The sequence below is a fragment of the Anguilla rostrata genome, chromosome 8 (assembly GCF_018555375.3).
Source record: "Anguilla rostrata isolate EN2019 chromosome 8, ASM1855537v3, whole genome shotgun sequence".
NCBI classification, from domain to species: Eukaryota; Metazoa; Chordata; class Actinopteri; order Anguilliformes; family Anguillidae; genus Anguilla; species Anguilla rostrata.
Window position 1 is genome coordinate 19,834,758 of NC_057940.1, and position 144,179 is coordinate 19,978,936.

The following is a 144,179-nucleotide window of genomic DNA, read 5'->3' on the forward strand; positions in this document are numbered from 1 at the left end:
ATCTGGAGGGCACACTTCGCTGCTCGGCTAGCAGTAACTTCGAAGGAAAGCAAACGGTGGCTGTACCACTGCTAATTTAAATTTTCACGCAAGTCCGAGATTTCGTTCTATTCTTGTCATTTTGCGATTAGCCTATATGGAATTGACGATGAGAAAGTAATCAAACAGCAAATTGTTTACAACGTGTGCATGTTTTCTGCTGTTGTTGCCAGTTATATTGGAAATGTGAATGCAAAAAACATAATGAATGTGTTTGAGAGGATATATAAAACAGTTACAATCTGACTATTGGCCTGTTATATCCTATCTGTTGCATAACAACGGTCCAAGTTCAACTACCAACGACAGTTTTGCTTGACAACGGTAAAATATGCCCAAACGGCTGCAGAAGAATATTTCAATTCCAGGTGATTAAATCGATAAAAATCAATAAATACAAAAGTAACCATATATAATCATTGTTGGTAACCCGTTGTATATAAGTGGAATAAACCCCTCCGGGCTGTCCCGGTTATTAGAAAATAATGTAGGCTACTTCGGTGGTAGTATGGGGTTACAGAAGAAATCATAGGACAGATGGACCGACGACAACGTCGCTTTTTCATACATCAGTGGGCTAATTTGCCTAATCTTCGCGGGACTTTAGACCGCGGTGGAAACGCAGACAACCATGGGCTGAAGGAACCTTTTAGTTCCTTGAAAAGTAGTTCCTGGGATTAAAAGTTCCAGGTACTTTTGGTGGAAATGCGGCTAGAAACTTTAAGAGATTAATTCCTCGAGGATAACCTAGTTTCACAATGAAGAGGATGCACCAGGAAAACTCAAAATGTAAGTTACAAGAACCATAACTGATCAATAATTAATTATGGTGTATTTAAGTAACACTGGAAACACTACATAAGAAAAAGATTAGCTTTATCATTCTCTAATTTCCAAAGCTCTGTCCTTGATTCTATGAGCATTTCTCCTTCATTTATAAAGAAATGAAAGTGTTCTTATTGTTGGAAGTGTTCTTATTTGCCACAAACTCAATTCAAATCATCCAAAATTATGGACAAACTCCGATTGAATCCTGGCTCATTTTGGAAAACAAACCATGGATAAAATTCCTGAGAGGTATTGATGTATTTAACATTAAGTGTTTTCTGGTTGTCATTTTGGAAGAGGCATTGTTGGCGTGTTAAGACTTTGGACTGGCGTTGGATGCAGTGGATAGGGCTCTTGAGTGCTGTGGCAGTCATGCTTTTGCCCTCATCATAGATTGGATTTGTGTTGACTGTGGGCCATGGCACAGCCAATTTGTTACGGGAGCCTGACAGTGCCCCTGTCAGCTGTTTTACATTCCTGCAGGGACCTGCCTTAATAAATGCCCTACTTCTGTGACAAGTGTGGAACAGGCACAAACTTAAGGGGGGCATATCCTCCTGAGACCCCGGAATTCATTTCTGCCCCTGTAAGGGACATGAGTCTCATTGCATTACATTTCAGCCATTTAGCAGATGCTCTTATCCAGAGCGACCTACACACAGCTTTTGCATTTTACATCCATTTATACAGCTGGATATATATTGAAGCAGTGTGTAAATAGTATTAATAAAAAACATTTTTGCAATATAATTATATTTTTGTCATCCAGGACATTGTATTGTGTTAAAAAAATTTAAATGCTAACTTTTTTTTAAAGCTGGTTCTCATGATATACTCATTCAAAGACTGTGGGAGGAGCAGAGACTCAGAAGAGACCTGTATTACTGCCTCATAAATACAAGCAAATTCTGGGCTCCCAAGTGGCTCAGTCAGTGAAGGCACTTGTCTGACACCAAACTAGGCCCTGTAGTGAAAACTTCACAGGAGTCTTTTACAGGACTTTTAAACACTTTTATCCACGGATTAGGAATGAATGATTTTTACATTTCATTTTGTTTCATTCTGAACAAAAAATGATATAATAATTTTCCATTTTAGCATTCAGCCCACATACATTAATGGAATAACGGTTAGAACAAAATGTAAGCGCCAGTTAAGAATGTTCCCATTGATGGCTTCACAATGGAGACTTAACAAGGAAAGTGCATCAGAAGAGTGAGTGTGTCATAGCAACAGTAAACAAGCCCAAAATCCAGAACAACTTTTAATTAATACCAGTACACCTTGCTGAAATGTGCTTTCTGTGGAGACATCAGGCCTAAAGCTGAATGTTTACATCCTCTCTATCAGCCCATACTAGTCGTTCGTAAATATTTTGATTTTATATGATCTCAATGCCTTAGTTTGCCGGCATAGAATAAGGCAATACAGGCGCAAAACATAACGTTATTTACATGCTCATACTCAGTTATTTAAAATACCATTTTCTCTCCAGAGTTCTTGTTCCATGAAAATTTTCCATTTTGTTTTCGTTCCTTGAACTGTTTCTAATCCCCGCTTTTATCTGTCACCATTAAATGGCAATTTGTCTCTGTGAGGTTCTTTGCAACGGAGCAGCAGGTAAGGGTTTGAACTACTGCCAGAATCCATAAAGAAAAGTCAGCACTTGCAGAAATGTTCAATTCTTCCTTAATCTTTGTCACATTTTAGTTTTAAGACCCTCTTAGTGTCTCTTATCTGCAGTACATTATAATAATTCTCCTTCCAGTCAAATGAACTCCCTGCCATGTCATTTTATGTGCAATTTCTGTTAATTAAACTGCCGGTTCCCAATGTTACTGTATAAGCCCTTGAGTTGCCTTCAAACCTTTCTGATTGTGCAGCCTTCATCCTTCCCAGGGGGGCCTGTCCTGGCTTGTAGGCATCCTTGCTATATGATCACATTTACTGCTAATGCAGCTAAGTTAACATAACATGAACATCAGTCACTCTTTTTCCTTGCACACATTTTAAAGTGATTAATGAGTTATACAAAGTTATCTAGTTATCTAGCTGGACACTTTGTTTAATGTCTTCAATTACATGTTTTTGGAAAATCTAAATTATTACCACAGCAACAAGGAATTGTCATACTTCTGCATTGAATGAGTGCACAAAACAACAACTTACTAGTTAACTAAAAATTGATTATGAATAAGGACCATTAACAATAATTACTAACATTAACATATTATCGTTTTAGTAAGCTTCATCTCTTATGTGCCCCAGTGCATCCATAGAAAGCAAGATGACTGTTGCAAGCAACCATAGCACAGCCATCAGCTTGGATTTACAGCTTCAAGGGGGTACATAGGCAACATCTGCCATTCACATTCTCTCTTCCTTTACCCTGAGGACCAAATAATGGATTTTGAGCACAATATCCCTGGCAGTCACAGCACACATGCAATGTTCTCAAAGTTAACTAACAACTGACAGAACGCTGAAGAGGCACATAGCCCTCAACATGAATGGCCGTGACATTGCTGGCTGTGGTTCACTGGCCATTTCCATTAACCCCATCTCAAAGTGGAAAACGTTTAATTTTGTGGGGGGTGGCAGGCTGAATTGAGGCAAGGGATATATAAACTCACTGTCCATAGCCAACACTTAATACAATCATTATCAAAAGTGAGCATCAGCTGTGAAAACAACCACATGCACAAGGGGTACAGCTATTAACTGGACAAGAAGTTGGTTATTTTTCTATTTATTTATTCACACATGCTTAAGAGTGTTATCAAACCTTTTTTCCCCCAGAATATCTTTTTCTGAACCCTCTGGGGGTTCACGACACTAACTGACAAACTTTAATAGAAAAGGCAATAGGATCCAGAATATGCAATTACACTCTAGCAGACATTGCCATGGGCAGTGGCTTCATTGTGAAGAGATGAAAATGATATTAGGGTCTCTAAAAATTGGGCTGCGTGGTCTTGACAAATAGCAAATGTGTTTGACATTACAAGCTGACTGGCAGTGAGGAATATTAGAAATATGTCAGTATTGTGGACTGCCCTTTGGGTTACATAACTAATGCTGTCATAAAAAGGGAGTATAGAAGCCAATCCTTAATTCTATAAGTCTGTTCAGAATTATCAGGGGCCTGAATTAATAGCCATATAGTTTGAGATGTAGTTGAGTAGGTAAGTGTACATTGTCTGTCTGTAGTATTTCAATGAACATGTTTAGCAATAATATGGTATTAAGTATTAAATTCATATAACACAACAACTTGGTTGTAGGTAATGTACAGTAATTGGTTGCATGTAACCCCAGATTTGAAAGAAAACTTTATTGAACAGTGATATCACAGCACAAAGAGGAAAAAAGAATCTTTTGAATCAGTATAATATAATATACCCTCCATAGTGATTCATGACTTGTCATAACATGTCAGAAACAGTCATAAAACATTTGTGTTATCATTTTTATTTTTATCATGCATGCATTTTGTCATTATAAAGCCTTTATGACAGGGTCTGTTATAATTTGCTGATAATTATAGCTTGTTTATTCATAAAGCCCTTTTTTGTAAACTACCATTTTCTGTCATCACTCTGACATCACACTTGCTTTGGAATTCTAGAAATCACTGCACATGCTGTCAGGACTGCGGAATAGTCTATGTACCTCAAGTTAACCTGGAACGCTGCTTTTAAATGTTGTGCTCCTCATGCCTGGAATGGGATGCAAGACATATTGAAGCTTTTATAGCACTAGGACATTTTTGATCTTTGATCTTAAATATTGTTCATTTGGATTGTAGTTGTTTTAACTGATGCATGTTATTATTTCTTCTCTTTCTTCTATAATTTCTTATGAATTTTTTATTTTCTGTTCTTTTGGTTTTATTGTAAATAGGCAGCATTGCAAATGAGGGTCCGATCCTCAATGTGTCCCCGAGAATGTTAAATAAAGAAAGATCCTAATATTGAATGTGCATTTCATGGAGTAGTTTTCAGTTATACTATGCTTATTCAAATGAGGATCTCAAAAGCTAAAGCCACAACAGGCAGACAGTACACCACAGAATTGAGCAAAATGTAATCTCCAACAGCCAAACTGAAAATAAGTTCTAAAACAGCAGTCTTCTTCCGATGGAGATAGATTGAAGACCTGAACCCAGTAAATTATCTTTCAAAAAAGGAAAGCATTTTCAATCAACCTCATCTTTTTCAGCCTTCCTCAATCTTTTCCAGTATCGCAAGGTGCCAATTACAAAGTGAACACTGAGTGAAAGAAACTTGTTTCATTCTCAACGTCTCAAATTTTTGTTCTGTATCTATCTATTTCCATAACTCTCTTGGTCTTTTACATGGCTGCATATAATCTTTGTTCCAAGATAATGAGTAATGAACAGTTGTACCCAATTCTTTACATTACATTGCAGACATTTAGCAGACACTCTAATCCAGAATGATTTACACAACTTTTTATTTTGCATTTGCATTGCATCCATTTATACAGCTAGATATATACTGAAGCAATGTACCGTGCTGAAGAGGACAATGGCAGCGTTCAACCAGAACCAGTGACCTTTAGGTTACAAGACCAGCTCCTTTACCATTATACTACACTGCTGCCCAATTCTTGCATTGCATTGTATTGAAAACAGATGCTCTACGTTTCAGCAAAACTGTCCTCATTCTATATTAATGAAAAGGCATATTCTTCAAACACACACACACACACACACATACACATCCTACATTTTGTGAAATGACCATTGGAACCTCTGGGCAAGTTTACAGACATCATTTCTAAACAGATTAAACATGTGGTTTATGTAACATACCCCTGGTTTTAAATGTCACTCAGGGAAATGGGTTTTCCACATCACAACCAAACATGACTTCCAGCACGTGCCGGCATTCCTTGAGTTTTGGAATTACTGCCTCCTCAAGCTGGGGGATGATATCACCACAGATCACCACTCAGTGAGCTCCAGTAAGTTTTAAAGAGCTCAGGACTTTTTTGTACCTGTCAAAGTGAAGATATCAGCAAATGATTGTTTGATATCAGCATGTTTCTGGAGCCCACAGGCACTGCAATATTATAGTATTTTCAGTGCCCATTTTTGCCTGGAACTTGTCGCAGAACGCGGTGGATCGGTAAGTAAGTCCACCATTAGCTTGCGACAATAAAATAGCTTAGACATGTGGAATCAAAGACTTTCTTTATTTTGGTGTTATGTTTGGAGTTTGAGAGTGTCTCATGTTAGTATACAGTAGCCCAGTGTTACAATGTTATTACACACTGAATGATCTTCATGTTTAACTATACAATGCTAAAGCTTAGTTTGTTGCTTTCTTTTGTTTTGTCTGACTGTGTAAGGTTACTGCTCTAACCGGCTCTAGAATAGCTAATGATGAGGAATGGTTTACATAGAATGTGTCTTATGAATATGAATGTTAATGAGCGAAGGATACACACCCACAGACATGCATTTAACAGTGTTTATTACAATTTAATTGTTATAATTGGGTTAAAAACTTGAAAGATATATTAAAAAGACAATCAATTTTCACTTCTGGGAAATATAACCACAGTTTGAATCCAGTTGCCTGGACTTTTAATATTTTCCTGAGACAATATGTTTGGGCCAAGAATTTACCACTTCATTTCCTGTGTTTCTGTGAGAGCCTGTAAATCCCTAGATGCACTTCTGGCAAAGGAAGTGGATCCAAGATGTTTTTCAAATCAACCACGAAAATAAACATTTTTAAGCCTCTCTCCAGGACAAATCAATCAGAATTTATGTGCAACACTTCACCCAAATCAGAGCAAAGCTGTAGGAGCTATGGCTAGTGTGGACAGATAGAGACACATGAGTGATTGCAGTAGCACTTCTTGGGCGAGATTTGCTCGCACGCAGGTGTAAATAGAAAATTGAAAAAAAAACAACAAAAAAAAACTTTGGCACTGAAGTACAGATGCGACATAGACAAACACAAACAAAAACCTGCAATCCTATGGTGCAGCTGCAATATGTGAAAATGAGAGTGTGGCCCTGAAGGGCAAAGCAGAAAAACTAAAATAAAACACTAAAAGGAAAACTTGCTGCCTTGAAGTGTAATGGAAGTTTATCAATGAGCATCTTAAGAATATGGAAGGTAAGTTATAAATCAACGCAGTATTTTTGAATATGACTTAAGTGTTTTACAGAATTCCTTAAAGATCCAACAGGCTGGACTTAATACATGTAAATTTTAGGATTTTCAACATACAATGACTTACCATATACATGCAGCAATTTGAATTTTTCCACAGCTTACATAAAAGTATTAAAGCAAATATTGCTATAAAATATTAAAGCAAAGCCAAGGCCAGTCAATGCCATGCTGTGTGGATGAGTTCGTCTTATAGCTGTCTTCAGTCCTGCCAAGTTTGAGAACTAAATTTTGTAACTGCACTGGCAGGAACATCACAATAAAACATTTTTTATTCAAATGAAATATCATTTTATTAATATAAATACAAAATAATAGCACGCCTATGCATTGACTGCTTGTCTCTCAAATAATGGGTTGCATTTATATTGCACCCTTTCTGGATGCCCAAGGACTTGAAGGGAGATTGTCTGCCCTTAAACCACCACCAGTAGCGTCTGTCATCAGTTGAGCTGGAGAGGGAGCGATTAGCTTGCCAAACTGGGTGATGATTTAGGTGACCATACTGCAAGAAAACATGGCCAGCACACTGAAGAAAAGGGTAGTGATATGGATTGTGCCATGGGATCATTAATGACCACAGGAAGTCAGAGCCACAATTCAATGTCTCTGTAATGCTGTCATCTTCCCTGGCACACAGCCCTGTCACTGCCTTTGGGGATTGACTGTCTGTTTGGTCCAGAGAGGAGACTGCGCCTTACTGGCCCACCAACAGCCCTTCAACACAACCATTCATTTCAACAGTAAGAACTTGAAAGGAGAGGTGGGTGGGGGGGGGATGGGGGGTGGACTGCAGCAGAATTCATGATTGGATGAACTAGAAAAAAAATACAGCTTTGTAAAAGGGTCACCTTTCCAGTGTGGGTGTCTGTAAGAGAAAAATATTTATAAAATGTATTAGAAACATTCATTGCTTTTTGCACTGTGCCAAGTTACTGTTTCACAGTACACAACACATGTTATTTCTGTACCTCATATGAATTGACACCTGCTTTGAATAACCCTGTAATGACTTATGGAGTTTGATTGGCAGGAATTTTGTAAAACTGAAAGGGCTGGTCTTTGAATTATCCATCACATTTGTATGTAACTAGACTGAACTATTTTATCAAGAGCAGAAGACAAACATTCCCAACAGCCCTTCTGACTGAAGAACTTGCACTAGTCCCATACCTACTCTTCAGCCATCAGCCAGAAGGGCTGGTATACAGACAATTTCTGTGGCCTTTTGCAGAAAGCAGGTGCTCCACAATCCCTGGCAGTGAGGACAGGAATATTTTTCATGGCAGGTCAGGCCCCTTTGAGCCAGCCGCGGCATATCTGAATAATCACTCCTGTCAGTAACATCCACCCTGCACCGGCCGGACATCTTGTTATCGTCTTCTATTGCTCATGCCTCAACAATGACCTTTCATTTTGAATGGTAATTTGTGTTAAAGCCCCACATGCTTGTGAGCTTGTCATTCATTGATGCCTGGACTCCTTTTTAATCGCATCCATCCTTTCCTATGCTCTTATTTGTTTTGTTGTTTTTTTTGCTTCCTTAATTGCAGTCTAAAAAAAAAAAACTACAGTAGCAGCTGCCTCGTACCTTTCTCCCAAGCTGAGTTTAACTTGGGCTAAATGTCAAAGGAGCCAAAATGCTAATGTAAGAAGATGAAACTGGACATTTTAAAAATGCACTGACATTTCGAGCCAACTGGTAATTGTGTGAAGACAAAAGTAATAAATGTTCAAATAGGCAAACAAGTTGGTAGCAACTTCCATTGTTGCATGTACCTACATTCTACCCCATGTTAGATTTTGCCCTGCTGTCCCCTAAGTAAAAATCTGTACTGGGAATAATTTTCAGATATAAGGAAGTATTGTTCTTTACAATGACTCAAATCATACATCATTCTAAGCTGTCATCTGTCCTTGAAAACATAGCATATTTTTTTTCTGGGTTTGCTGGGTGACTAAAAAAATCATGACGTACCCGTCTGTATAAAGGTAACAGCTGTAACAGCGTTACTGTAACAAACAGCATGCTTTTGAGCTGTTATATGTTTACATTTTATATGGGGTTAAATATTTGTTAAAGAAATGAATTGTACTCATCAACATTACTTTTTAAGGTAGTTTAGTGTTTAAAGTTAAATGTGTTCAGCTAATTTTCTGGCTGTGTTGACATAGCATCATCTTCTGGACTTTCAAGTGATTAGTGGAAAAGAAACAGTCACCTGGTCACAGGCTTTTGTAATAAGCACACACCAGATTGGTCTACATAGTAGGATATTTGCTTTGAAAATGCTTACCTGGGTATTAAGAAACAAACAAAAGCAGCTTTCATCATCGATTTGGACTTTGCTTACAACAGTTACGAAGCTGCTTAGGTGCCAATGTTTGCAGACAGTCTTATTTCATAAATAAAGCTGCATGCTGTTACAATTATTCTGCCCCTCTGTTACAATTATACCAACTAGGTCGTATGAATGTGAGTTCAGGTAGCTTGTACATTGGTTACAAATGCATCTGACTTTATCAAGTTATGAACATAACTGAAATGAGTAATGACTACTGACATGTCAAAGCTCTTAGAAGTAAAGTTTCATAATGCTAGGCTAAATATTTTCATTTTTAGAACAAATGAGCAAAATCCAAAAACTGTTGCATTTATGCCGACTCTCCCCTATGTGGTTGACACCCCTGAATTATTAGAAAATTTTATTCTAAAAGAACAATTGTTGCACTTCCTTTTGATGAATCAAGCCAAAATTAATGTTACAAGTGATTAAAAATATGTATGGAGTAGAAATTGTTACTGTATGATAGAGGAAGCAATCTGTTCTCCAGTGGATATTACTTTTTTTATTAAAGTTGAAAGAAATTACTTTTTTTTTTTATTCGATTGAACCTTTTCTCTCAGTACCTTTTCAAAACAAAAAACAAGACTTATAAAATATAACTGTTCAAGTTTGACATTGTCTTCATTGCCCTTTGGAGACAGCATGTTTTTGGGAAAAAAAAAGATTTTGAATGGTTGGAAATTGAATAAAGACAAGCAATTGAACAAGGCTGCATGAAAATGACTTTAGATCCCTTAAATGGTTAGAAGTCAGCAATATTTAAAGAGCACGGCAGCCTAATTAGACACCGTAAATTCTGCTAATGCCTAATGCATATTAAACTAAGTAGTCTCAATTTTTGATCTTCCTCCACAGAACCTGTTAGATGTTGTCCCAATGTGTTTACAAAGCAAGCCAAATAGGTGGTAATAAGGGGAAATGGTGAACTGTTGTCAAGAGAACCAAATTTTAAATGATGGACAATTGGCTAGCTGCTTTCAAGCTCAGCAACTGTACGCCTGTATGTGAGCACTTGCCACTGGTACATTGTTATGTTACCCCTGGGCAGCCAGTCTGTGATTGCACATTTCAATCAGACAAGCTGTAATAGCTGATTCTTCACCATCCCTTGGTGTTTCAGGCTTGAAAATATATTTTAGAAAGATTTCACATGTTCATTTTACATATCTCTCCAAGCACTGTTAAAGCAACTACGACAAATACTTGAATTCAGAACATTTACAAGCTCACTGTTTATCTGTCTCTTTATTTTTCAAGAGATTAAAAAAAATATATATCCTTACACTAAACCATTGGACTAGGTCTATGGAATAAATATCCACATGTTTTAATATTTAATATTTGAAATTTTGCTAGGGCTTGGTTGATTGATTATCGGTTAACCAAAATGGAAACTTAATCAAAATGACAACATCTTATTCATTTTAATTTTTTGCATTATATATTATACTTCCTGAAAGGTAACCGTTGGGAGTTTGTTTACCAAGAGTCAGAATTACATGAAATCCTATTGAGAAAAAGTGACAGAAGCTCTAACACAGCGGAAGTGGAAATTTTTTTCTCACCTAAAAGATTGTTTTTTTTTTTTTTTAAGTGGCTACAGATGATTGTGGCTGTGCCTGGAGGGCACAGAAACACAATGGAGCCACAGCCACAACGTTGGACAAATCTGGTTCAAATCTGAGGACAATACCATCAATAACGAGCATTCTGAATTGTTCTTTCTAAGCCACAGTGCCATGAAAAATATTTATTTATTTATTCACTTTCTGATTTTCTATATGATTGAATATTTGTCACACTGAACGGTTTTAGATCTTTAGATAAAATGTAATATAAGACAAAGTGAAACTGAGTAAACACTTTTTAAAAGATAAATTTCATTCATTTAATGAAAAAATGTTATTAAACACCCATCCAATAACAGAGCAAATCTGGAAGGGGGTAAATACTTTTTCCCAGCACTGAACGTCCAGACAGGTTTCCAAAAAGACCACTTGGAGACTCCAAAAGGACACTTGGTAACCAAATGATATTATGGGTCTTCAGAGGCGTAAAATACTATATATTGTATACTATATGCTCTTGGAAGACGTGCTGAAATTAGCTTACTTTCCCTCTCCCTCTCCTCCCCTCCACCTCCCTTTCCCTCTCCATGCTCCTTGCCACCTCTAGCAGCAACAGGTCAGGAAGATTGTACAAAATAACTACGTTAGCTATCTAGTGTATTAATCCATTGATTAAAGTTTTTTTCAAATACCCCACCCCCATCAACATGTCCAACACAATCCTTCAAATGCCAGGTCTGTGCTGTGTATCACACGACCAATGTAACTTTCATTTAACACACACACAGTATGGCCACCATTACGACTGAAATTGATTGTGCATTGACGGTGGGAGACGGATATTGAAGTAGAATGGTTACAGTGTGCAGAGCAGCTTGAAAGGCCTCAACTCAATGCAGAGCCAGCTAGTTTTATCTGACAAAATGTTTGTATTTATTTATATACAGCACAGCAGATTTGCAATAGCGATGAATGGTTCATTTGTGATAAGCTGTCTGTGTTGCTATGGGTTGCTATGTGGGTCACAGATTTCTGGTACAGGGGCTTAGTTCGTGCTCTAAGTGTAAAAAGGATTCACAGACTATACAGATTATTAGCTGCTTTATTCAAAGCTCAGAACCCTCCCAGACCTCTAGCTGCCCAGGAGGAGAGATAACAAGGATTGAAGAAGAGCCCATGAATCATCCATGTGCACTTGGTGTGGTCGTCAATCTCTCTTCTGTGAACTCGAACATTTTCCACTCTGAATGTCTGTCACATAGATGCAGGTGAATCAATTGATATGAATCACTGGTGAATACTTTTCCCAAGCTTTGGTGTCAGGGTTTTTCCATTTTTCTCCCCATTAAATTACAAGATATGACAGGTGGTCATTGCTCTGCAATGTCAAGTTACTGTCACCAAACTATCAATATTTTTTGTCAGGGAAAGGTTACTATGCACCTATAATTATAATGCACTGGAAATAATAAATTTTATCATTCACTTTTCTTGGTTATAAAATATAGAATATTATATCATCAGTCATCATTTTTTACACACACACACACACACACACACGTTTACAATATGAAAACAGCAGGATAACTGAGAATCAACTTTTTTAAAAAACACAAACAATAAACAACACTGATGACTGCATTTATTCATTAACAGTTCTGGAAGCAGATTAAGCATCAGCTGCTCTACTCCTCAGCAGATAGAGACATTTGTCTTTGGTTTTGACAGATCAAGTGTGATAGTAGGCTATTTTTTGCCAACAGTTGTTAACTGCAGACATGCTTTTCTGTGGTTGTGCGCAAATGATCACACATACTGAAAGAGAAATGGACATTTTCCTTTGGAAATCTGAAGTAGAAAAAAATATTTTAAAGAGAACCGTCTTTCATTTCTTAGATTAATGATTATCATGGTTAAATATTTTGTTAATTTTTAATGGAAATATTTTAGATTATTTGAGCCTTATAGCTTCACTTTAATTTACTATTTTGCTGTATGTCCGTTGTGGTGACAGGAAGAGTGGTCGTGTGCTGTCTCTTCAGCAGTATTCAGTATTCCAGCCGCCTGGGAGATCTGCAGAGCCAGGGGCAGCACTGGCGCCACTCACAGGCAGGGTGGCAGCTGGGGCTAATTTCAGCTGCTATCCATTGCCTGATCATTGGGCCTTATAGTCTTGCTCTCAGGCCTGCGGTGGTCTTTTCTGCATGACTGCTGCTATTGCTGTCGTTCTGGTTTTGTTTGTTGGCTGCCTTGGCCTGTGGGTTTTTCATTCAAGAAGGATTTTTGTTGTTTTTTCAGTTCCCGGAATAATAAAAGACGGTAAGCCGAGCATTTCTTGTTTTGATTTTTTCTGTTCACCACGCGGTCATGAATGGTCACTTCTGTTGCAAACAAAATAATGGTGACACCAAGAGTGAGATGAAATAAAAGCCTCAGAAGAGCTCTCAGTGTTTGTGCCAACAGTAACTCAAAGGTTGTCTGTTTAAAAAAAACAGTACTTTTCGTATGTTGGCCAATAGGTTTGCCAAGTTTATTACACCTTTTCATGCAAGCAAAAGCTGTGTAGATAAAACTAGATGAAGTCTCAAGCCACTATTCACATAACACAGAGACACAGCTTTTCAGAGATGCATCTCATTTTCACACCTGTGTGCATCTACCATTTCCCCACTGAAGTCATCCAAGTAAAGACTCACATAGGGAACAAAAAAAAAAACATTTAACTTGTGCTGAGATTTAGTGTAGCAACAAATTTCAAGCAAGAATCAAGCCCTACATTATATCATTTAAGGCCTTCAGAGCATGGCACATGCCCCCTCCCTTTCCATTTAAAACATATGGGCTGAAACTGAAACATTGAAGTATATAAACATCAAGGGCAAGCATGACAGCAAATGTAGGCTTTCTATGTCTGAAAAATTGCCTTACAGTCAAATGTGCTGTATTTGAAAAGTAACCTTTGGTGTGTTTGACAGTTTGACAGTGCCAGAAGCAAACCATTAATGCGATTTGTTAGCTTTTCTGAAAATTTTGGTATAAAGGAATTTTCATTATATTTGAACAGTGATGGGATCAACAATTAAACCTACACATTTTAACGAAACAATTCAAGTTTGTGCAGTTCATTTCTCAATGGACTATGACTGAAATAAAGCAACACATTAGATGTGTTTTAGTGTTTTAGATGTTGGTATCATTAACAATAACAAAGCTTTTAAAACTTGTTTCGTTAAAGATATGATTTATGCTTGATTGTTTATATGCTTAACCCAACATTAGGCCATGTAATTAAATATTAAAATGGAGGCCAGGGACCATATTCATAAAGTGACTCAGAGTAGAAAATATGCACTTGAATAAGTTGCTGGAAAAAGTTTCAACCTAAAAGCACTTGGAAGGTTTTTAATCCTTGCAAGCTCTGCTCAGCCAGTAAGAAGTTTCCAAATGCTGGTGTAACATTTGACAACTAGTTATTTGGAAGATTTCATGTTGACAGGGAGGCAGTAACAGTGGCAAATTTTATTTTAAGGGATGGTAGGAGGCAAGAAAAGACTATACAGATGTCAATTATTCATTATATCAGTGCATGGTGACAATGATGCTGTATTCATTCATTTGACTATGCCATGCAATGACATTTCACTTCCTGACATAACAGGCTATACTGTAATAGGCATACTATTTTAAACTCTGCAACATTGTCTACTGACAATTTTTTTTCAGGTCAACACAGAAACTTTTCATTTTATCCTTCAAATTAGGATTGCATGATGATATTTGTCAGCCTGTTCCATTTCTAAAAAGGATAGAGGATAAAGCTGATAAAGCCTTTATAGCACAGACAACCAGGTTCCACTTCTTTTTCACCAGCTGAGCTGTGAAATCAATATTTTGGCTGACTGCCTTCCCTGGGCAATGCTATGGCCAACAGTGTGTCACCATGAGGGGAAGCCAGCCAAGGCAAGTATCAACATTCTAAAGATTTAATTCTAGAGTGAGGGCCACTACCTGACAGTCACAAAGACCCAGCTTTTTAGAATGGATTTAATTATTAATGTTGTATCTGAGCTAGGACCTCTATTAAAGAACCTGATGCATTCCGCATGCGAGACTAATCAGAAAATGCTGCCAGCCTTTGAAGAGGCCAGAAGCTGCTTTTGTGCATGTTTTCTGTAGGTAGACCTCAACTCAGGATGCTAGCCCAAAGGCAGGTGCTCTTGTGGTCAGTTCTGCTGCCATTACTAATTATAGCTGGAATCTGGTCAGCTTCAGTTGCTGTCATGCAACGTGAACTGTCAGTGAAGCCACTTCACACACATCGCTATATCAGGTCTCGGCTAATGACCGTAGCATTATTTAAAATAAATATTTTACTTGTGCCTCTCTCCTTTAGCTTTGTAAACAGAATGTCACAAGCTAACCCTGGATAACCCCTGTTCAGACACATTCCAAGCCAGCTGGAGTATGGTCCTTCCAAACTCCCTGAGGGCTGTGCTGTTGTCTCAGAAAAAAGGGAAAAGCAAACTAGATTTATAATGAGAACAACCAGTATAGCACCTGGATGCTGTCCAGTTGTAGCAGGTGTAGGCAAATCGTCTACTGGGACTAAAAAACAAAAATGAGAGATTGTGCTTTATGTGAGCAAAACATCTACATTTTAAAACTCAGAAATCAAGCTGAAATGTGTCTGATTTTAAAGTAAATTAACTGGCACCTTGATCTGTATCATTGAATGAAAGAAAGACTTGAGCAACTAAAGAATCCATCTTGAGTGAGCACACTGTCACATTTATGCAGAGCCGTGGTCAGATTGTACTTATTTTATCTTTTAAATAAGTCTAAATTTGTTTGTGTGGCTGAACGTTAACAACCGGTCTTTGCACATCAATTATTTCAGGAATGTATTTTTGAGGGATTCAGTGAATTGATAGTTAAATCCTCATCTGCCAAAAGTCTTTATAACCCTTGATGCTTGAGAAACCAATAATCCCAACAGTCATCATTGCGTATTTTCAAGACTGATTGAAGGTTCAACTGATGTCTAAAAAATGCATATTTTCACTTGTATTTTCATGTGACATTTAGCCCAAACAGTTATGGCTATCCTTCTTGGAGAGGTGTGAGATTAAGTTCTGATAAGCAGCAAATTATTCATCATCGCTTTGGAAGACCAGGATGGCTGCATCATTACAATTTCTAAAACCAGACATCTGGTATTTAAAGTTTTCACAAAGTGAGATTGAAGACTTTAATATATCTTAGAATACAAACAATTCAGGACGGTACAGACAGTGGATCCCTATGGAGTGCCACTGTTACTGAGGAAATCAGGCTTACCGACTTGCTCCTCGAGGGCTGCTATCAGAACAAACATGCATGTAAAAAAAATGAAAATATACATTTTGGAACTTCTGTTGACTGTATGTGATTAAAATGTCAATTCCACCATATCTACAACATTCATGTTTGCTTTTCAAATGTGTTTTTCAAGCAATTAAAAATCAGTGTACTCTGCATTAATTGACTTTATCCCTCCTACACTATCTTGCATGTAATATATTGTAAAGAATAATAATAGGAAAGACTGTTAATCCCCCTAATATGCTTATTATCCAGAAATATTGTTATGCAACTAGTCAATAAGGTATTCCCCCCCCCTGCTGTTCTATTAATTTCTTTCTTTGGCATCCAGCCGCAAAGAAATATTTGAAAGTGAAGAAGCAGTTCTTCCACAAACACGGTGGAGTTAATTAAAAAGTAGATAAAGGTAGCAGATTACATTGCATGTTCTCAGTGGTGGCAGCCTGTTCCCCCTTTGTGTGATCATGGTCGACACTCTCTGGTCCCGTACTGAAAACATAATTCCTTCTGGTCTACACTGGTGGGCAATATAATTACATTCATAATAGTTGAAAAATATAAAATAGAAAGGTTTGATTGAGCATAGTTTTCTTACTTACGTCATATTCGATTCTAACCCTTGCAGTTTGACATTGTCAGAATGCATTTGTGTTGTACTTATTAAGTATAGTATTTCAATTAATTAAACGGTGTTAAACTGTGTTTTCACTGAAAATGCATTTGGATGGCAAATTACACCTTGTTGAAGTATGAGTAGGGCCAACAATTTGTCTCCCCTAATTTTCTTGCATGGCACTTCAGTCCTCTGCCTGCTAGAGGCCGCGATAGCCCCTTTGTCAAGCCCCTTCTCAAGAAATTATCCCATAACACCACTTCAATAATCTAAGTTGATAAAGTGGACGGAGTGTAGCACAGTGGGTAAGGAACTGGGCTTGTAACCGAAAGGTCGCAGGTTCGATTCCCGGGTAAGGACACTGCCGTTGTACCCTTGAGCAAGGTACTTAACTGGAATTGCTTCAGTATATATCCAGCTGTATAAATGGATACAATGTAAAAGAGCGTCTGCTAAATGCCTGTAATGTAAAGTAATTGGCACTAATTAAACACAGGCGATGATTGGCAATGATGTTTACAAGCAACACTCAAATTAAATTCAGTTTGATTACTAACTACTGCAAAACTACAACTACACTGTACTAACTACAAGCAAAGAGTTTACCTTTCTCTCAGCGTTTGAAGCTTTGAGCAGCTGATTTTATCTTTATTTATTTTGCATATTTATGAAATTCCTGACAGTATCTTTTTCATGTTTGTTGTATTCTTAATAGTGATGTGTTATTCTGTTGCCTGTGTGTTGAGTAATTTCCATACTATGCAGACATTTGGAACGGGCTATTATTATTTTTATTTAGGATGAAATCTGTAAAGCATCGCATTTGTGTTTTGATTTCTCGATCAATCCCGAAGACCAATTGTTTGTTTTAGACTGACTTTAGAATAGAAAGAGGGATAACGGGTTAATCAGACAATTGGGAAATTACAAATTATATAATAATAAGCATTGTGGTATGGTTTAAGCTGCTCTGCAAGTATCATCATCAACAACATAATTATTAGACCATACACATTGCTTGCAAGTAAAACAGTCAAAAAGCCAGCTGTCCAATTCTTTATTTACCATCAGGCTACTTGTCACGACTCTCAGTTTTCCTTTGCTCCTATTGCCCTCACAGCTCTTCCCCAGAGAGAGAGCCACTTCACTAGCATTATACTGTACATGGCCTGCGTACACAATGGCCACAACGGCCCGGTTGCATCATAAGTACATCCGTTATGACACAGACACAAATGGATGACAGAGATCTGTCGCCAGATCTGAGTGATAGGCATGGCAATGTCATTTTCAGAAGTACTTGGAAAACCCGCATTGCTCTTTTCTGCAGAGAGTCTCACAGGTCCTGCGTATTCTCATGAAATTCATTTAATTCTCCCTTGTCACAGCCTGTTATTGAAAGCTGGGAAAATCAAATTCCCCTTGAGTGGGTGTGGGGGCAGGGAGGGGGAGGGGGATGTAGTAGAACAAGGTCGATGCTGGACACCAGCAGTGCAGACCAGCTTTGGCATTAAGCTTTGTAACATTAAAATTCACAGCTCAGCAAAGTTAAAGGCCACAGCAGATGAAGAAACCTAGCAGAACTGTACTGGAAGACAGCTGTAAAACAAATAGTAATTTTCAAAAATGCGTCCTTCGTAGGTTTTTTATTTATTTTTTATTTTTTGGTGCCATAAACACATTCTCAGATCGATGTTAAATTTCCTTTGATACTGTCAAGCTGACTCTTTCTGAAGCTGTAAATTGGAACTGGGCAGAACCAAACTACTGAGAAATGTCCTTCATCATTAGATAGATCTCAAGGGAGATGTGCAGTAGGAAAATCAGGTAAAGCAGTGCACCAGGTAAATAACATGTACATTTTGATGGAAAAAAACAATCCATGTATGAAAAGGTGCTATACAAATACTTTTATTATTATTATTATTATTATTATTATTATTACTATTGGTCAATTCAATGTCTTTGCAAGCAAGTATAAAATCTGAGAACCTTACCTAACAATTACAGTGTCACTAAGACCAGCAAAAATAGAACCATCTTTATGTGGTGGATGTGCACTTAAATATTATACCTTTTCAGCCCATTAAAAAGGTGTCAAATTTCACACAAAATATTGCTATATATAAGGTGTAGTCCTCACATGAACATCCAAACTCATTCCAGAGATCAGAGTTGTAGTTTTAGTTTGTAATACCTTTAAGTACTTATAAAACCAATATGAACATATTCATTTTGTCTGGAAATTATTTTTGCAGTCCCACATTTCTATCCAGATCTTGTCAAATGGCAGACCATTTAATGCCATTCATTCTTTTACTATGCTTCGGAGAAAAAAAAAATAAAAATAAAAATAATGACCCCTATGCACTTAAAGTACATTACATTACATTTATTTAGCAGACGCTTTTATCCAAGCGATGTACAGAAGTGCATTTCATGGTCATGGACAACTACAAAACACAGGTTCAATAAGGTACAATACTCATTTTGTACAGCTACTTCTAGCCAAGAACACAGTTCAGTTCACACAGTGAACACTATTCTGACCTAACTTATGCCAAGCCAAACTAGGAAGAAGAACAAGCTACAATATTAGGACAAATACAAATTACCAAAAGTGCTGGAATGGGGGTAACATGTATGTCATGAAAGGGGGGATTTAAAGTGAAATGATACACAGAGTGGTGGCAGTTAGTCCAGGTATACTCTGAAGAGATGTCTTCAGACCACGGCGGAAGATGGGTAGTGAGGGAAAGGTTTGAAGAGGGACCAGGAGTTCGTTCCACCACTGGGGAGCTTAATCATTTAAATATCAAATCACATTTCCTCCATAATCTCAGGACATGGCACAGCCAAAGTTAAAGGCCACAGCAGATGAAGAAACCTAGCAGAACTGTACTGGAAGACAGCTGTAAAACAAATAGTAATTTTCAAAAATGCGTCCTTCGTAGGTTTTTTATTTATTTTTTATTTTTTGGTTCCATAAACACATTCTCAGATCAATGTTAAATTTCCTTTGATACTGTCAAGCTGACTCTTTCTGAAGCTGTAAATTGGAACTGGGCAGAACCAAACTACTGAGAAATGTCTTTCATCATTAGATAGATCTCAAGGGAGATGTGCAGTAGGAAAATCAGGTAAAGCAGTGCACCAGGTAAATAACATGTACATTTTGATGGAAAAAAACAATCCATGTATGAAAAGGTGCTATACAAATACTTTTATTATTATTATTATTATTACTATTGGTCAATTCAATGTCTTTGCAAGCAAGTGTAAAATCTGAGAACCTTACCTAACAATTACAGTGTCACTAAGACCAGCAAAAAGCATTGATATTGAACATTTCTGTGAATATAATTTACAAGTCAAGGCTGCTCTTCTGGTGATTGTATATTCAGAAGACAGACATATTCCTTGATTAAAATTGTGAAAGTGGCTTAACACATTTTTTGGCAATGTTTATCAGGAGACATAGATGACATTTCTTGAAGTAGATTATTTACTTGCAAGGAATATGGATGGGGAGGACAGGCCATTTTGCCCAGCGGGGTTGCCGTGGTTGGGTAAATACTTTTCAAGAGAGATGTGAGCAATAGCACTAAGGTTGTTTTGTATCAATCCAGCAGTATAATTTTTTCCACATTTTTTTGGATTTCAGCTGCAAGTAAATTTTTAAATTATACCCATCATGACTACTGAGGGGGCATGTTGAGGTGCTTTATATGTTGGAATACAGTGCTGTGAAAAGTATTTGTCCCCTTCCTGATTTCCTCTTTCATATTGTCACACTGAATGTATTCAGATCTTTAGACAAAATGTAATTTTAGACAAAGGGAATCTGAGTAAACACAAAACACACAAAAATATATAATTTATCAAACACCCATATCACCCATGTGAAAAAGTAATTGCTCCCTTAAACTTAGTATTGCACCACCTTTAGCAGCAATAACTGCAACCAAACACTTGTCCGTTGTTCACATTGCTGTGGAGGAATTTTGGCCCACTCGTCTTTGTAGAGCTGCTTTAATTCAGACAGAATGGTATGTTTTCAAGCCGGTTTCAGGTATTATTGGGTTTAAGTCAGGACTTTGACCACTCCAAGACTTTAATCTAGTTTCTTTTCAGCCATTAAAATGTGGACTTGCCTTTGTGTTATAGTTCAGTGTCTTGCTGCATAACCCAGTTACGCTTCAGCTTCAGCTCAAGGACAGATGACCAGACATTCTTCTTAAGAATTTTCTGGTACGCAGAATTCATGGTTCCTTCAATAATGGCAAGTCATCCAGGTCCTGAACCTCAATGAATTTCATAATTGCATGCAAAAGGAATTTTCCCCCTAAACTTATTTTGTTTGCTGGGTATCCGTGGTGTGGTTTGCACCTGAAGGCCATGGGATGACAACCCAAACAGTTAATTAATGAACTGGAAGACCATGCATGAATCCTGCTGTGCTCAATTTGTGTACGGACGCACGTCTTGGTCCTGCACCAACTGTCCAAAGGGGCTTGTCTGTAGTTCTGTCTTCTGTGGGAAGGCAGAGAAAGAAAAAAGGGTGCGGGCACACTTAGCATTTGCGACAGAGACAAATAAACTTGTCCCTGATCCATGCTAAATCCCACTCCAGGCCTTCTTCATCTGTAAAAGTTAAAGCTTGTCACTGCACTCATCAGCATGTGGCCTCTGCTGCTGTGTTTCTGGAAGCTTCTGTAAATCTAGTGCTGAAGCTGCCAGGTGTGCTAAATTATAAACTTTTCTTCTTCGTGTCACTTTCTTAATCTTCACAGGAACGCTTGGTTACTTTCAGTTCATTTATTCAGATTGAATCCATTACTTTATGCTTCATTATTAAATATTCATATTATTTCTTCTTAATATTAATCTATTTGTTAAACAGAACCTAATATAATGCTAGAACAATAAGGGTGGTCACATGAGGTAACTGATGTGGTCAAAGCAATTTTAGCCACGTAGATTCCTCAATCAGAAACTCAAACATCCAGCGGACATGTTTGGACAGTAACTGCACTCGTCGTCACATTTTGTGATAAATTTTGTTTTAGCTTAAAGGTTATTGCAATCATGGTTCTGTATGAATCCATTACTCACTTTGATTAACATAACTTGAAGCCAATCAGAGTGGGAGGGGTAATCAGGGAGAGTCAATAGGATGCAAAGGGGAGGGGGTGGGGAGCGGGATGGGGATGGTGGGGGGTTGGGGGGCGTGGGCTGTAGGCCACCCCCATCCCCTCCTCTCCCTTCCCCTCCCCAATGTGCTGACTCCTCTTTCGAAAGCCTTGATGTTGACAAAATCATAACTGTGATGCCTTATTATACTTAAGCACCATGGAGTTTCAGGTATACACTGCACCATCTAGTTTGCATCTGGCACCACAGCAAACCATTAATGCCCTCCCCACCCTATCAGAGATATTTCCAAACAGATACATCACTGAAGCTTTCTCAGATTACAAAGTTTGAAATGTCTGAGAGACTGTGCTTGAATTATATTATGTTCGAATGCTGTCGGGCCATGATAGGGGCTCACAGGTAAATTTCTCTGTTTGAATATTGGCATGGTAAATTTTTACTGCCCAGCCCCCTATTTAAATTTTAAAAAATAACTGTCTTGTATTGGAAAATCAGATGCATGAAACTAGGTGACAATTACTCCAACTATACGATGTCTCACAGTAAATAAAATTCTGTTCAGCATAATAAAGGTTTATCATCCCTTTAAGAAAATATCCTGGTTCTGTGAAATACAGCACTATGAAAAAATACTTGATAAAATCCTTCCTACATTACATTGTTATGAACTGTTATGTTGCCGTTCCATTTTCTATTTATACCGCTAGTTCCGCGATAGTTCCGGTGAATAACGTAAATATGAAAATAACGTTATGTACCTTAGATAAACATTGGATCGTGTGGCCCCCCCTAGCGGTTGTGGCCCTAAACAACCGCATAGAGCGTTTATGCCACGGGCCGGCCCTGATGTGAATCATAAGTGCAGATACGTTTTCTTGGTTTTTGCCCAGTTTTCTTTTCTGTCTTTGTGATAGTGTTATGTAAAAAGTGGCATACAAATAAAATCGAATTAAAATAAATTTAATTTAATTAAAAGAAGAATGTGCTAATTCCTAATTGTGAGACCATATTATACTATCATTTTCAAGGCCGTTGGAACTGGAGAGGTGGAATTTGGATGATCTTGCCTACGCAAGCCTCTTTGTGTCACTGCTTTAATTAGAGTTACATTGCTGCCACACTGGCGCACAGCCTAGAGTCTGCTGGACACCTGGCTGAGGCCTGCTGCTTGGATAGCTGCCTGCCCAGACCAAACCTGCAGAACAGCCTCCAGAAATGTCTCCCTGGCATCCTGCACCTTATGCTGATTTCCCCCTGCCGTTATAATCAATCTTCTCCCCGAAACTACACCACCCCCAGTCTCTGTCATTATCTCCCTCCCTCCGTGTAAGTTACAGGTGCTGTTTCTCAGTTCGCACTTTGGTTAATTACAATTTTTGGATATATTAGTCATTTAAATACCCATCACACTGTAATGTTGAAGCAGCATGAGAATCCAAGGGGAATTAAAAGCAAACGCAATAAAAGTCTGGGTTTTATGTAACGCGAGAGATTTCATGCCTTTTTTCTGTCAAATATTAATTAAATTTGCAATTAATCATATCTGAATATTAATTTAACAATTTCCATAAGGATCTTCTCAGCTTACATCCGTCACATTTTTGTTCTGTAAAGTTTCCAGAACTTTTGAAAAGTCTGCAACATTTTAATATAAACCAAATTTCACTCTTTGCAAATGGGGAACTTCCTTTGACTTTATTGGATACAATTTCACAGACAATAAATAAATAGCACTGAGAAACTAACTCCATGGCCAAAGAACATCCTCAGTAAAATTAGTAAACTTTTGCACATTTCATACGGTTAATAGCATTTCAAAATACCAGGGATTGCAAACAATTTCCCACATCCAAGACATTGAAACAATCACCTTTGCATAAATTCACAATCCTTTGCCATTGCCTCGCAAAGCCTAATTCCACCTCTCTGCAAATAGAACACCGTTTGCTCCAGAGGACTGTGTTAAGGTGCCCTCTGCCAAGTGACTGATGGCATGTTTCTGGATCCGTAACAAATGTTCCAGTCATACCCTGTCCCTCTTCCCTCTTTTTGTGATGAATACTGTTTAATTTTAATGCGTGTTCCAATGTAAAGCTAAAATTTCACCCCTTACATGTTGTCTGCTGTCCTAAGGCTCTCATGAAACATGCTGTCGTTAACATACCATAACACATTTAAGTCTTTCAGAAGCATGATGCTTTGTGAAGGATGACAACATGTCACACAGTGTTGATTCGTGCTGGGACAAAGAGCTCTACTCCTGCGCCTATGGATTTTATGGGGCTCTGCAACCTCTGAGCTCAGGCCCTTGGATGTCATCACAAATAAGTAATATTGTAATTAGAATATTGTAATCGAGGGATACTCTAATCTGGCTCTTGGTGCAGTAGACCTGCTGGTTTTTATTCCTCCTCTCTAATCAGGAAGTGATTTAAACCGGATGCACCAGGTGAGTGTAATTTCTGGCCAATCAGTTACATTACTGGACTATGTAGCATCAGGCATTAGAGAAAACCAGCAGTACTACTGGCTCTGACAGCCAGCTTTGAGTATCCCGGTTATAAAGCGAAAAAATATTTTCTGTTCAGTGTCTTGTTATAATGAGAAAAAAACCAATCTTATTATAACACTAAATGCTTCTTATTTTAATGAGAAAAATTCTCATTATGAGACACTTAGCGGAAAAATATTTTTTTCACTGGCAGCTGCCATAAGTACAGGCTGAACATTGCAATTATTTCAGATTTGAGCACATTCACACAAGTAGTTATATTCCAGGCATTTAGCAGACGCTCTTATCCAGAACGACTTACCCAGCTTTTTACAAAGCCTTTACAATGCATCCACTTAAACAGCTGGATATATACTGAAGCAATGCAAGTTAAGTACCTTGCTCAAGGGTACAACAGTAGTGTCCTACCCGGGGATTGAACCAGAGACCTTTAGGTTACAAGACCAGTGTATATCCAGCTGTATAAATGGATGCAATGTAAATGCTATGCGAAAAGTTGTGTAGGTTGCTCTGGATAAGCACATCTGCTAAATTCCTGTAATGTAATGTTAGGAAAAAGAGAAGAGTAAGTCTTCCTCAGGTGCCTAAGAATGTCAATGCAGAATGTGATCAGACTGTCAGCAAGAACAGTCTGTGGACAGTGAGCGATATAGTGAGGGGGTTGTGTATATAGTGAGGGGGTAAAAAGCAAAATTGACAATACATACATTTTCTGGTTGAAAGACCATGACAAAATCAACTAGTCAGTGCAGCATTTTCACAGTTAAGAGTAAAAGCAGACTGTTGGGCTCACTGCACAAACTGTACATGAACACATAAAATCAAAAAAAACAAAAAAAGATCCAAATTAAATCTCATTTCACCAACAAAATGCATGGAAAAACCAAACTCTTTGACATATTTATTCTGACAGTGAAGGCCTTCCAAACTAAACAAACAAACAAACAAACAAACAAATAAATAAATAAATAAATAAAATTAAAAATCAATCCCACAGTCTCTGTTAGTCTCCCTGACAACAGATGAAAAAAACTGAGTTTAATGAGCTGTAAAATAGCAAAATAGCTGCCTGAAAATGGCTGAATTTAAATGCAAGCTGTGCATCTGTGAAAAGATTACTGAGACTGAGAAAACATAGTGAAGAAACAATAAGTGTTAAAGATGAGACAATCTGCCAGTCTACCACCACTTTTAAATCTTGTTTTGTGTTCTTTTTTATCTTTCTTGTGTTGCTGAAATTATTTCCTCTTTGTCTGGGGAATGTTAAAATGAAATAAACAGTGCCAGAATAGCAATGTGTCCCTCCAATATCTTTTTTTTTTTTACAAAAAAACACAATAAAATGAAATAATAGAAGACAAACATGGACACACCCATTAAAGAAAATGTTTTTTGATTAAGTCATGGCAGCAATCATCTGAAACAAAGAAATGTACAATAACGTTGTGACGATTCTGTAAACTGAAACCTCAATTTGTGAGTTTGTAGTGTCAGTATGCAGTTTGCACATTTCTTCCATATTCTTTAACATGCACACACGCACACTATTCTATTTCTACTCTGGGTATTGCAAACCCACAACAAATATAGAAATGTATCGCATGAGGAAGCATTTGAAGAAACATGTAACTTTCTGTATGATGAAAAATGAAGTTTTCAGCACACAAATGAACAGAAATGACAACTGCTGCATTATTAAACTTTTGGCAGAATTATGTGTACAGTAGGTCAGTAGGTCCCACATTCTTTTATATTAGCTTGATTGGAAGCATTTTTTCAATGAAAAAATATCAGCACAATAAAAGCATTTTTACAGGATTCAATGGGTTTTATAACTATGTGCCACAGACGGGTTTCTTTTTGGTCTCTCTTTTCTGTGAACGCAACATGTAAGGGATAATGTACCACAAGCAAGTTTTCCCTTAAATTCCCCTACAGGGTGATTAAAACACCACCCTGTTGGGGCTTATTTTGAAACGATTGACTGCCATTACATTATCCTGCTTATGCCTCAGCTACTTAATCGATTAATCCCCTCGAATGTGTTCTCCAACCAAATCTAGCATTACAGAAAAATAAAAAATAAAAACCTGAATCCCACTGGCAGGCAGTCAAGTACATCTTTATTCGAGAAGTGTTTTCAAACAGAAGTGTTGAATAGGTTTTAAAGATGAAATCAATGCTTCAGTAGAGCAGTGAGTGAACAGAATCAAGCTCCTCAAGGATTTCTGCATTCATCTTCTTATTGTAGTGAGAACACAGCTGACAGCAACATGCATGGTACAAATGAACTTGAACGAAGTCAGACACATGAGGAGATGCTTACTGGATCCTTAAAAAGCCAGCCAGTAAGAAATCCTTAAGTGGCTAACATCCTTTTTTTTCAACTAGTTCAATTAGCTGATCTGCTGAAGGCTTGCCATCAATGAATGGGGCCACTGGTGAATTGGCAAGGGGTAAACAGAGGGAAGATCATTGTTGGTACTTTATGTATTTACTTATCTTATACATTTTAGCTACATGAAATTTTTTTTTTACCGAAACACTGATCACATTATTATGGAAGCACTGATTGCAAAGAACGAGAAATTGTGATGGTTAAAAAAGGGGAACTGAGCCTGTACTTCTTGGATATGTAGGAGGCCAGATAGTAAATAATTAGCTCTTTCTGTGATGACGGGGGCCGGGTTAAGTTTAAATCTGTCACTCGGAGCTTGCCGACTCAGAGCACAGCAGCCCGAAAGAGGGATTAGATTGATGTAAGGTTGCTTCGGCAAGATTCTATGCAGCATTTTGATCCAATGCGGCTGTTTGGCTGTTGATGAAACTCATAAGATGGTTGCCTTCCTTTTTGTGGACACATCGGGATAATTGAAGGGTTGGCTGTAATGGCCGGCTGCCCCATTTTATATATTTACTGTGTATATTTCCATACCTTAATGAACTGCGTATTTCCAGATCTACATTCTGGAAATTAAATTCCATTCAAGGAGCACTGTAATTGAATGGCAGTTGTCCAGATGGACTGTGTACTATGGATAATGCAATGTAATGTTATGTAATGACTGTATTCACATGGCTGGACAATCATGGCATTAAGGTTTTTGGCTGCTGACGACTGCTTTCCCTTCACTCTCTTTTCTCTGTGCGGCTGCGTCTGGAACAGCCTGCCTGATTGGCCCCCCGGATGCTCATGCTCTGAGACTGTGCCACCTCTCAGGCCCGACTAACCCAGAAACATCCCGACTTTCACGTAGGGCAAGGCCCCACCCATACAGTATCTCAAGATCCAATTTCAGAATCAAATTAGGTGATGCTGAGGACCAGCACTACATTTGTCAAAGGACATGTGTGGTTATGCCAGGGTCATTCATGGTACAGACAGGGAATATTCTACAACTTGATGTTGCATACAATTTCTTACTTGGCCCTCTGTTTTTTATTGTTCCATCAGGCAGCACAATACTATTCAGTCATTGCTTAATAGTGAAGTTATCACAGGAGCAGGACACTGAGGGCCTATGTTGTTCTACCAGAGAATTTACTAGAGACACATTATGATCCTTACATAATATATTTTTTAATCATGTGTCGAAACATATTTATTGCATTTCCTCTTTTCATCAAGGGCTATAAAACAATTCAGTAGAGATGAATATTCCACCATCCTGCTGCTTGGTTTCCTGCTAGCAGCACACCCAGTGTCAATAAGATGCCAGCTGGCATCTCTCAATAAAGAATGCAGTTTTGAGTCCTGTTTTTTTCATCCTCTCAGCTAGGAGCCTCTGCACCAACAAATGGAACACCCACTTTTACTGTTCCTGCCACCCGGGGAACATACGGTAATGCATGACACAGCAGCTTATCACCTCACTGCCAGATTCTGCTTTGCCTGGTGAATGCTTTAGTATCCCACAGGGATTTTAATTTGAGGGAAGGATGTTTTTGCTAACATAAATTCACTTTGCATTGCCGCACTTGCCTGCCCTTCAAAAGGTACAAAACAAATCCCTTCAAGGCAACAGGTGACATTCAAGTTGTCGTGAGGGAGTAATGAATCACTCAAATGTTCCTGCAAGACATTTAAAAGGCCCAGCTAATATTGACTTTGCCCAACAATAGCCCAAGCAACAATGGCCTGTAATGTGCATATAGTCACTCCAGGGGGGTGCAGGGTGGCGTTGAGGCACAATTTACAACCCCACTGGGAATTACAAAATGAGACGCATTGTATTTATGTGTCCTTTTAACCCAGTTTATCCCCCAGATTTGGCATGGCCAATGCTGTTTTCAAGGCAGCCAGATCAGGAGAGGGCATGTTAGTGTAGTGAGGTTTGGTCAGGTTTATTCAGAACAATTGAGTTCAACAACCAATTAGAATTCTGTACGTCTGTAGAGCCCAATTTAGTGAAATAACATAGACAGGACATCCATCCATCCATTATCTACACCTGCTTATCTTGGGCAGGGTCGCAGGGGGGTGTTGGTGCCTATCCCAGCGTGGGCGAGAGGCAGTACATTGGGCGACAGGCCGCCAATCTATCGCAGGGTACACACACCATTCACTCACACACCCATGGCTATCTGTCAAGCTCAAAAAATGACCTTATTCCCCCCAACTGTTGCTCTGCAAGCTTGACCGTCAATAAACAAAATGTATTATTTTTATTTGCATCAGAAATAGGGTTGCCAGATTTAGAATTTGCCAAAACCGCACATGCACATCTGGAAACGTAATCACGAACGAGGTGGGGAGCGTATGATCAAGAAAACTGCAAAGCAAATTCTTTGAATGTTACATGATGTTCAAGCACTCAACGTAAATGCACGAAAGTGAAATAACAGTGTGTTTACAATGGGCTATGTTTAAAAATAGAGGTAATATACAGGCAAAGAGTTTATTATGGTCTTACATAGTGTAAGCACTGAGGGGAAATAAGGACTTTTGCACCTTGGACTTTTTAACACTGCCAGTCTCAGTAAAGGTATTTGCAGGCCATGCCAGCTATAACCCACATGTTTGAACCCCTGCGCTGGTTATATTACATGGAGCATTAAAGCTCTGCCATACGGTCATGTTAAATGTGTGGAGCAGCATACTCAGAAAGCGAAAGCCTGAAGTGATTCCATCAGACAGGAGCAAAAATATAAATGGCGTTTTCTCCACCCCAGCCTGCAGTGATTTCATTTTGAGCCTAAGCGTGACCAAAGTACCGGTTAATGGGACTCTGTGGGTCACCTCTTTCCGTGAACACCAGCTCAAGCACAAGAACATTGAGTGCCGGGTAAAAAGAAAGCTTACTCTGAGTTTTGTTCCTAGCGAGTGCAGGAAGCCAACTACAGTTAAGGAAACACAACGCTGAAGTACGATTTCCATGCTTAGTGGTCTAATGTCTACAAAGGACACGACTCAAGTAATTTCAAGTGAGAGGGAATCGCTCTGTTTATGTCAATTGGGACAGTTCCAAGGAGCTGCTCTTGTGATGAAGGGGAATTAGAATGATGAACCTCAAACACTTGATACTCCATTAAAGCAATCAGCAAGAATGAAAGCTGTGCAGACATGAATAAATATTATAATTCATTTTGTTTTGTTTACAATGATGGGTGCTTTGAAAGAGGCTCTTTTCAGATTAGTAATAACACTCAGAGGAGATTCATGAGACACTGGATCTAATGCTTCAAATATCAATGTGAAGGAATGTCAAGAGGTTTTTGACTGGGGGGTAAATAGAGATTGAGATTGATGGCTTCTAACATTAACATTATGAAACCGCATCCGACATGTTCTGTGCCAGTCAGCGACATAACTTATGCAGAAGCATATGGACAGAGCAGATGCTAAGGGGAATATATATATATGAAAAAAAAAAAAAATATATATATATGTGTATATACAGATTTTACTCTGACACCAATATGCTTAAGAATATCATGAAATTTGGGTACAGGCATGACTCAGAGAAAAACTATGAGCACATTATACTTGAGCCATTTTGCAAGGTGGGGAACGAAAACAATGTGAGGAGATCAGCTGAAATGTCATACTGAATGGAAGTGAGAGACATCTGAGATCTCCTCCTTTGTCTCAGCTTCCTGTCGGCCGTTTATTTTCTGTGTCTGCGTAAGCGAAAATAAATACTGCAGCTGAAGGGCATCCTGCCTGTCCTTGCCCTCGGGCCCCTGTTGCATTGATACGTGGTGCCTGAAAGTCTCTCTCTCTCCCTCTCATCACAATTAACTAATGAGCATGTTCCAGGACCGCACGCTCATTGCTTACAGTATTGCAGATGTTACGTATTGAGGGCTCTCTGTGTGCAGTGATTCCTAAGAATAGGGAGCATCTAGGTTTGCTAGTGTGCAAAACTCCAATGGAGGTTGGCAATGACTTCAGGCAACCCGGCGAGGTCTCGACGTAGGAGTGACGAAAGGAGTGTCCATCCAGTGGAGTGGTGAGCACCTGCTGCCAGCGCATTGCACAGGTGATCTCAGGACTGCTTCCAGAGAGATCAGGCCTACCTCTCAAGTTGTGTTACCTGGCAACTTGTCCTACTTAGTGAGGGTTCATTGCATGCAGGTTGGCTGGTTTTTGTTACAACCTCCTTAATTAACTAAATGTCTTACCTGTTCTGGATTGATTTATTTAATTTGCTTGATAGGTCACAAAATTGGGATTACGATCCCTTAATTCAATACATGGTTTGATTTTTGCATTTTTGGGGTTGGAAACAAATTTAGAAAAACAGACAAATTTATTGTAGTCTGACCAATAATTGACCAAAGTAAACACCAATAGGAACTGCCTATGACATAAATATTTTATTTATATGGATATAAACAAAATATATGGATATGAAAGGACATATGTCAACATATGTTATTGCAGATGATGATAGATACAGCTGAAATAAAAGGTAATCTGCTTTTAGAGTGAGTAATATTTGGAAATAATTTCTAACAGTGTGGGGCAATATACTAATACTCATTGGGTGACACTTAATATAATTTTGTATATTTCAGGGTGTCATTTCTAATCACAGAATCCATAAAGAAAAATACTAATTATATTTGATCATCAAAAATATCTGCATGCCACTGAAGCAGAATATTATTTCTGATCTGAAAATAGAAATGCTTAATTATGGGGGACCATCATCTAGGCTATTCTTATATTCTTATGTCTTTTGATTTACAGCTACTAGCATAATCAAAAAAAAAAAATGACAGCAAGAAAATGACTGAACCCAAAGACACACTATACCTTTAAGAAAGCCATGGGATCGAAATGCAAATACTAAAAAGCCCATTTGCATCTATCATGAGGAAATATGGGGGAGAAAAGTAAAATTCTATTTTGTAATACATAGCTATCATTTTCATATGGCAGAACCAGAGCTGTACTCAGTCATGTCAAAAACAACCACCCACAAGACATAAGCAAGCTTTTTTTAATTACATAACTGGAAAACAATATTAAGCATGCAAGCTGGCAAGAAAAATAATTGAATCCAAAGACACTCCTTGCCTTTATGAATGCTGTATCATAAAATGTATGATGTAATGTGCACGTTATTCAAAATCACTTGCATGCCTTTATTATATTTCTTTCCAGGAGTGAAAGAAAAGGAGTCCCATCTGTATTTTTCATGAGGAACAAAGGAATGTGCTAATTTTGTAATACAGAACTCACATTTTCATATGGCTGTGCCAGAGCTTAACTCACACAATGAGCAAGGAAGCCCACTAAAGTGACATTGCCAAGAGCAGCTCAACACATTCACCATAGCCTCTGCACACTTCAGTGAAATTCTTTTTGATCAAAAAATGAGACAAGCCAGCAACCAAGAAAATATACTATAGCACCGCTAACAATTGGTTCTAATAATGAAGAAAAATACTGAGTTGACAGTGCAAGTGGACCAAATTTAATATTCAATCATTATCGCTTTACTGGTTAACCGATTACAATTCACCTCGATGACTGAGCCAAAAGCAGGACACAAAAACTTCAATATTGTAAATCAATGGTGTGATGGGGAGAGAGCCTTTGCGACCTCTAAAGTGGGTGTAGCTTCTCTACCATGTGTTGTTTCTGACTCACTGATGTGAACCAACAATAATGTAATGGAACGCAAACTCTATTGATTGGCTTGTACATGTCAGTGGTTGACAGCCCATTCTATGGTTCAAGAAGCCTGACTGTTCCATCACTAAGGACATCTCATTCTGTGTGAAAGGCAATGACCTGTGTATTGTGCTTCATTGCCATTTCATACAAAGTGAAGTGTACTATTTGTGACCTTAAGGCACTGAAATATTGTTTAATCTTAAGTAATCAGAGCAAGAAGTCTGCCACTGGAATGATGTGACCAAGTTTTTTTCCAAGCACATGGGAGGGCATAACATGAAAGAGACTAATCCTGTAGAAGGAACAAATGAATTTAGATGCAGGCATATCAAAATCATAGTTGTGCAGAGTGATCAGGAACAGGAATCAAAGATGGAATATAAGACATTTCACACTGCGAGTTTGAATGTTTCTTCAGGGTTCATTTGTTGAACTTTTGGATGCTATCATAACAGTGATTCAAATGCAATTTTTGGAGCTGTGACAGTTAACAGTAAATTGTGTGCACATTTGTAGATTTTACTGATAATTTACTGAATTCTGATTGCCATGCAATCATTATGATTGCTAGCTAGGCTACCATTCTTCTTACCTTGTTGTATACATAAATACTCTAGATAATAGCATCTGTTAAATTGATAAATGCAAATGTTATGTACATATGTTGGCTGAATAAAGACAGGTAACACTAGGCACCATAGGCGTGACAGCATGACATAGCCTACGATAATGCGAAGAGGAGCGGAAGGAGACGTTGACCGCAAGCTCCATGCCCCAGTTCCTGTGTACAGGGGCAGATTCTCACAAGCACCAGTGCAGTATAATGTCAACACGGAAGATAAGCACCACAGTGTTGTGTTACAGAGACTGGAGCGACAGCGGCAACTAATACATTAAATAAAAGTGCGATAATACGCTAATAAAGAGGCAAGACAGTAGCGTGTCAAAGCAACCTAAAAGTTAAGCAACCTAGTCAAACAAATTACACCAATGACTGCTGTATATAATAACATTACCTCGGATGGCGTAAGGACAATTCTACTTACCATTCTCGTAGTCCACCTCAGGCCCTGGGAAGGCCCCCCACACCTTGATTAGTGAAGACCTCTGTGAGCACTCGCCCCAGTTTACGGACCTCTACAAACGAATAGGAGGGAGAGGGCATTTGTTAGTGGATGAAACCTAACATTACTCAAATATGTGTCTTGCAACATACCTATGCACGGCTAATGAGCTGGTTCACAGCACGATCCGGTCATTTCCAATAAGCCAGGAAGCTACAAATATAAGTTAACAATACCACGGATAGCGAACCTTAAAATAGAGTTCTAATTAAATGCAGGTTTGACCACAGCTGACATTGAGACAACTATACATTTTATCAAGAACATCACTATGCATAACGGAACTCATCCACAGTGTGCTTAAATAAAACAGTTAACAACCTCACTGATTTTATGCTAATATGGTTCAGGTAACACTTAATGCAAGCATTTATTGCTGCTTTGTGCAATAATTAAGTTACAATACATTTTCACTGAATGTAATAAAATAATATACACATTAATTAAATCCCTATATCTATCTTGTAACCAAATGTTAGAGCTACTTTAGAGATTTAGTTATCGACTGTAATATAATATTACTTTTATTTAGCTCACCTAAGGATATCAAAGGATGTTACATAAAATGGTATTTCATTGACTAAAACAACAGTCATTTTTCTACACAAAGCAATGCTTTCCTGTTGTTCAACTTGGCTCAGCAGTAACACCATATGGTTTATACAGTTTGTGCTTTGGTCTGCTGGCTGATTCACTGGCAACAACAAAAGGGCTACTAAATATTCACAAATTGGAATAAGATGCAGATTCTCATTTGAGGATAGTATAATTTTAAGTCTTAAGCTGATGCCAGTGAAGTGTCAGATACTCCTTGACTTTAACTTTAGCTGAGAAGCACAGAAATAGTCAAGAGCCTGTCATTGTGCACATAGCATCCAGATGCTGTGCTTTCAGTATTTGATCCCATACATTATTTCAACATCTAAATGGCCTAAATGTTGTGACAACAATTATTTTAGCCTATTGCAATGTTTATAATAGTGTTTGCTCTCATGCAGAAAATGACTTAAGAATGCATGCAGAGACATAAATAATGCATGTAGATTCCAATGAAAAAGTAAAACTAAAATACATTTAAATGTAAATGATAAACAATAAAAAATACATGCATGCACTGTTTTACAAGCAAATTACACCAGCATGTTGAAGCTGGAAGTAACCGATGCACTTTGCAGAACACCTACTTGTGGTCCCAGGTTGCTTTATACATTCAACTTTATACACATGAAAATAAAATCACCTTGATAGGCAAGTTTAACGGTAACCAATATTGGATATTCCAATTTTGCCCCCTGTCCACTTGCTTACTATGCCCCTGGATGCTTGCAAGCAACCACCCCATTTCTTTGAATAAATATATTGCCTTTGTTTACAGTTCCTTTCAGTCCGGGATCTAGACTGCTGTGATTGGGGGGGGAGGGGGCAAAATTGAGGTAAAAAATACACTGCGTTCTATAAACACGGATATTGGTCTGACATTTGTGTTGTTTATTGATCATAATATTTACACAGCCGTTGTTCAACATCAATGTTATCTGGCTAACCACGCCAGTGGCAAACAGAGAGTGAGCTGTGCGTACACGAGTTGTGAGAGCTTGAACCCCCAGTTTGTCCTATAGGCCTAATTCGTGGTGAGTAGCTTGACGGCCTTGGGTCTAAAACTAACCCTTTAATGTGAAATAACCCTTTAAGAAACACATGTGGATTATGGTTATCCTTATGTGAAATTTTACAGTATGATCAAGGTTTACCATTTAGCACTGCTGCTTTGTTATAAATAAAAAACAACATGGCAGTGGCCAAATTCGAACTATAACAGGCTAGCACCATCAGAAACCAAATTCAAATCCCTTTGAAAAGAACTTTATGTACCCACTCATTTGACGGGGATCCGATGAGCCTTCATCCAAATAACCTATAGTCAACCCATTCCGTGTCTCCTGTCCGATGCTGCTCTGCAGGTAATTCTTGATTCATTTTAATTAAAAAAATGCTTCCTTCATTTAAACAGGTCTCTGCTGTCGCTACTGTGACATGCAATGTCATAACAACCACAATAGACTACACACACCGAAGGTTACTGGACAATGTACAATAAGCATTTTTGCAAGTTTGGAGAATGAAGTGTGTGTTCACAATCTCAGTTTTAAAACATACCCTGAATGACAGAAGTTGAGCAAGGAAGGTTTCTGATTATATCCGTGGTCAGACAGACTTGTTGACACGCTTGACTTGCAAGGTTAGGTGGTTGCTTTTTAAAAAAACCATCCAACTCCGAAAACTTGTCTGCCTTTCTATCCTGGTCCGTTTTATCTTTTCTCTTCTGAGATCCACATTTTGCGTTTATAAGGCATTTTGATACGCATTGTTGTAGCTAGGATTCCTCTTTGCTCTCTTTCTCAGCTAACTCACTAAACTTTCAATTTGACCGCCAAATTTAGCTAACGGTTATGACAAATAAGACACTTGACACTGGACAAAAGCACACACAGACATATTCCCCAGGAATCTTTTTCATATCAGAAAAATAACATCAGTATCACAGAAATGACCGCAAATTATTTAATTGAATAGTTTAAACAATGTGTTCTTGTAGAAGGGGCATATAGGTTAAGCTTGACATGATCACAGTTTCTGCTTTTGTACAACAAAAGCATACTAACCATGATTGAGATGAGTTTTTTATTGAACAATGTATAAAGCAGACAGCACAGATTAATTCACATGTATTCTCTGATGTTTAACAAGTGACCCATATGTAAGGACCTGTGTGTGAACATATTTTTTTCACAAAGGGCTAGTTACCCTGCAAAGTGTGGGGGGCAACGGCCCTGGTTCCTCTCCTCTTGTTCTCAAGTTCTCAATTCTATATTTTCCTCATTTGCTATTGTTTGTGACCTATAGGCAGGCTTAGAGGAGCGAGGCGTGTCTTCGGTCACTCAATTGGATACTGGGAGTAACAGATTAATAAAGACATTAAAAATGAGTTTTCACTGCACACCAAACTGCCCTTGGATGATGTATGATGCAATGATTATGATATTGTTTGGCTGATATTAATGACTGAATTGCTCACAGAAAGAATCAAATATTTGTCATGACACCACTAAACTGTCAGTAGGTGCGAGCAAGACATGCCAGGGTTCATTCAATGCTCATGGCATTCTGATCGTTGTAGTTTGTCTCCCCGCAGCAGTCTATTCTGAATGCAAATGTGTAAAGGAGGCAATGGTCACTGTACGGTTCTTACTTTCATACTTTTCAAGTGTATTTGACACATCTGAATAAGACACTGTTGACAGGAGTTTCGAGTACACAGTGAAAAAAATGTTGAAATTAAACTAAACCATTAAAAGCCCAGGCAACAAGCCCCTTATCTTACGAGCCCCTTACTTCTGAATATCTGTAAAAAGAAAATTTTAAATAAGCATTTTCCTGTGCAATTTTCAGTGAAATTACTGAAATATAGAAATGAGAGTATAGAAATTTAGAAATAAGAGAATACATATTATGCAATATATGGGAGTGACTATTGCAGTACTGTCGGTCTATGAACTAATATCTTTAATTTAGCTTGCTTTCAGAGTGCACCCAGCATTACATTTTAATTCAATATTGTTATCATTTTTGTATATTTTTCAAAATGCAGGTAAAAAATAAGAGATTAGAAATAAGAGAGTTTTGTGAGAATACAGTAATTACATTACATTACATTACAGGCATTTGGCAGACGCTCTTATCCAGGGCAATGTACAACAAAGTGTATAACCATAACCAGGAACAAGTATGACGAAAACCCTAGAGAGAAGTACCGGTCCAAGTGCAGGGAACAACCGCATAACGCATAGTTCAACTTGTTAAGGTTAAACACTAACACAACGAGAACGGCAACAACGCAGTCTATGGAAAAAATACAAGCAGTAGTTAAGACAGTTAATGCACCTAAGTCACCTACGAAACAGCTGCCAAGTTACAACCCTAAGCTTACAGTCATTTACAGGGGGGTAGGGAGGGATGGGGAGAGGTGCAGCCTGAAGAGGTGAGTCTTCAGTCGTCGTTTGAAATGGGTCAGTGTCTCAGCTGTTCTGACCTCCATGAAGAGGTCATTCCACCATCGTGGGGCCAGAACAGACAGGAGACGTGTTCTGGAAGTGCAGGTGCGAAGATGGGGAGGTGCCAGGCGTCCTGAGGTAGCAGAACGGAGGGATCTGGCTGGCATATAGGGTTTGATCTGTAAAGGCGTTGGTTATATTAGTCTCAAGATGCAGACTTTGCCAGAAATACCTACTGCTGAGAACTGTGTTTGTCTACGTATTTACTTATTTTCTGTAATTCAGTTAGATTAATTTCCAAGTGGCTGACTCACAGATATAAAATCCCAACTCTGTCTATTGGTTAGATCAGGCCTACTATTTCTGTGAAAGAATCTGGCACATTCAGAATGAATGGAATAGGGTGGTAACATCTCCAGTACTTGGTCACAGTGGCTCGACAAGGGTCATTCAGCCTTGAAGTTTCAAATCAGATTATTGATTTGTGGCTTTTTCTTGACATTAGAAAGACAGTGAAGAGACACAGAGCAGTGTGGATGGGACACAGGTGGGTCTCAGCTGTTATAACCTTGTGCAATATGGTTCAACTCTGCAGGTCCATTAAAACTACAGCTACGTGCAGAAAATCAGTAACAGAATGTATTAGTTTCATGTTGCCTGGGCTGAAAAACAAAAATACAGCTCTGTGATATTTATTTTGTTATGATGCAGTACTGTCACCCTAGGCTTGCTTTTGTGAGGATTTAGGCTATTGTCTGCTGTAAAATGCACTGTGGCATGTGCTAATAAATATAAATGAAATGTGCTATAAAAATAAATTTGATTCAATGATTCTGATTTTGATTTTATATTCATATACCAGTATTTTTGTGGATGGCAAACAAAACTATATATGGAAGTTGAGCTGTCATACTGTCACAGCCAACCATGTTCATTTATAATTGTGGTTCTCATCAAATGAAGGTATTGATAGATTACATGCCGATCCCAGTCCTTCCTTGCCAATGGGTGATTTTTGCTTGGCCATAAAAAAACATAATAATTGCAATCTTTTATAGTCCTCAGTGTCTTCTGAACGACACTGGGGACTATACTGTCTTCATTTTAATTGATAGCCCAGCTTGGTTTGCATGTTATATTAAACTACAAATAGTTACATCACTATTTCAAATTAGATGGAGGTGTTTTTCAATCCAATGTCAAAGAAAAGGCATACTGATCATACGTTACTGTCCAGTAACCAGCTATCTATTGGGTCACTAGCCATTTTTGTATTCTTCTAGCTTTTTTGTATTCTTATGTAATGCAAAAGAGGAGACTGGAAAAACAGTTTTTTTTTTAACCATTATTGCAATCTACTATCTACTCCATCTTTTAACATGTTCTACATTCATCGTTTTAATCAGTTCATCTTCAGGTTATATTACCTCTTCCTGCAAAGATTGCAGGATATATACTTTCACACTAAGGTGTGTTTGTGTGTGTGTATGTGTGTATGTGCTTGTGCGTGTGCATGTGCATGTGTGTGAATTACAACGTGTGTGGCATTAGGCTAAGGTTGCTACGAGACAGCACTGGGACAACTGTTCAACGCCTGAAGAACATGGAGATGGAGACTGAGAGCACCACCTCATACAGTACTTTGCTACCAGTATAGTATGTGAAATAGAGGGGAAAATAAACTGTGGACTCATGCTAGCTTTGGAAAAAATCTCATCCAGTAAATTTAATAAGATAAGAAAAGAACTACAGTAAGCTGCAAGGCACATTTACGACTGCACATGTGGTACATGTAATCAATGAACATGTGGTAAACACTTGCCTATCGGTATCAGTCATTCTGTTTGTGCTTCTAAAGAATTCTGACAAGAGTTATTTGCTTTATTTTCTATAAAATAAATAAATAACAGTTTTAATAAACTTATGTGCCTCAAAGAAGAGCTAAAAAAAGTTGAACTTAAAATTCCTTCTCCTGATATAAATGTAGTACCGTAAATCTTCAGTAAGCTCTGCACTGTCTCTCACCACTGCATGCTGCCTCTACATTTTCCCAGGCTGTCCTTGTGTCAGCCTGTATATCACATTACAAGAGAGGACAAAGCTCCTAAACCTGCAGGACATGAGCCTTGCATATCAAGCTCAGCTGTCGAAACGATCAGCCAGCCAGTCCCAGTAGTGGAGCTGCTCAAAGGGTTACAGCGAAAAAAAGAGCGGAAAAAAAAGAAAAATCCATAAAATAACAGTGCAAAGACTAAGTTACCTTGGACATTGGAACGTGGCAGTAGAGGCCAGAAGAGCTGATCAGCGGGCCGTCTGTTCTCCCTGGCTGGGCAGGGGAGAAGGGGCACGCACGGCATTAAATGGTGCTCAGCACTTTGAGACTGGCTTAATGGTCCCTGGAACTGTCGTTAGCCACTTTGTCGTAAAGGGGTGCATGTCCGCCGATGCGCGCGTGCATATCTGGACTAACAATGTTTTTAGCTTGAGCATATGCTGATCTCCAGTCCGTCTGGGCATCTCAGAGCCTCAGAGGTACAAAGAGACCAAGACAAGGACAACACCGAAGAATAGAAACTTTTCAGGACAAACCGACGGCTCAGAAAAAAACGACTGTAGGATGCATTCCACTGATATGTGGGTGCCCTGTTTTTTCTCTAAGTCATTTTCAGAAGACACGTGAGTGGTTCATGTGTAATCTGAACTGTAATAAGCTCTCCTTGTCAACATTAATGTATACTGTACTGGTCATGATAAGCTTGGTTTGATAGATGAGAAAGTGTTTTCCCCCTTTGTCTAGCATCTTCTTTCCAAATGGTGAAAATGATAAATTGGTACTGAGCTGATTGCCATCATCTTCAATGGATTACAAGGATTATGAGGAAGTAGAGAATAGAAAGAGGTGACTCATCGACAATATGAATATCACAAAGACTCTGTTCTGTCTGCTTTTCTTGTATGTAAGTATTCGTTGCACATTTTCACTTTGTTAGTGTTTTGAAATCCTTGGAATCATCAATAATTAGTCATTCTCTCAGCACACAATACAACTGTGCAGCAGAGTTTCACAGTGAAATCAGAGTTATTTTGTACCCATGCTCAAGTCATGTGTCTATACATGATTGTATTGCATCATCTGTTTGTCACTCATGACCTTCCCTTGTTCAAGTGAAAATATGGGAGTCGGTAGATATCATTCACTTTTTCAGTGTATGCAGTTAATAGGGGAAAATATCCTAATCATATTCTTTAGTTTTCTTTTTGATGCAATACATTGTGGGTGGCTGTCAATTCTCTCATGATTGTAACGTCATGTGGAGCTCTAACCATCACCATTTAAAAGCACTAAAAATAATATAAAAAACAGAAGATGACTTTAATGTTTTATTTATTTTTTTACACCCTATAAGGCTAGGCATGTTTCATCAGGTTTATTTATTGCTTAGACAAATAGTGTACTCATGATAGTAAAGAAGGAAAATCTTGACAATGCCAGGATAGAAATGATCCTATTGTTGTTTCTTACAATGTTCCCCTTATGATAAATAATTTTCTTTGGCTATGAAAATAATCTGAAATTATACAAGTTTATGTCACAATGTTATTGAAACAAATGATATTCAAAGGATATCCTGATTATTGTGAACAGTGAAACTGGACTGTGCTTAAACTATTGTCTCAAGTATAGCAGTGGAAGCACTGTGTAAGCACACATGAATTAATTATCATAACCTACTTCAACAAATGCAGTGACAACACAGCAGATCTCTTCTGTCTGCAACTGAACTGTCCCAAAACAACTCCTATATAAAAAAAAATCCCATAAATCACCCCATTGTTTTACAATAATTTACAATAATGCACAAGTTGGACAGGAATATTACTGTTTTAGGTCACCTTAAGACTACTTATATTGAAAAATACTGTATGTTTGAATATGTGTAAATAACTTGTTGACAGCCTCCTTCAGAAAAGAAAAAAACAAACAAAACAAAGAAGATAACATGGGAAAGCAATCGAAAAGCATCCCTAGGGGAAGAGAGTGTGGGAACACTCCATGACATTACACCAGACTCGCAATATCTGTCCCTTCATATTTTTTCAAACACACTGAGTACTAAGAAATTTCCTCTGTGCCTGATACAAGTATTTACAAATGATTTAAAGAAAGACATTGAAGCTATTCTACATCCTCAGAAAACACATAGGTGGATGGGGATTGAGAAATTTGATGTGTAAATCATCCCTAGAAGCACAAAATTTGAATGCTTTCATTTGGTACTAACAAAGGGGACCAATACAAGCCTGGTTTCATGCTGCTATTTTGAATTATCTGTTTCATAAGGGGCTAGATAATCCAGGGATGTGCCAGCGTGCCATGGACTGGCAAATTGTCAAGGTAACTGAGTATTGCTGTATCTTTTCTCCTGCAGCCCGGCACACGGTGTGAGTCCTTGCTTACACTGCTCCAAAAGTACTGTGAAGCGCTCTCTGCCCTCTACAATGTCACAGGTAATGTAGTGTTGCATAAATATATTCACTAGTAAAAAAATATCAATCATAGATCATATTTGCATGCCGTCTTTCAAATCACCATGCTTTACATTAGCTGACATTACATTCATTAAGCAGAGCAATTTACCATGTTGGAGAAACTGATTGATAACATTAGCAACATTGCCAGACCAGTGAATATAGCTGCAACATCATTAAATCACTAGTGGACGTTTGCTATACTAACCAAGAACCACTGAATAAAATCTGAATATACAAATCACATCTATGAGAAGATGTGGTATGAAACGGGTCTTCGGTATGCGCTGATAGATGGCCAATGATTTTGCTGTGCTGACCACTGTGGAGAGTTTATTCCACCATTGGGGAGGAGGAGGAGGGGGGCAATAGAGATAGGTATTGTGCCTGGAACAAGCATCTGGCCAAGGGATAGGATTTTACATTGATTGACTGGTGAAGCTGTTCCAGTTGCTGCCCTAGAGATTACTAGCAAGGTTTTGAATTTATGAGTTGTAACAGGCCCAGTGAAGTGAGATTAAGTGTGACATAAGCACTCTTGGGAACACTGTAGGAAAGTCGTCCAACTGAATTCTGTATTAGCTTTCGGGCCTCAGTGACTCAGACAGGGTGACTGCTGACAAAATAATTGCAATAATCCAGGCATGAGAATACTCAGACCTGGTCTAGGAACCGTATGGTTGCAGGTGAGGAAGGAGCAGATTCTTGGATGGTATAAAGATGGAATCTGCACACCTGACCCACTGAGGCTATATGGATGAGAAGGAGAGTGGGGTCATCTTGGGTTACTGCCAAGCTTCTTACAGGAGAAAGACTCTGAATGAGCTCTGCTGTAGCATCTATCTAGATTGAAGGAGAAATATTCTAGTGAAGAGTACTTTGAGGGAATGTACTGTAGAGCACCTCAGTCATAGCCAATAAGCAGGTTGAGCTCAAGATTGCGGTCAGATTCTATCATCCAGCATGACTTTTGTTTGGGGGGGGTGGGGGGGGGGGGGGGGGTGGGTGGGCATTCCATGGCCTGTGGGGACCCGTTTAAAAATTCTGTCAGGAGATCATAAGGCCCTCTCCTCTCCTTTTATTGCCATGCCACCAGCCACTTACCTATAAAGGCCTATAGAACACTGGAATTTCAACATCACCAAAAGCTTACAGGGTTATTGTGAATGTGTGAATAGTAGCAATTAGCTGTCCCAACAGATAAAATTATGTATTTTCAATGTTTCAGTGATTTATACAAGAAAAATATTAGTTATTTTAACTAAGTGATGTATCCTTGTGCATGATAAAGTAAATCAAACTATGGATTTGTTGTATTTCTAAGGTGTAGCAAAAATAGTTCCTCTGAAAATAGTTCCACTGAAGCATCTGTTGGGGTTTGAGAGGGAGACAGTATCAATATTATTCCTAATCCTTAGTCAATCATTAGCTGAAAAAGTACCCCAAAGTGTATTATTTTTGATTATTTGTAATATTGGAATATGCTCAGACTGTAAGAGAGGAAGCTCTAGTTGTTTTTATTTTTGCAACATTTTTTCCTGCTGTACTTTGCCAGTACATTCTTGCCGGGCTGGCAAGACCAGGAACAGAGACTGGATCATAACTTGACAAGTACACCATAAACAGTATGTGATGTGCATGAGCTGATACAGTTCAAACAAGGCTTTCATTCTAATCTCACTGTTATATGCCACCATTGAAGTCTTTTCAGGCTGAGCACTCAGAGAGGAAATTCAAACCAACCTGGAAATGCTATCCAGAATTTGAGAAGCTACCACCCTTCAACAGCGCTTTACTTGGATGCATCAGTTTACAGTGTAATGTCTAAACCTGGCTATGAGGCAGCTCAGAGGTGCACTTTCCGCAGTGGATCTCTGAAATATATATGTTCTGATCACAAAGTGATTTTTCACAGTTATGCAAAGTCACCTCTGCAGTCTTGAGTGGGAAGTGATCTGCGTGAAAGCTGAGATTTTCATTTTCTAGCGATGAACAGTGGAAAGGGGGAATTGCTCTAGGTACCCATGCTAAAGTTAGTAAGTCTGGTCTTTGTCTGGAATGTCTGGTGTCCTGTTTCATGTTAAACAAAGCAATGTCTGGGTTTACAGTGGCTGTTGACTGGATACTGAATTTCCAGTCAGAAAGACTAATTAATGTTTCATAAAATTCATAATGTAGGGGAAATACCTTTGACTAAATGGTGCAAAAGTATGAGTCTCATAATTAATCAGTCTCAAAACAAATTGTCAAGACATGATTACAAATTTCAATATTAAATATTTAAATAATAACCAATAACTCATCATGCGTGAATTCATGGAGGTTATAGACTCCAACATTTATTAAAATTATAATCAGATTGACAATGAGGTTTAATAAAATAGAAATTATTAAATGAAAAAAAAAACAACTAAGTTGAAATCCTAAAGTAGTAAATAAGGGTAAATTGGAAAGGTTAGTTGCGTGGCTTGTTTTTCCGAGGAAACTCTGGCTTGGGCAGCATCACTGGGTCAGGCTATCTGTGGAAGCTAATCTTCGTTCTGGTTTTCCTTGCTGATACGGCGAAAGGGTTCTTTTGTCTTTTCAGTGCAGGTTTGCTGTCATAGTCAATGTGCATTTAATTGTTGCTATGCTACAGAACGATAGCAAGGCCAGAAAATGAACTGATCCTGTGGTGGATGTAATTTCATTAGCTAACTTGCAGGATAACAAACTTACTCTGAGTTTGAAGTAAGCCATTTGTAGCCAGTTGTAGCCACTACCATTGGTAGTGGCTACAACTGGAGAGAGAGAGTGCGTCTCCCCATGTGTTCCTGCATCTTCAGACCTTCACTCTCTTTCCCAGATCGGGTTTAGACCTAGGTGTCCTTAGAGACCACCCTTGGCAAACGTCCTCTAAGCAGCCTAGTGAGCAGAGAAGGAAAACACATTCATAGTAGCTTAGGTACAGGAAGTGGCGTACTGTACCCAGTCACCCATTTGTTCAACAGTCTTTCAAACCGTGATGTCATGAATGTTAAGTGAGCCTGTTCCCTTGGTTTGAGATGGACGCACTGACCCTGCAATGAAACAAATCTCTACCTCATCTGTTTTGTAACATACTTCCTGTAGAATGTGTTGTCATGTTTGCTTAGCGACAGGGTTCACGGGATACACTTCCGCCAACACGGAACAGGAAGTAGGGTTGTTAGCCATGGTGTGTTGAGTGTAGGTGTAGCTAATAAAGAGAGCAGCAAGCAAGTTCAACAAAAGTGTCTCTTGGATTTATTACACATCTACACCAACAATTAATTTTCAATCATATATAGCTATGAGACTGAACTCACTGGACAGAGTGGAAGGCATGTGTAAAACATGGTGCTAAAACATACCAACACTTATTTAAACAACTTTGGAACTATAGGTCACTATTCTATGCACAGCAGTCAGTAAAGCAATGGATTTAATCCGGTTTATTTATTTATTTATGTATTTAATTATTCATGTTGTTTTAAAGAAGATATTTTAAATATAATTCATTGAGCATTGCAAGAATAGACATTTCCAAATTGAACAGGCTTGTATTTTCTCTTAAGAAAATGAAATGACACACTCTACCAATCCAGTGCATTGTCTTTCAGAAATTTAAAATGAGATTAACAGATCCCACTGACTACAATTAAGTCAAGCCACAGTCATTGCTATTATGCATCACACAAAGACACTAAAGCAGTTTGATTTAACTCCTGGGGACCACTCCTATTTTTAAAACAATAACCAGTCAGGTCAAGGACAGGTGAACTGCCCTGTTACTGTTTCATAAATCAAGATAGCAAGGATGATATCTGATGTGTTGGATACAATGTATGTTATTGAGAGTCCTTGGGGCAATTATGTGTGCTCTTTTCCAAGTGCTTTTTGTTATTGAAAGTCATAAAGTCAAACCACGTGTGTTTTTCAACATCTGTGAGAATTTGCTTAGGTGGTCAAGTGCTAAGATTAGGATAGGAAAAGGATTGTATTACTTTAATCCAAAACAAATAACTTGTGTAGGCCTATGATTCATAACACATGAATGGCCTGCATGTAATGGACAAGCTTCAAGTTAAGCTTGTCTCAGATATTGGTTAAGTAGGCACATGCACCAGGAGTGCATCTCTAATTAGTCCAGGTATTTAAAGTGTGCTTTCTTCCTAGTGGGGGTCTGAGACCAGGGATTGACCCACGAGAGAGCGAGGGCGAGACAGAGAGAGAGCAAAAGCCACAGCAGAAAGTGCCTTAGTTACAAAAGCAGCTGCATAGCTTCCCTGTTACGTCGTTTTGTTCTGGATATTTTAGTTCGTTATTTTACTTTATTGTTTTTGACCTGGACCCCGTGAGGGGGATGGGAGAAGAACTTTGTTTGGTTCAATTAATTCTATGAACAGACTCTCTCTCGCTCAGCCCACAACAAACACCGGTGAAATCCAAATCTTTTTCCACTCCCTGTGTGTCCAACTCTTCTGTCCACCAAAGGGGTGTGTCGCGGGATGCAACATGCTGATATTTCTCTGAAGTCATGTAAAGTAAATAGGGTTAAATTCCTGTGGGAGGACATTAATACAAACTGGTGGCCCCGATTATAACACTATTCTGGGATGTAATAGGGTGTTATAGTATATGTTGTTAGTGCTGACTACACCAGTATACTATTCAGTATCATTTTATGACTGGCTGGAATGAATACTTTGAAACACAGCATCACTTTTATGACAGGAAAATCCAATAAACATCAGCTCGAGCTGAGAATAGATGCTATCACAAGCCATATGTGCGCCCAGATGGCATTTATTTTCTCTTGGCTATCTTTTATTAAAATAATCATTTTGACAGATAAAATAAATGAGAGAGAGTGAGTGAGTGAGTGAGTGAGTGAGTGAGAGAGAGAATTATCATTATTATGAGTATTATGGAATATAAGGCTACAATGTAATCTGTTTTGTTATCTAATGGGGCTCAGTGAAGTCTCCATTTTTTTCAGAACATCTCCACTTATTTGCTGTTTTTTTTCTCTTTTTGGGTGTGTATTGGGGATTATACAGGATGTGATCATATTTTTGCTGAGCTATGAAAAATGTTGAAAGTGTAATTAAAACATCCCCCTTTGCTCAGTAATTTAAACACTTTCACGCATGACTGGAGTAAATGCTTTCAGGGGGTTGATGAGAAAATAGCAATTTGACAGATAATGCAAGTCAGTGCACAGCGCCGTCTCAATTAAATACAAATATACTCCGGAATATAAAATCTCAGGACAGCATTTTCATCTGCCTAAAACAGTTTCCAAAAACATAATATAACAAGACCAGGTCAAAACCTAGTATATGGCTGGACCTAACACACTTCGGCTGACCAATGGTGTAACTTCACCAATCAGTAACTCACTCACAGACATTCACGTTTATGGGGCTGGCCCCGCTGTTGCGGTCCAGCCAAAAATTGATATGAAGTGTATACTCTGAAAAACATCAATTTAGGTGTATACATATAGATTTACATGATGAAATCTAAGATTATATCTGCTCTATGGAATTTAGTAATACAGGGTTTTGCAGTGCATATTTTTAAATAACTTAATTGAAGGGTCCTACGAAACAGCTGTATAACTATTCTGTAAGTAGTACATACCACCTTCCTAAGCACTGCAGAAACATTCATAAGTAATTATTATCTCAATAACTGCAAATAGGCATTTATCTTGACATACCTGTCCCCAACCCTCCACTTAAATGTCTGAGCCAGTTTTTTAGACATCATGCCGATGAACAATTGCTGAATTGTGTGCAGAACTTGTTGCTGAGTGGAATACAATTTCCCCCCAATAAATGCTGTCCTCACATCACTGCTTATGCTCAATTTGGAAAACGTATGCTTCCATTATTATTATTATTTTTATTTTTTTGCATGCTTACCTAGGAGAGCAACAATTTCTTTTGACAGCAATTTTGAAATGCTACAACTTCCCCAGGGTGGAAGGATTTGTCCATCAGCTCGGTAACAAACTGTGTGACAGCAGCTTAGAATGATTTTAGCAGTGATGTGGGGATAGGGATAAGAGGCCCTGTAGGGGTGTTTGTTTGTTAAATTGCTGAAGGCATGCCAGCTGTTGTTTTAAATAAATCAAACTCCCTTAAACAGGTAGTATGGTGAGGTGTGTACTAGTGCCACAGCTGTACAATGAAATTTTAGTTAGCTGACATAGTGTTTTGTAGACATTGAAACAAATCTACTTCCACCCCAAGGTATGGCACCCTAGGTGGCTGTGACACCTATGCCTAGAGCCAGCCCTGCATGGGTGACCAGAGCAGTGAGGGAACTCCTGCCAGGTAACCCAGGTGCAGTAGATAAAGTCAGTTTATTTAAGTTAGATCTTCTATCAAATAGTTGGGTTGAGAGATTATCACTCAAGAAGCAAATATCAAATTGAGTAAATTCACCTGCTATGACTTATCAAGAAAGTCAAGGTACACAAAGAGCACATCAAAGATAAAAAACTACTGGAGAGAAATTGCAGCCAATCTAAATGAGTGTATGTCATACCAGAACTCTCATTATTCCTCCTGTGGACACATCAGATATTGTGTCTTGGAATTATATAACCCAATTTTATTTAATATTCTTTGATTTTGTTATGGTTTTATTAAAGACCTACTATTCAGGATTTTTTTTTTGCCTTGCTGTGGTCCTGTTTTTACAATCAAAGAAGTCTCCTCTTTAGTTCATCCCTTTGGCGTGTACACAGCAAGTTGCTTGTGAATTTACTGGGGGATAACAATTCGTAATATATTCTGAGTGTTGTTGTATTTTACTTTGGATTGTTTTCCTCTGCGTGAAAACTTATACAATGCTAAATTAGCCTTGAATAATGACTCCTGCTAATTTTGGGGAAAAGGTTCATATTTATTTTTAAACATTAAGGCTTTAACTAATGTGATACATCTGTAATTATATGAATTTTAGGTTTTTTCCCTGACAAAATTATAAAGCTACATTTCCTTGATAATGGCCTGCTAATTGGAGTCATATTTATTTTAATTAAGGCCTTTTAGTGCATGTAATATGCTCACACATCAGTAAATTACTCTTATGTCCTAAACAAATAAATGGATAATTAATTTACATTGAATTAAGGTAATTAGTTGGGTGATGACTTGTCCTAGTCAGTTGATAATTACGAAAAGCCTTTCTCCTCAAGTACTCAGCTTTCTTCAACATATTATACACTTTTTCTTGTGAAGACCAATGCTGCAAACATAAAACACATTATAAAAAAATTATACTCCTCCACCTCTGAATTTCAAACACATTAGACGGCAACTTTCAAAAAAGCTGAAAAAAATATGAATATTGATCTTTTTTGTTTTTGTTTTTTTGTTTTTGCAAATTTCCATAAGCAAAGCCAGTTTAAACTCTGCCTTTCTTCCTTCTGGATAATTTCCAGTTTTGTGACATTCCTACTCAGGCTCATGCTGGATGGCTCTTGGAATCAAGCTGTACAATCAGTATAAAATTTTATGATTCATAGAGATCATTCTAATCCCTTCAGTCTCATCTAATCTCAAACATTGATTAAAGTGCACGTCCGAAAGGGGTGCAGATGAGCCTAGCAACCTTTCAGCCTAGCAGGTACCCTGATCATCATTTAAAGAAGTCCTTGGTGAAGTGCACTCTCGCATTCTTGCTCTCTTGCACTCAGCAGCCTCCCCACTAGTACTTCTCAACAAGCAGACAGAGACAAGGGACTCTTATCCCTGGCTTCCTAATAAGCTGATTGAGTGCAGCCATTTCCAGTTTTTAGTCTGAAAGTCCTTACATGGTTTCGGGTGGAGCCACCAGACAAGAATATATTTTGTGACTGTCACTCAAAACTATATATATATAAAAATAATTGGACATCTTGATTCCAAGTGTGTTGTCCTCCGCTTACATTAGAAGATATCATATGTTTTTGTATCTCAAAATAAGATTGCAATAGACTGAAATTAAACAAGACAATGTCACCACAGTGCAGCTGCAGCTGGTAAGCTCCAGTTGCTGAACTAAGCTGATGTAGTGAAAGTCATTGAACTGGGTGGGACTAACTGCTTTTCCTAAGGTTTTGTGGTACAGTATGATCACAACGTATTATGAAGTCATTGCTACTCAGTGAGTCTTGTGATATTTTGGGTGCAGCCTTGGATATTATGTAAACAAAATAAAACGCATAATTATTGGGTTAACAAAACCAATAAAAGTCAGCTTTACTTTATTAAAAGTTCAATTTTACAAAAAGGGAAAATTAAACACCTTAGGGCGCCTGTTATTATTTTTCACTTGCTAAGGTGACTCCTTTTTTCACCAAGCCGCTCTTCAATTTACCATGCCTGAGTCAGTGATAAATGTGCATTTCAATGTTTCGCCACTTTTACTCACAGTGGGAGGCTTTCAGCTCAATCCTGCACCAATACCCTTCCAATAACGTTTCAGTAGGTAACTGTCGCTAGTTAGGTTAGCCAGAACATTATAATAACATTATAATTATAACGTTTATGGTCATTAGCCTATGTATCAATATATTCAGATATTGGCCTGTCTGATATAATGCATCGACTTACATCTGCATTGGACATGAATAGGACCATATTACAACATAATGGGAAGTAGCAATGAAACTAATGTACAGGTGTGAACGTGTAACGATAACCACTGGGAACGATGTCATCGCGAAGAGCAATGTGTGGCATGTCTCAAAATTGCTCCTGAATACAGAACTTACCATTGGCTAAAACTACTGAGTGAGGGCAATAACATTGGTTGATACTTTTGTACTAGGATTGGGTATGCTACCGCGGTAGAGTGTGTGTGTGTGTGTGTGTGTGTGTGTGTGTGAGAGAGAGAGAGAGAGAGAGAGAGAGAGAGAGAGAGAGAATTTACACTGATCATTCAGTAGGCTACGCGACCGTGGAGATTCCTTATTAAAATCGCACTGTTCATACCTTCCAGTTTAAAACTAGTTCAAATCATGGACGCTACAATCTTTCAGATCTTTATCGGCGAATTCGGTGACCCGAACTGTAGTCTCGTGGACGCCTTTCAGGAGACTTTCTTTGAGAACACATCATTTTCGTTAATGGATTTTGATGGTAGCCAACGCTTCTTACATATGTTGTTTTAAGTATTACGTTTTCCATTTTCAGACATGCAGAATGAGATTAAGCCAACCGTTTTATTTTCTTTTTTTAGGTCTGTACTGTAATGCCACCACAGACGAGATTGGAACTTGCTGGCCGAGGAGTAGCACTGGTCGAATTGTGGAAAGACCGTGCCCAGAGTACATAAATGGAGTCAAATACAACACCACGAGTAAGTTCACTTCAATAACTTTTTAAAATCTCGTATTCACTGCCTAGACCGTGTGAATTGTAGGCTATTTAATTTGCTTTGCCATATCAACTTGTATTAGACCTATTGCTGTGTCTATCTGCTGCTTGCGGAAATTTAAAGGCAAGAGTGATGGAGAACGAAACTAACACGGGAGCTGTCCAGTGTAGGCTACCTCTCTCGCATCCTTATCACTTTCTATACATGTCTCGCCAAAGAAAATTCTATAGGCTACAATGACTGGATGTTTAACTTTTTAGATGCCATTGTATTTAACAGTGAGTAGCCTAGTTTTAAACATATTTGAAAATATGGACAGGTGTCGAAACTGTTTCTTCCTGTGAATATTAAGTTAATTCGTTCGAATAATGAACAAGTATAACGTATTGGAGTATAACAAGTAGCTTATTCAATTAACCGAATGCTTAATGATATTGAGATAACGTGGACATTCCTCAAGTCTACCTTTTTCATTTATGGTGAAACCAAGCGTTCTGTCTGAGTGAGAGAAAAAAATGCTTTGCTAAGATTCTAAAGTTTGCAAACTCGTCTTTGAAAGAAATGTATTAGCAGGTTATTTATAAGCAGTGGAAACGGCGTAGCACGCTTTCTGTTCAGCAGGTTTCTTCGAAGACATGGAATTATTTAATAATGTACTCGAGATGTTATACTGTAACTCACAAATATTCAGTGCCACTGATTTATTTATTTATTTCCTTTTGATCTGTTTTGATATTTGGCAGAGGACCATCATGTTCAGGGAAGAAACATGCATGATCAAGTCTGAGCATAGATTTTGAAAATGTAATTTTGAACATTACAGTTAAAGATTGGAGTATGGTACTGGTCCCATATTGAATTAACCATTATTATGCATGATTTTATTTATTTATTTATTTTTTTATTTATGAATGGAAAGGCGCCATATTGCGTAGAAATTACCATTTACTTTGCTTTTATTTCATAGCAAATTTGTAGTCTGGCTCTGTACTGCCAAGGTAGGCTTACACATATACTTCCTCACCCTGAAGTTTTCCTCTAATATGATGCAAAAAGGCTCGTTGGTATCAGCCACAGGACAAACATTCCCAATAATGTTTTTCACTGTAGAAGGAAGTGCTTACAGCTTTTCTATTTTTGCCTTGCCATGTTTTATTTTTAAAGTGTTTCTGTTGGCTCCCTTCTGTTTTATCCCTTACTGTTTCCACAGAAACGCTCCTTTTGAATCGGCACATTTAAGTTTGTGGAAATGCATAGATTTTTTTTATGTGTGTTTGAGGGTGGAACTTGGGTTTCTCTCAACCTATCAATTTTATTAATTTTTTTTTTTATTGTGACATATAGTGTACACACATATGCACAAAAACCAATCCCTTGTTAAATCAGTCACATAAGCCATTTGTTTTCCAAACCATACATACAACAGACAGACTGTCTGGATACTGTGTACGGGACAGATTTTTATTTCAACAGATGCTTTACTAGCTCTTTACTAAAATCTGTTACATGGTGACCCATTTTATAAAATCTGTTAATGAAAGGTCCTTGAATTTGCATTGTGAAAGAGTTACACAACACAGTAAAATGTTTAGTTTTATATCAAATCTTGCAGAGTGCATATGGTCCCTATTGGACTCATGTGCATGGTGTTATCATTGAATTAACAATGGAAATTTTATGGTACGTTATCATTGCCAGGTGTGACGTAGATCCATTTGGGCTGAACAGAAATATCCGTCAGCGCTTGGGATTTTTGTGAAATGTGCACATGTTCTTGCATGCATTACATTGTACCCAGAAACACCTAGATATTCCCAGCTGTAAGTCACTGGTGATATTAGTCAAAAGTGAGATGGGAGATAAATAATACTAGTTGTTTAGCAGCTCATTGAAGCTTAAGCTCATTTAAGTCTTGCACTCACGTAATTTGAAGATGAGATATTGCATAGGCTTTTCAGGCATTTCTGTGTCAAGTGGAATGCGTACAAGAAAGACTATATTTTTTTAAACCTAAGTGGGTCTGAGGGTGTTTTCACATATCTTTTTAAATGAACCAAACTCAGTTCTTTTAAAGTGAACCATCTGCAAATGAAGTCAGTTTTTTTGTCATGTTTGTAAGTGGACTCAGCTCTCTTCCTGGTTCGCTTAAGCATTGAAGAGATCTCAGACCACTCGTTGTTCACAAAGCACCTCCTTTAGAACTCAGGCTCCACTGCTGTACCATTGGAATATGGGCAGGGGTTGACATAAGTGGCATGCAAGATTAAAATGGATAGTAATTTTATGTCTGAACAGAATGTGCACCTAAAATAGGTCGGCATTTACACCATTATGGCATAGAATTGCTTTGCATTTTTATGTTTTTGCCATTAATGCATACTTGTGTACTACTTATGTCAACCCCTGATTATGGGTAATTTTCTTCAAGCCTCTGAAGATATATTTATCATTTGGTTGCGCTACATTGTGAGGAAACTGATGCAAGAAGTGCACAGGTTTCTTCTGACCAAACGATCCTACAAACACCACCAGCAACCATTCTGTTATTTCTTTTTAGCCAGGTACACTCAGAAGTCATTACAGCTGTGCAGAATCAAGGTATTAAACGTCTTGGGGTATTAAAGTGTACAGTAAAACGAAAGTGGACAGGGGCCACTTCGTGTTCACAAAAAAGTGGACCTCGAGACCACCTTCTGAGTTCAGTTCATTTCAGTGGGGCCTGAGTTCCTTTGGCATGTTCACATATGCTTAAATAATGCTGAGTCATTAGCCCATTAGTCCACTTGAGAGGCTGGAATGAAGTGTGAAAACACCTTGGGGTGCAATTTTGGCAGCTCCTTGGAATTTTTGGGTCAGTCCACTGGTTTGCACCTTTCGCCACCCGCCTGCCCAGACCACGTCTATGGTGTATGGTGTAGGCCATCATCTGGCGGATTGGTCATTTCTGTGCTTTATCATGCAATGCGTGCATGTTTCACATTAAAAAGGCGATGAACAGTTTTCATGGATCATATGCTGTCCAATTTCACTTTGATATAAATCCCAGAAGCAGGAAAAATAAATTTGTTGTTCATTGTCTTTCTTTAATTTAAGTTTTAATTCCTGTATTTCTATTTTTAATTGTTTATGGCTGTTCTTATGCTACATTGTGGTCTTCAATTTTAAGAATTCTTTTTCTTACATCCTTCTGTAATGAGAAGAATGACAATACATGCAACTTGAACTATCTTCATTTTAATTGACTGTAGTTAAAATGATAGCGACAGTATTGGCTCAAATTATGGACAGATTACCTTTATAAACAGAGTTTGATGATTAATGCAATATTTTGCTACAATCTCTCTTTTTGGCATAATACATTTAATATCAATATCAATGTAATATCAATATGTATAAAACAAAAATGTAGAGTGAAACAAACATTTGAGTGAAACAAGTGAATTACTTAAAAACAATGCGATCAAAAGCTATGAATTACGCTAGAAAGAGCTTACACTTGTCTGCTACAATGCATTACATTTGAAGTGATCCCAAATGGCTCATGTACAATTTAAACGTTAATGTTGTCCGATGTTACAACTGCAAAGTAAGTGCAGGACAGTTATAACAGAGGAAACGACATAGCTCAGGAGGTAAGACCGATTGTCTGGCAGTCGGAGGGTTGCCGGTTCAAACCCCGCCTTGGGCATGTCGAAGTGTCCTTGAGCAAGACACCTAACCCCTAACCTCTAACTGCTCTGGTGAATGAGAGGCATCAATTGTAAAGCACTTTGGATAAAAGCGCTATATAAATGCAGTCCATTTACCATTTAACGATTATCTGATTACCTACTGGTTACCTACTGGCTAGACCGTATCAAGCATACTACTACATGAATTGATTGGTTATTAATAAATGCAGCAGTACCACACCCACTGATAATATATTCAGTATAACCCAACACATGTTTTGCGCAGCGCGCTCCTTGCCTCTGGTCTTGAAAATACCAACAATCACATGCCACGCCCAGTCCACCACGTGCCGTGCTATTGACTGTGCCCATGTGACTTTGATTTTGGAAAATAGAGCTCCAAGTTGTTGCACTAATAGATCCCATCAACATTGATGTAAAAATCAAAAATGGCCAGTCTGATTAATTCTGTTGTGCTGAGCACTACATTCCTCTGTCCGTGAATTTCTCAAACCCAAGGGACATAAGTGATCAACCATTTTAATGAGACACACCAAGCCCAAAGTACATAGCAGCATTGGGTCAAGTTAATTATTCTGTGAAAACTGAATGCTGTCACTGTCATGAATGCACAAACATGTTGGTGTTCTTTTAAGATGTTTTTCTTTTTAGTTGTAAAGCACTTAGGCTGAAAAACCTGTTAAAATGGCCATTGTGTGCAGTGTTCATAGGGACAATTATACTTATATAAGATTTTAAAAAAAAATAATACGGTGTTATACACTATCTAGTCTGTAATCAGAGCACTATGTGCAATTTAGTTAGGAAGTTAAATTCCACGTAGGCATGAGACCAATAAAATATAAGCTGTGGAAAATCTTGCCAAATACTGTATATCGCTCATCGTTTACTTAACTGGGAGAATAAAGTATTAACCTTTGTGTTCTGTTTACGTACTAGCACCTGTAAAACTGTTTGCCTGGGCAAAGAACCCAGAACATTTTGGGGATTTTAAAGTGTCTATCATTTATGATACAGATGTGATTTATGTACAAAGTCCTCTATAATGAAGGCAGTAGATTATTGATATTTATTGCATTAAACAAAACGGGAACCAAACGCATGCTGGTTTATTCACTGGTTATGGAATACATCCCTCAAAAGTGCCATTTCTCTTTTAATAAAAGCTTAAAATGGGTCATTTTGACCCAAACCAAACACACGGTTTAAGTCAGTGGTTCTCAAGTTTTGTCTTGGGGTACCACTGTGTATGCCGGTTTTCATCCCAATCACAATTGTAATACCAGAATTTTAACAAGCTGTATATTTTTCTTAATTACGCTTTTCATGCTTTGAGATATTATTATTTACCACCTTAAGCCATGCTATGTCAGAAATGTCTACGTGTGCCATTAAGAATAAAAGTCCCATATTCACGAGAGGTAAAAAAGTACTTCAAATTTAAACATATGTGTTCAATAACCTTAACTGAGCCAGAGACTGGCTGTAAAAGAAATAGGCCAGGACTGAACATGAGAACCACTCTATTATAATTCATCAATACCAATAATTGGTTTGTATTCTTGCTGTATTCACACTTGGACCAAGTGGCTATTAAGGGACTAGGAACTGACTTGAATTTTAGAACAAAGGTGTGAATCCAGCGCAGCCAGTTTTGAAAAGGATGACTCACTGCATGCATCCTTTCACGTGCAGACATTTAAAGGCATGTCCAGCCCCAGCATACTGCATTTCAAACTGTGCAGCTTTTGTTTAAACTATCAATTTTACAGTGCTGCTAAAATTGGCATTTTTATGATTTAGAGGTGACAGTTCGTTTAGCACTAGCCAGTAATTAGAAGCTTCATTCTACTTGAGACAGGTAAGCCATAAGCCATTGTAAAGCTCTATTCCCCAGTTCACCCCTATTTATAAACATTAATGATTAAAGAAAAGCATTTCCTTAAGAGGCTTATAGCCTTTGAATTTTTAAAGCTCCACTATCTTTTTTTTGCATCTCGCCAGGTTTTATGTTTTCATTTTTGTTTTAGAAAAAAAGGCTGAGCTTTACAATGTGTAGAGGAGCTCTTGGCTTTGCTTCTTGCCCAGGGTCTATCATTGTACATCCCTATTTAAAGTCTCTATCAGAGCCATCCCATTCAATGGCTGTTCAGTCTCTAGGACCATACAGATGCTGCACACATGGCTCTGCACACAGAAATAAATATCATCAGTTATGAGACGGTGTACCAAAAGAGGTCTAGGCACCGATCATGATAGCACGCCTCTCTGTGTTTCATTATAATTCACTGTTTAGTGTCTTAAAGTGCAGCATTTGCTGTGTCACTTGTGTGTCATTGGCCCAGTTTGCTGGTGTTGGCCCTCTCTAGTCAGGAGGCATTAGATAATGGATGTCACTTAAAGACAAGCACCGCTGGGAGAGAGAAATCAAAGTGGAGTTTTGCTGGAAGGAAGTTCAGAGGCAACCATTTCCTCCTTTCTGTGTGTGGCATACTTTATTAATTTATATTCCCACAACACATGAGTGACACATATACTGTGTCTCTCTCTTATATCTCTGCTCCAAACTGCTGTGCGTAAACAGTTGAAATTCCGTGACAACTGCTTTAAATTCTCATTAAATTAAGTCCATTAAACATTATGTTTCACATGCTCATTTTGAATAGTGGGTGAGCATACATGTGTATGCATGCATGAATGTATGTGCGTGTATGCTTGTGGATGTACAGTGTGTCCGTATTTGTGTGTGTCTATTTGTGTTCGTCTGTGAGTTTTAATTTTAGAAAAGGCTGTTTCTTTGTTGTTGAAGAATGTTATTTCTTGTTATTTTGGCTATATGGCAGATCTGCTACAATCTGTTAGATTGCCTTCATAATCTTCAATCTCAAGTTGCGCTGATTCAAGGCAAATCATTTTTCAATTGGCTTAATGTGAACGTACCAATACATATATGAGTGACCTATTTTTTTTTACTGAGCTGTGAATTAGTGATAAAGCTAAAATGACCTCAATGAAAAACTTACAGTCTTCATTTGTGTCACTCCTTCTTGGTGCAGTTAATCCTGCCCTCCATCTGTATCGACTCCCGGCTGTGTTATTATCACTTAGGTCTAGGGGTGACATGTTATTAATACTCAGGGAGACCTGGTGGGCTGCAGTGTGAAAAGAAGTGGTGCAAGCTTCAGAGAAGGGTTGTATTAACGTGCACCCTTCTGGGTGTTGCAGTGATCAGATGAGCTTGATATTGCAATAGGACACTGTGTAGTATAATAGGGAAATGGGGTTCCCTGGGAGAGATGTGTGGTTCTGAAATAAAAAAAAAAAAAAAATGGAAGGATGATGGGCTGTCCATTCTCCTCCAAGAAATAAATAAATAAGGAAAATGGGGTTCCCCAGTGGTTCGGTTCGTAAAAATGCTCACCTCAAACTCAAGCTAGACCTTGAGGTTTTGGTTACAGGTTTGAGAATTTTCAATGGGAGTCTAAAGCAGCAGAGCAACTGACTTGCTCCCACCAGAGGTAGGATGGGTTTGAATTATCCAGAGTTCGTCAGGATAGCCCTAAATTAGTTCCTCTCACCCACACACTGGGTACCCATATCAGTGAGAGATTCAGCTCTCTTCCAACAGGCACTCTCTCTCTCTTAGTACTGTGTAGGCTGCAGCCTGTAAAATGGAGTGTGCTGGAAGAGAATGTGCTCCTTGCATGAATGTGTGTGAGGGTACGGTGAGGCGTGCACTGATAATAAAGCTCTCCACCTTGGAGGGAGAATGAAAAAAGAGGAAACTTATCAATGAAATGACACAAAATATCTGGTCCAAGTGATACAACTTTGGTTGCAAAGGGGGAAAACTACTCCTGGTTGCCCATATGAGATAAACTTCAGACAAGATTTTGAGTTCTCATACCGTGAAATTGGAATCTGTACCTGTTGTAGACATTCTCGCAGGATATTGGACATTTACACGCTATACTCACAGGATGTCAGACATTCTGTGAAGCTTTTCTGATGCAAAGGTTTAACTGCTTAATATGCACATTACATCTTCACCTATGATCTGAAGTGCATAATGATTAATTCTTGTGAGACAAACTGCTTCCAAAGTAAGTGTCATGTTCTGACAAGTGACAGCAAGTACAGGCATACAATTGAAGACAAGTACTTTAATTTGAATTTGTTAGAAATGTTTTTAAGTGAAAGATGAGGAAAATCCCATGCTATCTGCAATGTAGCACTGCACCTTACCTTATTTTAAAGTCTTATTTGGTTTCACATTTTATTTTAAATGTAATGAGTAATATCTATTAATAAATATTATTAATAAATAATATTAATATAATAAATATGTAATACCTATATTTCAGTCTATCCTATTTTTTATGAATAATTATTAAACTAATTTAATAATTTAAATTTTTAGTGGATGCATTTCTATTTGATCCTTTTTCAGTCCAGTATGCCCTGGAAGTTTTTCATCAAAACATTAACATGTTTCTCTGTACCCATCCATATTGAATGTTGTAGCAAATGAAACTAAAATAAACATACGTATGAGTAAAAATGACAATCCGTGTGACAAAATTTTCCGCACAACAAAGACATCATTTTTCATTGTGGAGCTGACATTTAAGTTTCAGACAAGATCTGCGAAGAAAATGATCTGAATGAAAATAGCAGCCTTATTCTATTTTGACCTTTTCTTGGACCTAATGATATTTTAGTATAATTGCAGAATATAAATTACTTTGGAATATATAACACTTTAATTGCTTTAACAACTTCTGTGATACTTATTCCAAAGCACCAGAGACTTAATTGTCAGAGCTTAATTGTCAGATACAAAAAAGAAGGTAGTAAAGGGTATCTCAGAATACCTCACAAACATGAATGATACTTTTCATGATATAAATGCATATCAAACAACTTGTAGAGAAGCATACCCATAAAAATGCATAAGTATTACATGCAAAAACTGGCAGACATTACAAACTTGTACACATTGCTAAAGTACAGCTTCTGTACTTTCATCAGGTTTATTTTCATTTTTTTTGGTAACAACTGAACTCACCACCTGTGAAACAAACCAAAACTAAGTAAGTAAGTAATTAACTAAGTCAAGCAAAAGTTGAAGCATTGAAGCAAGGTAAAATGTTGCAGAAATTTACCTTTTAACCTACAGTGCACATATTGTAAAATTTCTAAAATATTGTATTTACAAACTACAATGAGTCTGCGCCTGAGTAGATTCCCTCAGACACTGCATGACGGTGCAAAACACCTTTATCTGAACTGGCCCTGATCAGTGCATTCCCACAAGCTGTCATCATCTCCCCTTTCTATTACCACTAATAACATGATATTCTATCAGCATTATCCAAATCATGGTTCTTCAGAATGGCAAAGCGGCTAGGTATTGCCTCAGACTTGGGTAGCTAAAAATCATGTTCCCTAAAAGGGCACCATCAAATGTGCCTGTTTATGCACACGCAAAACTCAGAATCAAAAATGAACTGATTAAAATTCTCTACGTTCATCTTATAATTGTTGTAAAACGTTGTTCATACAAATAAAAATAGTTTAATGGATCATAAGGTATTTGTATCATGTATATTTTATATTGTTGATTAGTGTTTTTCTGTGATTTTGCTTGGTGTTATTTGCCTGAGGAAAGAAAACACGCCGAGCGCATCGAGGAAGGCTGAGTGACAAAACATTTGTGTGTTAAAAACATGTATTAAATCTGAACGCTGCTTTATATTGGTGTGCGCTCCCTTTCTTCTGTCTTATACATACCCCTGAATAAGAGTTTGTGAGAGTGACGCGTGTTCCTTAAATTTCTTAACAAAATCTGAAACTTACCCATTCAATCATGTAACTTAAATGTTGCACAGGGGACACAGTATTTTAAGTAGCGTTAAAAAATTGCAGTCCCAATAGAGTGCAATGGTTTGATTCATGTAAAACATTTCTTGTGAGGAAGCTGAATGCGCTGGTCTCAGCTGCTTTCGGTCCAAGGGAGCATTAAACTCAAATTCACAAAGCTGGTGTCATGCAAGGACAGACAGCACATCAATTGCTTTTCAATCTTAGAGAGTCTACCTGTGTCAACTGTGGGTGGGTTTGGTACTTCTGAAAGCTCTGGGACTTGAAACCTACCCGTAACATGCTTTCTCTAAGCTGTTTGAACATATGCTGCATTATTGAAAAGAACCATGATACATAATCACTGTGATACAATTGTTGAAACAGTGCTGTTGAACACAGTATCAGATGTTGGTCACAAAATCACTGGCTTGTTGAATTGCCACATGAAGTTTTGGGTAAAAGTGGAAGGGTTAGAGAAAGTACAGACCCCCAATCCTCCAACTCCCCCCCCCACCCCCACTGAATCATAGTGCCAATGAATCATTGACGACTAACAGTCAATGATTCATTGGCACTATGATTCAGTGGCGCAAAAGAAAGTTTCCCTGGTTAACATGCACACATTTGCTCTGACACAGGAGGAATGCCACTTAATTTTAACGCACTTATTTTCACCTGACACAAGCAACATTTTTAAGGCTACCAACACATAGCATGAACACTGTGGAATGCTCTGCAGTGCTGACAAAATGATCAATGGATATCCTCTCAAATGTGCATGCTGTTAATAAGATGCATATTTCATGAATTTCATTTTCATATTCAGCTACATTTTTGTAAGTGTAGGTAATACAACCTGTAACAGTTTCGTTAGCCAAATAATCAGTTACCTACAGAGGTGGGAAGTGCAGCGGTCAGAAAGTGTAAAAGTCCAGCCATGTGTTTCTTCCCTTCATGAACTTAGCCAGCTGATTTCACTAGTTAGTTCTACCACCTCGCTGAAGAATTATGGAAGTGAGTAAATCCAAGCGATTAGAACAAAAATACTGGGGAGGACTTTCACTTTCTGAACCAGAATTTTACACCCATGCCGTTTTAAATATACACATAATGTTCCATGCCCAGTGGTTCAGATGTCTAACATATAGTTCATAAAAAAATAAATATTACTGACAAAATAATTTTTCCTGTCCAGCTACCCAATACACTTGGGAGATGCACCGCTGGAGCCCTGCTGGAATCAAAAGTTCCCCCACTGCAAGCTGTGATTTTTTGAAAAACTGAAAATATTTAATATAATTACACAGGTTAATTTGTCAGACAAAATCGAACTGTGTGACAACATTAAAGACAGGCACCAGAAATATCATAATAAAAAATAAATAAATGTCATAATAAAACCAGGTTTGGAGAATATGCAAATAATATTAATGTGTTTGTTGTGATTATTCTCCATTTTGGAGAATCCCGCAGCCTTTTTGTACAGACATTTGTATATAATCCACAGGCCTTTGGGGAATTGTAGTAATCAGAAATTATCTCCGGATGGCCTTATTGCTTATTTCCAAAGTTTTGGTCTTATGCCACAGACTCTTTTGGTTTTGTTTGAAATTAGACATACACAACATAAATGGACATGATAAATATCAGCAAATACAGATCAAATTAGAAGGCATATATTCAGTATAATGACTTCATTAATGAAGTTACTTGAGCATGTAAACAGATTTTATGCCTGCCAACATACTGATTTCAAAGTGTTAATGGCCAACTCGTTTTCTCAATTATGACTTAAGCACATCCCCTTGTTGTAAAAATGTCACTGCAAAAGTAATTTATCATAATTTATCATAGCTTGCTTTGCCTTGAAAATTAAGCAGGGAAATCTGTTGTAACTGTCTGCTTCAGGAGTCTATTTATATTTCAAAGTATATAGTATAGTGTAGTATGCACTATACTGCATACAGGGAACAACAAATATGATCATTTATTTTTATTTAATTGATTTGCAAAGGTGATGTGGGACAAAAATACATATATCGTAAGTGCAATTCTTAAAGCACATTTTACAGTACAAATTACATGTTGTTGTTGTTGTTGTTGTTGTTGTTGTTGTTGTTGTTATTATTAATTCAATCAAAAATAGCAAAAAGGGAGTCTTATGGGCTTATGCATTGACTTGAATTGTCTAATTGTGTTGTTCTACACTTTACTTCATCCTGTATCTGCTAGCTTGAAAACAGTGGGAAGGCATTTTGATAGCAATATGACTACTTTGGTCAAAATAAATGTACTCGCTCATGAAGTTTACTCTGTAACTATTTCATATATGTTATTCATTAAAATCTTATCTGAGAAACATTAATAATGGCAAAACTATCCATATTATAGTTTAGTACTAACTCAATAGAAATAATTGTACAAGACATTACAATATTCTTGTTTTTCCCCTTCTCTAATTTGGATGCCTAATCATGCTCACACTGCAACACTCATCACAACCCCCACTGTTGAGTGAGGAGAGCGCAGATCAGTCAAGCGTGCGCTCTCCTCCGAAACATGTCGGCCAGTGCTTCTTATCACACCACACTTCAGTAAGGCTCACATAGTCGAGATTCAGATGAAGACATTTCATGTGCAGTCAACAGACTCATTTGCGGGCACCTGCTCGACCACCGTATTCACTGAGACGCTTCCTGTTTGGCTGACTGAAACCCTCCCACCAACTGTGAAATACTACACAGTAAAAGGTTCAGTGTTAAAACATCTCATGGAGAGTTAATATGAGCCCACTATGGTCAGAGTGGACTCATATAAACTTTTCAAAAGGTAATATAAGTCCACTATGGCCAGAGTGGACTCATAAACTTTTAAAGAGGTATTATGAGTCTACTATGGCCTGTGTGGACTCATACAAACTCAGCTAGAGTTAAATTAACACTGGACATTTTACTGTGTAGAGCCAAATATGGGTTTCCCTGCCCAAATGTGTAATATGTTCATCACCTTATTATTATTTTTTGTTTCATGCAGTTTGACCAAATCTGCCCCTGAGGCGTAAGCCACAAGCAACTGCTATCTGCTATCTAGGTAGCTATCCAGCGGATAGATTAAGCATAGATACTTAAAACAAATTAAACAGTTTTGTTGGTTTGCAGGTCCAGGCCAAGGTCGGTCTGGAGCTGAGTGCATCAGTTAGGATCTGGGCTGGAGTATGATCCGCATGTACTCTGGATATTGGTGCTGCCTCTGTAGTAGTACTGGCTTATTTTGCGTTGGAATCTGTGTTAGTTTTCCGGCCAGATGTTGCGATGGACTGGCACACGGGACACACCTTACTGTTTGGTTATTAAAACCCATTCAGGTTAGGCTCCTTTTCGTTGCCTATTTTTACACATAGTGTGTATTCCGCACATATAATGCATGCCATGTATGGGGGAACTGTTAATGACTCAATGGTTCTGACAGCACTTGACTGTGTAGTGTGCACAATTTCTGGATACAAGACCTGAATTAGTTTAATAGCGGATTATTTATCTTTGAGGTGGAAAATGTCCTTTAGTTTCCTCTTGCATATTCCTACAAAGTCATAACCCTTACTGCTAACAAAGAAATCTACCCTGTAGTGAGGGTCAGAAATGGCAGATTGTAATGGTTTACTGCTCAAATTAGTTTTTACTATTATTTATTTTACAAACTGCTGAATCCTAGTTACACACACAGCTCCATCCTGTTACCATTCTAATTCATTAGAATATGCAGTGTGACATGTCTGCAAGAATGGCCATTGCCTCGTTGTTGCTGTCTGCTGTGTGCACCTCCCTGTTCCTGGAGCTTCTTGGAGTTGTCCAATCAGCACCACGGTGCAAATATTTGTCAGTGTGCAAACCCTGAGTCACTCCGCTCCCCTTTTCCTGAGACATGGTGTGCATCTGCATTAATTCTACTCCACTCAGCTATTACCCTTCAGGTGAACAGGTCTGTTAGTTTTTTTTGTGTGATTCAGGAAAGGTAATAAGCACGAGAAAACCAATCGGTAAGACCTACAGCCCTTATTTACATATGTGCAATATAGCTGTCCAGTATTTTTAATTAACCAAACCTTGCTAATGTGGAAAACCAAATCTTTTTTTGTATTTATTTATATTAAATTTGAAATTGTTATCAGTGGTCAGGTTCCTTGGAAATGAGCTGTGTGATGACTCAAGGGAAATTGAGTTTTTAATTGGACTTGGAGGCCTCGCTTAAAAAATATATATTTTAGTTATAGTAACGTTATGGATACATGGCCATTATTTCCGGAATTACAATGCATGGAACTCTTCTGTAAACTCCCCTTTCCAGCATGCTTTAAGGAATGCTCCCTGTCATGCACTGCAAAGTTGATTGCAAATGATTGAGTGGTTTACTGATGTCCACAGAACACACAAATAAATACAAAGCCTGTAAGAACAAGTACAAATCAGGGATCCATACACCTTTGGATGAAATTCCCACTTGTTACAAATATTAAGCTTTTGCCATTAGCAGCTTTTCCCACATCCCGGCCACTGAACTGCTTGTCATTGTCTATTTGAGCAAACTCAGCACAATTATGACTGCTGGGTAATAGTGAATGCTGTATACAGTGAGCAGAATGCATACATAGCAAACACAATATCATTTTTCTTACCATTGGCAAAATCCAGTTCAGGTATTCTGTTCCAGTTTTCTGGACAGCTTGATAGCTGTGAAACATATGCTAAAAATGCTCATCAAAACTTGTCCTTTCTCTTTCACTCCTGGAAACGGAATTAATTGCATTAATAAATATCTCTGCTGGTGGTCAGAATTGAGCTGCATTTTAATTTATGGCCAGTAAGTACTGTGCCAAAACTTCAGGCTTACATTCTGAAAATGAACATGCTGTTGTCTACCCGTGGATAAAGACGCCTTCCATTTTCTGCTCATAAAGTTTTATGTAGATTGTAGCCATGATTTTTTAATCCTCCGGTGCATTTAGATGACTCATCGTTTTCTCATTTCATGAAATACTTGAGTATGTGTTATGGTAAAACAAGTTAATTTATTTTGACTACCAAATTCAGCAAACTCATTAGCATCCATCAGGAGTAATGTACCTCACAGGCTTCTGAAGCTCTATTCCATCATCAAGTGACCTCAACACTTTATAATAACCTTAGAAATGTTCATGTGGGTTTCACTCTACTACAGAGGAAAGAAGCTTAACTGCATTAGCAAAATGTATTATGAATTCCCATTTACTTTACACTGGTGCATTTGTCCAGGTTAATCTATTGTTTCATTTATGAAAAAGATATGAAATTATTAGCTGTAATAATGAGATAATGTCAGGAAATAAGCAAGTTTAGAATCCAAAAATATGACATTATATACCCACATCCAATATGTGGTATCCTCATAATGTTGATGGGTACTTCTTCAGAGAATATACAGGTTTATATATGGAACAATCTTTTTGATAATTTAGCGACCATTAGCAATGGTCAATATATCATCTTACAACATAAATTTAGATACCACAGTACATGGCCATGAAAAAGTATTCGGTCCCTTCCTGATTTCATCAATGTTTAAATATTTGTCACACTGAATGGTTTCAGATCTTTAGACAAAATGTAATAAAAGAATAAAGGGAAACTGAGTAAACACAAAACACATTTTAAAATAATTTCATTCATATCCATAACACCCATGTGAAAAAAAGTAATTGCCCCCTCAGTTCCTCAGTCAACCAATTGTAATTGATAATTAGATTCAGCTGACTGAACATAGCCAGGCTTGACTGCAGCCAGCCCTCTTGATTCTAAACCTCACTCATATTGCACCTTACATCAGAGTGAAGTAGTCACCACAGAGTTTCTACATGTACCCTATGCCAGGGTCAACGGAAATTCCAGAAAAGATTAGAAGAAAGGTGTTGAAATACTGTATATCATTCTGGAAAGGGTTACAAAGCCATTCCTAAGGCCCTGAGGCTTCATTGAACCATAGTGTTCTCCAATTGAAACAGTGGTGAATCATCCCAGGAGTGGCTGGCCTGCTAAGGGTGCCGCAACAACTCATCCAGAATGTCACAAAAGTTCCCAGAAGAACATCCAAAGAACTGCAGGCCTATCTAGCCTTACTGTAGCTACGATCAGCGTTCATGAATCCACAATAAGAAAGAGACTGTACGAAAATGGGGTTCATGGTTGAACAGCAAAGCACAAACCACTTCTAATCTAACCAAGAGAAACATCAATGCTCATCTCACATAGGCAAAAAAAGCACCTTGATGATCTCCAAGCCTTTTGGGATAATGTTCTATGGACAGATAAGTCAAAAGTGGAACTTTTTCGATTACATGGGTTCCATTGTATGTACAGCAATTCATAGTAAGAACATCATACCAACTGTCAAACATGGTGGTGGTAGTGTGATGGTGTGGGAATGCGTTGTTGCCTCTGGACAAGGACAACTTACCATTATTGAATTTTACCAGAAAATGCTTAAGGAGACTGTCCAGCATCTGTCCATAAATTGCAGCTGAAGCATAACTGGGTTATGCAGCAAGACAATGAGCCAAAACACTAAAGCAAGTCCGCATCTTAATGGCTGAAAAGAAAGAAAATGAAAGTTTTGGAGTAGCCTAGTCAAAGTCCTGACTTTGAACCCCTGAAAGTAGATGCCAGACAGGTTTGACGATGGATTGCAAGGAAGAGAGTGCCTTTCCTTTTGCCACATCATTTTCTGAACTTGCATTTATATGAAAAAGTCGCCATCAGGAAATGAATGGCACACAAAGTGTGTTGCTAAGGGTGAAAGAAACAGGCCATTGTCACAGATCCAGACAGACAGAACCTGTTGTGCACGCAGCTCCCCATTTTCGTGCATTTATACAGTGAGAGAGCACACTTTGTCAGTCAGAGCTCTGCAAGGAGCCAAGGTTTCAGTTGAATCTGGCTCCCATGAATGTATATTCAGTCCCACAACAACATGACAAAAAGCAAAGCACCTCAAAAGTGCATTTAATATTTAAAAAAACCTTGGGATTAAAAGGCTAAATTTCATGCCATAAAAAATTATAGCCCTATTCAAATTGAAGTTTGAACAGTGGCATTCTAAACCACACCCTGTTAAAATCGAGAGCATTGAGTAGCACAGGTTTCCAGGGGGTCGTGCGTGAATTGAAATGTAAACTTTAAATGTCAATTGAAACAAATCAGAATCCACTCTTCTTTTTTTGTCACCACATCTAAATGAGTTGGGAAAACATAACTGCTTCAATTCATTCTCCAGAGTTAAAGCGAGTACATTCTACTGTTCTGAGTGAATCTGTCCCAGACTGAATCTAGGTCAAGTGGTCCCCCATTGTGGATAGACTATAATGAATAAAATTAATCCTTCAATTTTCATGAACATAAAACCAAGTGATATTTTTTTCTTCATAAACAAAACAGTATGCCATGTTAAAGATTAGGCTAAGATTGCAACTCACCAAACTGTGTTTGTAAATGAAAATACTAGCACGTGTTTAAATGTCACTTATGTACAAATTGTCACTGAATCCAGGCCACTATTACAGAACATAAAATTTTCAGATTGTGTCCGATTACAGTCAATTGTTTAATTGTGTACATACACCATAATTGAGAATCACAATATATGACAGTCTGCATATTTTTTTGTTGTTGTTTTTTTGTCATTACTAAATGGCTGTGAATCTTCTGCTGTATGTTTCTCCTAACTATGGTCTCATAAATATGAGTAGCTACTCATTAGATTGAATGCTTAAATTGCTCATTTTCACACCATGATTACACTGATACAATGATTGTTGTTACAGTCATTCTAGGTGCAAATGTCACTGACAATGAGCACACTGTACCTCAATGTATAAGATAAGATACTGCATTAAACTTTTTCTATCTTACAGTGGCCAAATTATCTTGTTTTTTTAACTCTCTTTATGAAAAGAAGTTAACACAACCTCTACAGGGTACAAACATAACCATAGGGCATCACTTATAATTTTACTGCACAATTATTTATTTGATCACTTTAAAGGATAACTTTGTTTTTTTTTCAACAGGTCCCATTTTTCCAAACTAGTTTCACCATGCGGATCGGTATTGATAATAATTTTATCACGTCTTTCTTTGTGGAGCTTAGGTCACCACTAGAACCACTCTACTCTGATTTGCAATGCATTGTAATGGGGCCAGAGAGCTCTCTGATTTGGCATGCTGGTAATCATAATTGTACATACAAAAAGGCAAAACATAATTGTACACACAAAATAAAAAAATGGAATATCCTGATGCATATGGAAAAACTGGCTTATAAACACAGATCTAAAATATGCTGGTAAATATTCTGGTAGAGAAAAAATGTTTTATTTTAAAGGAATTCATTTACTTTTGAATATCTCTTCCACGGTTTATCATAGAAAGGCATGACTTGTGGGATAGGTGTGTCTGTGCTAAATAGCACTTGCATAATATTAAACATATACAATATATTCAACTAATTGGAATCAAAATGTCAAAGGTGTCCTAAGCAAATGACAAAGAAACTGACTTCAGTCTAGGCTAATCCTTACAATTTAATTGGTGGAGACAAATACAACACAAAAAGAACAGTACAATTAAATATGTGGATGTAACATTATTGTGTTTTGTTCTACCTCTGGTAGGGGTAGCCCAAAATTAGGAGTGCCTGCCTACTAGCCTACAAGTACATTATGACATGTGCATTTAGTCTGGGACTAATATTCAAGAGAGAAGTATTCACAGCAGTTACTTACCATGGACATTGTTTTCACCTGATGTGCACTATATACATTGGCTATAAAAAGTATTCAACCCCCTGTTCCTATTATGTTTATAAAACCCCCCTCACCTTTTTTGGTTTAATTGTAAAATTACAAAATATTGTGCAAATGTATTAATTGGAAATTATTAAATAAGAATACTTAATTGAGTAAAATTGCATGTATGTTTTACAGTGCTGGCTTGAATGTGGGGGGAATTTGCCTCCCAGTGTTTTTAAAAATGCATGTTTATTTTTAAACGCGAGGAGGGAGAACTTACATAGATGCAGCACATACGTTCATAAATTGTTGATGACGAAATCACTTTTGTTCCGGTCAGTGCCCTTTCCTCAGTATAGCACTGTTTTGTGACATAAATCAAAAAGCACAAGCCCTAAATGGATATGCTTCCACCACTAATGCAGTACGGATTTCAAGAATGAGAAATTCAGGATGCCTGCACAGGCATGTTCATTGCCTTCTCCACTGCTGCCTCTAATCCTGCCTGCCAGAATAGGCAGGCATGTGACACTCAATGTGCCATAACCATTTTGTGCTAGGAGTGATCTGCACATTTGAGACTGCAACATTAATGTAAAATCAATTTTCAAAACAATTTTCACTATGAAATGCAACCAAGTACTTGATCAGTAATTTAGCTGGCAATGCCCACTATTCACTCAAATGTAATTTATGAAAATATGAATGGATGCATTTATCTTGAATTCCTAATGTGCATATTATTTTCAGATAATTCCTCACCTGCCCCTTGTTAAGGGGAAAAAATCAGAAGCAATACCCCATTTTTATTTTTTCTTGAAGAGTTCATTGTATCTCATCTGCAATGGATAAGGATTCTGGCTTTTTCCTGAGTGTGAATCCTCTTCCACTCTAAGAGCATGGAATCGCTGCTTTGTTTCACTCTCAGATGAAACCGCTCTCAAAGTGATAATGTGTCAGTGGAGCCTAATATTTTGAGGACATGATGTATTCATGTATTGCTCTTAAAGTAATAATCTCGAAGATTTTCATTAAAATAAATCTCTGTTAAGTCACTATCTATCGCTGAATTAGGTAACACAATGGTGATTGAGCCTATTATTATATTAATTTATATTATTATTATTATTATTATTTATGATTAAAGAACTGTGTGTCTGTGGCGACATTCCCGGGAAAAAATCACAACCGGCGCATAGTTAGTGACGCATTATTCATCACCCATCAGTGGTTGGTCCGCCAGAGAGGGTAGGCGGAGCTAACACAACAGGCTCGCTCTTGAACTCACTTGTGTGTGAGCGGCGTACTGTTTTTTTCCGGTGTCTGCTAGCGTTACAGAGAAAGGGGGGGTTATGGAACCCTAATTAGTTTTTGTGTAACATGAGAGGTCATATTATTTGTTGATGTAGTTTTCGTATTACATTTGATGACAATGTAACGTTACTAAATTGCATAGCTATTTGCACAGCTAACGCTAGCTACCGGACCATGTCAAGGAAGGCAACATTAGTTTAGACAACGTTGCTCACAGTATCCATCTCTCATATCAGGTAACGTTGTGTTAGCTAGCTAATGTAATTAACACAATCTAATGTCAGCTAACAATTAGAAAAAACACTAGCTAACGCTACCAACCGGTACCGACCTCACAAACCGTCGAATGCAATGCTACCTTGTTGCAACCTTGCAATGTAGCTAACTAAAGGCCAGTTAAGATCAATGATTCGCAACGAGACTGGATGCAACCTGCAAAATTCCAAGACGTCTGATTGTAAACGTTCTAAAGCTGCACTTAGCGATTTGACAAGATGGGTCTTTTGATACCCCAGGCAACGGCTTAAGACACTCTGCAACTAACCAGTTCACACCGCTGCAATTTTCTCTGCAACATTCTAAAACCATTTTGTCTCTTGATCTGAACTGGCCTTATCGTTATTTACATTGCCATCAAGTTCATCAATATATTGATCGGAATAAAGCCGGGGTATAGGCGGAGCATAGCGGGTCTGATTTCTGTGTAAAGATGTCAAGCATGAGAAAACTAAATAAAAGAATATGGCAGTATGGATTAGCGTTGTTATTATTTTATTACACTTCCTCATGTTCCTTCAGCCTTGATGCCCTTTTTTGATGAAATCTCCTTTGTTTTTGTTTTATTCTTCTTGTTCTGATTGCTAATTTAACACCCAGCTCAGCTTTGTTCTCGAACAGTTTAGCTAGCAAAACCAGAAACAACAAGGCAGTTGTTTCAAAAATATCACACAACAATCATTCACAAAAGTGTTTATTGTGCACGATACATAATTGCACGAACCACAGCGAATCCCACAAAATGTTCTCTGCAGTGTAAAGATGTTCATACCGAGCAAAAGGTGGATAAAGAACATTTGTGGAAATTGATAATCACTAATTCTACCCCAGGTCTGCTACAGCATTTTAACCCAGCTCGGCAGTGTAAAGACAGCTTAAGTTAGCCTAATGTTAGACAATGAATGAGTAGGTACATAACTTTACTTGTATAACAACGATTTTTTATTCAGTAAATAATAAATGTAATAGTTGGCGTGGCCCAGGTGCCAACTGACTGACGTCACACAGGCGACACTGGTTGGATCCGGTTGGATCTATGGGAAGTGAGGTCCAAAAACACACCTGCAATTACCGCTTCTCGCCATTGGTACCGCCAAAGAGAACGAAACGGAAATCTTCGAGTTTGTAACTTTAAATAAAATTACTCTGCCAGAGGAAAAAAGATTGCAAGGAAATTCAAAGTCCATGATTGATGATAAGACAGACATAGACCAAAATAGCAGAGGAAGAATAGAAAAATTCAAAATGAAGAGACTTTTCTTTGAGAAGGATAAGCTCATTTTTGGTTTGATATATTTTCTAGGTGAACTTTCAAGAAACCTGCAAAATGTCTCAAAGAAAAAATTGTCCTTGGCTTTCAGCTGTTTTTTTCTTCACAAGCAAAATTCAGTGAGCTCATTAATAAAAATAAAAAATAGTTACGAAATAATGACTTGCTTAGTGTAAATAAATGCCTTCATTTATTTCTCAAGTCAGAGTTAAGGACAGATGTGAATTGAATCTAGGCCTAAGAACGAAACCACAGTCTGTGCAGCACAGCTGCTCAGCCTTAATCCAGCGCCTTCAGCCTTTCATCAAAGCCAGCATCTCACCGGCTGTAACTTGACATTGGATCAGTTGAACAAATTTAGTTTCACTCCACCGTTCAGAGTGCAGTAGTGCTTAAAGAGCACTGCTTTTTTCTGAAAGAACCTGCCCAGTACCCTTCAGGTTCAAGTTGAATAGTCCTGCTGTAGAAAAGGGACCCTACTGACTTAATTGAAAACACATTGAGCTTTTGAAATAATGTCCCTGCTTGGGGATGTGCTCCTCTCCTTTTTGTTATCACACTGTCATTGAAGCTCAGCTGTGCCCAATGTGGGCCTGTGTTTTTGAAGAGAGCCCTGAGGTGCAGGCCTCAGCAGACTCTCAGAAGACTGAAGAGAAAGGACTAATCTGTGCCAACAGAAGCAGCCAGCGCTAAATTTAGTCACCCAGTGCTTGCAGGATAAGGGAAACCATCACAGCTGCAGAGAGCTTCAGCCTTCTGGAAGAAACATGCTGAATGTCAGGCATCGTCAGCTGTCTGTTCCGATGGTCATCTCTCAGTATGCAGTGTTACATTGTTTATTTTCTTCGCAGAGACCCATATCTAGACTAACTAGTGCAGCATACACTTTTTTTTGTTGCAACATTTTTACATATAATCCATTTAAATCAGATTAAGTACCCTGCTCAACAATGGCAGTGCCCATTTGGTTTCTGGCAAGGAACTGCAACCATATGCACTGTATTGCATTGTTGTATGAGCTGCAACACTCATATGCATGGGAGGAGACATAAGCGGAATCGTATGTAATTAAATCAGTCAAGTACATCCAGCGGCATACTTATTTGCAGAGGTAAGGAGGACTTGAGAGCATTCTGCCTTAGTATGTGGAGGATTATGGTCCAATATTAATGTTTCAGTATACAAAATGCCTTGAAACTACACAGGGCTTGTCAGAGGCTGCCAGGCTGCGCTATTAGATGATTAAAATAAGTGAGTCACCCCAGGGTTACAGCAACATTCAGAGTCAGGAGACACTGACAGCTCTTGACTTATAGCTTTGCATTATTTGTTTAAAAAAGTAATTGCTATTCAGAGGAACTTCAGAGTGTGCATTACCCTAGTTAGTCATTTTATTATTTACCGCTGCACACAAGTATGCAATTTCACAAACATAATTTTGCCTGAATGTTGTGCTTATTAGGGAGATGCCGTGTTGGTGAAAATAATAGTGAATATTTTTATGATGTACAGCATGGCAGCGATTTTCTTTTGTGTCTTGTTGAGAAACTTAACCTTAGAAGACAGCCAATGTAATAAATACTGTATCACAATAACCCTTTTTAATGTCACTTTTCCAATACTAGGAATATATGAACTGGGCATATTTTTATTATGGCCGTTTGTTTCAGTACCATTGGGGATTAGATGAACATGCCAACTGTTAAAGGTTTATTTAAATATATATGATTTACGTTGGAAAATGTATGGTCACACATTGATGATACCTAATCAGGAGTTTTAAGCACAAATAAGGTAGCCTTAATTAATTGTGAATGAAATTGTGATATTTGGGTAAACTTGAGAAAGGAAGCTTGGTAGGAGACAGTTAATTAAAGGAACATTCCCACAATAAATAAATAAATTCTTACCTGAAAAATACAAGAAGCAAGTAGCCGAGTATTGCACTATAAAGGTATGAGGAGAAACAAACTGTCTTGGCTGTTATTCACCAACAGCTGTTTCTAAATGGCCAGTTGAATACGCAGTCCACCAATCAATTATTTAGACGTCTTTGCACATTAGCAGTAAAACAACTCTTCCTTAGAGTAACATGGTTGCATATTAGAATATCAATATCTCAGCCAAGGAGACTGTTGAGAGCACCTGGACACAGGCAGAATCTATTTGCTAAGCTCTGTTAGTATCTTTTTAATTACCATAATGGGCCCTTATGAGAGTGGGTCCTGTGTATTGCAGATCACTCAGGTATTTCATTTTTGTGAAGTATAGGGTAAAAAATAAGGGGATGAAGAAAATGTGTGTCCTGGTGACCCATGTCTTCCATATGGATATATCACTGTGGAGGATAGCATTGAGATATCACATGTGATGGCAGCACTTTGTGAAAAACAGCCTCAGTATCACATCTGAGGTTATAACTTCATAGAGGGATCTGGGGTATCAAAAAGTTATTGTAAAATATCAGACATCTAATGAATTTTCCATTTTAAGAAAGACAGCATTTGGTGTACACATCCAACTCACCATGTTGCTGTAATTCTTAGTCCCTGTTTCACCATAAAAGATCAATTTACCAGTTCCTAAATATCCCAAAGGGCAAGGTAGAGCATTTAGCTTGTTTGACATTTTCTTTAAAACAATCTATAACAGCATTTTAAATTGTTTTATCAGAGGGCACTTTCTTTTTCAATAAACTGGCATTGCTCATTAAATAGATATTTTTGTATGCTATTTTGAAGTCAAACTATAACAAATAAATTAATTAAATGGGTAAAGGGTAATGATAAAATTTATTCTGTAATAAGCTTTGTAATATGCTTTTGCCTCTTAATTGTGGATCACAACAACTGCATCATTAAGCGTCAGTTCTTAAGTTAAACATCATCTCTCTGATGATATCTGGATGTGTAGCTGGCGAAAAAGGATTTCTAACTTCCTGCAAAAAGTGGGCATGAGGACACTTGATACTGTGAAAACATGCCTTATTCACATTAACAAACTGCTGTTGAAATTCAATAGTCAGCTGCACCTCCAGAGATTCAAATGCTAGACAGCCATCTGTGGGTAGATTTTTGTGTTCCAGGCTGCTGTTAATTCTGGATCTTTGGCACTGGCTCATTTCAGCGTCATGAAGCCAAATTATTGGACTGATTATTGGACCCGGCAGATTTTGTGTGACTGCCCAAACAATAGGGAACATACAAATCAGCAATATATGTAGATATGGATAGAAACATTATTTTGTGTTGGATCTTTCCAATATTATGTAATTGTATGAAATACTACAGTTTTCTAATAAAATTGATGTTCATGGCTTGTGTTTTTTAATCTGATTGTGACAAATGCTAGATTTTATTGCATACACCTGCATAAATAAAAAGATAAAATGCCCTTATTGAGGAGGCTGGGTGGGGAGGGCCTCTGCATCATGTGATGAGCAGACAAAGAGGGACAAAGTAGGATAGTTGGTTTACTGCTTTATTTGAGACACTGAATTCAGTAGAGTTCCTTATAACACAAGAAAAAGGCAAAACTGGCAATCAAAAACTGCAATAGAAGAGGGAGGCCAAAGAATCACAAAATCCAACGAAGAAAAACCACAAAAGTAACCTAGGGGTGTGTCCCAATTCTCAAAAACAGTATCCTCCTTTCTTCGACATCTAGGCTACCTCATCTTGTTCGTGCGAGGGAAATTTGTCACCTCACATCAAGAAGGTCCTGGGTTTGTCCTATCTGTGTGGAGTCTGCATGTTCTTTTCGTGTCTGTGTGGGTTTCCTTCATGTACTCCGGTTTCCTTCCACACATGCAGGTAGGCTAATTGGAGACTCTAAATTGCCTGTAGGTATGAGTGTGTGAGTGAATGGTGAGTGAATGGTGTGTGTGTTCTGCGATAGCTTGGCGGCCTGTCCAGGGAGAAATCCTGCCTGGTCTCTCAGAACTTTTCAAACTGAACGAGAAGAACTTCATTACATGCACAGTATCTTGTTTAATTTAAGCCATTCAAACCTCTGGAGTTAAGATAAAGTCTTAAATATAAACCCCCTTAAAAGGGTGATGACTGCTCAGATTTGGCACCTGCACGAAGGGGTTAAAATATTTCCATCAGGCCACTTTTTTATTTTATTTTATTTTTTCAGTGAGCAGCTTCAGAGCATGTATTTTTCCCAAATGTTATGGACCTCACTGTATATGTCACAACACCAACCTCCTGCTGTAACTGCCAGCTATATCAGCTGCTATGTCACAACATCATAGCCACACCTTCAATTCAGCTGTCAAGTCATTGTATTTGCCTGTTCACATTTGTGGCCTCATTGAACACGTAGAGAAGTAGGCCATTTGTGAGGTGAACCAATTCCTCTCTTCTCAGCAGGATGCCACTCCCTTCCTAAGAGCTTCAGATTTACGATCTCACATTAAACAATGCTGACAAGGAGGCAGTTTTCCTCTTGGGTTTGACAACAAACTACTTTACCAGGCCCGCTGCACTTCGATTGAGCCATTGGGGATCGAGGCTGTGTTTGACGAAAATGGCATCTGAATTATTCTGGTCAGATTCATTCTTGATGGCTTGAAATTAATTCATGCATTCTTGCTCCATTAGAGCATGTCTGGGACTACAATAAAAGAAACTTGAAGAATTCATTCAACCTTGACAAATAGCTTGACACATTGATGTACGCTCCACAGTTTAATGTTCTGATATACGCTCTATAATGCATGGCTGTTAACCATCCCAGAACTGCATAACAATTTTGTCATTTTGAATTGTTGATGTTCATTTGTGCTGTTCATTTGCCATGGTGTACTGCATCACTTTGGGTGGGATGGAATCTCAGGGAATAACAGACAACACAAAAGACTATTGACTATTTGTTTTACAGCATATTGTCAATGTCTGCTTTTTTGCCTCTAAAGCCATAAATATTTTAGATCTGATAAATGTTTTCAAATGTTAGAGGCTAAAAAACAATATGAGCAACCTGTAAATGCCTACATGATTATTTCTTCCATGAATAATTGCTTCCCTCATCATGGCTGTTTTGTATGTCAATAGGAAAGTGGCAGCTGACCTAGAGGAAACACAAATCTAGAATGGTACCACTGTGTCATTTTCACAGTTTTCTGGTGGGGCTCTGAGCATGCCCCATGTGCTGTTTGAGCCAAAATGGCCACACACCATATATGAGAAATGTGTTATATAACCTCAGTGTTAAATTAAGTTAATTTTTACAACATTATAAAGTCCCACTTTATATTATATTATCTATCTATTATCTATATACTAGTTATTACTCTATTCTACCTTATCGCACACAAAAACTGTTTTTAATTTCATCTGTTTAATTTGTATCCATTTTATGGTTTTAATGTGAATATGATATATGTTAGATTACCTGAGAAGGTCCTCTCAGTTCCCCTCCCCCCCCCCTTTCTAAGCATTGGAAGGAAATTGGAAGAGCAGCGAGCAGCAGCTTGATGCCATCTGTCTGCTTGCCAGAGAAATTGTTACTGATCCCAGGCCTACTATCAAATGTAAATTAAGTCTTAGAGCCTTGGTCAGATGGGGGAGAATTAATATCCATAATCTTTCTATCAAAACACACAGTTGGCACCAACTGTCGAAAGCACCGGGCTCCCCCACCTTGATCCATTCCTGGAGCTCCATAGTGTGAACCAGCTTTAGATGAAGTACCATATGCTCTAGCCTTGGCTTCAAACTAATATGCATTTTTAGCACTATCTCACAATTGTTTCATTTTTTAATGTATTCATTTATTTGTTGGGGACGATGAAATTTGATATTTTTACAAGTTACAAACAAGAAACATACTGTATATGCAGCCAAGGCTAATTTACAACCCCTGCTCCCTGTGATTTAGTATTAAAACTAATTGTAGGCTAATGGTACTGAATTAAGTGGCCAATTAAATGCAATGCAAGTGTTTGTTAGTTGGGTGAACTTTACATTCTGTTTTTATGTTTTGCAGAAAGAATAAATATTAACATTTAATCATGAGTCCAAGTTAAGAAAAAAATCTAATTGTATCCTGGCCTCAGTGTTTCCTGTGACACTCAGGCATTTTATGTTATACAATTATTCCAGTGGACAGTAGTACTGGAGCAATGTTAGTCACAAGAATGCCAAATACAAATTTAAATTAATATCCACTCTATTTGCCAAACAGTGAGAAAACACAATCAAAAGTGGAATAAGTTCATGATTAGTTTCTTTCTGTCTGTGATGAAGACACCCTCATCAGACCAAAAAAAGGTGTCCTTATATTTGACTCACAAATCAAATGGATTCATAAACAGTTTTTAAAAGTCAGTTACTGTAACATTTGCATTGAACAGAAGTGACACTTGATTTATTTATATGCCAAAGTTAAGGGTATTGTGCTTTGACGAATTGTGCTTTTCTGTGAACGTACACTGTGGCACATTGGCAGATAAATCTGAAACAAACAAGAAACCAAGGGATATACGTCAGTGTTTACTGCAGCCGTGGGAGCTTTCAGTTGGACCTTGCCTGTCAGGCAGTCTGGCTTGTCATCCATCATATATACATATTAGTCAAATTTCACAAACCTAAACGTGTTATTACAAGATAAATAAGTATGTGTGCCTATGTGGCATTTGTGCGTGCGCTTGTGACAAACACAAATATTAGGTACTGCAATTGTTAGGTATTATGGCTTCAGTAATACAGGTACTAGCCAGATACGGGTCTGGATTTAAGTTTAACTCACTTTGGTCTTTAAGGTTGAAGGCCAAAGTGGTGTGTTTGTCTAGTCATGTGTTTGCCAGCACACGTGATGCAGGAGATTACAAAACCTCCTCTGTTGGAGCGAATTATGAATTAGCTTTTAGCATGTGGTGCCAAATATGGCCTGGAAACCAGGAGAATGGCATGTACAAAGGGCTAATGAAGTTAGCTTCGTCTAGCTAATCTCAGTACACCTTGGCATTCTAAATATATGAGACCATTATATCAAATGAGTATATATTATGAGAGATCTTGGTTAAAAGGAAGGCAGATTGTACAGTAAGCTAATGTTAGTAACAAAGTATATATGTGGGCTATGCAGGCTAGGTTGCTGTAGCCAACTAACAAGTGAAGTGATATGCTGTGAACACAACATTAACTACAACAGATAACATACTTCATGACATGTCAATCTTACTGCTGGAGCACAGATGGGTCTGAGATTGGTCGCATGGATTGTTTGACTAAGGAAACTTTGACTTGAGCACTATCTCCGTTGCGCTGTCGGTAGAAAAGTCGGTCTCCGATCTGGTTTTTCTCCTGTACTTCCTTTCTTTCATGGTTGCTGGAGCTGGAATCTGTGCTAGCTTATTGTCACATGATGGTACATAGGCTGCTTGTGTGACCCTGTGTGGATGCAGTTTCTTAAGCTTGAATAAGTCCATTCGGTGGTTTGACAGCTTTTCCAAGAATGGGTAAGCCCATCAGTTTTCTCAGATCATGACTGTTTTTTTGTAGATTAAATGTTCTGATAGTTTGGAGCACCAGATTAATATTCTAATGCAGTTAATGAATCAATTCCATTTCCATGTTATAATAATAATAATAATAATAATAATCAACTCTGTGTTGTGCACAGCTAAATATCAGGAAATAGCTGATTACTGTCAAAACATTAAATTATACTACGTTTATGTTATTTGTGTCACTCTGTGGTGTCACAAAATATTTTTAACAAATTGTGCTTGCTTGAACGGCTGCTGGAAACCAAGACTACAAACATCTATGTAGAATTCTATCTGTATGTGGTTTCCCCAACATTATTAAACCTCTTTAAGGAAGAGACCCAAGACACTGTTTCTAATAACATAATAAAAGCACTGTATGAATAATAATGTAGTATAACAGAGTACAATAACATGGAATGTATTGCTTTATTACACTTCAGTGCCTTTCTCTGTGGAGCACCAGTGTTTTTCCGCCACAGTAATTTTTTTTATTTATAACTCCATGGCTCAGCAGGGTTTTGGGTTAGCTTCTGTTCACAGTATTGATCCATATTGATCGACCCTTAGAGTCATTCAGCAAAATTCCCATCAGTATGTTATGAATAGCACTCTAATACAGGCCCTACCAAATGTAATGTGAGATGAAAGCATTTCTTGCCGTTTGGTAATAAAGTAGGGCAAGTATTTGATATGGATTTAACCATATCATGAATTAAAAACATTCCATATATCATATACCATATTCTAAGTTAAAAAGATGATCCTACAAGCTTAAACTTTCCCGTGGATGGCTATTTAAAAATAATAATAATAATTTTGAACCTGGCATATATCAATGATGTCACATCACTACATTTCACTAATCTGGATATTTTCTGCAGTAATATAATATCCTCAGTAGTGAGGATATTATAGAATTACTAACTTTTATGTTCTCTTTTTATAGGTGCTATTTTTGTTAAGGTTCTAAAACTTGGCCTCAATGTTCAGAGTGACATTACAGGCTTGAACAACAGTTAATCTGTGCTTGCTGAATTTAAAACAGCCCCAAATTATTTTCATGGTGTTTTGTCTTAAGACCCAGAGAGTTTAAATGAAAAACTTTGCTGTTTACAGAATGGGTTTACAAGTGTTTTAAACTGCTACAATATTGTATCAGTCTCTGACAAAGTAATGTGGCAAGAATAACATCGTGACGTTCAAATTTTAAAATACCGCCCTTTCAGTTTATTTGCGAGTCACTTTGGGCTTTTTATGGCTTTTCTTTTGGTGCCATTCATTTTAATGTTTCATTACTTTTTCAGAACAACCTGCACAGATTGAATTTTTACATACTGTTCATCACTACAGCTGGAAATGTAATAAAGCAATTGAGGTTAAGTACTTAGTTCAAGGGCATAACAAGAGTACCCCCGCTTGGGATTTGAACCTGAACCCAGAGTCTCAGTCTCCTCTTCATAAAGCCAGATGGACAGTGTGTGATGTAAACCACAAACGTATTTATTACTGCCTGCAAAGTAAACAAAGAACATCTTTATTACCGGCTGCCTGAAGATGCCGGATAGGAGGCAAATAATGTTCCCAACATCCTTAAATCTGTGGTATGGAGAAAAATTTGGCTTTGACAATGCATTTTTACCGTGATTATTTTTGATGATTATTTGACTTTGATTTTGTGATCTAGAATAAAGAATTTCTACTGACAACATTGGCAACGCCTGGTAAATTAAGCTGCATTGTATGAAATCTGAACTAAATTTAATTGGGAGTTAAATTTAATCGAAGCTGAATTGGATCAAATCGTTGCATTGGATCCTGTGATAGATCATGTATTGTGATGTGTATTGAATCTTCTGAGAGGGAAAGATTCACACCTCTGATTGTTTGCATTCAGTGAGCTTTAGCTCTGCCTAATTTGAGTTTACACTTTGTACATTTGACATCGGTATAATTCCATTGCAAAGGCTGTCTCTTTCGAGCTGTCGGCATTCATCACTGACTGTGCATTTATGTGTGCGTACTTACAAGTCACACTGAATAAGTAAAATTATGTTTTCTCCACTATCATTTTCATGCTTAAATTGCCACTCCCAATGTGAAAACATAAAGCTAAGCATTCGTATACCACAATAAAATTGCACACAAATGAAAGCGGCCCAGTTTTGTTTCATTCAAGAGCTACTCATCAGCACCTGTTGCAAGTCACTTTCTCACAACTAAATAATTGTACCTGTTCATTGTACAGAAATGACCTTGTCCCTGTCTGTCAGCAGTCGTGCACCCAAATTAATTTGTTCCAACATTTTTGTTTTCATGTACAAGGAAATGTCAATGATAATCAAAATCATGATTTTGATAAGCTGAAGCATTCAGTGTTAGATGGTTTTCATCAGTAGGATTTTTTAAGCAGCAGTGTCTGTCCGGCATTGCTTTACATAATGGGTCATCGGTGTACCTTGCATATTGTGGGGCTGAGGCAATACACTACTGTCTCCAGAACCCATCATTTTGCATTTTTAGGTGAAAGTATTCATCGACTTGCCAGGTTCTGCTTAGACATAAAATGGGACATAGTGTATGCATGTCAGGTCTAATCAAAAATTTTGCATCAGTTAGCTATGCCAGGAAGAAAGCCAATTAAATTCTAGCTCTTATTAAACACACCAGCTGTTAAATAGAACTGGGCACAGTGGAGAGGGTGAATACAAGAGAAATCTTAAAGGAGAGAAGCCATGCAGATATCATGACAAATATCATGAGTTTCCAAAACTCATAGCTAACAAGGGACAAGAATTATATAGGGGTCACCAGTAATAGGGTAACTGCCGCTCCCCTCTATGTCTTACTGAATTTTCTGAAATCTTCTCAGTTCTTTCTATTACTTAGACTTCTGGGTGGTGATGTCGATTTACTGTACATGTAAACAGATATAAAAGCTATTGGGTTTGGTTATTACAATCCAGGCTTTAATTGGCCTGTCATAGTACTAGCCCATAATCAAGGCCATACATCAGACTGGCTCATTTATTTGGGTCTGTCTGATTATACTGCATCAAGTGAATTTGGGAAACCCAACATATATGTATATATATGTATATATATATATATATAAAAATATACATTTTATTTAAAAATATTTATAAATATATATAAAAATAAATAAATAAATAAATAATTATCAAAGGTTTGATAAATTCATGTTCGGCTGCTGAGTTTGTTATTCAGATCACTTCACATAGATGAAGAGAAGTCCTGTTAAAAACAATATTACAAATGTAAACCAACCTCAAATTTTACACGCAGAATTAACTACATGAATTCATGAAGTCGTGAATTAATTTTCCCTGTCTGTCATAGATCTGTCATTAACTGTAATTGTACAATTACAGTTTAGTCATTTGGAAGATTCTTTCAGCCAAGGTGATTCACGAAGTACATTTCTTTCCCACCAGGTGTTTTTGAGTCTCAGAGTGCTATCTCCAGAGATAATTGCTCTCTTTGGACTGTAACTTTTCCCACACCACTGAATATTTCCCTTCCTTCATTAACGTGGCCCTTTTTGGCCATAATGCTCGATGTTATCCAACATTAGCGCATACCTAACGGTGTTTAACTATACACAAGAACTTTGGGGCCCCTGGGTCCCTGACCACGGGACTGACCCTCTGCTGAGTCACGTTCATCATTAACTTTTTTGGTCAACCAAGGCATAATGTAGTGCCTGTCCCCTTCCTCTTGTGACCCTGCAATACATGTATGCTTGATCTATTAGAGCCAAGGAATCTGCTTGGGCCAAGGAGCATCCCCCTTTGGAGGAATGGGGAGCCCGATTGAACAGAGTTAAACATTAAAGCAATAATCAATGGTTTATCTATCCATGTTTCGTTGACCACTCCAATACCACAAGCCAATCAAATGCACCCAAAGAATACAACAATCATGTTACAGAGATCACACATGGGGTTCTGTCACATCAGTGAGTTTTTGAGCATAAAAATGATCAAAAAATCGAAATTTTGCTCTGAGGTAAGGCATTGCCTAACCGACCAGACACATGTCCTTAATGGCCGGACTTCGCTGCACTTCCTAGCTCGCACCTCGCTGGGGACCTGCCTGAGTTGGCCTGCCACCATCCGCAAAATAAACCAAGCTGGTTTATTTCCCATTGATAGCCGTTTTGAGGAAGTATCTACAGACTTTTCCTCCGTATCACCTGCCGGAAGACTTGTGCACATCCCGAGTCGTCTTGACTGGAACCCGTCGCGACCCTAACTTCAGAGAAGTTTCTGAAGTCTCTGTGCACCTGCCACAGACCCTGGGACCAGCTGACAAGCTGAGACATCACCTAACAGAATGAAGGACTGGCCTCCCTTATTGTTGCCGTTAAGTATTGAAAGACATTTTATTTAACACTGACATAAAATGATATGTTAGCGTAAAACTTGAAATACCTGATTAGCAGGGCTGCCCCCTAATAGTCGACCAAACCAGTAGTCGATGAGAAGTCTTAGTCAACCAAGTTTTCATTGGTCGGTTAGTCGCAGGAAAAAAAAAAAAAACAACCTCAAACTCCACTCGGGAGCTGCACCCTTGTCGTAAAACTTGAAATACTTGATTAGCAGGGCTGCCCCCTAATAGTCGACCAAACCAGTAGTCGATGAGAAGTCTTAGTCAACCAAGTTTTCATTGGTCGGTTAGTCGCAGAAAAAAAAAAAAAAAAAAACAGCCTCAAACTCCATTCGGGAGCTGCACCTTTGTCGTTAAAAAGTTATTAGACTAAGTCGGGCAGGAAATCATCCAAAGTGTGGGATCATTTTGAGCGTGTAAAGGACGACCCCAAGAAGGTGACATGCAAACTCTGCATGCAAAGATGTGTTTGCAACGTAGGTGTTTTTTTACTTCTCGTAGCTTTAGTTCGGCCCCTGAAGTCCGGTTTGCTGGCGGACGTCCACTCGCCATGTACAAAGCATGCGTGCGCTTAACGTAGTATAACGAACTGAAAACACTGCATGGCCGTCTATTCCACGAATGACGCGGAAGTTAAGGCTATGACCATGTATTCTATTTATCTGACCTGATACACCGCCAACTCATTGCTGCCGTTAAATGCGTTAATGTTACATTTTTGTTTGCATTCTGACCTCAGAAAAAATTGAAAGTTTTCATTCCATGTTGAGGCTACTTCTCCGTAGAGCTGTTTATTTTTGCGCTGATATTTCTCTTAAATGTTTCAGTTTGCTGTATATTTATTTATTTGTTTGTTTATATAATTTTATATTTATTTACATTAAAAAAAAAAACGAAATTATTTTTTTTCAATTTAGTTTTTTAACAAAAAGCAGTTTTTTTATTTATCATTTGTTTTATAAGTTATTGTGTTGGTGTTACAAGTTCATATTCAGACACATTCAGAATCATTACCTCTTTTTCCGTTAGCATTGTCGTTAACAGGTAGCTCGCTTCGTGCGTGCGCTTGTAAAATTTATATTTTAAAGGCTCATTATTACAGTTTTGTATTTCTCTAATGTAGCACAGTGTTACCAATGTTACTTATACCATTATTTCTCATCCCTGGAACTCAAACCATTTTCTGATGCCCCCAAAAAATATATATTTAAATAATTAAATTAATATCATAAACGTGCGACGACTAGTCAACTAATGGCTTGAACTAATGACTACTCGTCGACTAGGAAAATCACAGTCATTCACAGTCATTACCATAGCCAATAAATATATACAGAGGTACAGAATTCTGATTGATTGTTGAACTCCATTGTTTTGAATAAGCCCGACCAAACCTCACTACACATAGAAATACTCAGTTTTCCACTTTCCAGTAAATTATCATGATTGTTCATAATGTTACCATTCTAAAATACATTATGAATGTACTTTTTTGCATGAACTTCATCGGTAAACCTTGGTAATTGTAATAATTACTTTGACCTTTAATTTGTCACAGAATGAATCATTTCTGAAGATGTAGGTCCCTGAAGAACAATAGGCATGACATTTAAACATGTATAACGGGATAGTTTTGCATGACCACTTTTCTTGTTTTTCAGATTTGAATTTAAATGCTTTTTTCATTAATTACACAACTCTTTCACTCCTGGTGGGTGTATTCTTCATGTTTCATTCTTTATTTTTTATTGTCACATTTAATTGGTGGCGGGTCAATTTAAATTTTCATTCTGTCACATTCCTCAGTGTAATAGTTTTGTGTTATTTTGTTTGATTCCTAAAATGTAAATGTAAATGATTTTTAAAATATTCACAAAATTTGTAGGAACCGCTTTCAGTATGCCACTAAAAATGTTAATATTAAAAGGTATTATATTCCCCAGATGTCTTTCTCACATTTCTGGTATTGGACTGGAAGCTGAATGACCCATAATTTCCCTACTTTATGTTTGACATTTGATTAAATATGTACTTTCAATTCAGAATAATAGATTATCCAGCAATATATGCCTGGATGCCAAATATTCCACTAAGGGGCTGATAGCATTAATTGGATGGTGTGAGTACAGTGGGGAAATGAATAGTATTTGCCAATTATTCTGCATAGAAGGAACATAAGAGTGAAGAGGTCAGCTAATGCTTTCATTTATTGTGCTATATCAAAGTATTCTTTTAGAAAGAAGAAAATCTTTAATTGATGAAATTATCAGCTAATAGGTCTAAAGAGCATACACCTGGCCACGTATCTGTGAAAACAAAGAGTGCTGTTATCAAATCACCAAAATAAAATAAAAATCCAAAACCTGAAATGTGTTTGGGGCAAACATTTGTGTTTATTTTGCAGTTGAATGTTGATTAAATCGCCTTACATGCACACATTCCTTTTCGGACTTCACTTGATTAATTAAGTCCTGCGTTTTTACAGTTCCACAATGTGATCATCACGAAATGTGAAACTCGCCAAAGCCTTCAGCTAGGAAGCCTGTTCTATCTTTGATCTGTGACTTGTTGTTTTTATAGCTTTGTAGGTGTTTTAATTGTGTCATATTGAATATGTCTGCCTCTTTCTGGCCAGTTAAGCAAAAGTAAGTTGTCCTAGACAGAATACGTAAGTTTAAGTGTTTGAATAAACATATATAATAATATTTGAAGTGAATTTTCTATTTAAAATGTCATATGTTAAATGGTATGTAATTAGAGCTGTCAAGGTAGTCATTAAGTACAAACTACAGCTGGATTGTCCAATAATTTCCCCTGTTTTAGTATATGACCTAATTTACCCTTTGATTTGGATACATTCCATGATGTTGGAACTGACTCATGTAGGTTGTTCATTCATTTAATTGCAATGAAGTTCACTGGGTTCTTTTTTCACTGGGACAACTGGTACTTGAAAATTCATATTAATGGATAAGATTATGTGCTTTCATCCTAAATTCAAACCACACACACTTCTACACTTCATGTAATTTTGTTAAAAAGCATTTGTTCATCTTCAAAAAGAGAAATTGCTTCCATATAGCTTCATGTTTATACACTTGAACTTGCACTGGTGCTAGATCAAAGTTTGCCAACAAAATTAAAAATTATGTTTTACAGTGGATGCATTCAGTTATTTTTCTGACCTCAATAACTGTAAACATATGAAATCAAACATTTAGATCTGTAAAAATTTGCTGCAACCATCATTCAATATAGTTGGATATTTATTGTAAGTATACTGTCCCTCCAAGTAACATGTAAAGTAACATGTCTGGTTTTTGTCTTCTGAATGAAATGAAAGTTCATCACTTCATAAGAGAATTTTTAGTTTGACCTGTGGGTCATATCACTAGAGTGCTCTAGCATGTTGATGTCTCTCTGCAGATTGTCATCATGTGCACAAAAATTCATTGAAATATACCTTTTAAAATAAAAAAAGACCTTCCAGTGGAAATTTGACTTAAAAAAAGAGAAAAAAATCAAATATAATTTTTCCTTATGCAGTAAATCCTGTCCCAGGGTCCTTATGTTCCATTTAATGTAATATAGGAAACAATAATAGAGACCATGATAACAACAAGACCAGGTTAAAACCTTCATCACTCACTCATTCAGTCACTCACTCAGTCACAGACATTCGCGGTTGTAGGGCTGGCCCCGCTGTTGCGATCCAGCCAAAAATAGTGAGTGTATTCAAATTGTACTAGAAACATGGTTGGCTGCATTCACCCAGCTGACAAATGTTTCCCATGACATTACAAAAGTGTTGTTTTTTTAAAGACAAGGAAAGTTCCCAGAACGTAAAAGATTTCCCTGTAGGTTTGAGGAAAGATACTCAACATTTGCAGAATATTAGTCACGGCAAAGCTTGTTGAGAACACTAAAATCTACAGTGTATGTTTATTTGAAGAAGCTCTATTAGGAACAGAACACCCAGCAAATGCTTCAAGGTTTATCTTGTGTGGCTGGCTGATCATATATTACCAAACAATTAAGGAGCTTGCTATCTTTTAATTCTATCAGTATTCTATCAGTTATCGTGGAAAAATAGCCTATCAGGATGTAAATAGGGATAAGATCTCTCGCACTTCTCCAAATGTAATAATTTACCAGCTGTATTTTCTTTATGCACACTCCTGATTTCGGACTCTGTATTACCTCATGCAAAAAGACAACTAATTACCATGCAAAACAAGAACATTTGAAATCTAACAGGATAACACCAATGGTGTAACAATGGTGAATGAATGCACCAAAAACAGTAAGTTGCACATGCTAAGCTAGCACACATTAAAATAAATAATTATAAGTTGAACAGAAGAAAACCCCTCTTAGACTTGCATTGAAGCAGCTTAACTTTAGTTAGCCATGCCTTCTTTCACTGCAGCCAGCTTGGATAATTGCATGATTCCATCAACAACAAAAAAAGATTACCGTTACTGGTAGCTTACTAGCACAACCAGCTGGCGTGAGTGTGTCAATACGGATAAAAGGGGCCTTGGTTACTTTGGGTGTATGTGAAGATTGCATTAATTATCCAATCAATATACAAAATTTAACCTGAGGACTGTAGCTAGAATACGACCCATTTACATTACTAGCCTACACTGCTTGCCTTTGTGTGAATCGTTGAAACCAGATGTCAGCAATTTTCTTGGGTCAGAACGCTTTTCTCAGCACCGGATGAGACTTGCTAACATTGAAAAGTAGGAGGATTTTAAGATTTCATTAAAAAGTGAGTGTCCTGCCGTGTAGCTAATTGCATTTTATTACATAGTGTAAATCATATTTTTACTTTCCCTCAAAAACAATTAGCAACCAGTTAATTTGAGGTAGGAATTGGAGTTTTGGATTGTGGGAAGGTGCCTGACATTATTTTCATGGGAAAATGTCATGTCCTCAGTGGCTCAGTGTTTATGAGCTTCATAGGTCAATGCATTCTGCATCCTTACTTTCATCTTAACAACAAACGAGATTGATGGTGTCACTGCCACTGAACAACTTCTTATTCTTCATATTTTCCACACAAGCAATAGAATGCCTAGTTGCAAATGTAGATAAAATTGCTGAAGCATCACCCATCAGTTGAGGAGGGAGAATGCAGCAGCCTGCTATTAAGTATCACAGTAACATGACCCATATACGGAAGCGGTAGGTGCAACTCAAGTTCAGATGCAACACAATGTTTTTTGTCAACCTTTTGCATTGTACAGTAAAAGGTACTTGAATATACATGAGATATTGTTGATTCATAATTGATGAACAATTGATCTAGCAAAACAACCATTTTTATGTATCAAGGTAAGCCTGATAATGTCTGATATTGCCTCTGCAGTATATGTACAATGCAAATACATAGATATAATATGTGAATTAAACTAAAAGAAAAGGCTTCCAGGATGATGCCCTAACTCTTTTCTCCATAAACAGATATGGCATGTGTCAGGTACAGTTGTTCACTCACTGGATAACATTTGTACCTTTGCAATCTATATTTGTAATCTAAAAGGGTAAAGGGTACAATGGGCATACCAGGACATACACATTTTTTTCTGGCGGTATACACTAAATGATTGCTTTCTTAAATTTGTCAAATATAATTAAATATGCACAGTAGTTTCTGTGATCTGAATTTATTCAATGTTTCCTGTGTGCATTACTTCCTACTGATGACAATTTTTGGCAACAATATGGAGTTTCAAGAGAGCTTCTCTAAACATCAGGGTGGAATCGTATACTGTACCTTCAGTATAAACCCATGAGTAAGGTACTGAATTTCTTCATATAATATGTAAACATATAAATGCATAATAAGTCAAATGTAGGGTGTAATCTTCATGAAGGCCATTGAGCTAACAAGAGATTCAGAACTCCCAGAGCAGAAAATGTAGGCTCTGGATTGTCTAAATAAAATATTTCAAAAGGTCATTTTGAGTTTTGAATTTTGAGCTGCAATTGCATGAATATTTGTGACAGCCTGAAACAGCTCCATCTGTGTTACGGTACTTCGTTATTTAAGCTGTAGTACTGTACTTGATTATCTATAATATAATTGTAAGGGTTGGGGGACGGAGACCAAGCGCAACCGAACAGGGATCTTAATAAAGCGTCTCACTAAAAGCTGAGCACGCCACAAGATCTCTTCCGAGATTGAGGAAGGGTAAAGATAAACGAACAGAAATGACTACTACTCCACGGGAATATCCCAACTAAATAAGGGAACCTCAAAAGGAGGACTCCGAACCAAGGGGGAGGAGTAGACAGGTTCTCCAAAACTCAGAATGAAAATAAAATAAACAATAGCCCAACGGAGCGAGCTGATGCAGACCCAACCTCTGGGCACTGCACTCAAAAAAAACCTCCATAGCTCAGAGAGAGAGAAATAACTGCACAACTCACAGAACTGATCTCCTCCTAACTCTCTACCCCGTGACAATCCTGACTAAAGGAGTCACAGACGTGCTAAACCAGATACCTCCCTTATATAAGTTTCACGCAAGAGATTATTAACGCCTATGAGCATAATTCTTGGATGTGAATTTTATATATAGGTACGACGCGCTGAAAAGTTACCAGTACCAGCTCTTGTGTGTAGATGACACTAAAACGCCATCTTTTTGTGAACCCACACCTTAAGTAACGTTAGACAGGTGCTGCAGCTAATGCAATCAACACACCTGCCGAGCTCTGAACCAATCAGCACGGAAGGGGTCTGTAGGCAGAGTGAATTCCACATGCGTTCGGACAATTAACCCAAACGAGCTGACAAACTCTAATTAGAGAAGCAGGGGTGGAAAGGAATAGAGCAGAATCCTCAAGCCACCCAAAACCATGACAATAATATAATATAATATAATATAATATAATATAATATAGGCCGGCACAGTGGTGCAGTGGGTAGCACTGTTGCCTCACAGCAAGAAGGTCCTTGGTTCCCGGCCTGGGCCTTTCTGCGTAGCGTTTGCATGTTCTTTCCGTGTCCACGTGGGTTTCCTCCCACAGTCTAAAAATGTGTAGGTTAGGCTAACTGGAGAGTCTAAATTGCGCCTAGGAGTCCATGAGAAAATGATGTGTGCGTGCCCTGCGATGGACTGGTGACCTGTCCAGGGTGTATTCCTGTCTCTTACCCAATGCATGTTGGGATAGTTTCCAGCACCCCCTCACGACCCTGACCAGAATGGATGGATGGGTAATATTATATAATTTAAGCATATTCTCTCCCTGTGTGGCCACTTGTCCTTTTATGGCTGTTTGTTCACATTCTGCAGGCAGCAGAATTACTGGCTATTTTCTGAATCAGACTGAAGAACCATCTCTGGGCTCCCTTCCTCGCTGAGAATGTTGTTAGGCAGGTTAAATAATTGTGTTGCTTATAAAGATTCTAATTGTTATATAACTGACATTCAATGCAATAACAATAGATGTTTTCCTGAGCAGTGAGACCAGGTTATTGAATGCATGTTCTGGTTGATAATTCCAATCTTATTTGACTTCTAAGCAAAATTGTTAGCACTACAGTCAGTCAGTCAATCAATCAATCAATCAATAAATAAATGGTCCAACAGAAAATATGATTTTATTAATAAATCATGGATTCCCTATATGACTTGGCCATTATATTATATAATAGAACATTAAAGAGGATTGTCAAAACTGCGTAAGGTCTAACAAATGTTTCTTGGAATGGAGAGTGCTAAACACAATGTTCAGTTCAAAGGTGGGTGCATAAAGGGGTTTGGGTGATATGCATGTAATCTGGCCTCAGTCACACATAAAATTCCTCTTACAATTGCATGTCTTCCTCCCAGAGAGAGCCTGGCTGTGAGGAGATTCAAATGTCAAACTGTGAACCTAATTTTCCAGCAGAACTACAAATAGGCCTTCAGCCAGGCTGAAAGTGAATAAATCTGCTTTGCTGAAGCTCATGGACCATTCTTTCTGCAAAGGCAGTTTTTGAGAGAGATGGGGGGGGGGGGGCTGTGGAAAAGAGGAGCTGGTTCCCCATCTCCTCTCCGTAATCCTCAAAGCCAATTAGAGAAATGCTGAATGCTGTTTTCTCTCGGTATGATGGTTACATTCCAATCTACCGCACACCAGCACTCACCAAACATCTTTATTTAAAATAATTCTGGGTCAATTGCATCGTGCTTAACTAGAATTTAAACCTATAAATGCTATAAACCTGTAGACAACAGAACTGCATTACAAATGGAATGGTTATCAAAAGCTGTGGAATAAGCATTATCGGTACCAGTTGTAATGCAGTTCTGTGGTCTAGAGCTTTATACCTGAGGTTTGAACTTCAACTAAGTGTACTGCGATTGACCCAGATAGTCTGTTAAGGAACTTTATTTCTGGAAAATTAAGACAACACTGCTGGTGTTATTTATTTTTGATCATGAGTGTGATTTGCAAACACATTTAAATTCCATTACATTTTTTTCCCTAAAATCTGATTTGGCCATGGTAAGCCCACACTTTTCTCAAGAGGCCATTAATACAAAAATGCTTCTATTGTAAATATGATGGCAAATCTGTGGTAACATAAGCAGTGACAGGCAGAGCTAAGGTTCATATTAATTGATCTCTTTGACACACACTTTCAAATGCGGAACCAGAAAGCATTCACTCGATCTTTCAAAGGCGCCTATGACAGTTTAAAGATGCATGTGCGGCATTTTAATTGTGTGAACAGGAACTACTATGACTCTATAGAATAAGCCAACCTTTGTCTTTACAAATATTAAAATAAAACAATATTTTTGAACATATGTCATCATGTAGTAAAATGAAATGTTCTTTTTCCCTCTTGTTTCGCAGGAAATGCATACAGGGAATGCATGGATAATGGAACATGGGCCTTCAAGAGTAACTACTCTAGCTGTGAACCCATCTTGGAGGAAAAGGTGAGCAAGTTTGTATATCCGGGCATGTATTATATGTCCAATTTATTGAGACAAACTTGAACTGCATAGACAGCTTGTCAACCTTCACAGTGAAATTTGAACATTCTATGTGCTGCAAAAACTTTCAGTTTATGCACGTTTTGTGGGGAAACTATTTGGTACTGATTAAATGTTAATGTCATCTATTTCATTCAATAAATACAAAAAATTGGAAGGGCTGGATTCAGTCAACAGTTGTTATTTACTTGGGGCACAGTTAAATGTGAGTGATAATTTAAATCTTCGAAAAGTGCTTGAATTACCAAAGAAAAATTACCAAATTGAAATTAGTGATCATTTGTAAGATTATTTTCTGCAATTCTCTCTGAAATGATCAAATTACCCATTATATTTATTGAAAAAAAGAACCTCTCACATATAAATGTAAATGCCTTTGAAGACAGTTACAGTATAGACCATAGTCATTAAAGACTCTCCAAAAGTCCTAGTTAGTATTTGTCGGTACCTGTTTTGTGTAAAGAGACAGCGTGGTATGCACTGTCACCATGATTACAGTAGTAAATCTTCACATTCATCAATGTCAAAAGCGCTATACTCTCTCCAGGCAATTAAACAAGAGTAAGGCTCCAGATATGAAATGCCTGGGGCTTCTGACATAAACAAACTGAGGATTGGATCTGTCAATACTCCTACTGTACAGTATGTGCTCAAATTCACAACCTACAGGAGTGGGATGACACACGGAGCAGGGTCGTAATAAGTCCAGTCATGAGTAGTTACATTAGTGCGGATCAAGCAGCACAAAATGTATTTATTTATTTATTTTTTGGTCCTGTTAGAATTGCGCATAAAAGCCAATCAGGTCACATGACCAGAGGGCTGCAGGGGGAAATCCAAGGCGGTAGAGTCCTTCACAAACCGCCTCTGCAACAAGGCTACTGCAGCATGCTGGACATTTTAACAGCCAATGCGACCACCTTGAGTTCATACTTTTTATGTTTGAATAATAGCGCTCCCATAAAAATATGCTCCCATGAACAATATGCACACTTGTATTATCATATGTTAATATGCATTTTTCCGATGTTAAAGGTCATGGTGAGAAAAACCTGAGGATAAATTTGACTGGAATTAGAGCTCAGTGGCCTAATTAATTCACACTGCAGCCGCTGGTTAAAGCATATTTATAGCACACGTGCTATTTAAAGATTGCATCCTCTGACAGTTGTCTTAACTTGACATCAAATAGTCATATAAAAGTAAACTGCTTTCATTTATGTGATGGCTCCTTAAATAGTATAATTTGAAGTCACATCCCTAGTTTCAATGAAAGGCACTTAGTCGTACTACAGGGACATGCAAGTCAATCAAACAAACAAGACTTTTCATCTTTTTCCCCCATTATGTTGTAGGAATATTTTTTTTAGTACGCTGCCTAACATCATGCAATCATTTCTTTACATCAAGTACTGTTGGTATCGGTATGCCTAATGAATACATTTTGTGATGTCACTCCAAATTATTCTGCTCTCCATTGGTATTGAATTGATATACTGTAATACGGCATGATGTATTGGCCATTACCTCTATTTCCTGATTTAAATGATCTTTTTCTTGTGGTTGCCTCGCTACTTGTGCCTGGTTTTTCCATATTCATTTCTTGGTGCCCTATAATCAGAATGTGTAAGCATTCGGTATTGTTTTGGACCCCTTCTTATGGATATCTTATTTCTTTTATTGTGTAATTTGGGCCATTCTCATTAAACTGATCAATGTTGTGTAAATCATCTGCCAAACGCAAATACTTTATCATATTTTAAAATAAAAATAGTCAATAGCAATGAGCGATCATTCTGGAATGATTCTGGCTAGTTGTGCAATTTCCAGTGCTTACTAAAATAGTTACTGTAGATTTTGCAGACTTTTAAAAGATTTGTGATCTTCTTTGTTATTAAATTAATTTGGTCTTTTTTTTCCAGAGGAAGTATCCAATGCACTACAAGATTGCCCTGATTATAAACTACTTAGGTCACTGTATATCTGTGGGGGCACTTGTCGTTGCCTTCATACTTTTCTTATGTTTGCGGTGAGTACAATAGTTTTTATTTTTCCTAGTGACACTTTATATAGAAAAACTGCAACCACTATAGCCTTCTAAACCTCTATAGCCTTCTCTTCATTGCACTCCAAAAAGACAAATACATCTTAAGTGTGAACCTGCTGACAAAGTCCATCAGAAGAAATTTTCCAACAAATAATTTTGTGATAACATTTCTATTCCTGGTGATCAGAGGCGGTGGTTAGAAAGTAAAATCCTGTACAATAAAATAAAAAAATAAAAGTACCCATTATGCTACACTGCTGACTAGTTTACTTTCTGAACCTGCATTCTTCTCTTCTGCTGGTGATTTCTGGGAATTAAATTAAGTGCACACTGAACTGTGTCATGAGAATATGATATTGTTAGGAGCTGGCTGTATCAGATATTGAAAATCAGTCTTTCCAGCTTCCAGATTTCCAGTTTATTGTCTGAGACAATAAGGAAAATCCTGCAGTTGTCACAAGATAATGTGTTAAGTGTAACTTTGTGCACATCATGTATTGTGCATCCTTTCCTTGGACTATGACACATAATAGACACAAAGGCAAAGAACAGTGAAAAATAGGTTTTGAAATACTGTATGAGATAATTTATTGATAAAATTAATTATTGATACATTTACATTGAGAAATAGTGTTATGCAAATTAATTAGGTTTATTTATTTTCAAAGCAAAGGGAGCGAAACAGACAACATAACCCTTTTAACAATATGCGTTTAATTCAGATGAGCTTATTTTAGTCTTGGTGAAAGCAATATTCTATACATTAGTCATGCAGTTCATTCATGCAGAGAAAAGGTTTTTTTTCAGGCCATGATTCCCACCGGCTAAGGCAATGTCATGCTTATTACGGAACACTAATTTTCAGAATCTTCTGTTGCAGGAAAATAATTATGGCAAACCAAATGAGCCATTTCTGAATTTTACTAACTGTTCACTTTTTACTGAGTACCACAGTATATAGGAATTCAAACATCCCCCCCCCCCCTTATATTAAACTTCAGATGCATCATGTCTTCAAAAACAGATTCTGGCGAGATCTGAAATAATTAATTACTGAACACATTGTAATCAGTTGAAGTGATTTTTTTTTTGCATTCCATAGTTTATGACAGTGGAGAATCCCACAATAAATACATATACAGTCAATAAGTTTATAATTATTCTGTTGTTTCCCATTATTCCTGTTTCCAGGAGTATCAGATGCCTTCGCAACATAATTCACTGGAACCTGATCACCACCTTCATTTTGAGGAACGTCATGTGGTTCCTGCTTCAGCTGATCGACCACAATATTCACGAGAGCAATGAGGTCAGCCATCTTCCTCCTCCTGCTGTCCTTTCCAGCTTGTTTGTTGACACTATCATTGCTATGACGATGATGGTAATTAATAGTCAGTAACGGTGCTAAATGCAATCCGAGCATCGGGAGTGCAGTTCACGGCTGGCAGCACTTTCCTCGCCACCTCAAAGGTGTTTTAGTTAAAAATCAAGGCCTACATTAGTCTTCTGAAATTATTATCATCTCCCTTGAGGAAACAGCAGCTGGTCAAATGTCACCTGGAAAGGGCACCATTCATGCATTAAACCAAAGTTAATTATTGGAAAGTCACAAAACGAGCATTTGGATTATGCCCTGAAAGTACAGAGAAAATAAAATCTGTCCTTTTGAGTTTTTAACAGTGTCTGCTAGTATGTTCTTTTCAAATTGCCTGATGAAACATTTTAATGAATAGTCATTAAGCACAATTTGCATACCCATGACAAGTATTTGCTGTATGTGCTGCTTTTCTGTTTCAATTTCCCACTGACATTTCTCATTGCTCTTGTACCATAGACCATTATTAGTTTGGTTTCCTTGGTTACCTTAATTGCATTGCTCACCAATGATTCATGTGTGAAAGGTATCAGTCATACAAAGACAATATAAAATGTCTGCAGGGTATTTCATGCATTTTAGTTTTATTAGAAACTACAATTTTATTCACAAAAAATGTGACAGAAAATTTCTTTTGAATCTTTTGAGAAAGGAATATTTTCAATCCCCTTAATGAGGCGGAAAGTGCTTCGTTGGTCTTCAGTAAGTGTAACTTCTTTCAAATAATTTGGCATTTGCAAGGGGCACAGATTTATTTTTTCTTAGAGTTTATAAAAAACGTATTTCCAGACACGGACAGAAGCGAAACAGACATGAGGTTGTCCGATTAACAACGTGGTTTTAGGACAATTCCACAGCCTGATGCTTTAATGCCTGCTGTTATATAGCATAGCCACTGCCAAGTCAGCTTTGCTCAAGTCAAGAAAGCATAATATCTTTTGAAGGGCTTTTTGAAAGAGCATTGCATGCCCCAAGCATCTTGACAGCTTGCTTCTGACCTGAAATACACCAAGGATATCATACAATTTATGTTTTTTGTGTCTGCTACTAGTATAATATTATTTTCAATAAATTATTCAGCAGTACACAACTGCATACTCATTTAAAATGATGTGAATCAGTATTTTGGTGATATTTCTTATTTACTTTAATCAAAATTCTGGATAAAATATTGAATATTAGTTGATTGAAAATAACAATTGTTAAATTAAAAAAGTACTATTCATAAAAATAAATAGTACTGTCTTTCTATGACAATTTTTAAAAAGGTCCCGGATATGCCGTGGGAAGTCTTTCCACTAAAAATAGTAATAGCACATTAGCTGCAAAATGTCTAATGAAATTAATTAGAAGTCCTGCATTTGATCTTTTACATATAAGTTAAATAAAGCAATAACTTTCCCCTTTTTCCAGCCTTGGTGTCGCCTTATCACAACAATATACAATTATTTTGTGGTGACTAACTTCTTCTGGATGTTTGTGGAGGGCTGCTATCTTCACACTGCCATTGTGATGACATATTCCACAGACAAGCTAAGAAAATGGGTGTTTCTTTTCATTGGGTGGTGTAAGTATATATTCGTCATTTCTGTTTGTGGTTCAGTTGGTTGCAATTGGCTCACCTCTGAAGTGTAACACATGATATATTTTGACTTCTTCAATCCATTTTTGAATCCATGTAAAAAAAAAACATCAAATTGAATATGTATGACAATATTTCACAAATTATTTTGCAGTGTATACTTGTAATATACAGTAACAGAAAACAATTATGAAAGTGTAAATAAGAGGAATACTGCAGAATATATTAACCAATATAACTTGTCTTCAGATTTGGAATGACCATTATGCACACTATTTTAAGAATGCAAATGCTGAAAATGCAGGAACAGGCACTGGCACTGATCAAAAAGATGCATGTCTGAAACAGATTTAGTATAAGGTGGACAGCTGGTGAAATTGGTTTCCTGCAATCCGATTGATTCTAGCAACCATTACCCGCAGTATGTTATCAGTAAATTGTTGTGATGGCTTGAACTTTCGCCACAAATTGAAGTCTAGACTACGTAAGATCATTACGTAGATCATCTGGCGGCCCAACAAGGAAAGACAGACAGAAACACAGAACCATGACAGTATATGCTCACCCTGAGCTTAAGTGTGAACAGAAGAACATTGCTGTCAAAAGACTAACACTTATGTTAGGGCATGACTCACACCATAGAACTAGAGTGTTGTAACACTGTTATTTGAGGTGCACCTACCAATTTACACTGCTTGATGTAATGGATTTGCTTATAAAAATATATATAAGCACTCTTGTGTAGACACCACTCATGATAGACATGGTGGGATATTCATTCAGCCAATACGTTACAGGACAGTTCACTGAAATGTGGCACGAGTAATTCCCTGGTGCTGTTAGCAATTTGTTTCCTTTGATGTTGCCGTTATTACCTCAGTTATTTACAAATGAGTGGTGTGTGGATTACAAATGGATTAGAAATGCAAAGTTCTCAACATGCCTCATGTCATATCAATATCTTCTGGTTAACATACTTGTGTGAACTGGGATGTCACCAGCATGGTATAAAATGAACAACCGCAAAGGAAATGAATAAGCTTAATGTGACCAGGTTTTAGGTGGAACAGTGCTGCAGGGGTGGTGATCCAACACAGGAATGCAATGGCCACTGGCCTTAAACAGCCCTTGAAATCCATTGCGCTTGAATTAATTTTAATGGAAGTTCTTATAAAATTTAGCCATTAGACTTTGTAACACCCATACCAAAACCCTAATGAAACTTACCCTCACTTTTTGAACAACCAAAGAAAAGCAAAAGTAACACATACATGTTACATATGAACCATGACTGGCTCCCTCGGAAGGAGAGAAACCAATATTTACAAAAAAAGGGTTGCTTCAGACTAAATATTAAAAGTAGGCAAATGTCTCCAGAGGAACATGCAGTGAAATGTACCACATAACCGAGAATATGGAGCTGAACTCTCTTGATAAAGAGAACTTGGCAGTGTTTGATCATATCTTAATATTTTGAGCAAGATGACTTAGGTTGCAGGAAGAGAAGTTTTACTGTTTTATCAGTTGGAACCTCGGTATTGAAGTTATTAAATTGAAGTTTAACTTCTGAATGAAACTGTTCTCTCATTGTCCTGATTAATTACATTTTAAGGACAAATTAACATGATTCTAAAACTTTCACAGAACATAATGTGACATAACAAGGCTTCTGGGTGATTCATCCATCTTAAACAGTTTGGTGGTTCGAGGCACCCAACAGTCTTCTATTGAACCCTGACTGCACTGGCTCCGGCCCGCAGGACAACACAAGACTGGCTGTAGCATCAGCCATGGAGGCAGGGTTTTGACCGTTGAGTCATCACACACAGGCAACCCCTCTGGTCGTAAAGGCTCCGGCAGTCTGCTTGTGCCAGCTATGCCTGAAGCCTACTCCTTCAGCGCAGCCTAACTGTCTGACTATGCAGTGAGCAGATCTGGCAGGTGGCAATTCATGTGTCTGCCATCTCCTAAACTGACAGAGGATGTCACAGCAACACGTTAAACACTGTACACTGTATAACCAAAAGTATATGGACAGCCCTTGGTCTAGGGCTGCTTTTCATGGGTTGGGCTAGGCTCTTTAAGTTCCAGTGAAGGCAAATCTTAATGCAATGATATTCTTGATGATTCTGTGCTTCCTGTGCTTTGTGAGCCCTGACCTTAGCACCATCCAGCCCCTTTGGGATCATTTGGAAAGTCAACTGCGAGCCAGGCCTAATCACCCATTCAGTGCTCGACCTCACTAATGCTCTTCTGGCTGAATGGAAGCAAACCCCTACAGCAATGATCCAACATCTAGTAAAAAGCCTTAACAGATGCCATTTACACTAAATGGCATCAGAATTTCAAGCTGGAAAAAGATCTTTTAAAAAAAGTTTAGATGTTTATTTTGAAAAGGATTTACCTTTAAGTTAAATTCTTAGCCATTTCAGTAATTACACATTGTTTCTTAATTTTGTTAATTTATTTTAGTTATTAAAATACAATTAAAAAAAAAAAAAATTAATATTTTTTAGTGTGATTACTGCAAAACCACAACAACTCTTAAGCTACACAGATCGTAAATTTTTCCTAATTGCGAAGGAAAGCATTGTGATACTACACTACAGTAGACTTGCAAGATTCTGCCAAGGTAGATGCTTCAGATGAGAAGCCTCACAAGCAGATACTGCCATGGTAGATGCTGGCCTGGTGAAATAAAACATGAATAAATGCATTTTGCCCCACCACCTGTTTCAGTTGTGTGTGTGATTTGGAAGTGCATGCCACAAAGGGCAAGGTACCTCCATTCTTTTTATTGAACATGAGAGGTCAAATACTGTATACAGGGGAGAGTTCAGTGGCATAGAAATATGGCATATCAATGGAATGAATATTTTTAAAGCTGTTACATGCGTCTCCCGTCGTTTTAAAAGCAAGACATTGTTATGTGCATGCAAATCTAAGATAAATCTCTCACTTCCTACCTTCCCAAATAAAATGATATCAAACAGACGTAAACATGCTTAACTCAAGACATTAGAGGTGAGAAGTATTTTATCTAAACAAACTTTATCTAAAAGCCTTACAACTGTCATGATATATGCAAGAGATATTTGGTTCTGAGAAATACTTTTAACTGTAATAATTTGGAAACTCAACTTCTAGGCTAACACTTGCAAAATCTTCACAGAATTACTATTGTGGTGTGAGCATTTTACATATGATTGTGATTTCTAAACTAATTCCATAAAAAAGTACTTTATTAACATTATTTTCTGTGTGACATCTAGCCATTGCATCATAACGAGGATATCAAAATAATCCTTAATCCTTTTTTTATCAACTCTAATGGATAGCATTAAATGTGGCCCCTCAATTCACTTAGTGAGCATGACTGGGGATTTCCAGTCTCAGCTTTTGTCAGAGACCTTTCTCACCTCTTAAATCTCAACCCACAATTTAATTTAGCACCAGACCAGCTGTCCAGTTGGGATGCTGTAGCTCTTTGAATTATATTGCTGCTTTCCTGATTTTTCTAAAATAGTTGTACTGTTGTGCTCACGTTTATTGAGTTGTGACCTGTCTCACTGGCGCTGCTGTATTGCTTCTGTATTGCTTCAGACGTTGGTCAACTTCTGTTGTTTTTAAATGTGCTTTATAAATAAACTGACTTGACTTGACTTGACTTGACTTGACTTCTGTGACAGTACGAACAACAACAGGGAAATATATATATATTGTTCAAATTTCTAAAATTCATAATAATAATGATTTATCTTTCACTGACAAAAGCCCATGATTACATATACTGTATTTATTTATTTGCTTATTTGTTTTTCTTGCAGGTATTCCATGTCCAATAATTGTGGCTTGGGCTATAGGCAAGCTTTACAATGAAAATGAACAGTAAGTATGTTACCCGTTTCACATCAATTTAAAATCAATACTTGAAAATAATTGGAGCGTACCTGGAGGCATTAATGTAATTCCGTGCAGAGGAACCACTCCCTTGCTGAAGACAAAAGGTATGGCCTCACGTCTTTCAGAAATTTTACAAACTGGAGGCGTTCTGTGCTCATCGATTGCAGAGTGTTTTCGTTTGCTAAACACAAGCCTGAATCTTCCAGCAGGTTCAGTTTGGCACATATTTATGTCCTTATGACCACAATGAAGAAAATTACTTAAAGTGGAGAAAATCCTTTCTTGATTTTTATTACTTGACAGTGAAGGTCTGATTTAGTAACTAATAAATGGTAATTAAAGGGTAATACATTGTACATGAATGTCTTACAGTGTGCAGTGTACACTGTGATATTATTACTGGCCATTCAGTAATTACACATGATCTCTTCCTTTTGTACCCAAACAGAAAAAATAGCTTCACATTGCATTCACATTGAATTTAACTTCAATTTTTACACTTATATATTTTTTAGGTTTTCTCAATTGAGAATGTTTAGGTTCTTTCAAATGAAACTGCCAAACATTTATTTTACTATGTAAAGATTATTCCTTTAATCAGTACCTATGTGGCAGTTGCAGCTCCACAGAGCATGAGTTATCCAGACTATGTATTAATCTTAACTAACAGACAAGTTGAGCCTTGATTTTAAAAGCATATTTAGTGCCTTTAAAAGATAACAGCTGTGCCATCTGTGTTTTAATATAGAATATTAGAAAATGAGTTTGGTAATTGCACATCACCCTTGCGGCTTGAAGTCCCAATTGAAGGGAGTTTTGTGAGAGTTCCAAATTAATTAGTTGATAACTGCAGGCACCAGGATGCATATCAGAGCTATTAGACATAATAATAATTGAACACAGATCAAAGGTTTTGCCATGCCTGTGATGGGAAAGGGAATTAAACAGATTTAAGGGGGACGTTGGACTAAGAGCAAACACTAAATCCAAATGAACATCTGGATTTATTTAAGCCATGTGATTAGAAAGAATGTCTATAAGGGATTAATCGGTTAACTAGGTGAATGGATATCTTCTCAGCACCCTTCTTCCACTTAGAACTCCTGAAACAGGTGCCTGGTTTTTTTTCCCACTGCAGCCTGCCAGTGAAGGTGACATAGGTGCAACAGTAGAGCACTGTGCCTCTGGCATGGGCAGGTCACAATTGGCTCATCAATCAGGGGAGCTTCTAGGGAGTGAGGGTTATCCTGCACACTGAAACATGCCCCTCCCTTAAATGTGCATAAGTGATACTGATTGGCCGAAGTCCTGGCTACAGTAAGCACCGGTACTCTCCAGACTGTGCATAGTGCCTTAACAGAGCTCAGGTGCCCAGACATTCCTCTCTGATGTTCTCATTTATTACTCAATCATTTCCACAACTTATTTCTCAGTAGCACATGAGACTATCCACATCTATTGGACATTTATAGAGTACGAATCACTGAAAAGTGATAATGACAACCATTCTTAAATGTAAGCATAAACAGCTGTATATTGCACATGTACTTTCATACTTCCACGCAAATTGTCTTGGCAATCCACAACAGTTATGGTGGATATATACTGTATAACACTTACTGTATGAATTAGCCAACAAAATGTTAACAATATAAGTCATTCTCAATATTACTGTGCCATTCTTTTAATAGGATCATAATTGAAGATTCCCGAAACATTACATTTGACTCAATAATACTTGGCCCTCAGCATTGGGCTGAGAAAATGCAATATGAGAGTTAAAAGATAAAAGAAGCTCAGTTTCCTGGCAGCCAGTTCCCCTCATTTCAGACAAAGAAGCAGACTCGGATTAACTAGATGAAATAGTAAATCCTCCCTTCCTTGCAGCTGCGCTTCTTTGGCTCACCCGTGCGCAGGATCACAAAATGGCATCGAGGATAAAGGGGATGACGCTGTGCAGTGATTCAGGGCTGACAGGAGCGAGCTTCAAGGCTTCGCAGGGTGGGGTTTGGGGATACGGGGGTTAGCCGCCGGCTATCGAGGGAAATGAAAGGCGGAGAGGATGATCGGCTCCAGGCGCAGGATCTGTGAAGGGCCGGGCAGCCGCGGAGCCCCGTAGTTTATGGCACGTGGTTAGCTTCCTGAGCAGATTGGCAAAGGGGAGGACCCCCCAGGTGTGAAACCCGGAAATGGCAAATCTCAAGGAAAGACCTGCTACGGTTGACACTTAGAGGAGGCTATTTCCAGTACTGATCACTGTCACGACATCTGATCTGAAATCTCACTCTGTCAGCTGTGTACATATGTGGAGGGTAAGCACTGACCACTGGCAGGGTTTTAGTTGGACTGCTTGGCTCTAAAATGTCAGAAAATGTACTTTCTGCTGACTTCATAAAGATGTAATTTCTTCAGAGCAGTATTTTTGATGAGATATCATTATCATTATCATTATAGCTATAACTGATGTTATTTGATCAATAACAGCTAAAATCAAACAAAAAAAGATAACTGAATAACTAAAACAATGGTAAAACGCAACTTAATTTGTATTATATTACTTCTAACCAAATATGTATTACAATCTTTGACAGAAGACACAATTTGCCAGAAAACATACTTTCGGTGCTTTCTCACAATTATTTATTTTCATTCTCTGGCTTCCATGATTGAACCCACGCATAGGTGCAGTTTGTCTTGTGCCAGTGCATGGGTTGAATTATACTGGGGGAGCACAGAGCTTCATCTCATTCTGGGTTGAAAATATGCTATGTCTATCAACTTGCAACCATAGCGCTGCACCACACACAAAAAGACTTATAGCCATTGAACCATACAACATAACACATCAAAATTTCACTACTGTCAACAATTCCAACTATTCAACACTGCACTGTTCAACACAGTACCACCCATTGTCCATATATACAGTACCAGAAGACGACACAAAAAGAAAGCTATAGGCCTACTCACTGCATGTCGCTAGATTTGTTTATTTGAGCAGTTTATTTATTTTTTTTAAAGTGTAGGCTATCAATTTTCGATATGAATCCGATGAAAAAATGGCAGAGGCTGTGGGTTTGCAAAATAAAGAAAACACAAGTTTGTATCTGGGTGTGTCATGGGGTGTGTACACTGTAGCTGGTTGCTTGCTGTAGCAACAGGGTTTCATTTATTTCTACCAATAATCAGTTGTGATTAGTGGCGATTTGCATTAGTGGTGCATATAATAATTTGTAACGTTATAGTTGTATTTGTGCAAGCATTTAAGGTTTACTCTTGTGAAATCTTTCAGCCCCTAGAGTCCCCCCCCCCCTCCCCACCCCTTAAACTTTGTCTATGAACCCATGGAAGACCATTCCTCTTTTCACATGAAAACATCTGATGGATGCTATCTCCTTTTATCAAAGACAAATGTATGTAGGATTTTTTCTTTTAGCTCTTAGCGGGAGCTTTTCTCACATGCAGTAATTGGACATGCCTGCCACATTGAAGTACATATTATTCAGCTTATGTAGTTGATTTCACTTGCCCTAGGTTTACAAATGAATTGGGACATCTCTGTGTGAAGCCTTGAGCAGTTGCCATGACATTCTTATTGCGTTGCAATCTAGTATCTCATAAAAAAACACGTTTTCAATGTACAAATGCCAAGTTACTCACACATACAAGACCAGTCCAGGCCTGCCATTAAAAGTATTGATATCAAAATGACGCCAAGTTACGGTACTACAAACAATATAGGCTATCTTGCCTCACCGAAATTAAATAAGATGTATTCCAAAGCAATGCTACCCAACATTTCCTCAGTCTGATGAGCGTGTACCGTTTAGCAGTTTCGGTTTGCTATATATGTAAAACAGTGGCTGTGACAAAGGGTGCGGTGGTGTAAGTGTAAACGCATCAGAAACGCAGGTGAAATATGGCCAGTGTATGTACTCACGGATTTGACGGCCATCCAACGAGCCTTGATTGAGAAAAGAATCAGCAAGCCCGTAGAATTAGAGCTCCCTAGGTCGCAACTTGTGTACCCTGCTGTCCTGCTCTGCTGTCTGTTATTTCGTGGAGATGCACTTTTAGTGTTTGTAAGGTTTATAAGGCATCCTCTTCGCTGTTTTGCTAAGCTAGAACCGGAAAACTTGATAGTGGAGAATAAAAGCAGACGCATATGTCCCAGCAGGCTTTGCATATGAGAAAATAACAACATTGTGAGAGAAATTAGGATGAAATGATGAAATTACATAGTTGAAACAATATGTTTTTAGCAGAATGGGCATGTAGGTGAAGGTCGACATGATCACAGACTATAATGCGAAGTAAATGAAGTGACCATGAGCGAGCTTAGTTTCCTTATCGAACAGTATATATAACAGTCGGTATAAAGCATTAGTTGTTAAAGTGGAGGGTTAAGTAATGTGCGCAATCTATTCCACTGATGTGATTTTGTCATGTTCTGTACTAGTACTTATAATTATGAGTGAGTCATTATTTTAAATGTAATGTTTTAATGGGGAGTTGCAGAACGTACATACCTAGTAATTGTTTGTATGTGGCTAGATAGAGAACAGGGCGAGGTAACATGAATGTAGAAACGTGGCTTTGCTGATAAGAAGGTTTTGTACGGTAGCCAAGTGAAGAAATATAGTTAGTAGAAATGGCACAGTGGTGAACTGGTGTAACTTTTTAATAAAAGGAAGACGTTTGCCATCATGAAATGCATATGGGTGGCCGTGAGTGAGTTTTGGTAAAGAAAATATAAAAGCGTAAGAAAACGTTAGTGTAAAAGAGGAAATTATCTGCCTGAGGGCGAGGCGGGATTCAATCCTTCAACCGAAAGTTTACCAGTCTGTGACTTCGTTAGTGCAGCACCATGACATAGCTATGCACTGCGTGAAATATCATTAACAAACCTGTCCGTGGTTTTAAAGAACAACACAGGCCAGTAAGCACAGAAGAGCTCCCGTTAAATCCATATGGCTTTGCAATATTGTAGCTGGTTAATAACTGAATGTGCAGACGGTACGTCATAATGCAGTGTATACGTTCGGTGAACGGTGGGTAGATATGGTGCAAAAGCAATAATTGAGAAGTAGTAGACAATTATTAGTGAGGGTAAAAGCAGGTTAAAGAAACGTGTCCCTAGGTGGGCTTGAACCTAAGACCCCATGTTCCCAGGACTGTAACCTTACCTACTAGGCCACAGGCAGATTACCTGTTTAAACTGGAAATGTTTCAGAATAAAAAGGTATGGGTATTTTGCGTGTGTATGCAAGTTTTTGATTGGGTCGTGTAGGTGAAGATTTGGCTGATGTCGGTAAAATGTCCAATGGGGAGACATGTTGTTAATGGGATAGGCGGCAGGAAAAATAAGAATGAGAAGAAGAATAAGAAGAAGAAAGAGAAGAAGAAGAAGAAGAAGGAGAAAACGCAAAATCCCCTTAGTTTGGGGCTTTATTTATGTGTGGACATGTGAAGTTGTTTATGAAATCTGTCTGTTGAAATGGGGTCAAAATGTACAGAATTTAATGTTTTTTAAGGGCTGAGTGTCTGTGGCTGTTGTGGTTATTTCTGTGGGGAACCCTGAAAAGTGCCAAACTCTCGGTGCTGTATAGGTATGGGGCATGCCCCCGCCAAGGCGTAACTTGGCGGGATGGCATACCTGCCATCCCAATGTACTTCAGCCCTTTTAATAGGACAAGTGTCAGCACACAATACTTTTTTTAAATTTCATTTGCAGATGCTGGTTTGGAAAAGAACCTGGGAAGTACATAGACTACATTTATCAAGGGCCTGTCATTCTTGTGCTGTTGGTAAGTATGCACAACCCAGAGCCAGCCGCTGCCTTAAACAATCTATGCAGCCATTTAGACCCACAACCATCCTTGGGTCACATAATTATTAAGTTTTTCTTTCGGGACACACTGTCATTGTACAGTATTCACCCCAAAACTACTGTTATAAATTGTTTATGGTGCATTACAAGTGAAGTAAGTGGATTTAATTAAGCGGTTAAGTGGTGCATGTGTTTATGTTGGATCACTTTGTGGCCACAGCAACATTCTTGTTTAGGGCCGCCAAAACCCTAGATCTCTGGTATGCAGGCATGCACACAGGCACATGTGCACACACACAGGCATTAAAGTGGGAAAGAAATCTGTTATCTCCAAAGCCAGCTAAATAAAATATTTGTGTATTGATTTAATATTATTAGATATGAATAAAAAACATTTTTACAATATTGTATTTCTATGCATTTATTTAGCATGAACTGAATAATTATCTAAATTCACTGAGTGAATAATAAGTAAAGAAAATCTAAGATAAATCAAAGATTTTAAGCAATAAAGATTTATTTTTGGAACAGATTTGTATAGATAACACTTGCATTTTTGAGAGCTGCCTCTGAAACCAGTTTGCAATACTCTCCACAGTTAATTAGTATTGGCTGTTTATGTCAGTGCTAGTAACCTCTAGTTGTTGGGTTACAGAAACAATCTATGTCACATGTCTGCCAGTATGCATGGCAAGGTGCTCAGTTCAGCTCAGAGTTTGAATACTGTTATATTTTTTAAATAAACTTAAAATCTTGCTATTTTTAAAGATTTGGCAATTTTTTTTATGCTCTACACAATAACCTTGTGCAATCAACTCTTGGTTTTAGCTTCGGTCTACTATTTAAAATGCTCATCGGCTTTTATTCTTCACAAACAGGCCTTGAGAAGGATTGCTAATACTCACCAAGCTATTTCCGACAAGCATTTGAATGAAAAACCTTGCATGTGGCACTTATTCACTCCCAGACTGTTGCCATTGAATTGTGCCATAGCACACTGAAGTCATCATGAGCATAGAATCCATGGCATTTTCGCTGAATAAGTGCAGGAACTGAATAGTAATAATCTTAATCCGTGCAACAAACGGCACATTTAGCAAGATGAATGTGTGCACCAAGATCTTGGTCCTTTTCTGAAATGTTGGCTGAATCATAACCTTTGCTTTCAAAGACAGTCTTTTAAAATTATAATTGGCCAGTTGCCATTTTCCCAGTCATTCAAATGTACAGGGATTGGTCGACATCTAAAAACACACATCAATCACGTGGCAATTATCACAAAGTTGTTCTTTCTCTTAATTTTTCACTAGATAAATTTTGTTTTCCTGTTCAACATCGTGAGGATCCTGATGACCAAACTGAGAGCCTCAACCACCTCAGAAACAATACAGTATAGGTAAGCCCAACACTCAAATGCAAAGCAGCAGGTGCATTCAGGAGGTGTGTACAGTGTTCAGTTGCACCCATTAACTGATTAGCAAATGTATTTCTCTATTTTTTTTACTGCATGCATTCCCAATTCAGTTTACTTCATGCTATCCAGTTTTATTCAGCATATTTGCTCCATTTTATTGCAGCCAGGTTTTTAGGAAAGTGCTCTTTAAGAAACAGCATCAGAAATTTGCAATCGATTTGTGTAGTGGCATTGCATTATACAGGCTCTAAAAGTGTGGCTGTGTCCAAATCATCCTCCTAACTGCTGTGTCCTCAAAGTGTGTGCTGTCTACTAAGCCTACTGTTTAGTCTGTTTTAGTACGCGAAGAATAGTATGCAAACATATCCTCCTTACTATTTTCCAACAGTACTGTGAAAGTTTAGTAAGACTGCCATGCTCTTGATCCTGAGGTAGGCCACACTACAGTCTGTTACGAATCCTCATTGGAATCAAGTCTCCATGACAAGGGCTGTGAAAATAGGGTAATGATTTATTGATCTGTGCGGCCTATTCTTGAAGTAATTTGAGTCTATATCCCATTGATTTTCCAGATTTTTGGACCATATTTGTGTAGATTACACATGAATTCTTGAGAGCTGCCTCTGAACCCAGTTTGTAATGCTCTCTACAGTTAATTAGCATTGCCTGTTCATGTCAGTGCTAGTAACCTCTCGCAGAAACAATCTACGTCACATGTCTGCCAGTATGCATAGCAAAAATATCCTCCTTACTATTTTCCAACAGTACTGTGAAAGTTTAGTAAGACTGCTATGCTCTTGATCCTGAGGTATTCCACACTACAGTCTGTTACGATTCCTCATTGGAATCAAGTCTCCATGGCAAGGGCTGTGAAAATAGGGTAAAGATTTATTGATGTGTGTGGCCCATTCTTGAAGTAATTTGAGTCTATATCCCATTGATTTTCCAGACCTGTCTCAACAATAATAGCTTTGAGCAAACACAGCCAGACACTCAATACTAGCATACTTTTCCAATAAATAAAGATAAATTGGAAATGTTACTACTGTAGATTTTGCACGTCATGTTTTTTATTCCGCCATCTGAAGCCTTTAAGACCATGATTCAATACATGCACATTGACTTTTTTTCCTGAAATGTATGCAGCAGAAGAAACAGATTTACCTCTCTGTATCTTTCACTAAATTTAGAAAATTACTTTTATTGTTCACTGTAGTCACTGCAGGGCTCATCATATTGTGTTCTCAGTAATATCTGTTTGTGAGTAGTATTGGTGTGATGCTAAATCCATATAGAACCAGACTTTCTGTTGTACTTTGCCATACAGTAAGATAGCTAACATATTCATAATCTCCAGTATGTAATTTTTTCCGCTGGGCAAATGACAGCAGTCAGCAGCAGGAGGAATAATTCTGAGACGCATTAGATTGCTAAGTGAGCTACCCTGCAGCCCCATTGCAGGATATGTCTGCATGCATAATTAGGAGCTGATATGGATTTTTGCCTCATGCACAACAGCTGGAATGCATTATAATTGAAAAACAGACCCGTCTTATAAAATTGTGCATTCAAGAAGTGATTTGAAATCAAGGACTGAATAAAAAAATGTAGCATTACATTTGAAAATAGGTTTAAAGGTATGGCGTGCATTTAAACAATAGTGATTCAACCTTAAAACTGAGAAATATATTTCTATATCCTTGGCTTGTTGATTGATTGATATTATTTTCCAAGAATCAGTATATGCATTTCTGTTAACATAATTTATGTTTCAGATGTACATTTTAATTTCATTTTTTTTATTGAATCTAAGAAACATTAATATTGAATGTCTGAAAGCACTGAAAGAAAAATGTCTGGAACAACCAACATTCATTGCAAATAGGCATTAATGCCACATGTCCTATTTGTATTTTTCCTCAGTGATTCAAGCATTGCTGTCACAGTTATCAAAACTGAACTGATAAAAATACATATTCCTACTTTTACAAATGTAATGCTTTCCTAATATTACATGACAAGAGATTGGGAAAAGATACGTATACCAACGGTCTAAGTTCATAAACAACAAAATTTATAGATGAGACCCCAGAACTTTTTTGTTGTTGGACTTTTCAGGCATTTTCTGTTGAATTGAAGCATGCTTTTAACAAGACAATTAAACAATGTTACCCTTTTCAGATTCAAATCATCCTTTTTAGTGGATTTCAGGGATGATGAAACTCACAGTGCTACTGTGTAACAGAAATCATAGTCTTTTTTTCAATTGAAGAGCAGAGCGCACTGCGGTTTTTGGAGATTTGGCTCAATACTGAGCTTTCATGTTTACAATGGTATGCTCAGTATAGGAGAGTCTGCAATGATAGAGCTTCTGTGTTATCAGAAATGGAATAACATTGCAGTGAATTAAGAGTTACTGACAACATTTGTCAATGTACAGTACATGTAAATAATCACAGATTAGCAGAGAATACTGGTAAATAGACTGCTTTGTGGAGAACGTGCAATACTTCTTAAAAGGAAAGGCCTCGAAAAGTATCGATCATGATAAGGAATTCCAGTTCTCAGTTGGGAAAACATAAACATTGCACATTTGTACCCGTTGATCCGAAACAATAAGGCACTTTAATGAATAATTAGAGCTTTTCTGCGTCCATCTGACATTTCTTACCATGAAGCTTTGACAATATCTTTTTCATCTCTTTCAAGCCGAGCATAACGTTGGTAACCGCTAACATATTGGAAAACTGAAAGCAAGTAGTTTTCATAACGGAAGGAGGTGATCTGATGTGTCATTGGGTTAACATCTCTGAGATTACATTCTTTCATTAATGCTTAAAATTAATTGTGTTGTGACAGCTCCCAAGTGGCGCAGCTGTTGTCAGCATGCAGGCTAAACCCTATGGCCTGGACACAGGCCTACATTCAATCAACATTTGCACTTGACTTCAACTTTCAAACACATGCAAGTGTTCACATTTCTTTGTCTCCACGGTTTGGAGAGATGATTTTAATGACTGTTGAACTCAACAATCCACACATGTAAAGAAGAACTGTAATACTTTAATGAAGGCCTTAATTACTGCATGGGTTATATCTTTAGTTTACTATGACCAGAAACCTGCAGTAGTGGGACACTCTTGGCTCTGTATCTGCAGGGTAGAGATGTTATGTTAGCAGCAGACCTGGGTCAAATACGTATTTGTTTTGGATTCAAACTTTTCTGTGCCCTATTGATCTTGTCTGGTGTAATTGAGACTGCCAATATGACCAGAAGGCAGTCATGCACTTATTTGATTGGTTTCAATACACCAAACAAGATCAGTAAAGTATTTGAATCCAAAACAAATATGTATGTGACCCAGGTGTGGTTAGCAATGCTATGTTCCTCAGTCTAGTTACACCTGAATCGAAAGTTCCCCCTTTGTACTTGCAAACTTTACAGATTTCCAGTTGTATTGAATTATTAATGACCTGTGTTAGCGGTACAGCAGCATGCTTTGTGACTTGTAGGCTGACCGTGGACTCAGGGTGAATTTATCAGAGGGGCAGGTATGCCTCAAATGTGGATGTGGGCGGCTTTGTGAAAAGCATAGTAGGCTTGCCTCTCTTCTCCAGTACATCACTGCATGCCATTTAAAGGGCACCAGACAGTCACTGGCTCACAAGCAATCCCTTGGAGGCAAACAGAGAATAGCTGCCAATTTAAAAAATATGAATATTGGGGCTGGGAGGGATTAATTACATGTATGTTGCAGTCATTGTGTCTGACAGAATTGTTCTCTTCCATCCACAGAAAAGCTGTGAAGGCCACGTTGGTTTTGCTACCCCTGCTGGGAATCACCTACATGCTTTTCTTTGTCAATCCGGGGGAAGATGACATCTCCCAAATAGTATTTATTTATTTCAATTCTTTTCTGCAGTCATTTCAGGTGAGATAATGATAACATACAATTTTGTGTGTGTATACACATAGTGATGCTTCACATGCCAGAATGGCTAATTTACTCACATAAGCAATTTAAAAATGCCTCCAGTGACAGTTTCCTAACCACCAATTTGTTTTAAATGAGCTTCCAATATGAGGATGTGACTCTTGCCAAGAGTTAACACACGCACTGTTTATTAGTGTTCAGAACAGGAGAAATAATGTTCATTGCTGAATTGAGGTCTATTCATGGGCTAACTGAATCAAATTAGTCTAAAGGGTAAAAAAAAAAAAAGTATTAGTGTCTATGTGCAGACATGCCTGTGTAAAATTGGTTGCATTTTTGTCTTAAATTTGTAAGTGTACTTACACATAAATAAACTTTTTTAAGTTTAAAGTGTAGGTACACAACCAGTGGAGACAAAAATTGGTCATTGGTCGACGTGCTTTAAAATGATGGTGTCACGGTTTCTGTGCAGGTAGATCATTTTTCTGTGCCTGCACCGGCTCAGTGGTTAGCATTCCGATTAGCCACTCGGCTAATCGTTATTTTGGTGTGCGGGGACGATTAGTTCGAGCTTGCAGATTAGCCACTCGGCTAATCGTTATTTTTGGTTCCTGTGGGAGGATTGTTCCTGCTTGAACATTCCATGCATTCCTGCAGGGTTACCTCTGATCTGTTTCACCTGTGGATTGCTCACATCTTCCGCTGATTACCAGCCACACCTGTGGCTGGGTATTTAAAGCGTCAGTAGGGAGTGGAACGGTGCTTGAGTGTAACGTGTTTTGCTCTAGCCAGTTCCCTGTCGTATTTCTGAGCAAGGTGTAAGGAATTTAAGAACAAAGAAATTTAAAAAGAATTCTGACTTCAGTTTGTTTGTTTTTTCTTTTGAGAAAAAGGTATTAGGACGGTATATGTCCAGATTCTGAGGCTGGTGGTTTTAAGGGGTTATTGTGTCACCGTTGGGGCACAAACCTTTCTGCCCCTTACTAACTAGTTTCCCCCCTGGTTTTAGTTGGCCTCAGAACGTCTTTTGTTTGTTTTTGAAAAGACATTTTCTTTTTCTCTGCTTCGGGTCAAAGTCGTTTTTTCTTCTTTTCTTTTCCCTGTTCCTTTATTTTCTTTATATACTCCTCCTTCCTCAGTTACCCGTTTAGGGGTTTATTCATTTTTTGGGATACATCCCTTAGGAGTATAGCACCCCCTTCTCATTTCGTCTCTCACGAGACTCGGTGGTTACTGGAGTGCCCCTTTGGTAACTAATAGATCCCCTGTTTGGTCGCGTCTGGCCTTCACACTTCCCCTCCCTCACAGATGGCTAGTCATCTCATTCAAGCTGTAAGGATCAAGAGTGTATGTACAGACTTTTATAAGCATCACACTGTTCTTTATAATAATTGGAGCTCAGGGGAGGAAGAGGGAGATAAATGTATCCTTCCCCCTGCCACCTGAATGCCCAGGGAGTTCTTTTAATACTGCTGTGTGTCACAACAGAACTGATGTTGACACAGTTGACATGCACCGAGTGTGCCCTGCTCAGAGGCAGTGAAACTACGTTCTGCTGGTTTATACATATTTTATATGTCTTCTGACAAAAAAAGCTAAAGCATGTGAGCATTTAAGTTAGCCTGGCGTCCTGTGGTTGTTACTGCTTTAGTCCCTCCAAACTCTGTCAGCTGTGCACAAGCTTTTTCAGGAGTTTTCATCAATAAAATACTCTTTTCCTGCCATTGGCCTGTAGACTGTGCATTTGAGGAGTACATGCATGTCGGCTCCAGTGCCCTTTTAATGGGCTTAAATGTCACAATGTCACTTGATTACCAACTGAGGAAAAATGTGGCAAAGAAAATGTTTCCAACACCTTTTTAAAAAAAAACCTGACGATATTATGTTTTTGTTCAAAACATGTTAAATTGTCATTGCAATCCCTTTGTAATGTAGAGTCCTGTTAAAAATAGGCATTATTGCCACCTTCAACTTCATAGTTCATTTCTTTCTCCCGCTCACACACTGTGAGATGTATCCAGAATTATAGCCAGGCATTAATATCTTTTCACTTTATTAGCCCATATTTTTTAACTGAGAAAATGAGACCTGAGGATATAAAATATTAATAGAACCTCTTCCCTAACCAGGTCCTCCACAGAGAATTTTAATTTGTTGAAATTGGCTCCACATGAAACATGCCCAGTTGATTTTATTTCTAAATGTAATGAGAACTTGTTGAATAAAATAAGTGACCGCTTGAAGCACAGGGCCCAGTTCATCAGTGTTTACATGGTTTGTGTAAGCAGATCTGCCCATTGTGAAAAATGAGATAAAACAAGTTCTGCATTTTACTAGTTACTTTTAAACTCCAAAAGAAATAGATACAAAATGGTGGATGTGTTGTACTAGTTTGCAAGGCTGTTTGGGCTGACAGATTAAACGTTAGTCAAACTGCGCTTGCAATGTGTTAACTGTCCTTTCCCATACTTTTCAGGGTTTCTTCGTGTCAGTATTTTACTGCTTCCTTAATGGGGAGGTGAGTCAACATTGGAAATCATTTCACGCATGGGTGCTGCGGTGTGACAAATGCAGGGGCAGTGAGGGTTAGGCCGAGTTCTCTGCAAGTGGCGTCATTTGAACTTCTCTCGATCCGTCTTGATGTCACAGATCAGGTGTCACGGGAAGCATTGCTAATGGGCAGCAGTCTATTTGAAACCATGTTCACACCGACAAACACTGCATTATTTGTATGTGCTATGTGTGTTTTTGTTAATCCGGCTATATATTCCTTGATTCTTTGTGTTGTAACCAAGAATCTTCTCTTTCTGTGTAAAGAAATTGCAGTAGAGGCAGTTAGAGAAAGGAGAACCTGGAAAGAAAAAACTTCAACTAATTGCAGTTGTAGTTATCTGTTATGTGTTCAGTGATGGGGAAGCTAATTACTATACCTCCTGGCTTGTTACTGCTAATTGCCCTGAAGGTCCCATGAGTATGTTGTTTTTTCTTGGCATCAAAAACAATGATAAACATGATTAAATACATTTACGCTACTAACAATGTTAAAAAAAAGGGCATTTTCGTACGATTATTCTTTCTATAATACAGTCATCTAAACTGACTTTTGAAGCCTGCTGGGTGTGGATTATGACTGCAAAGTGCCACACCCACATTATTTGTGATAATAGCAGACTGAGGTGGTTTGAAGCCAAAATGAGACATTTATCACCATGTCTGGTGAAGTGCTCAGCCTATAAGAAATACTGAAAGACCTTCATATTTTGATCAACAACTTAATTATGATAAATAACTCAAAGTGAGCTGTTTTTGTACCCATGCATATCCCATTATTAAGGTAAGGAGGTTAGAAGCTGGTGTTTCTTGAGTGTAAGGCTTTGGGAGTATCAGCTTGCATGTTAATTTCCAAGCCCTGTCATTAATTCCTTTTTAATTAGTACATTTAAATTGGATTCTTTCCTTCACAAATGAACACCCTGATAGCTGCGGCCCCTCGAACATAGCTGCTTAATTGGCAATGTAGAATCATTGAAATTAATTGTTCCAATCAAATCTCATTAGGAGTGGATTAGAAGCACAGTTGACCATCTCACTATTTTGCCTCAGATCCTTAACCCCTTCTATGCCATTTGGAAGAAAAGGTTTTAAGTATTACAGTAAGAACATTGGGAAGCAAATTTGCACTGCTTTACCTTTTCATTTGAATTCTGTATGTGCAGACACAGAATGTGCTTTGTGATTTCTTCTAATATCTCAGATATTAACTTTTTAAGGGAGTGATTAATCAAACTGGAGCCAGGTGTCATACAAATGAATGGATGTCTAACCATGTTGATACCGATTTTGCAGAAGGGTCAAATCTATCCATCACATGCAGCAACATTAGTAGTATTTTTTACTGAGACCTGGAGGTCAGACTCTGGGATAATTTTTTTAAGCTGTTCATAATAGCAGGAAAGGTGGTGTCATTGATGTTTAGAAGGTCTAACTTCCAGTGCTGTGGGGAAATGATTATAATATTTAAAATATATATATATGTAAATATAAGGTGGTTTATATATTAATTACAGCTTTGTTGTTAGAACCTTGTTGGAAAAGTGGTGGTGGTGGTGGTGCGGGGGATGTAGGGATTAAATGTTCTAGGTATTGAATGCTTTCCACTAAGCTCTTTGCCAAGTACAGAGAATCACAAAGCAAAGTGACTGTTAAATTAAGTGGCATCTGTACTAGGAAGTGGCTGTTTCTCTACCTTTTTGTTGACCAAATGTAACTGTTGGAGGCAGGGCTAATTGTGAAGGCCATTAGTGTTAATCCAGCTTGATTGGTACTGACGCACTAAAAAAACATGACTCTGCTCCTGTTTTGTAGGTACGCTCAGCTGCCAGGAAGAGGTGGCACCGCTGGCAGGACAACCACGCTCTGCGGGTTCGAGTGGCCCGTGCGATGTCTATTCCCACCTCCCCCACCCGAATCAGCTTCCACAGCATAAAACAGACAACTGCCGTGTAACCTCTGGAGAAGCTTCATTCCTTTCACTTTCTGACAGTGGCGTTGTCCCGATCCCATCTTCCTATCGAACAACGAAGGTGGAACTACTTTTTGTGAACATTTTTGTTCAGAAAAGCTAAGTAAAATACAGTGGGAGCCATGCTTTGATCTGAACATGGTGCATACGAGGAAAAATCCTTCCCGTTTTTGTTTGCCTTTTCACTGCAAAACTTTGGATCATTCCACTCAGAATTCTGTCAGAAGCCGTTTCAGCATGACCAAAATGAAGGCTCTGGGTCAAACAATGTGGTCTTTCCTCAATGGAAAGTCCAGAAGGCGAGCGCAGGTCCCTCTGCCCCAGCAGTGCCTAGACCAGCTTTAGAGATGGCCGTTCTATTAACTGCCTGCGTGCAATTTATGACCTGCTAAAGGAGCGTGCATTTGGGAAATTAATGGCTGAAAAGCACATTATCATCCCCTTCTTTGGAAGTAGGATTCTGCTTCGCTCTGTTCCTGCTAAGTGATAAAATGCTTGTTGGAATGATCATATGTGGTAATCTAGCACTCAAAATGCATAATCATAAAATGTGAATTTTTATGATGTTGGCAATCATAGATAATTTAGTCCTATTGTTCACTTACGTTTATAATGTCCCATTTTCCATCTTGGGGAGAACAGAATGCATAAAAGCAAAACATAAATCAATGAAAATTCTTTTTTTCATAATTATGTACTGAAATATGTGTTGGCATCTAAATGGCATCAATTCCTACTCACTAGATAGAATAAAGGAACATATATATCAATATATATAGACTATATGACCAAAAGTATCTGGACACCCCTTGATCTGGTAGACGGTAGTAAATGGGTATAATGGATAAGGTGCTGGTCTTGTAACCTAAACGTCACAGGTTCCATTCCCAGGAAGGTACTTTCGTTGTCTCCAAGGTACTTAACCTGCATTGCTCCAGTATATATCCAGCTGTATAAATGGATGCAATGCAAATGCTGTGTAAAAGTTGTGTAAGTCGCTCTGGCTAAAAGCGTCTGCTAAATGCCTGTAATGTAAAATGTAATGGTCTGGGGCTGTTTTTCATGGTTTGAGCTAGGCCCCGTAGTTCCAGTGAAGGCAAATCGTAATGCTACAGCATACAAGCACATTCTACACGATTATGTGTAGAATATTAACGGTTTTGGGAAAGTCTTTTCCTGTTTCAGCGTGACAGTTATCCCAGGCACACAGCCAGGTCCATATAGAAATGGTTTTCTTGAGAATGGTGTGGACATTTGGGAATAAACTAGAAAGCCAACTAATTGCCCAATCAGTGCCCAACTTCACTAATGCTCTTCTGGCTGAATGGAAGCAAATTCCTGCAGCAATGCTCCAACACTTAGTATAAAACCTTCCCAGAACATTTGAGGTTGTTTTAGCAGCAAAGGGTGGACCAACTCCATATGAATGCCCATAACTTTGGATGAGATGTTGGATCAGGTAACTACATACTTTTGGCCATCCAGTGTAACTATAGCAATACTGCATTGCATGGTTTGGTTGATATTTTACAAGGAATTGAGAGTTGATGAAAAGTGGAGTAATGATCAGAGGAAGGGAGTGTTACTTCCAATGCACCCAGCTGGTATATCTAGGAACCCAACACCAACTTAAGCAAAGATTATGTAAATTTTAATTAATAGTAATGAGGTCTACTTTGAAGTGATGGAAACAATAAAATATGTTTCAATCACCATTTGTTATTACCTTTGGCTTTCAAATTATTTCTAATTTTATTTAATTTAAAAAAATACTTGCCTTCATTAATAACATATTTACAAATGTTGATTGAATCCCGGCCTTGCTCTGGGAAGAGACACTGTACAGTACGTGCTAATTGTTGTCGTCGGAGTTAGAACATATAAACTGATATTTTACAGTAACCATAATTCTTTTTTGAGGGAGGAAAATTGATTGTAATGCACCAAGAAGACAGTGGTAGGGAGTGGACTTCATAATTCTCAAGTATTTTCGATACCTTCGGCATTAGGGCATGCAAGTGACAGCCCAGCCCTCTTCCTGTAAGAGGTGGGAAAATGTTAAATGCTCGTGAGTGAAGGCTGACATCGTAACATGACACCAACTTACACTGGCAGCATGCTTAATATATAAATTCACTGGAAATCTACTGACTGACCAAATGCGAACTTCATATATTCTAATTACACAGTCAGGTTTTGATCATATTAATTCAAATGCGTTGTACACAAATAAAAATAAATACATAACTTGAAATAAATACCAGTCCCCTTCTGTTAGTAGTTCCTTTATTATAGCAGTATTTTTGATATTTGAAAATTGAAAAAACTCCCTTTTTAATTACTCATTGAAATCCTTGGCTGTTCAGGGGGGGGGGGCGGTCGGGACCCTGATTGTATCACTAGATTACAAAAAAAGTTAAATGAGCGGCTACATTTGATAGCATATTAGTGCTCTGTGTGTTTGTCTTTGTGTCTCACATTCAATCTCTAATTTGATTTAGCCCAGCTTACTGTAGCAGTACCTCAGAATCCTTATAGTTTTTTTCCAGAGCACTCCATTTGGACATCTCTGAGCTCTTTCAGATCACATCACTACACAGTTAACAGCAATTCAAATGACGGCCAGCCCCGCCCCACTGGAAATGAATGAAGTATGTTAATCACTTCCCTTTGGGATATTCTTTTATACGCGTTTGCTCCTTGGCTTTCCTTGGCTCCATCTGTCTCTGTCGTTGTTCACTTTACTAATTACTGAAAGGAGCGCAGGACAAAAGAAAAGGCACTTTATTATTAAACTTTTTATTATTATTATTTAATGTGACAAAATATTAAGTACACAACAAATCCAAACTGGAAAAACAGTCTGGTTCTATTACTTTAATTTCTTACATAATATTAACAAATATATTACAACCGTATTAACAAACCATTAACTGTGCTAAGCTGTCATCAAATGCACTGATAATATGATGAATGTGTATTAACACAGCTTTTACAATACTCCTGCCTATTAATGAAGCCACAGAAAATGCATTTACAATAGGATATATGTACAATAACATTGGTTGGCACATTTACTCAGATCTGCTTTATAGCAGTTCCTGCAAAGTGAGTCAACTAATGCTTAACACCATGAAGCAAGGGGGGACCTGTGTCCAGCTTTCCAAATTTGCTGCAATGTGAGTCATCTGACACTTGACTCATGAAGTAATGCTGGACAAAGATCATGAAACACTTAGTAAGATGGGCAATGTTCCCGCAAAGCCTTCTTACAATTTACAGGCATAAAGCATAGTTGTCAACTAATAGTGCACAGTTTTGTACAACCTGTCATCCTGAGGTGGATGTGACCTAGAGGCTGTATGAATGTTTAAATGCAGTTGAGTTAATCCCTTTGTCTATTATTACCGACCATGAACAAATATGCTACATATCCTCTGTATATACATTTGTGGTCACTTTGTTAATACTAAAAGGTCAACATGGAATATTGATCATTCTTTATTAATACATAAGATTTGTTCATTCTAATTGCCTTTGGTTCATCCCAGTTAATAGGAGCATATTAATAATGATGCTCAAAAATCCTACAAATTTGTTTATGGCCTAGTGAACATGATGCTTTGTTAATATGCTGGTAAATTATTTGGCCATGCTAACCAAAGGAATTATGCTATGTTTTTTTATTTATTTTTATTTAATGTAAGCATGCACACATATCATGCAGAACATCTCTTGAGGCATGTGCTTGTGTTAATCTAATTACAGTTATAATTGAGAACTTAGCACGCAGTGCCCTTAGCAGCTTGAGATATTGCAACAACTGGATCAGAGGAACTTCACCAAAACTAAAATAGTCTTAATACATATTTCAGTGACAAGATAACTAAGCTACATGCTCATTACCCATTGTAAATATTTAATTCATTTCAGCCAACAACAGTTTTCTCATAAAAGCTAAAGCCAAGCTGCACAGAGGGAGACCTGACTGCCTGTACAACCCAATTTGGAGTCCTCTTTTACCAGTGACACTTGCTTTGTCATGGGTATCAGATTATGTAAGTTTTCATAAAAGCCAGGGCTACAAATGATCTGTTGATATGATCCCTGCTTTCCACAGGATGTGTAAAGGCCTGGGTGTGCTTGCGCACCCCACTGCATTACCAGTTCCAATAATAGCACTAAATACCAATGGTAGAATTACTAGGGTTTTTAGTCATTTGTGTTCTATTTACAGTAACATTTGGTGTTTCAGTTGTATCTGTCTCCTTTGATTATTCCGCAATACTGAAAGAGTATCTTAGATTGCATTGATCCAGAAATACGTAACTTCAATAAAATAAACAAATACGTCATTTCAGTACTTAAAAAAATTACGAAAGCAGCTAATGTTAATTGATAGATATTTCAGGACAGAGTTTCTGCTCAGAGTTTGGTTTTGTTGGCCACTGACCTCACAATCACCTAGTACTCACTACGTTATTATCAATCATCAGTTATGGTCCAAGCAAACAAATCCTGATCTAGTTAGCTATCTCATCCTGAAATCTAACTTCCACCTCCTGTTAGTTCTCAGATTCTTAAAGTTTTTAGACTTTCTGTGGTCCTCCATAACTGTGACATTTAGGATTAGTTGGTTTCTTCAGGCTATAATGGAAATATGAGGCAAAGTTTTTTATCCACCATTGTTTCTAGAGCAGTACAGTAATGTCATGTGGAGATCTGCAGTTTCATTTTCAGATATTACACTCTCTGAAAGGTGCTGAAGTGTCAACTGCTAATTAAAAAGTAAGAATCAGCCTTTGAATCAGCCTTAAGTCAATACTTAGTTCATTTGTAAAAGGAACAAAAACAAATTATTGCTTCTAAGTAAAAACAAAAAAGTATAATAATAATAATAATAATAATAGGCACAGTGGAGCAATGAATAGTGACTGAGTAAGTTTGCTTATGAAAGATGAGGCAGGATGATGGGACTGTACATGAGTATGCACTATTGTATAGTCAACATTTCATGCAGTAAAATATTTGACATTGGCTATACAGTGTCCTCAATATTTCAGTTATGTATGAATGTGAAAAGGCTGTATTATAAATGTGGATGCATTCATTGTGGTACAGTTTTCAAAGAGGCCCATTCAAAAATCAGGTGCATCAATAGATAAAAGGGGGAGACATGTTTGGAGGAGGAATTTGTAAAGTGGTTTTACAACTACCAGTACGTTTGGGCTTGGAACAGGATCTCTCATCAAAGATATGATGAGAAATCAAATAGAGCAGCTCTACCATGTGACTAGCTGACCTGGTTTTGTTACGTCCACCTCTCTTTATCCTTTACATCTTTACAGCTATTTAGTTTTAAATGAACCGTACCTATTTTAATTTGCAATCAAATGCATTTTTGGAAAGATGTATGAAAACATACTTATTTGGTGGAGATGGCCATGTGTTTCCATTCTTACAATGTAGGTGGATCGTCACTTTGAGGAATAAACTTGAAAGGCTAAAGTAATTTTTCAAATAGAGCCTTTCAATGATTGTCTAAATCTGCAAAATTGAATTGAACGTTTTTTTGTTTGTTTGTTTAATATACCATATTTTCATTTTATAGTTAAATGGTGTTTATAACAAATCATTTGTCTTTTGTCTTGACAGAATTCAAGGTAACTTTTATTGAGACATTGACCAATAAACTCAACCAATTTCTGGACCCTGAGTAGCTGGTGAGAATTATTATTATTATTATTATTATTATTAGCTATAATATAGTGGTATCAGCTGGTCTGTGACTCACTGCTCTGAACCTATATTATTATTATTATTATTATTATTATTATTATGATGATACATGTCAGGAAAGTCATCAGTAATTCATAACTTATAAAGTACCATGCTCACTCTTTGTTTTAACCTTCCTCTATGACATCAACTCCAAAACATATGAATTCTGCACCTACAAGTTGTAAAGTATGTTCAAACAACGCTAGTTGGGTAATCATTCTAGACTTAGAGTAGAATGAAGCATTCAGTTTACTTCACATTAAGATCCAGTAACACAGTAGAGCCTACCTGAAAATGAAATGGGAAATTCATTTGTATTTTGCTTGTACAGAATTTAACATTGCAGAGCAAAATATATTTGTTTGTTTTGAAACACAGAAACGGTCACCTTCAGGAATTTATTTATTTATTTATTTTATTTATTTATTTATTCATTCATTTATACATGCATACATAAATACATACAAATTTTAATATTTGAAATTCACTGGGATGGTCTTTTCATCTTTTTAATCATTTTTGTCAGAATATGGTCTTGGTGGACTTGTACACCTTGCACATTTGTTTGCAATTACAATGACCTGAATGATGAATTTCAGTCCTGTTGTGTTTAAACAGATAATGTGGTGATGTAAATAATTACGTATCAGTGTTTCTGTACTTTCTGATAAAAAACACCAATAATGCCTTACGGAAAATGATGAAAAATCAAAATAATTGTAAAATGAAAGCTTTATAAATATGGTGTTACCTTGTGAGGGGGACGGGAATGAATTTATACAATTGTACATAGTGCTCTTAAATATCAGATTTGATCGTGATATTTCAATAAACTGAAATGTAATGCTCATGGTGTTTTCATTGACTTCAAATGGGTGTTACATTGTCTGAATCAATTTAATATTGGTTTATTGCAAATCTTTGTTAAGAAAGAAAAGTAAAAACTACATGTACCAGAGTGTCAAAAAAATATGTTCAGCAGTATTGTGTTCACTATAGCTTAAGTAAAAAAATTGTTTAAATCTTTTTACTCCAAGAATGGATATCTCTTCCCTCCCATGTCTTCATCAGCATGGATGAGCAGTTACTAGATCTGCTACATCCTACCACATGTGGGTGATGTGGTTAAGCAATAAAAGTAGATCAGCATAATGTAGGGTCTGTACTGGAGGCAGAGAAAAAGAATGAGTACACTGGTCCGCATCTGTTGAAGGTCAGAGATATCGACAAGATCTCCGTCTTCCCAGATTCACATCCTAACACGTACATGTGTTTGATTACGTGATGCATTGGTGTTTTTTAAAGGTAGTGAACAGGTATTGATATACTTTGCTCTGTGGTCAGTGTAGAGTCGTCGTGGCCCCTTGTAGACGCTAAATCTATTAATAATGTGCCTTGAAATGGTTTTAGGAGGAATAGTCGGAGCAGGTTATGTAATATGCATGTAGATTCCGTTTCTTCCAGCTCCTGCTGGGTCCGGGGAAAGTGGAGCGTAAAATCCCATCAACGCAAAGCCCCCCCAGCACTTCCTGCCTGCTACAGTTCCTGGGCAGTTGGTCACCGCTGAAGGGGGCCAATAAAGGATTGCGACAATTAAAGACGCCGTTTCAAGATGGAAGCACAGAAGATGTACGCATTCCCATCGCCCAGAGAGAAAGCCTTGCCAGTTAAACTGTTTTTTGTTTTTTTGTCATGCACACTCTTCGAAGCGTCCATCCACAAAACGTCACGTACCATGCCACGTACTTGTTACCATTCTGTATCAGTGCGCCTGGGATTGTACAGCATCCTTGTGCTGTGTAGATTACTCATTAGCAAACTGGTGGATGAATTTGAGGCTTGGTGTATTTTGGGATTTTGAATCCTATAAACTCTGTAAAGCAAACTGTTCTGAATGGATACTGTGAAGTTGTTTGTCATCTCAATAATTTACCTTATGTACCATCATTCCCTAAAACATGCTTCCTGTGGGGACAGAGTTGACCTATAAGATTGTGCAAGAGGCAGTGGCAGTAAAACAGTATGCAGGAGGCTAATGTGTGCAGCCATAAGACACAGTAAGGGTCCAATTAGGTTATTAGACCCTAAAAGTGGTACCAAATCAATGCTAAGTGCTACAGTAAAGTTATGCCAGGTGAGTGACATGCATGCAAGATATGTTTTTTTTATTACATTTTGTTTGTGTGTGTGTGAGTGTGTGTGTGTACGTATGTGTATGTGTGTGGGTGTGTACGTGTGTGTGAGGGCGTGGATGTGTGCATGTGTGCGCACGCTAGTTGTGTGAATTTAATATTTCCTGTTTTATCGTGCCTTTCTAGGCTGAGTTGGTATATGTGATAGGACTGCATTACAGTAATTGTGCCCTTGAGCTTATCCTGTAATCAGCGCTAAATGTTAGTTCACTTGTGAGTAGCCCAGAATGTAAGTACTCTGATGTCATGTGACATGGGCCGGAGGGATCAAAAAGATGAGACCCCCCCGGATGTGAATGAAATATTGTATGTACTTCTATGTTTAATCACATCTTAAAGTGCTAATGCTGTGGCTTGGTTTCAAAGCTGTGACTGCTAAATCTACTGCTATTATCTATTAATCCAGTTGTTAACACAATTAGTAAAATTATGTACCCATATTATGGAGAGCTGCCTTCGCTTCATAAAGTAGCTTGGCCCTGGGAAAATAGTAGCTGTATCCCTGTTGTGGACAGGGTTGGGGGGGGATTGCTTAATAGAAAAACAACGCATAAATGCACACCTTGTCAATATTACTGCCCAGTTTTGGGGGCTATCCAATGACAGGCCCCCTGAAAGGTTTTCTATTTTTGCCCCTTTATGTGCAGGCCTGCAGGTGGGGGGCTGTGTCATGGCTTGCTGGTGGTGCCCAATTGTAATGCCTAGAGGGTACTACTGTGATGCATTAAATAATAATAATAATAATAATAATAATAATAATAATACCAACAACATATTATTATTATTTTGTAGATAATGTGTTTTTATTATCTCATTATGACCCATAGAGCCTGAATCTCTTGTCACTACTTGTTTGCACTGACAACCCTTTGACATTTTCTCCTTCTCCACCATCTTGAGGTATTATTTTCATGACATTTTTAGAATTATTATTATTATTATTTTTTTGCTTTTTTCATGTTGGAATTTGCCATTAGACAAAGTGTGAGTTCTGCCCTTTTCTTTAAATTCTTATAGATGTCTGTGAAGCCCTGCATAGCTCTGCTAAAATAATCAGTGTGAAAGCAGTAATTAAAAGTTGTGAGAAAATTCACACAGGTCGAGCTCAACATATCCTTTTGTCTAAAATTAACCAGAGCGATAAAGTGCAACATCACATCTCTCGCTATTTATTTTTAACATTTGATTTTACCACGATTTGAAAGGATATTAATAAACACAGCCTTTAATGTGCTTTTCACAGTCTAGAATATTCAGTCTTGTCCTCTAGACCTCCTTGAATACACAGGTTTATAGCTAATAAGAAATATCAAACTGGCAACAATTTGTATTAACAGCACAGCCTGTAATATTTTACTGTTTACATTTGGGACCTACAGTAGCTCATAGTTTTTGTAGAGACTACTGATAAATGGCAATATCATTTATCAAATAACTTTCAGATAACACTGACTGGCAACAAATGTTTTTGAGGATTAATGCATTATACATTAAATAAAAACAAAAAAATATAGCAAAATGTAAATTTGTTGTTAATGATTGAACAATTAAACAAGTAAAATTCCTAATTCTGTTGCTACTGTCTATAATACATTCCCATCTCAGCAGCACATTTTATTATGCAATAAAAAACAGGTCATAGTATCTGATTGAGCCATTTCTGAATAATAAATGCCTATCTCCTATTTTTTGCTCTCCATTCCCTTGTCTAAATGAGAATGTGTCAAAGTTGAAAAGCTCCCAGAAGAGAAATAAATCTGAAGCCAGTAAAATCGACTTTGTGAACGTCTTATGGCTTGTGCTCTGTAATTATCAGGTTTAGTATGCTGAGAAGAGAGCTCATTACATGTGACCAGGCTTGATTCAGTGCGAGATACTACCTAGTTTGCAGGTAAACTATGTGCACTAGGTATGATTAATGGTAGGAAAATGGCAAACATTGTTGGGCTGAAAGGCCTGATCTCATTATGGTATGTTGTGTTGTGTTTTGTTATATCAGTGAGTTGGTTTATTTATTTGTTATTTCGTTTTTAATTTTTTTGCAAATGTGTTTCACATCAGTATTAAAATGGTCCTTCTGTGCCTGCCTGCAAAATATGGGGCAGAATACGGGCCAGGAGGAACAGACAGAGAGTTGAGAAGGAGGTTGAAGTTTCCAAAAAATCTATAGTCAGACAACTGCGAAGGAATGGTATCTGTAAAAAGAAGGGAACTAGTCTGTGGACCAGTGCAATGGTGGCTGGTCTGCTGAAAAACTCGTACATTGGCTTTCAAATAACACAGATTTGATCAGCTCACTGATCCAGGGTCCAAGGATCCTAGATAAGTGAAATAACCACAATAATTCTGGGTCCAGGAGAAAGCCTTTCACTAAGGCTTCTTAATATAAGCTACATACAGAATTACACAGTTTAGCAAGAAAAAAAGAAAGAAAATAAAAAAGGCATGCAGTCCAATGGACAACACAAACCTGATTTTTCTTTATTTTATAAGTGGTATCGGGTTTGCAAATAAAAAATCTACCATATGGACACTTGTTTGGAAGCTGTGCCAGAGCCTGGCCTACTCTTTGTGTTGGACTGCATCCTGATTTCTGTGAAACAACATGATTGAGAAGTGCCAATACCCACACCCTATCTTCACAATATCTCAGTGCCAAGCAGAGGCGATGGGCATCATTAATAAAAGTGCATTTTGGCTCAGTTCTGGACTGAGCTTGCTGCTTTCTGGAGCCAAAAAAATATGACCAGTGAGCCAGTACATTTCGGCTCATGTTAATAGGAACTCTTTCCTTTATGCCTTAAAGCTCAGTGCTCACAGCTTCTCTCCCTACAAACTTGTGTGTACATTGATGACAGCAGTACATACTGTAGTAGCAATCAAAACCAACTGTGGCATTTTCTTATTATATATTGCAGAGGTAGTTGAGAAAAAGTCAAATGAGTGATCACAATTAATTAATAGTGACTTTAGTAGTATATTACGCTGATACCTAATTGCACTTTTAAAAGGAAAATCATGTTCTAGTCATAGCTGCAGCATAAAAAATGTCATTTTATTGCTTCCTATTAGCTTCACATTGACACTATATTGTCCTACTTCCTGATTGTTACTGTTACACATTTGACAGGATATTTTATTCAGCCTGATATGCAAATTCCCGTGGAGGTTCATTAAGCGGCTGGGTTCCCTTTGGGATAGTTCATTATATTCTTCTGTCCATTGCAATCTGACATCTTTTTGCCTTTCTAAACAACTGGGAGTATAGCTGGGTTAGACCAGTTTATTGGTATATTTGTTTTAATACTGATTTACTGATTGCATGGCTAACATTTATCTTAATGTGACAGCTGTTCCATTGATATTTATTTTCAAGGTGGTTGGTGTCAAAATTGTACCGACACCGCCAACAGTGTAGTTACCATAATGGTGTCTATGTTACTCTATATGAGAGGGATAAGTAATAAGTGTTCCTGCCAGTTTCTATCATCATTAACCAATCTGTCCTCTGTTCTTTGTCCTTTACATTATTGAGTTTCATTCATTTTCTGGGAAAATGTCCCTTGCCAGCTCACATTTTAAATAAGTGGCCTCTTATACAGTTGCATGTACAGGTGAAGAAATGAGGTTGATGAATAAGAACAATAATAATAATCAACCCCTTCTGCAGGAGTGAAAGAGTTTTGTTTTGGACATTACATTTTACCCACTATTACTCCATGTTTTTTAGCATCCCAGGTGAAATGGTCCCATTTTTAATATACTGTATATTTTCTGGTTTCATTAAACTTTTTCTTAATATGAAAAGGAGATGTAGATAATAGGTCTCACTATGACCCATAGAGCATAAGAAAAGGAGCATAAGAAACTGAAGACAGGGCAAAGAATGGAATGTATTGCGTAAAGGAACATTGTCATATTGCTAAACCAACCAGTCCTCATCTTTCATAAGATTTATGTATTATATATAGTTGTAAATGCCGCTTTTCAGCTGAGGGGATCTTTCCAGAGGGGATAATTTCACAGATAAATTATTTAATATTACCTGACACACCAAGGAGGTGCTCTGTGACAGTATCAACTTAATATGTGGCGTAATTTTCACTCTTTCATCGAGTGAAGGAGTCATGACAGGAACCAGGGACATATACAGCAACACTAGTTATTAAGACTCACATCACTACAGGAAGCAAACATTTTATTCTGCGTCTTTCTTGGGTGTTTTAACAGTAATGCAGGTGCTGTCAACAGTAGCCACAACCCTGGGGAAACCCATTGTGGCATATTGCTTCACTTTCTGAAGATCCCCTGGTGGAAATTTAATAAATCTGCAGCCAACATCCACTACAGCATTGGGTCCACCAGCAATTTTTCTGCTTATTGAACGGCTCAGTGGTCCACACCTGCTGCCTCCTCGACTGAGGCTTTAAAGGGACTCTCTGGCATAATTTACTGAGGTAGTCCGTCGCCTCCCTAGACAAGCTATCTGCATGCAAATATGCTGCCTTGCTAATTATTTCACAGATACCGAGAGAATTTTATCCTGCTTCTATGAAAATGATGATGCTTCCAATGAAAATAGTCAGGACGATAATCAAAGTTCCGACTGGGTCTGAAAGTGTACCACAATGACTTTCCGTGAAGATAATGTCAACTTATTTGCCTTGCATTGTATCACTGTGGTGATTTTTCTTAGTAGGCCCAACATTCATCCTGGCTAGAAACAAATCACCCCTGGATAAATTAGCCAAATATGGATGAACACTTCCATAATAAAAGCTATTTGGGGGTACACCACCTCACCATATTCAGTTGCTATCTTTTGCATTTCAATGTTTGTGTTTTGTACAAAGTACCAGGCCACTGACTTGAAACCGCCACCCCCCACCACCACACTATTTATTTGATGATTTATTTTTGGATGGAATTTTTACATCTTTTTTTTTTTTTTGAACAAATATAAACCAAATTCAGTGTACCAAGTTTTTTTAATCTGTTTTCAAATCAGACTCTTTTTTTGTGGTAAAACAATGCAAGCTTCCTTTGTGACCCCAATGTGCGCTCAAGTTGTAGCTGTTTATCTCACACAGTCTTTCCTGCAAAAGGTACAGCATCCTCAATTTTTAATTAGCTGTTTTAAAATGATTTCCTAAAATTAGTTGCTAATGCGCTCCCTGGCAGGTTGACACAGAGGGGTAACTCTCCCTGCAGATAATGGGCAAAATATTTAAGAACCATGCACATATGCACAGCTCAGATGCACAGATCCTCAAATATAATCACTGTTATACCCATGCTATGACTGTTTCGGAAATGATGCTGCAAGTCAAATTCAGCACACCTGATCAAAATTTCATTTTCTTACTATATTTTTTAAACGCTTTCCATTTACCACAAAGCATCGCCCCTGCCCTTCTTCCTCGATGGCTCTTTTGGGTTTAAACTTGCCTACCATCAAACATTTTTCTTCCAGAATCATATTCAGCTGTAGTTATTCTTCTTGTGAGGGTTTTGGTTCTTCTTAAAGAAAACAGTAAAATTCCAGGTATTAATGCAACTCTAACTGAGTACATATATGAGTCCAATAGTGACCATATCTACTATAACAGTTTGTTTAACCCTGAACAGTTTACTGTGAAGAAAGAAGCCTATGCACTGATAGACGGGTCAGAAGGAGTCAGAAACATTGTCAACAGGGGGTAAAAAGACATTGTTTGGATCCACTGATAACTTGTATGTTGTCTGGCTTTCATTTCAGTTTGTGCACATTTTAAGGTCTAATCTCCTAACTAGACTGCTAGTAGTTGAAAATCTAAGACAGCTTTGAAATCTTTTATTCACAAAAAGTCTTTCTTTTGATTTTTTTCTGTCAGTTTTTAGTCCAGTTTTTGTGTTATTATAGTGTTTTCAGCATGAGGTTAATTCAAATAATTTGTTCTATTTTAAGTATATAATTCCCTCTGTTCCAATTCCATTCAGACTCATAGGTCTACAGCTGTGATAGTGTTACCTGTCTGGTGTGGCTCTTTGGCACTGGTTGATGCTCTGACAGTGTTTAGCCTTTACCTGCCTGGTTTGGTTCTTGTTCACTGGTTGATGATACCATGCTCGGGGTGGTTGCTGAATGGACAAGACTCTGCCATGTGTTTACTGGGGTAAGCCAATGGGGTACAAAACAAAGAAATGGTAAAAATATAGGAAAAAAAACCAAAACAATTACAGGCCTAAACAAAAATCACAGCTTTCCAAAATGGCAACCATAAATAGTTGCCAGGTTAGTGAGGAGACCCACAAAATGGCTGAGTTTACAACAGCCTCCCCAGACCTAAGGAGTAGGCTTTTATAGTCCACCATGTATGCAATGAGTCGCTGCTATTATGACAAGCAATGAGCTGCCCTGCTGCCTTACCAGTGTGTGAGGTTGACACTGTCACAGTCCATAGTAAGAAACACCCATGGTACTGAAGGGACAGTGCCCCGTAAGACTGTGTGTGTGTGTATATGTGTGTGTATGTGCATGTGTGGAGGATTTTTGAGTACTTACTTACTCAGAGATGTATATTATTAGACAGAATAACCTTCAGCATTAAAGCTTCTTTGAATAGGATGACTTCCAGCCGCTAAAACTTGATGTCTCTGAATCATGTGGCTTTAGTGGCATGTAGTCATGGCTACTGAGCTTGAAAATAGGGATGCTGAAGTATTACATTTAAATTGACTGTTTCTGTCATCCTGATTATGTGTATTTTACTTATTTGGCAGTCAATCGATTAATTAGCTGTTTAATTTGCTCCAGTGTGCAGGGATTCACTTAATCATGTCATGTGGTAGCATTATTTTCATGCTTAATGATTTACTCCTTTTCTTTGCCCACAGTCACATAATATTGACTTTTAATCAGTACCTTAAACACCATTTAAACTCCATTATTCCAGCTCTCCAAACTCACTTGTTCAGCACAAGGAATTGGCTATTCTTTCATCAACTAGGCCTATAAAAATGGATGAGCAAAACTCAGAATTCATTAACAAAAAAAAAAGTGCAATCATTGTGTATGTTGCTCCTTGAATGTACAAACTTTTAAAAATGGTCTCAGAACTATTCATTATGATAGCATTGAGACACAGAAATTTGCATACAGTCTGGTCCAGAAATTGTTTTTCCATTGCTGGCATCTGGCAAATTGCAGACTTCTCTACATGTGCATGCTCTTCAAGTTTTATCCTTCTTGAATCACACGCAGCTAGCTAATGTTATACTCATGCATGAAACATTATAACAAATAGGTTTCAAATCTCTGGGGATGTGTAAGCAGTGATATAAAGCAACTGGCAAGGAAGCAAATCAATATTCAGCACACGTTTCAAATCCGCAGACAACAAATGCCACTTACCTTTGCTGATTTCCTGTTGTTACATTCTTTCTCAGCTGGCACATTTAGTGGCATCAGTTCTAACTTGCTGAGGCATTGAAAAGGCTTACATACTGTATGCTAGTCCTTATCATTTTAGCTAATTTTAGAGAATTTTGGTGGCACAGATCTGCTGCTGTTCAGGAAGTGAAAATCTTTCTCCTGTTTTGTTAGTCTGACTGTTTTTTTTTTTTCCCCCCCAGTCAAAGAAGTAGTCCCCCTTCAAATAAATGAATGTATGCCCTGACCCACTTGTGAAATTGCATTTTGATAAAAGAATGTCTGCCTATTTCCAGGCCCCAGGACCTTTATTTGAGTTTCTATTGAAATTTATGTTATTGGTTTGATTGCAGTTATTTTCCTTGCTCTTTCTGCCCAGTAACCTTGGTTTTGTGTTGCCTTGCCCCTCTTTCTGAAGGCTGGAACAGCATCAGGCCTTTTCAGCTTGCACTACTTCTCTGTGTTTTGTGTACACACCGATCATGCCTCCATCCAGGAAAGGAAGCATGGTTGTTTGGCGCATCAAAACATTTTACTTTGTGATTGTAAACTTGCATGGAATGGTGAAGAATCATCTATGAATCTTCCTCATGTTTCATTTGTCTGATAATTTTTTTCCCCAAAGAAATAAATTAACATGTTATTTAAGGACACCGTTTTATGCTCCATATGCTTGAAGTCCAGTCATCCACTAAGTGCGTGAGATATAGTGACCCGGTTGTGACGCAAACTGTCCCTGATTCGTCCACAAAATATTACAGACTTAACACTCCAAATAGTACAATTGCTTAACAAATTGGCATATAGGGAGACATTAGATAAAGAAGAAACTGTTTGTTCTGAAGAAACTGTTTGTTCTGAAAAAAAAAAGATTGATTTTGTATTTTGACCGTATTGTTGCCATTGACTTACATTTAAACGGGAGTCTGAAACACCCATACTGGAACCAACTGCAGTGGCACTAGTGGCACGTCTCTCAACAAGACAAGGAAGTGAGCTTCAAAAATGCAGCCTGGTTTTGGCTGCTTTATCTGAACCTTGTATTTTGTAAGAGATATGTCTACCTCCCTCCCGCCTCCCCCCACCCCCCAGGAATGAGCACCCCACTCCAGTAAGGACAGCAGAAACTCTGCCCTCTACAGATTCCACCATGGCTTCCCTGATGGCTCCATAATGTCCTAATTATAGCCGTGTGTAAAGATAGGGTATCTGTCTAGTTGTAGCTCCTTTTGTTACAATGCAAATTGTTATATATTAGGTTACCTTTACACTTACTCTTTTTTAAAAAAAGCCACTGTGGTTTCTTGGTGCATTTTTGTATTACTGTGAGTAGTGCTGGTGTTCTCCACCACTGTATGTCACTCTGGATAAGTGAGTCTATAATGCAATGTAATATGAAATGCAGCACACAGAAATGGGCTCTCTCAATGGCCTGTCTGGCAACTTTCTGCAAAATACAAAGACTACATTGTGGGTGGATATAATATTTAGCTATAGTAATAATAATAATAATAATAGCTATTTCACATTTCAACATGAAACAGCGACACACTTATTAACAGAACATTTAAAGACCATTCAGTTCAGCATTGTCAAATGGAAAGTCATAGTAGGGTAATTATAATCTATTCAGATATGTATTATTATACTTCTGCTACAGTGAAAATAGGTGATTACTTCAGGATTTTAAAGGTCTAATTCTAGGGCTTAGTAACTGTGACAAACAGTATCTGGACAGTTATGTTTTATTCTTTTGGCTCTGTACTCCAGCACAATTTTTATTTGAAATGAAACAATGAACGTGAGGTTAATGTACATATGAGGTTAATTTGAGGGTATTTGCATCCATATTGGGTGAACCGCGTAGGAATTACAACCCGTTTTATACATTAGTTCCCTCATTTTAGGGGACAACATAACATATTGACATACTTTTTTCCTAATTTATGCATTTGTATTACTTTATCTCTAATTTACATAAAATGCTCTTTAGTATTCATTTTCACAATTTGAGTTTCAGTGTTTTTAAATAAAATGACATAGAACAAAATTTTAGTATATCATTTGCAATTTGGTTAAATGTGAAAATTGGTCAAAGGTCTGAATACTTTTCCAAGGCACTGTATACATACTTGAGTATACTTCATAGAGATGCCCAGAACCTTGCCCTATCTTTTGACATCAGTGTACACAACACAAAATCTAATTTCTCCTCTGGTTTGAGCTGAAGACTATATCAGATGAACTGTCTGTAAGAAGAGTACCCTTTAAAGATTTAAAGCCTGTGCCCATTAACAGAAGCAATAGGAAAGCTTCACTAAGGCATTAGCGTTGGGACTGAATTGTCAAAAATTGTAATTGTATTCATATAGCACATTTTGTAAATAAATACATTAATTAATTACAATAAAAACAAAATATTGTCACAATACACTACACAGTATACCATATCATACCCCCTGTCATACAAGAAGAAGCCTTGGGAGCAACCAGATTCAAGATGGAAAGCACATCCTCCCCTTCTCATATAATGGTGATTATAGCTCCATCTGGTGGAGACTTCCCAAACATCAACTCTGAATTGACACAACTTGACTCAACTTTGAAACCATTAAAAAAATGATAGGCTTAGCATGAGTCATACCTGTCAATTACTGGCAATGAGCTCACATTCACATTCTCCCTTGAGAGTACAAAGGCTATAAGGTGCTATGGAAATTATTTAAATTATGATCTAAAGTAAGATAAAAAATAAAAAAAATATTTCACATTTATAAACTACTGGCAGGTACTTTTAGACATTCCTTAGAAACTGGAGAAATACCTGAGGACTGGAAGCAAGGTAATATAATACCAATATAAGAAAGGGGGCCGTACTGATCCAGGAAACTACAGGCCTGTAAGTTTAACTTGCATCACATGTAAAATACTAGAATCATTAAAGACAAGTTGAAAGTATTTCTTGAAAATAGCAACATCCTAAGGCAGTGGTGTCAAACTCGTGCCATGGAGGGCCGTGTGTATGCAGGTTTTCATTCCAGCCTCAGATCTTGATTATATAATTAGTTAAATTATTTGCTGAATTAGGGATGGAGGTTTGTGCACAATAGTGACCCGACGTCTATGGTGACCCGCATTGTCTAAATAAAAATTTTCTTATATTCTGTGCTTCAATGCAGTTAAACGCATATGGCTGAATGAGTAATTGGACTCAATTAAGGCAGCATTAATTGGTTGGAATGAAAACCTGCATACACACGGCCCTCCATGGCACGAGTTTGACACCACTGTCCTAAGGGATAGCCAGCATGGTTTTCATAAGGGAAGGTCATGCTTGACAAACCCTCTGGTATTCTTTGAAGAAGCTACTAAGTGTTTTGATTATAACAAGGCGTATGATATTATCTACTTAGATTTCCAAAAGGTATTTGATAAGGTACCACATGAGAGACTTGTTAGTAAAATGAAGACAGCAGGAATTAGAGGACGTATTTCAGAGTGGATTCAGAACTGGTTACAGGGTAGGACACAAACAGTAATAGTAGTATTATGCTATGTCTTGTTATGTTATGTTATGTTAAGTTATGTTATTGTCAGGAGGTGAGCCTGACAAGCCGCCGGCTTCGCTGTGCTGGAATCACGGGTGAATTAGTTAATTGGGATCCGCGTGTGGAACACACTCCAGGGTAATTGATTGATGGCTGGTTGCACTGGCGGGGAAGCAGTGCAGCTGATTCCCATTGAAATTAATAATGGTCCAGGTTATAAAGAGGGGAGGTAAGAGGCAGAACACAAGAGAGACACCAGATGAATGAATGGGTTTCCTCGTGAGAGGATTTTAGCTTTGGTTTTTTGCATTTTTGGTTTTGCTTTCTTTGTTTTTTTTGTGTGAGTTTGGTTGCCTCTCGTCCATCTGGCGGTGGCTTACTGGAGGGCGGTCCTGGAGGAGGAGGAACGCTGCACTGGCCCTAAGAGGAGAGGCGCTGCGCTGGCCCTGTGAGGGGTGGTGAACGCAGCGATTCCTCAGCTTGGCAGTACCGACGATCAGGACGGACGGGCCAGAGTGTGGGGTACGGCGGTGCAGTCCGGGATATAGGCGAAAGCGGACCAGGACTGGAACCAGTGCCTGCTCCCTCCTGAGCAGTGTGGGGTGCAGTGATATCCTCACGTGGCGGTCTCTGAGACCAGGTCAGGGCACAGCGTTCAGCAGAGTGTTCCGGGATGCAGCCCAGAAGCCTAGAGACGAAGTGTGGACGGGCGGGAGGCAGCGTGTTTTCATCGTGGTTTGGTTTTTATTTTTTGGGATGTAGGAAGGCCCAGCATGGAGGTGCGGGCCGAACTACATCCCATCTTTCTTTCTTTGTTATTGTTTAATGTGTGTTCATGGTGTGTGTTCATGGTGTGTGTGTGTGTGGGAGTGAGAGGTGTGGAGCGTGTGTGAGAACCCCTTTTGGTGTTGGTAATGTGTTGGTGTAGACTGCTGAGCGAGGTCTCCCCCTTCTGGAGCGGGACCGCGTGCAGGGGAGCCAGATTGGGGAACACTATTTGGTGTGAGGAGTGAACATGTGTGAGGGGGAAACCTACAGTGGCCTGTGTGTGCTGTGTGAGGGGAGTGTGCTCTTACCTGTGGGGTGGGGGGGGGGGGGCAGTAAGGGCAGGGGTTAGTGCGAGATTGTGGCGTTAAATAAAGAATTTGCCTTTTACCCACCTTGTCCTGGTTTCCTTGTGGTGGGTGGGTTCCTGTTGGGAAAGAAAAGCCTGGTTACTGTTGGGTGGCAGGAGCTAGCGTGTGTGACTCCTGACATTATTACCATAATACAGCAGTTTCCAGTAATGTCTTACAGCAGTAACACACGACCGAGTGGTATATTTAATCCAAGTGGATACATTTCACTAGATTTAATGTATCATGATATAGCAGCTTTCTTTCATACAAAACATTTGCAAGGTTTGGCTGTTTTTGTTCCAATTCATAAATTGCTGCACAGAATGATAATGTTCATAAAAACCTGTTAAATGTAAATAAAACGCAATGTGTGCAGATCTGCAACAATGTTTTCCATTAGATATAAAAAAGTGGTGCAATTTACTGTGTGCATCACTAGTCTGTGAACTGATGTTGGGAGCATAGCCATGAGAGTCTCACCTATGCAGATCCCAAATGCATTGGCGGGGCTATTCCAGGCATCTTTCAAAATGTGTAGGTATATTTTCTTGCAGTTAGTTCATAAGTCACATCTCACCTATAAAAGGTGTACATTGTACTATTTTTATAGTAGTATTTATCTGTATGATTGCATTCTATTCTGATATCTTTAAAACAGACCCAACGACTCTGGTTTGGCCGATGTTATGTGATACATTTCTGCCACCTACTGTCTAAAATGAAGAACACAGATGAATAAAAATAAAGGGTGTTTAACAAATGACCACAAAGCCTCATTGAAATGACTCTTCATACATAAAAATGTTTGAAGAGATGGTTCAGTCGGCTTAACCACTTATCTGGGTTAATAGAATAGGACTGTAATCAGAGCCCGAGCAGCTACCATACTGTAATCATTCACTGGATGTGACATGTTTCACTGGAGCATTACTTTCATTCATTTAAAAGAAGCTGTGTTTACCACAACCAACAAAAATGCAGAACATCTCAGAAATACAACAGTGAAATATCATCAGTATCATCAATGAGGCATAATATCATCAATAAATTGTAATATCAGCAATAAGGCACAGAAGGCCCAGGCATTTGATGATATATTGAGAATCCACCTGATTAGGGCTGTACTTAGCAGTTTGTAGTGGCAGCTGTTTTTGGACTGCATACAGTTTGAATTAGGATTTTAGTTGTGAGGTTATCCTTCTGTACATTTAGCACTCTGGAACATATCAGCAACTAACTCATGGACTAACCCTAACCCGAACCCACTGTTTTTTTATTCACTAGGTGAATGCACCTCCTGTGAAAGGTGGGCACGTTGTCCATACATTACTGGAAACCAGGTGGGATTGGCTAATTGTCATTTTCATGCATGTAGCTTGGTCAGAGAAATGTTCTTCCTGTCTGTCCCACGTTAGCTCAGTGGATTCTTTTTTTATTTTTCATTCACCTGTTCATGTTTTCAATACTGAGTTTACAATTGGCTACATACTATTTATGGGCTGATTTACAAAGGCCATATTTATGAATTTCCAACTTTTTCATACTATAGTCAATGAGTAGCCAATATGAACTGACATTTGCTAAATCAAACGTAATTTTACTACATGCTCAATATGTAATTTGTCAGAAAGTATGGTTCTGTCACAATCACTATTAGAAGGGACTACCATTGCATTGGCATACATCATATACTGTATTACCACTTAGAGCCTATTTTCCCCAACCAAGGAATTACTGACCCTCCAGCTCCAGATGATGTGTTATGCAATGAACAATTAGTACATATTCAGCATTATCCTGGTTTCCATACTAAATACTGTCCAATATTGACTGCTGCTTCATCGTGGTTCATCCTACTAATTTCTCTTTCCATTCATTTACCCCATGATGTGAGCCATAAAAGCTCGCTCGACAGATTAACTAATCCTTGGGCGTGCACATGCCGGATAGGTTGGAGGCTGAAGTAGACTTCAGTAGTCTTGATTATCAATACTGAATGTAAATGTAGCAGTCACTAGACCACTACTGAATGGCTTACATATAAAATGTGAATAATTCAAGTAGACTTGCTCAATTTTTACAATCTAACATTATGTGTATATCAGCTTTCTAACTCTTGATGGCAGCATACTGTCTGTTTTCCACCTACTGTCTAAAAGGTAGCCACTGTTATACTCAACCATGCATACGCACACACACACACACACACACACACACGATGATCAATAAAACAACATATGATTGGTTGGAGACTGGATAAGGCTCTGATGTATTCAACTACAGGCGGTCTCATCAGTCAGCAACATTCATATGACACTTATGAAACTGCATGTTTGTTGCAATTTTCAATGGCATTTTTACATTACTGCAAAGTGACAAAAACTGTCAAGTGAACCATTTATAACACAATTCTTACATTTTCTTTTGCTTGAGAAGTGATAAATAGTAAAGGAAATTGTTTGTTTCTGGTCCATTGTATGTGTTCTGTTTAATACATTAAATTTAATGTGATAAAACTAGTATGTAAAATCTTGTGAAAAATACATTTTCAACATACAAAAATGCCAAGTTACTCACACATTCAAAGCGCTATCTATAGGTCATTCATTCAAATCTAGGCCTGCCATTAAAAATATTGGTATCAAAATTGTGCCAAGTTATATGCAACAATATTGCAATATCTTAGCTCAGACAAATTGTATTCAAAAGCAATGCTACCCAATGTTTCCTAAATTATTTCAAGTAGCTTGGCCCTGTGTGTACAATGCATTAATGGGGCAAACACGTGTGGATAGGTTTGTAAGATTCTATTTTATTTAAGAGGTTGCAATATGTGTAATTTTTCATCTGTATTCATGTATGTACACCCCCTCCCCCCACCCTTCTAGTGTATATTGTGAATGATTGTATGTTTCTTGGTTTAAATGTCTGTTTATAAATGTGAATGTTAAACGCTGCTAGGAAAATATCGCTACGCGGATAATAAAGTATTCCATGTATGTATGTACAGTATTATTTTACAATCAGTATTTATTTGAAGTTGCAAATATATAAGGACTTGTACATTTTGTACTTGAGAACAAAGTAGAAACATATCCTTTCTGGGGGAATATCCTTTATTTAGGTATCGACCAGCAGTTTCATACATTCATTTAAATACCTTGCATGAGGCAATTTTTGTTTTTAGACACTTTGATGTGACACAAACTTGAAATTATGGCATTGTCTTCAGATGGTAAGATTTTAAGAGCACAGGGCCAAGTTACTTGAAAGAATTTATGAAATATTGGGTAGCATTTCTTTACAGCTTGTAAAATTTGTCTGAGTTAAGACTGAAAAATATATTTGCATGTAACTTGGCACAATTTTGATATCAATACTTTTAATGGCAGGCCTAGATTTGAATGAATGACTTACAGACAGTGCTTTGTATATGTGAGTAACTTGGCATTTTTGTACGTTGAAAATGTGTTTTGCATCAGATATTGCACTTTTAGACAATTGCCAACATAATTGGGTTGGTGTATTTAGTTGTAATGCAAATAAATTGCACAACTAATTATATGCGCCATATTATGAAAATGTTGCAGTAAACTGAGGATGTCCTCAGTTTGCATAAGCTGCTTTAGTTCCGTTCCAAAGATACATGAGCTTACCAATAAAAAAATAAAAAAAAGATTGACCTCATCTCCAATTGGCATTATGTCTCCTGTCATATTGTGTGGTGTAAAAATAGCCATTGGCTTGTCGACAAAGGCAAGGGGGGAGTAAAAATGCCTTAGCTGCTGTACATTGTGCACCGAGCTATGTAGCACATTGGTAACTCGAGAGGTTGACTGCAGTCTTCATGTGAAAGACAGACTACATGTTTTACAGCTACATGCAAATACTAGGGCCACTTGCAGTGGCGACACTAGGGTTGGTGACACCTGGTGCGGTCGACCGTTGGCGTCACCCGATGTTGTCGACGGGGGTGGGGGGGGCAAGTAATTGTGTGTTATGGTTTCAAATGAGAAAGCGCTTATCGTCACATTCAAACCGCTAATTAAACCAACCGGCAGTAAACCGCATCAGAGAAATTTGCTGATTCAACTCGTCACTACACAAAACACCGCACAAAAAATGTATTGCCACTCATTTCGATGTCACCCCCCACTGATGGAGTCACCCGGTGCAGTCCGCACCCCCGCACCCCCTGCACCCCCCTAGTGACGCCTTTGGCCACTTGCATTGAGCCCCTTAATTAGGGCCACTTAAAATGGGATCTGGGATGATCCTGCTGAAAATGGGATGCCCCGTTGGATGAAAGATCGGTGCTTGATGGGTGGAAACAAAAAGCCATTGTGGAACACAGGAGCCATGATGAGGCCTTTGGCAGGATTCCGCACATCAGTTGCAGACACGTGCTTTATGAAGAACCGTCAGTCAGTACAAGCATTGCCACAGGATATTTTCTGAGTATAGGGACATATTTTAAGGGCAAATGAGAATGTTCATGATGATGGGGGAAATGCAAATTATGGAATGATGAATTGCTATTCTCTGGATAAAACTGGATTTTACTTTTATGATACTTCAGAGTCCATTGACAAGTTTTACTCTATGAGATGCTGAAGTCATGATTTTGTAGTTCAACTCATGTTGAAGCAAGGACCAGACAAACCACAAAAGCTCAGCCACCTGCATGACTGCATGACTTCAAACAGAGGCACAATCAACTTTCATGTGACTGGTGAGCAACAAAAACTCCCAAGTTGTCATTTTTTGGAGCTTGCATAGACACAGGGATACTGCTGGGCTAAAAAGACAGTCTTTCTTGGTTTAGCCGAATGAAGCTTGTGATTGAGGGTGACATGGGCCTGCGATACTAGAATATTGAGCTCCGTGATCTTGAGGCGGTGTCACATATATTGTGACATGGGATATTTTGACATAGAGCAATGTGATGGGAGCATAGCTCAAGCTTTGTCCAAGGAAATAAGAATCCCACATAAACCACCTGTAAGCTGAGTCACCTTTGAAGCTGACAACAGGCAAGTCTTGTACTTTAAGCTTTGGGACCAAGGTAAGGTAATTAACCTTTTCTGTAGGAAATGCTCAATTGTTCATTGAAGTTGTTTGGCTCTGTCTGGACCACAAATACATTGAATTTGCTTCTCAAACTTGCCAGGACCAATATAGCCTTATTTTCAGGGTAATCTCTGATCATGAAAACTCTCCTTGAGTCTATGAGACCATGGCTGGTACCTACTGGGACACTGATGTATACCTGTCCTCACATCACTTGCCATTGCATTTGCCCTCAAGTTTCCAAACTTTTTAAATTGCAGGTTTGTTTGTTGTATTGCAGCGGCATAGTTTTAGGGTGTTTTCACAGTTATTTTAAAATGAACTGAATTCTTCTTGAAAGAGGTCCACTTCTGGGCCACCCAAGCATTGATGAGATCTCAGACCACTTGTTCACACAACTGCTCTGTTAGAACTCAGAACCCACTGCTGTAACATTGGATTATGGGCAGAGGTTGA

General features: G+C 37.9%; 1 protein-coding gene across 4 annotated transcripts; it reads left to right on the forward strand.

Annotated features, from left to right (window-relative positions):
* Nucleotides 1–40,175: 40,175 nt before the first annotated feature.
* Nucleotides 40,176–120,962, forward strand: LOC135261070 (corticotropin-releasing factor receptor 2). 4 transcript variants are annotated; one of them, XM_064346927.1, is made up of 14 exons: nucleotides 40,176–40,618; nucleotides 40,740–40,899; nucleotides 42,373–42,451; nucleotides 51,713–51,832; nucleotides 93,853–93,938; nucleotides 95,918–96,024; nucleotides 97,234–97,351; nucleotides 98,831–98,984; nucleotides 102,827–102,887; nucleotides 108,637–108,709; nucleotides 110,043–110,128; nucleotides 113,943–114,078; nucleotides 116,558–116,599; nucleotides 118,447–120,962. In XM_064346927.1, exons 2-14 carry the CDS (start codon nucleotides 40,858–40,860, stop codon nucleotides 118,585–118,587), a joined length of 1,245 nt encoding a protein of 414 aa, XP_064202997.1. In that variant the 5' UTR covers nucleotides 40,176–40,618; nucleotides 40,740–40,857; the 3' UTR covers nucleotides 118,588–120,962. The 4 variants fall into 4 exon arrangements, with proteins under 4 accessions (XP_064202997.1, XP_064202999.1, XP_064202998.1 ...); XM_064346929.1 differs by having other exon boundaries at nucleotides 40,176–40,576; XM_064346928.1 differs by having other exon boundaries at nucleotides 40,176–40,899.
* The last annotated feature ends 23,217 nt before the right edge of the window (nucleotides 120,963–144,179 follow it).

Excerpts from the sequence above, each read along its gene's own strand:
- LOC135261070 (XM_064346928.1), top strand. The coding sequence starts at position 40,858 with ATGAATATCACAAAGACTCTGTTCTGTCTGCTTTTCTTGTAT. Across the intron at positions 42,452-51,712 it reads TGCCCTCTACAATGTCACAG|GTCTGTACTGTAATGCCACC; the intron begins GTAATGTAGTGT and ends TTCTTTTTTTAG. Across the intron at positions 108,710-110,042 it reads CTGTCATTCTTGTGCTGTTG|ATAAATTTTGTTTTCCTGTT; the intron begins GTAAGTATGCAC and ends ATTTTTCACTAG.